This window comes from Schistocerca cancellata, chromosome 4 (genome assembly GCF_023864275.1).
Source record: "Schistocerca cancellata isolate TAMUIC-IGC-003103 chromosome 4, iqSchCanc2.1, whole genome shotgun sequence".
NCBI classification, from domain to species: Eukaryota; Metazoa; Arthropoda; class Insecta; order Orthoptera; family Acrididae; genus Schistocerca; species Schistocerca cancellata.
In genome coordinates, this window is record NC_064629.1 from 826,821,898 (window position 1) to 826,966,076 (window position 144,179).

Here is a 144,179-nt window from a genome sequence, read left to right on the forward strand (position 1 = left end):
TCCTTCGCCTAACATTCGAGTCATTCTGTACTGTCTCCAACCACAGAGACCTTAAAAAGCTCAGCTTGACTATTTCTGTGTTTCACTCCTTGCACAGCCCCTCATGTACCAAGGAACAGAGGACCACAAATCTGGCGTCATTTCTGATCTGAGCGTGAGCTTCTAAGTAGGTATGTTATGACACATGTTGTTATGTCAACATTACAGAGAGAACTAACTACCACCATACATGAGCATTGCGAAAGAGCAGTAACCGGGAAATTTCATTATGTAAGTAAATATTTTGATAGGTAGGAACAGTGTACTTTTGGACATATTTAAAATGGAAGCAGCCAATGTTCCTAGTCCCACTTTTGAAAATAAAGCACTTTTGTACCAATATTCGCTATACTAGACATCTCCAATGTTTCAAGTCAGGTTCAGGAGAGTGAATACAAGCTGCACCATTCAAGTTAATTATACAATAACTATGGTTTGTACCATTGGAAGCATATTTTCAGTAACAAGGAAATAACTAGACATAAATCTGTGGACCTCTAAAATAGGAGAGAAATTATCAACATTGTCAATAAAAAAAAATGATGTATTTATGAAATAATTCATGCCTGTTGTCTCCCATATACTAGATTTGCCAGACTTAGTACCTTGTTGTTCAATGAGAAGTTGGTTTAATTACAATTCGAATTCTAGCAAAATATATTGATACAATATAAAACTTGACAAAGCATGAATTCTTCAGAAGCTATGCCATTTTGCCACATCCTTGTATCAGAATTGTGTAAGAACTTATTAAAGAGCAAGTGCCTGTATTATGTTTCCAAACTTCAGTTTCATTTCTACAATTTCACTTGAGATCCACATGATCAAACTTGGTACAAGACATTTAGCATATCAACAGTTGCATACAAGGATTATGCATCTATCCATTCTGTCTTCACAGAATGGACATGAACTTTGTGAAAACAGAATTTTTACAAGCATAACATTAGTAAAAAAAATTAATTAACAAGAAAAAATAAAATTGCTTAAATGATTATAAATATGGGGTAAAGAAATAAATATCTTTGAATTCATTATAGCATTGCTTCTAAAGACACAGAAATATAATTCCTCCTAAGACATTAGAGTTCCTTTCTTTAATGATAGTGTAAAGGAAATACTTGAAATCAGAGTGGTGAAAAATTCTTCCACTATTAATTTATTGAACAGTGTTCTCAGTCTGTTGTTCATTAAGTACTTTCCATTGAAGACATACTAAAATTTCTCCAACTGTTCACATTTCGTTGGCAAATAACATACAAAATACTATTACAGTGATTGACATAAAATCAGTATACAAACTTTGTAAAACAAATAACTAACAAGAAATGTCAATATTTATTAAACGACAAACAGGTCTGTATTATGTAATTACAGATAATTACAAAACACAGAGGCAATGACCTCATGAGGATCACAAAAAGCATCTGTAATTACACAATGTGTTACACAAATTATGTACCATGAGACAGAAGTAGTTGTGACATTGGCATTTACAATTTTCTGTGTTCAATATCAACATACTGCATGTCTACAGGTGTTGCAGACTTACATGAAAACAAATTCAGTGAGCCTACTATCGGTGAAATGTCATTACGGCTGAGTCAAATTGTTTGAATTTTGGTCACCAAGTTTCTCAATTTCTTAACTATTTGAAAAAAAGTAAAGAAAAAGACAAAATATTGACAATATTCTCAAACTTTAGGAATTATGGATTCTTCTTCAAAATTCCCAACATTCCATCAACTTCTGTTAAACAAAAGAAATATGGACATCGATCTATATACTTGAAAAGTACAAGCTCTGCATAAAAATAAAAGAAACCATAAAAATAAAATAATTGCACTGTGGGTCTTGATTGTCATAAGTAACTCACAAAGTAATATAAGTCACATGCTTTTTCACTTATAGAACTTATAAAATGTGTAATAAGAAATATTTAGACTAGACAACAAAAAACAAAGTACACTTTGTCAATTTTCCACTTTGTAGAAGGCTCCTCCTTGAACCTTCTTACTTGTGCTCCAACCCTCTCCTTGCACCCTACCTCCTTCCCCCCCCCCTCCCCCCACCTCAGTTCCATTTCACTCTGATGTTACCCCTTGATCCTCTCTTCTCGATGCCTTCCCCCGCCTCTCTCTCTTTCTCTCTACACACACACACACACACACACACACACACACACACACAGACAGACAGAGAGAGAGAGAGAGAGAGAGAGAGAGAGAGAGAGAGAGAGAGACTGGGGAAAGGGGAGGGGGGGCTGCTTTAGCTACAGTTCAATAAAAGTGCCAGTGCTGGAACCCAGAAGAACAGCATCATCAATTTAAATGACAACGAATATGAGTCACATTCAATTTTTTTCTGAAAATACTCTCGTTCATTTTTAACTTTCTTGCCATGCTGATATTACAGAAGGTCTAACCAATATGTTATAAAGAAGCAGGAAAAGTACACCTTATTTTTGAGAAAGGCTGACCTGTCATTGTTATCAGCATCAGAAAATGTAGCTACAGCAACCCCCTTCAAACATCTGATGTAAAATTGTAGGACATTCAAGTCAGTCAGGAGTTTGTAACATGATTTTGCCAAATAAAGAAAGGCACTAGCAAATTATGAATTTGCTTTGAAAAAATTCTACGAGAATGTCACTGAAATACATAGAAAGAACTTTTTCATTGTGAACCTGTGTGATTTTAATTGTTGAATGACATCAGCTTTCTGTCTGGGCCATCTAAGATGAAATGATGCAACAGGCACTAGTTCTGGGCTCTACACTGTAGTCTCTTATCTGATCAATTACTTATCTCACATCAAAGAACTAAAAACTGAAGCATGTCTCCCATTTATTTTTTTAGGGTTTTGAAATTCTTCTGTATAAGAAGGAAGATTAGAGTAGAAGGTCCCATCAACAATGATGTCCTTAGAGACTGAGCACATGCTTGGACTGGGGAACAATGAGGAAGGAAATAAGACATGTCCTCTTCATATGAATAAAGACTTTAGGAAAGGACAGGAAATGTAAATCTGGAGGCCCATCAGGAATTTGAACTGCTCTCCTCCTCAATCCAAGTCCAGTTGCTAAACCATTGTCCCTCCTCACTCAATCCAATAAAAGAGCGATTCTTACTTGCCACACTACAACTCACACTTTTTACTTGCAAGAAACTTTAAATTCCTTTACTGCCCCATGCATCATTACTGGTGTAAATTCAGAAATGGATATAACTAAAAATATTGCCACATTAAATAACAATATGAAAACCATAACATTTAGTGAAAATACCTTGATTCACTCTTCAAAATAAATAAATTATTTTCCCATGTATAGAGGGGGAAGGGGTGGGGAGGAGGTAGTAGCACAAGTTAAATTACTTCCACTCAAAATCTCCATCAGAAACAAGTATAAAACACAATATCACTTGGCTACTATAGTTATAAATGAGCTATCACCAGTTCTAACAGGACTTTCAACTTTTATGGCATGCAGGAACCATCCTGCCAACTTTTACACTTCTATGCTTCCTTCACATAGAATGTTTCCATTTAACAGAACACAAGTTACTAAAAGGATGGATAACAAATAGAATACTGAGTTCAGTCCACTAACACACATTTAAAATTCAAATGATATCTGGGAAAATCATCACAAAATTATTTCTTGAACACTTGGAATTTCACACCTTCCTCCTCTGTTAAGAATACAAGAAATAATGAAAGAAAACAATTATGCTTCACACATCACTGTGATTTGAACATGAAGATGATGATGATAGTTTGATGATGATGATGATGATGATGATGATGATTAAATGGATACATATTACAGTGTATATCAAGATGCAGAAAAATATGGCCCTTTAATGTAGAAACTTTGTCCTGTTTGTGCATGATGTGATATGCAAAGATGTTAAAATCTGTTCACTGTCCATTAGCTACTGCATAAAAATGTGACATATTGTGCCAAGATTATAAATGTTATTCTAAAAGCATCACGGATGTCAAATAACAGCTTTTTAAAAATAAAAAGCTTAGTTATAAAACTGTCACTAACAACAAAACAAAAAACAAACATAATGCATTTTCACTTGAAAATATTTCTGGTACTTTAAAGACAGCCAAATTCAAGAGCAAAGACAATCTCCTCAGCTGTCAATCTATCTTCACTAATCTTTGGAAGTGCGTGCAGCACACAAGTCACTGGAAACACTATTAGCTAAGATATATGAAACTGTTCTTGCGTGATAGCTTCTAATGCACATCATAAGGCGATGTTTCAGATCTGTTGAACTATTTTTTTTTCTTAATTTTCTTTTTGAAGGCTCCCACAGGAAAACTGCTGAAAGCATAAAAATTGCAATTAGTGATGTATTAAACTACCATTTCATTCTCATAGAGAAAGATCAGAACACAATGACATAATCATTAGACACCTACAGTAAATTTAAATACACAAGAGGTAAAACACATTTCTTATACTGCTGCAAAAGTTACAATACTCTTAATTCAATTGAACTCTGTAAAAATCAATATTTTATCTCAACCAGAAGAAAGGTCTAGCAATGACAGCAATGCTGTAAAGTGTCGTATTTTTGAGAGAAATGAAATAATATGTATACCCTTTTATTGGCTGACTTGTTGCACAAGTCGGTGGCTCAGTGGTAAAATGTCATGGGATTTTTATCTGTCACTTATCACTTCTTTCTCCACTGGCAATTTTTGTTAATGCAAAAAATGCTGAGTTGTACACTAGTTTAGAATCCATGTTAAACTTAGGTCCTCCTGTAAATGGTTGGTTAAGTCAATTCAGAGGTCAGGGGAAGCAATGACCCAATAGCTCTAATAGGTCCACGATTAGTAAAGCACTGTGGTGTGCAAACCAACCTTCAGGTTAATGTCAGCTTCACTTTTCTTTTTTATCCTGATCAATACACCTCTCCAGAAATACAGAACAGGTGGAAATACTGATGCCCTGTGGTCCCGTGTGTGTGTGTGTGTGTGTGTGTGTGTGTGTGTGTGTGTGTGGAGGGGGGGGGGGGCGTACGTGCACTATACTCCAAGTATTTCTGAACATACTGTCATTTTGCCTGGCACACAATTTTCTTGGGTGGGGTAGCAAATAACGAAGGTAACAGAAAGGACAGACAAAATTGTGTATATGAAAATACGCTGATATGAAGCCTGGCATTGCTTTCAGAAAACAATAAACAAAGTTTGCATGTTAGTTACAACCAACCCAACACAACAGGGTATTTCAAAGAGGTAACTTTCTCACTTCAAATTAGCTTTTCACTCACTGAAGACAACTGTCACCTCTCTTCTCCTATACAGGTGAACCAAAACTCATGCACTCAGATGAAACATCACAGTACCTTACATACAAACAGTACAAATACACCTATAAGAAAATTTCATCCTGTGCATATTTTCAGTAGGAAATGGAGGCCAAAGAATGGCAGTTTGGCAACATTACACTTACACATATGACAACTCTCTTCATTCAATACTGTGTAGCTGTGCTGCTCAGTACAGTGAACAGAGTTTTGCATTAGAGGACTCAAGGTTTGGATTTTGGGACTATGTCCAATTTTTATAAATTTTTTGTTTTCTAATTTTGATCTGGCCAATAATGCTGTAATATACATTGTTTCTCAAGCAATATAAATCCTACAACTAGTTTTTCGAACAGTGAACACAACAATTGTTGGTCAGAAATTTTCATGAGGGATAATAGTCATTCTGAAATAAATTACTAGTCATAAGACAGTAATAACTACAAAACTTATCAATGTGGAGAAGTTAAACATACATACTACATTCTGTAAGAACAGCCAGTTGTAATACTTTAAATACGCTATCAGCGATAGCACATCTCTCGCAAAATGTATTTAGTCTTCAGAGTAGAGGCTCAAAGCGACATTCTTGTGATTCACTCGATCATGCTTCTCAGAATTCTTCACAACACAGTTGCATCCACAGTTACAAGATCAACATGGAAGTGTGCTACCACTTCCTGGGAGCGGCCCCTCATGAATACTGCTGCATATTTCTTCTGAAGTGTGCAGGTGTGCCATTGTATTTGAAATACAAGCTCTGTTGAACATGAAGTGGAATGTATTCTACTGCTTTGAGCAAATTGTTTGTGAGAACTGAACGATGTCTTCACTCAGTGCTCTGGAAATATGTAGGGATATAAGATACTGTCTCCCAATATTCAGGCCCATATGTTGATGCTAAAACAGACCTATTATTGATGGCTGCTGGTGTCATGGGGATTGTAGGGTTTGTTCATACAGAAGATACCGTGTTGTGTAAATGCAGATTCATCAGACCATATTACAATTGCTATGAAGTTATTCTTGCCTCCCTGTAGTTGTTAGAGCTATTCACAAAACTGTGAACTTCAGGATACTGGTTCTGCATTAACAAACAATGATGGGGCAGGGGGGAGGGGGAGGGGGAGGGGGGAAGCCCTGCAACACATCAACAACCATGTACTCTAAGACATGCAGTTGCCTTGCTGCTTCACACATACACTACTGGCCATTAAAATTGCTACACCAAGAAGAACTGCAGATGATAAACGGGTATTCATTAGACAAATATATTATACTAGAACTGACATGTGATTACATTTTCACGCAATTTGGGTGCATAGATCCTGAGAAATCAGTACCCAGAACAACCACCTCTGGCCATAATAACGGCCTTGATACGCCTGGGCATTGAGTCAAACAGAGCTTGGATGGAGTGTACAGGAACAGCTGCCTATGCAGCTGCAACACAATAGCACAGTTCATCAAGAGTAGTAACTGGCGTATTGTGACAAGCCAGGTGCTTGGCCACCATTGACCAGACGTTTTCAATTGGCGAGAAATCGGGAGAATGTCCTGCAACATGCAGTCGTGCATTATCCTGCTGAAATGTAGGGTTTTGCAGAGATCGAATGAAGGGTAGAGCCACGGGTCGTAACATATATGAAATGTAATGTCCACTGTTCAAAGTGCCGTCAATGCGAACAAGAGGTGACCAAGACGTGTAACCAATGGCACTCCATACCATCACGCCGGTGATATGCCAATATGGTGATGACAAATACATGCTTCCAAAGTGCGTTCACCGCGATGTTGCCAAACACGGATGTGACCATCATGATGCTGTAAACAGAACCTGGATTCATCCGAAAAAATGACGTTTTGCCATTCGTGCAACCATGTTCATCGTTGAGTATACCATCGCAGGCGCTCCTGTCTGTGATGCAGCGTCAAGGGTAACTGCAGCCACGGTCTCTGAGCTGATAGTCCATGCTGCTGCAAATGTCGTCAAACTGTTCGTGCAGATGGTTGTTGTCTTGAAAACGTCCCCATCTGCTGACTCAGGGATTGAGACGTGGCTGCACGATTGGTTACAGCCATGCGGATAAGATGCCTGTCATCTCGACTGCTAGTGATACGAGGCAGTTGGGATCCAGCACGGCGTTTTGTATTACTCTCCTGAACGCACTGATTCTATATTCTGCTAACAGTCACTGGATCTCGACCAACGCGAGCAGCAATGTTGCGATACGATAAACCGCAATCGCGATAGGCTACAATCCAACCTTCAACAAAGTCAGAAAAGTGATGGTATGCATTTCTCCTCCTTACACGAGGCATCACAACAACGTTTCACCAGGCAACGCCGGTCAACTGCTGTTAGTGTATGAGAAATCGGTTGGAAACTATCCTCATGTCAGTACGTTGTAGGTGTCACCACAAGTGCCAACCTTGTCTGAATGCTCTGAAAAGCTAATCATTTGCATATCACAGCATCTTCTTCCTGTCGGTTAAATTTCGCGTCTGTAGCACGTCATCTTCGTGGTGTAGTAATTTTAATGGCCAGTAGTGTAGTTTGTTGAGGCTTTTGGTGTATAGCTTCTGTAACAGATTCTTCATCAGACAGACATAGACAACCTCTATTTAACGATGGTGGAAGGAGTGAACCTGTCTCTCAACAGCGAATCTCCTGACAATGAAACAAATTTTTGGCTGGATGACACTGATCAGGATACTTAGCAGCATTTTCACAGGCAATAACCCCAGCCTTGTTATCAGATGCACCGGGGGTCAAAAGAATGTTGATGGATTTGACATCTATGCATGCTATACTATCACCCATGCTGTTTTACAAAAAATGGCTGATGTTCTCAGCCGTGTCAACAAGCTGTATGTTTGAGTCACAGCTTGTGGAAACACTGCTTTTGTTCAGCATTATTAAACCCATCAATGTCATTCATGAAAGGATTGATTCTAATTGTTTATTTAGACTGGGGAAACAGCACAAGATTTTTCCAAGTATCCACTGATGTAGCCAATAATAATAATAATAATAATAATAATAGAATGGAAGAAATAATTTTCACTTGATGATGATGATGATGATGATATGATTATTATGAACTGAGTTTCATCATTTCCTGTGAAGGAGGTTGCTAGCCCCAATAGAGATGTTATGAAACAAAGAAATTTAATGGACATGAAAGTGGTGAGCATGACAGTTGGTACTACTACTTTGCGAGAAAGGGTATGACTGAAGCAAAAGAAAGCACTGCTGAAAATGGACCAGAAAGTATACGGGAGTGTAGTGCATGTAAGAAAACAGAGTAAACATTTAAAGGCAAAACATGTCTTTAAAAGTGGAATAATAAAAATGACTGTACATCATTCGACTCTGTCACAGACCTGAGCTGCCACAAGCTGCCCAATTCTCATTCCATACATGCATCTCTTCAGCCTTTGATAGGAGGGTTCTCAACATTGCTGCTTTGCCTATGTGAGAATAACAAAGTGCCAGTAATGGCAGTTAGTAGTGTCACCCTTAAAGATGGTGGCACAGAAAGCTCAAGCCTTTCATTCAAACTCATGCAATCTGAATGCCAATGGTATTTTACTTATTTTTCTGACTGAAGTCCAGTAGCACTTTAAAAAAAAAAGTTGCCTGGAAGAAGACCAAAGGAATTCTAAACATGTTAAAAACAGAAGTGACAAAGAAAACTTCACTGACATCAGTTGTGAAAACCATGAAAACTTACCGATGAAGGCTTGGTTTCTTGGCATTTACTCAATAGCTTTGCTCATGAAATCAATAAACCTCTTCCCATATTGCTCTGGATCACATGTTGATATGCCATCAACATTTGCTCCATATTTCACAGTTTTTGCAGCCTTAGCTGCCTGTTTCCTGACACCATAATGTGTTAACACATCAATCAGAGCCAGGAAATAAATTTCTTTAATGGGAGCACCTGTAAAGTAGAAATAAAGTTGCACATCATGAGCTCAATTAAAATGTAGGGTTTCACAAGCAGAGAAGTCTTAAACCCATATACAAATGACAAGAGAACTATTAAAAAAAGTACATACAAGGTAGGGAGGAACAGTTACCTTCTGAACTTGGTATGGCATATATATCCAACTCTGGTACAATTCCACCTTCATACTGAATACTTGACTCTCGCATAAGTGCCGCATGAGGCGAATCAGGCGGAGATGATAAAGGTCCCCATGCTCTGTCTCCAGTACCTTTCTCCACCGCTGATCCACTTTCGGAATCTTCATCCTCTTCCATGCCATTATTTTCTTCTTCTTCCTGATCTGTTCGTTCTCGATTTTCTTGTTCAGCCCTTGCACAGTCATGGATCCCAAGGAGTAGCGAATAGTCCATCAGATGCAGTTTTGTGAGAAACTGGAATCAGTAATAGGTATTTTACTTCCAAGCTAACAACATATCATCACAGCCAATAATTGTTTTTTAGGAACTTTTGCACGGTCACTCCATATCACTAATTTCATACACTTAAAATGTAAGAGAAATGCTGAAACATTCATTTGCGTAAGTAAAGCCTAAGAAAACTTTCTCACATTCGTAACTGCCAATTTTTCAATGACAATGAAGAACGTTTTTACTTGTTTGTTTTTATATGACTTTTTTGTTTGAAAGGCACGATAATATTTGTCAAAGAGTCACTCTTCTTTTATTTAAACTAGTAAATTGTAAAACAATACGTTAAAGGATCTGGAGACAAATTCATATGTACTAAGACTTTAATTAGTCATTCTTGTACAAATTTACAACAACCGTTGTCACTTTTTCTAAATATATCATCATATTTAGAGTTTATGTAATATTTTACATTTATATGTTATGTGGTAGAACAATATATCACTGTAACTATTATGAGTGAACGCATGGTATCGCCAGCTGTAAAATGTCACTTTCTACATAAGGTAGACCTCAACTGTTGTGTTTATGTATGTATATGAAGTGACTTGGTTTTGTTATCATATGCTAATGTACCATCCAGTAGAGTTACATTTTTAATTATTTTAGATTAAAAATGCAATAAAGAATTCCTTTCTCCTTTTTCTAAGTTTCACCCCACTCTGCAGACTCATTTGCTGCTTTGGCACACAGTTTGTACTGGCTTTGTATGTTACAATTTCAACTTCCTAATACACCTGTTAATGTATAAGGGGCAGTCAAATGAAAACGAGACAGATGGGAAAAATATGAGTAAACTGTTTATTATTATACTGTTTATTATTTCATAAGTAAACACCATAACAGTTAACACATTTATCCCACTGTGAGACAAGAAGGTCACTGTCTTCATGGATAAATGTTTGCTATCCCGGAGAGTGCCCCTTCATCTGAGGCAAACTGACAGTGATTAATGTCTTTCTTCAGGTAAGTCAAGTGCCCATCCAGTGACAGTTGATGTCTACCACTGACAGTGAGTACAGTGACTTACAACATGGTGTTAGTGACTATTAGTGTGACTATTAAATTGTGTGTGCTCACTCTTGGAACTGTTATGTCTGTTGTTTAATAATCTGATAATATGGCAATACTTTGGCACCTGTAAATACAAAATTTTTTAGGCTGTCATTTGTAAAAATATTTTTTATATGTCAGTAAGCCAAATATGAACTTGCTGTATCTTTGTTCTGTTTTTAGTAGGCTGCAGCTAAAAGTAGTGTGGAAGGCCAAAACTGTCCAACTGCGAAAGTTTTAATAAAGTGAATATGCAACAGCTGAGGAGGATACATTAAAGGTGCCTTTCAGAAAATATAAGGCTGTGGTCCTCCACATGAAGAGTATGATTTTTATTTAGTAGTAATCCTCATGAATAGAAGTAGGACAAGTTTCTCACCATGAAACTCTCATGGCTAGTTTCAGTTAGTCAAAGTGAAATTTTTTTTTTTTTTTTTTTTGAGAAAAAAGGTATTAGTAAAGCAATGAGACATGTATTTACACACCATGAAGATATCAAAGACTTAAGTAGGTCAGGAACATATGGCTGTTATAATATTTTGTTACAAATATAATCTTCAGGTATATGATTGACTAATTCAGCAAAAATGGCAGTTTGCAAAGAAGACTGAGTAATACAAGATGGAAATACGAATGTATATGTTCATATCTGCAATCAATATAATTAACACACCACCTTTGTAGAGGTTAACTAACTTTTCAGGTCACTAAAAGTTTAGTGTTTTTCTCATCAAAAAGGTAATCAATATCTACAAAGAAAATCTGAATGTTGGCTTAATGATTATTCATCTGGCATATTGGCCTATAGGTGTATTACTTTTGGGATGCTGGAAAACGCACACTGAATATAGAAAAGGTGAAAACCTAAATAAGTACTCTACAGCAGGGTGCATTGGTCCCTTACTCAGGTTCCATTTATCATAAATCTCTTGCACAGCCAAAGTCCCAAACAACTGGAAAAACGCAGGTGGCAACTATATATAATGAGTATAAAATAAAACACCCACAACATTGCAGACCAATAACTGTTACAACTATGTGCTGCAGAATTCTTGAACATATTCTAAGTCTGAATACAATAAATTTCCTTTACATAGTAAAGCTTCTGTCCACAGGCAGCAAAGATTTAGGAAGCATCGTTTGTGTGGAAGTCAGCTTGCACAATGCAGACTGTTAATGACAGTCCAAGCATACGGATTATGTTCCCAGATATGCAAGTGGCTCAAAGAGTTCTTAGGTAATAGAACCCAGTATGTTGCTCTAAATGTAGAAGATTGTAAGTTAATGCAGATGAGTAGGAAAAACCAACCAACAATGCTCAAATATAGCATTAGCAGTGTGCTGCTTGACACGGTCAAGTCGATTAAATATATGGGCATAACACTGGAAGGTAGTCTGAAATGGAATGAGCACATAACGAATGCAGTAGGGATGGTGAATGGCCAACTTTGCTTTATTTTGTAGAGCCACTACCATCTGTCTGCATCCATAGCCACGTGGTCAATGTGACAGACCCTTATGTGGGGGGAGGTGGGTTTGATTTGTGGTACTGTCAGGGATTTTTCCGTGGAGGGAGGACTGGCCTGGGGATCATGCAGCCTTGTGATGCCAATTACAAGATTTAAGAGCTAGCAGTTTCAAGGTCAAAACACTGACAATGGCAGGGACTGCGATGTGCTGACCTCACACCCCTCCGTACCGCATCTGATGATGAATGACTGAGGATGACACAGTGTTCAGTTGACTATCACACAGTCTTCAGAGCCTGATCATGTAGTTTCCTTTCCTTTGCCACTACTATTTTATGGACAAATTTGTGGGAATGTGGTGGCGAAATACCGCAGCAACCACTGGCTGCCAATGAATGCAGGGTGTTGGCATTCCCATTACAGTAACAGAGTTGTTGTTTTATTGTCAGACAGGTCACGCATCTCTTGATAAAACTTGCAAGTGGAGGATTAAGGCACGGTTTTTGTAGTACAGGCAAAGGGGTTTCTCCACTGACAGGTTTTAGTGGTACGGATGAAAAAGTGACTAGGAGCAGCACACTGGTATAACAGGGTGTCCTGGTATCCTGTGTAAACAGTTTTCATTTTAGAAGCAGATATTTTTGTAGTACTACCAAGATGTGGCGGCTGCACCAGATAAGGTACAACACGGGCAGCGTGTAACAGCTAGCTACAGTCACAAGCCCGGACCTCCGTCACTGCCACTGCCTGGTGTTAGTATAGTGCAGATGTGTGAGTAAAAATAAAGTATTTCATTTGATAGCCGAGTCTCTCTGGACCACAATGTGCCTGCAGCCCCACCTCAAGCCTCCATTTTATCCCATCCTACACCATAGCCACCCCACCAACCCCAGGGTCTGTTACATCCGGGAGAATTTTAGGGAAGGGTAACTGATATAAAAGAATCCACGTACACAACACAAATGTGACACCTTCTCACGTACTGCTTGAGTGCCTCAGATTCCCACCACGTTGGATTAAAGGAAGATGTCGAAGCCATTCGGTATGTTCAATCAACATGCAAGTATCATGGAGATGCTTCATGAACTCAAATAGGAATCCCTAAAGGGAAGATGACATACTGTTTGCAAAACACTACTGAGAAAATTTAGAGAATTGGCATTGGAAGCTGACTCCAGAATATTTCTACTGCTGTCAATGTACATTTCGCATAAGGAAAACGAAGTTAAGATAAGATAAGAAAAAATATGGGCCATACTGAGGCATATAGATAGCTATTTTTCCCTCACTCTATTTGCGAGTGAAACAAAAAGGCATTGACTACTAGTGGTACAAGGTACCCTCTGCCATGGTGGACTGGAAAGTACAAGGTCTGTTCAAAGAACTCCGGAACTTGGTCCACAAAATTTTTCTATGCTTACTTTTTACTCATTTAGGGTGTATATGAGGACAAGGAAAAAAAATTCCCTATTTTTCCTGGAATTCCCGGTTAAAAACACACTTTCTCCCGGATGAAAACACGTTTTTTCTGTGTTAAGTGACAGCATATTTTCCCTTATCAATCCTTTGAATGGTTATGCTTTTATACATGAGCCTAAAATTTCCCGGCTCTTTAGAAAATGAAACTCAGGGAAAAAGACACGTTTTGGAAATATCTTTGACATGCAGCAACATGTACACTGCATATTTTTGTATCACGAAAATATACATTGGAATTCCACCAAACACCGCATGTTACTTTCTGAATCATCGAAATTGAGATTGCGATGCGCTTTTGTAAGCCAGTCATAGCTCATGTCACGTGATCTTGCCAACCGATATTCAGAGCATAGGACACGTTATGTAGTCACCCAACAGCAACATCACTGAAATAGCATGAACACACAAACAGGGAATGTTAATACTTTAAATTAATATACATAGTATTGCTACAAGAAAAGCAGAAGCTTTCACATATATTATTGGTCTCTAAGGTTAATAAGCTGCAAGAGAAGCTAAGCTTTCGCATGTAATGTTGACCTTTTTGCACGTGCTACATTTTAAGATATATCACACAAATGTGCCACTAAAATTTTTAATAATGACATAAATGTCTGATCTTCATGGTTCAAAATTCTTCTAAATGGCTCATCATCAAGGAGTTGATTTTTAAATAAGAGTCAAAATGCTCTGTGATTTAATAAATTCATGGTACATTCTCACACATAGTTCAACTTGTTATTACAGTCAGTTGTTTACTTCCATTCTGGTAGTCTGAATCTATGGATTTTGCTAGTAATTATAACAATGCTGCTCATTCGCAAACCCAATCAAGCAAATAATCAGACAGTGATTGGCATTCATCCATTCAGCTTTACTCCGCTCAGATCGTATAGCCCCGTCCCCTTTTGTCTGCAGCAAGTTTATTTCTCGATGCGATGAGGATTTTCCTGACAGACATCATGTACACTATGCACACATTCAAATATCAACTTATGATTAATTCAGAAATTAACTTAAAATGTGTTCAAAACCCAACAGGGAAGCGTTTCAAAATCATATGAATAATCGATAGACAAACGTGCGCTGGACACTAGGCGATTTGTGAAACAAATTTTTTTCCTCAAGAATATGAATTTGGCGCCCCCTTTCCCTAGTAGCATCTAGCTGCTGGCTGTGACTGCTCGCACAGCCAACAGCCACATTCCTGTAGCCAAAAGTGGGAGAATCTACTTCTCAAACGCGACTCAACTGCGCATGCGCATGAGCCCGCTCGTAAATGCTAAAACGACTCTAAAGTAAATAGTTGTGACTTCACGCTCCTCGGAGGCAATTTGTTGTTTTGATGCATTGCATAGTTTCCCTAAAGCCTTTGACAGCTTTTGCTGTTGGCACACGCTTGCATGAGCACTGTGTCATTGTTGTATATGGCACATTTCTTTTGCAATTTAAGTTTTTCATTCTTTTTCTCTCGTTTTTGTTTTACTGTTGAAGTGTTATTCTGCAGTAGCGGTAATCAGTAATATCCTTTGTTAGAGTATCAGTTCATACCAGTCAAAATAAAAATTAACTGAAAACTAAAACAATGAATAATTCATGGAATTCTAAAAAATTCCTGGGTTTTTCCAGGTTTTCTCACGGATGAAAAAATTCCCAGGTTATTCCCGGTTGTCCTTGGCCGTATACACCCTATTATTGTGCACGGTCTCCTTCAAAGTATTCTCCTCCACAATTAATACACTGCTCCCAACACAGTCTTGGTACATCTCTTGCTGGATAGTGTGAAGTGCTGTCTGGGAATTTTCTTTTATCTCGTCTATTGTTACCAATCTTTGTCCTTTCAATGGGGTTTTCAACTTCAGTAATAAGAAAAGATTTCACAGGTGCCAGGTCTGGAGAGTGAGGAGGATGAGGCAGAACAGTGATTTCATGTTTTGTGCCACAGTCACACGCCAATAGGGATGAGTGTGCAGGTATGCTTTTACGATGCAAGAGCCATAAATTGTCTCACCACATTTCAGGCCATTTCCTTCTCACAATTATTTGCAGGCATTGCAACATGTCCCAATAGTACCATCGATTAACAGTTTGTCCCTGGGGCATGAATTCATGATGAACTAATCCTTAAATGTCAAAGCAAACTATCAGCACGGCTTTGACATTTGACTTGACTTGACCTGACCTGATGAGCTTTTTTTGGTCTTGGAGAACCTTCCCTGACCGACTGTGAAGACTGAAAGGGAGGAATGTGCAGGTGCATTATCGTGATGCAAGAGCCACGAATTGTCTCGCCACATTTCACATTTACTAGCAGGCATTGCAGCATGTCCCACACTGCTATCGATTAACAGCTTGTCCCTGTGGCACGAATTCATGACAAACTAATCCTTCAAAGTCAAAGAAAACTATCAGCATGGCTTTGACATTTGAGCTAACATGATGACCTTTTCTTGGTCTTTGAGAACCTTTCCTGAGCCATAGTGAAGAGTGAACCTTGGTCTCAGTATCATAACCGTAGACCCACATCTCATCACCAGTTTTGATTCTCTTAAGGAACATTTAGTTGTCATCTGCACAATACGAAAGCTCTTCACAGATTGAGAGGCGAATGTCTTGCTTATCTCGACTATGAGCCGTGGGACGAACCTGGTGTCAACATGATGCATTCCAGGATGCTGTCTCAGGATTTAATGATATGATCCAACAGAAATGTTACAATCTGCTCCTCTAACTCTGGCATCTTGAAATTCACAAATTGTGCAACACAACATTCTATTCAATACAGTACTGAACAATAACTAAAAGACATACAATGACGAAACTTACGGCAGTCACACATTAAATACAGGTGTGTGCAGGGATGCCACCCACAATTTGCTCCAACACAGAATTGGTGCAAAATTACGAATGTTCGGGAATTTTCTGAAAAGACTTCTTATATACAATACATATGTAGTTGTAATGGGAGAGGGAATGGAGATGTAGATCTAGTAGTAAGATTAAAATGGACAAAAAAGACAAAATGCATTTTTTTGTGGCTTCATGTAACTTCAGAAAAAGGTAACCTTTAAAATAATATAGCATATAATTCAGAATTATTTCACATAATTCAAACAGTATTTCCTAATTCAAAACAATTAGCTTCCCTTAAGGATGACATGATAGAATATCTATTCCCACTTTCCACACTACAACACAAGATGCAAAATACTATTGCCAATCTGACAACTGTTACATCCCAATCCTGAAATTAGTAGAGTGAGCAATACGTACTGCAGGCTCCTTTCATGGGTATTGCTTTTCAATATTAAGTCACAGAAACCTAAAAGATAAGCAGATTCCCCAATGAATCTGTTAATTTCAGCCTCAAAATTAAACATCGAGGAAAAAATCTCTCATAATTTTAGTAGTAAATGCAAGAACCAAATGTTCTGATAAATACATGGTAAAGTAGTAATATCAAAGAAAAGTACCTCAACATCTGCAGTTAGCGTTTCCAGCAATTTCTCTTTTGCATCATCACCAATGTAAATTTTCATCCCTTCTTTGACAAAATCATTATCTTTAAGTGTTGGCAAATCCTTTTCCCTTTCTTTGTCAGAGGCTTCTCGATCCACTGTGGAACCTTTCAAATCAAATTTCCTGGAAAAACAGGCACATATAACAGAAATCTATTTAAATTCACAAACCATCATCTGTGAGTATGTGATAACCATGACAACAACTACATTTACATTTTATGAAAGAATACATTAATTAGAAATATAAGATGGCTGTCCCCTCCATCCTACATTTTTCAGCTTTTTTTTTTGTCTTTTATGTATAAAAGAAGCAATTATTGTAGTAGAGAATGTAGGCAAAATCTGTTAAATAAGTCAGTTTTTAAAATCATAGTATGGGCACACATATTTATTTAAAGCAAAGATTCAAAGATGAGGGTATGAAACATGAAAAGGGAAACTAGAGTGGGAGGGCAGTGGGAGCTTGGGAGAAGGAAGAGGGGGGAGGGAAGGCTGTAGATGGTTGGGAGGTGGAGAAGGGGGAGGGAAGGAAGGAAGGAAGGAGGGAGGGAGGGAGGGAGGGAGGGAGGGGAGGGCTGTAAAGGAGAGGAAGGTGAAGGAGGGAGGGCTGTATAAGGTTGGGAGGTGGAAGAGGGAGGGAGATATGTACAAGTTAGGGCGGGGGTAGATGGATTGAATAATAAGTTGGAGAGAGGGGGAGCAGGAGGAAGGGGAAAGTGGGAGGGAGGGGAAAGTAGGAGGGAGGGGGAGTGCGAGACTGGGGGAAGTGGGAGGGAGGGATGAAGGGTGGAGTGCGAGGCTGGGGGAAGTGGGAGGGAGGGGGACGAGGGGTGTGCGAGGCTGGGGGAAGTGGGAGGGAGGGGGAGGGGGAGGGGGGAGTACGAGGCTGGGGGAAGTGGGAGGGAGTGGAGGGTGAGGGGGGAGTGCGAGGCTGGGAGGAGTGGGAGGGAGGGGGAGGGGGAGTGCGAGGCTGGGGGAGTGGGAGGGGGAGTGCGAGGCTGGGGGAGTGGGAGGGGGAGTGCAAGGCTGGGGGAGTGGGAGGGAGTGGGAGGGGGAGGGGGAGTGCAAGGCTGGGGGAGTGGGAGGGAGTGGGAGGGGGAGTGCAAGGCTGGGGGGAGTGGGAGGGAGGGGGAGAGGGAGTGAGAGGGAGGGGGAGTGTGCGAGGCTGGGGTAGATGGATTGAATAATAAGTTGGAGAGAGGGGGAGCAGGAGGAAGGGGAAAGTGGGAGGGAGGGGAAAGTAGGAGGGAGGGGGAGTGCGAGACTGGGGGAAGTGGGAGGGAGGGATGAGGGGTGGAGTGCGAGGCTGGGGGAAGTGGGAGGGAGGGGGACGAGGGGTGTGCGAGGCTGGGGGAAGTGGGAGGGAGGGGGAGGGGGAGGGGGGAGTACGAGGCTGGGGGAAGTGGGAGGGAGTGGAGGGTGAGGGGGGAGTGCGAGGCTGGGAGGAGTGGGAGGGAGGGGAGGGGGAGTGCGAGGCTGGGGGGAGTGGGAGGGGGAGTGCAAGGCTGGGGGAGTGGGAGGGGGAGTGCAAGGCTGGAGGAGTGGGAGGGAGTGGGAGGGGGAGTGCAAGGCTGGGGGGAGTGGGAGGGAGGGGGAGAGGGAGTGAGAGGGAGGGGGAGTGTGCGAGGCTGGGGGAGTGGGAGGGAGGGGGAGGGAGGAGTGCGAGGCTGGGGGGAGTGGGAGGGGGGAGTGCGAGGCTGGGGGGAGTGGGAGGGAGGGGGATGGGGGTCTGCGAGGCTGGGGGGAGTGGGAGGAAGGGGGAGGGGGTGGGAGGGAGGGGGAGTGGGAGGGAGGGGGAGTGGGAGGGAGGGAGGGGAGTGCGCGGCAGGGGGAGTGGGAGGGAGGGGGAGTGGGAGGGAGGGGGAGTGGGAGGGAGGGGGAGTGGGAGGGAGGGGGAGTGCGAGGCTGGGGGGAATGGGAGGGAGGGGGGAGTGCAAGGCTGGGGGGAGTGGGAGGCTGGGGGGAGTGCAGGGCTGGGGGGAGTGCGAGGCTGGGGGGAGTGCGAGGCTGGGGGGAGTGCGAGGCTGGGGGGAGTGCGAGGGAGGGGGAGTGCGAGGCTGGGGGGAGTGCGAGGGAGGGGGAGTGCGAGGGAGGGGGAGTGCGAGGGAGGGGGAGTGCGAGGGATGGAGGGGGAGTGCGAGGGAGGGAGGGGGAGTGCGAGGGAGGGAGGGGGAGTGCGAGGGAGGGAGGGGGAGTGCGAGGGAGGGAGGGGGAGGGGGAGTGCGAGGGAGGGAGGGGGAGGGGGAGTGCGAGGGAGGGAGGGGGAGTGCGAGGGAGGGAGGGGGAGTGCGAGGGGAGGGAGGGGGAGTGCGAGGCGAGGGAGGGCGAGGCTGGATGAAGTGGGAGGGAGGGGGAGTGCGAGGCTGAGGGAAGTGGGAGGGAGGGGGCGAGTATGAGTCTGGGGAAAGTGGGAGGGAGGGGGCGAGTACGAGGCTGGGGAAAGTGGGAGGGAGGGGGCGAGTACGAGGCTGGGGAAAGTGGGAGGGAGGGGGCGAGTACGAGGCTGGGGGAAGTGGGTGGGTGGGGGCGAGTACGAGGCTGGGGGAAGTGGGAGGGTGGGGGCGAGTACGAGGCTGGGGGAAGTGGGAGGAAGGGGGCGAGTACGAGGCTGGGGGAAGTGGGAGGGAGGGGGCGAGTACGAGGCTGGGGGAAGTGGGAGGGAGGGGGCGAGTACGAGGCTGGGGAAGTGGGAGCGAGGGGGCGAGTACGAGGCTGGGTGAAGTGGGAGCGAGGGGGCGAGTACGAGGCTGGGGGAAGTGGGAGCGAGGGGGCGAGTACGTGGCTGGGGGAAGTGGGAGGGAGTGGGCGAGTACGAGGCTGGGGGAAGTGGGAGGGAGTGGGCAAGTACGAGGCTGGGGGAAGTGGGAGGGTAGGGGAAGTAGGGCAGGGGGGAAGTGGGAGGGTAGGGAAAGTAGGGCAGGGGGTAAGTGGGAGGGAAGGGAAAGTAGGATGGGCAGTAAGTGGCACGGAGGGCCAAGTGGGACGGGAGGGCAAGTGGGACGACAAATAAGAGGGAGAGAGAGGGAAGTAGGGGAGAAGGGAAACTGAGAGGGAGGGGGAAGTGGGAGAGAAGAAATGGGAAGTAGGAGGGAGGAGTAAGTAGGAGGGAGGAGGAGGAGGGGAGTGGGTGGGGAGTGGGGGAGAGGGGAAGCACGACAGAGGGAGGGGGGGGGAGTGACAGAGGCAGGGAGAAGTATAATTTTGTTACTTAACTAACATTTACATTCATGGTGTGCACTAAATTTCTCTGGTGGCAGTATTAGTCCTCAAGCTCATATTGGTGAGCAGGCATTTGATTTTCAAATACTCCTTCCGTCTCTGGCAGGGTTTGTTAGTGTGAAAAAAGTAGAGTTGCACTGCAGCTCGGAGTTGATGTACAATGGTATGTTCCCCTACAACTGGCTGGGCAAGTAAGTTGGAAGAAGGAAGGCAGTTGCATACCTTCTCCAACAGTTATGTCTAGTAAAGCACTGTGGTGCTCAAAACACCTTCAGATTGATGACAGCTTTGCCTTATTTTAACACACACTAAGAGATACTCAAGATAAAAATTGTTTGTGTACAGCTTTATTTAACTGAATCCACCCCCCCCCCCCCTCTCTCTCTCTGTCTTTGTCTCTGTTTATCAACTTCACGGGCAATACTGTTGTGTGGGTTGGGGTTTATGGGCGCTCAACATCGAGGTCATCAGCGCCCTGACACACATTAAAAGGAACGAATGTGGAGAGACCTAATAAAACTGAAAAACACATTCAAAGAAAGCTGGAAAAGAGGGAAATTACTACATATGAAAGTAAAACCTAAGGGAAGGGAAAACATAGCAACAAGAATGACACAGGAAAGTGTCATTGGCTGGCCACTTACATAAAAGATGGGCGAGCTTGTCACACAGTGAGCAAATTAAAATCCTCTCCCTAAAATCTTTGTAAAAACATTAAACTTTAACCACATTCGTCCGAGTGTTGCCTAAAAGAGTTGGCAGGTCCACTGGCAAATCAGCCGAGGCCCGCTGGTCAGAAAATAAAACACAATCCAGTAAAATGTGTCTCACAGTGACCTGGACGCCGCAAGCACCACACAATGGAGGCTCTTCTCGCCGGAGCAGGAAGCCATGCGTCATAGGGCTGTGGCCTATTCGAAGCCGAGTGAGGAGAACCTCGTCCCGTCGATGGGGCTGAAAGGAAGTACACCACACACGCGTTGTGGGCTTGACTAAACGGAGCTTATTGTCAGTCACTTCCAGCCACTCATCCTCCCACCGACACATGACTCGGGAGCTCAACAGCGAGGTGAGTGCATGCAACGGGATAGCACACTGAGATACGTGTGGATCAAGACACGCCTCCTTGACTGCGAGATCTGCCCTTTCATTCCCAGCAATGCCGACATGCCCCAAAACCCAGCAGAAAGCTACAACCTTCCCCAGTCGCTGTAGTCGGAGGAGGGCATCCTGGATGGTCTGGACTACTTTATCCGCCAGATACAAATGGTGCAATGATTGAAGGGCACTGAGTGAATCGGAACAGACAAGAAATTTAAGAGAGGAAGAAAGTCTCATCGGCTCCAGTGCCCGCAAGATCGCAGACAATTCTGCATCAAAGACAGTAAAAGTCTGAGGCAGGCGGACCTTGAGGACACGATCCGGAAAAACAACTGAGCAACCCACGGAATCCCCTTGTTTCGACCCATCCGTAAAAACAGCTACATAGTCGTGGTGCTCAGATAAAATAGCAGAAAATGCTGCATTAAAAACGGTGGCAGGAGTGCAATCTCTCTTGTACTGGAATAAATCTAAAATCACACGTGGCCTCTTCAGTAACCAGGGTGGCAGGTGGTTAAAACCCAGGATTTGGGGTTGTACAGACTCCACACCGAGGGACTCAAGCACACGGTGCACTCTGATCCCAAACGGCAACGTAGCCCAGGGACGGCGGGGAAAAAGGCGATCCAGAGGTGGATGGGCAACAAGATGGTGAGCAGGCGAGCTGGGAGCTGCAAGAAACTTACAAGCTTGGCGCACCAGCAGGAGCTGCCGCCGGATGGTAAGTGGCGGTTCGCCAGCCTCAGCACAGAGGCTGGGTACGAGACTGGTCCGATAAGCACCCGTAGCCAGTCGAATCCCAGCATGGTGAACAGCATCAAGGATCCGCAAATAAGACGGCCTCGCTGACCCATATACTGTGCAGCCATAGTCCAGCCGTGAGCGCACGAAAGCTCGATAAAACTGAAGGAGACACGCCCTGTCCGCTCCCCAAGACCTGTGGCTGACGCACTTGAGGATGTTCAGTGCCTTCAGCGTTCTGGCTTTCAAGTCACGTAGGTGTGGCAACCATGACAACCTGGAGTCAAAAATTAGGCCTAGAAACCGCACTGTGTCTCCAAACTGTAGGACAGTATCCCCCATATGCAAGGAAGGCAACGTAAAAAGACGACGAGAACGATTAAAATGAACACAAACACACTTATCGGCAGAAAACCTAAAACCCGTCTTTGCAGCCCACTCCTCTAACCGCCGCACCGTTAGTTGCAATTGACGGCTCGCGGATGCAACACTAGAGGAGGAACAGAAAACAGCAAAGTCGTCCACAAACAAGGAGCACTGTACTGGACTCCTCACTGTAGACGTTATACTGTTGATTGCTATGGCAAAGAGGGTAACGCTTAAAACACTGCCCTGGGGGACACCGTTCTCTTGCTCAAAGCGATCAGACAGTGTGTTACCAACGCGGGTCCGAAAAAACCGCTGAGACAGGAAAGACCGAATGAAAATAGGGAGGCGGCCACGAAAGCCCCATTGATGCAGTTGTGCAAGAATACAGTGTCTCCAAGCAGTATCATATGCCTTACTGATATCAAAGAAGATACCGATACAGTGATGCTGACAGAGGAAAGCCTGGTGAATAGCCGCCTCGAGGAGGGTCAGGTTGTCGACTGTGGATCGAAATTTTCGGAATCCGCACTGAAAGCGGCTAAGGAGCTGTCTGGTCTCTAGCAGCCAGACCAGACGACGGTTAACCATCCGTTTCAGGGTCTTTCCGACACAGCTTGTCAAGGCGATACTACGATAACTACTGGGACATGTGCGGTCCTTTCCTGGTTTGAGGAGAGGGATGAGGATTGCCTCCCTCCACGAGGTTGGGAACACTCCTGTGTACCATATGAGATTAAAACATTCAAGGAGGATTTCCTTTGACGCCGCTGGCAGATGTCTAAGCATGGAGTACCGGATGCGGTCGTAACCTGGTGCAGTGTCAGAAGTCTCAGTAAGAGCCGACTCAAGTTCCCACATGGAGAAAGGGGAGTTGTAGGCCTCAGAACCGTTCGACCGAAAGTTCAAATTCGCTCTTTCGACAGTCGCACGGTAGCGACGAAACGCTGGATCCTGGGTTGCAGTGGCAGTACTTTGTGCAAAATGCTCTGCCAGCGACTGAGCTATGGCACTGGGTGTCGTTTGGAGGCATCCCTGGTTCAGGACTGCAGCTATTGGTAAACGGCTGCGTTTACCGGAAATCCTCCGGATGGCTTCCCATACCTTTGTGGAACAAGTGGAACGGTTGATGGAGTCCAGAAACTCCTGCCATGACCTTTTCTTGCTCTCTTTAATGACACGGCGTGTCCTGGCTCTCGCGATACGAAAGGCGGTAAGATTGACCGCTGTTGGGCGGCATTTAAATCGTCGAAGAGCCGCACGCCTGTCACGGATGGCTGAACGGCACTCTTCTGTCCACCAAGGCACAAGGCGCCGCTTAAGAGTGCCAGAAGACTGTGGTATGGACAGGTCAGCAGCATGGTGGATCACAAGCGTGATGTGATCCACCCATTCCTGTACGCTGTTGTGGCGGTCAAAGACAGCCAACCGAGTGAACAGTGGCCAGTTAGCCCTGCCAATCATCCACGATGATGGCCGCTGCTCCAGCAATACACCATCCAGGAGATGAATGCGGATAGGGAAGTGATCGCTGGAATGTAGGTCGTCAATGACCTCCCAGTGAAAGGAGTCAGTGAGGGTTGGAGAGCAGAAAGACAGGTCAATGGCTGAGAATGACCCTGTAGCACTAGAGAAATGAGTCGGAGTACCTGTGTTGAGGATGCACAACACTTGAGATGTTAGGAGGCCCTCCAAAATTCGACCTCGAGCGCAAATAGAAGTGGAGCCCCACAGGACATGATGGGCATTGAAGTCTCCCATGAGGAGAAATGGGCGGGGGAGTTGGTCGATAAGGTTTGTGAGAGCCTCTAAGTTCACTGCATCCAGAGGGGGTAAATAAAGGGAGCAAACGGTAAGCCTCCGACCGGAATAAATTGCAACTGCAACTGCAACTGCTTGCAGGTCAGTATCCAGGGGGAGAGCAGAGGAGTGGTGATCATTATCGACAAACACGGCGACTCCGCCTTTGGCCCTGTCTCCAGCCAGGTCATCTTTGCGATACAACCTATAGCCCCTGAGTACAGGAGCATCAGATTGTTTTAGATGTGTTTCCTGTAAACACAATCACAGGGGGCGTTGCCGTGCTAGGAGGTGCAGTTCCTCCACATGTGCCCGGAATCCATTCATGTTCCACTGAATAATGGGAGCCATCTATCAGGGCGGGAGTACCTTCAGTCGCACTTTCTGTTGGGGAGGAGAGCCCACAACATGTGGAGGCTCAGTTTTGGGGCGAGACGATTGCCCCAGTCTGACATCTACCTCCATCGCCTCAGAAGAGGAGTCGAGAGAGACATCAGAGAGAATGACATCCACATCAGCAGACTGTAGAACTTCAGTCTCCTTTAGTGGGCGAGTCTTCACCTTTGTCTTTGGCTTCGATTTTCTGGCCTGAGGTGGCATTGGAGCCAAAACCTCAGAAGCAGTAGGGGGTGTAGCAGCACTGGGCAGTACACAAGACTGGACCCGGAAAGGGGCAGGAAGTTCCATGATGTCAGCTACCACAGCCTGGTCAGAAGGCCGGGGGGAGCAGCAGGCTTCACAGGAATGGCAGCAGCACATGTACACTGACAAACGCAGGTGCTAGTGCTGACAGTAGCAACCTCCGTTTGGGTAGCGGCATCGGTTTTCAAGACAGGCTGTTTGAGAACGGAAGAAAAGGAGGCAGCGAACGTGGGCGGCTGCATGGACTTGTAGATTTTCTTTGCCTCGCCATACGGGATGCGTTTAGTGGTTTTAAGTTCCTGGATCTTCCGTTCCTCAAGGAAAACACTGCATTCCCTACTCCACACAGGGTGATCCCCAGAGCAGTTGACACACTTGGGAGGAGAGGAGCAATCAACTCCCTCATGAGCGGCTTTACCACATTTCCCGCAAGTGGCTTCCCCTTTACAGCCGAGAGTAGTGTGACCAAAGTGTTGGCATTTAAAACACCGCATGGGGTTGGGATAATAAGGCCGTACACTGAGACGTAGGAAACCTGCCTTCACATGCTCTGGCAATTTGGTGCTGTTAAACGTATGAATAAATGAGTCAGTTTTTATGAGAGCACCATCCACCCGTTTCATAACGTGTTGCACGTCGACAATTCCTTCCCGGGACCATTCAGACTTCAGTTCGTCTTGGGGGATGTCGACGAGATCTCTGCAAGTCACAACACCGTTGCTGTAGTTCAAGGTGGTGTGAAATTCAGTCTCTATCGCAAACTCCCCAAGAAATTGTGCCTTCTGAAGGTTCTGGACTTGCTGGAAGCTAGATGTTTCAACCAGCAAGGTGCCATTGCGCAAGCGCTTTACAGACTTTAACGTGCCAGCAATACCCTCTAAGCAATTCTGTATATAAAATGGCGAAACTTTTTCAAAACTCCCATCTTTTCTTTTAATTATGAGAAACACATTCTGAGAAGCAGAATGCGTTCTGTTACTAGTACCTGAATCAGGAGGACTGGCTACACGAGCCCTCTTGTTAGATTGGGTGTTAGAACCTACCAGCGGCCCACCCTTTCCGCTGGGAGGAAAAGAAGAAAAGTTCGAGGGTTCCATCTCAATCCCACGAGCAGCTAGAAAACTAAAGGTCCGCTCAGACAGAGCCCCGCGTGCCTGAGTAAGCCTTATACAACTGGGGTGTGGCAGGTGCCCCAGAGGTTGCCCGCTTGCGACTGTTCCACCTCAACAGCCATGCATCTCATAGGCGCGGAGCACACCGGAAGATTGAGGTTTTTTTTATAGAGGTTTGTTCCATCCTCGCGATCCGGGCGGTCAAGCCAAGATCCCCATTCCCTGAGACACACAGCATTCCACCGCCGCGCCGCACGGTGGTCACTGAAGTGTACTCAGAGCTTACGGTGACGGGGGACTGGTGGCGCTTACCAGTCCCCAGCTCAGGAACCCCGGGGTCGCCAAGCCCGTACCCAGCAAATGAATGCTGAGCCCCTGGGGGCGGCAATACTGTTAACAACTGAGATATCCAGATATGACACTCAACATGTCTCACAGCTTCAACCTGTGTATCAGAAACTTTACAGAGACACTGCCATATTCTTCACTGGATTGGCAGTCCTGGAAAAAAAGTACATGTTGACAAATGTGTTACCCACACAACTGTCCGTGAAAGAAGAGACAGACCCAGATCTGAGTCCCAGTTTAACAATGAGTTACAATCTAAAAGGAAATACAATAACATCGTACATTCTACTGCAGAGTTAAAGATTCATACTACAAACATCTATTATAGTTAGCTAATTACATGTTTCATTGATCAACCTCACAGTGACAATTATGATGTGGAATGTGTCATGTGCATACAAAACGCACACACGAATCACAGATCCTTAAGAAATTTTTTTTTTGTTACCTACTCTATTCCCTTAAATGGCACAAAATGCATATATTATACCTATATATTTATTTATTCCTATTCAAAAATTCATCTATGGTATAGAAGGAGTTGTCAAGGAGATAAGATTTCAATTTATTTTTGAAACTATTACTGCTGTCTGTCGGAAATTTTATTTCATCTGGTAATTTATCGAAAAGTTTCACAACAGCATATTTTACCCCTTTCTATGCCAAAGATAGGTTAAGTAGAGGATAGTGTAAGTCTGTCTTTCTTTTGGTATTATAATCATGAATGTCACGCTGGTCCATGTTGTTGAGAGCAAATTTCATTACTGAGTAAATGTACTTTGAGGCTGTTGTAAGTATTCCTAACCTTTTAAACATAAGCCTACAAGATATGCAACTATGAGCCCCACACATTACTCTAACCACTTTCTTTTGAGCAGTGAATAGTTTTTGCCTATACAAAACATCTCATGAAGCACGCATGTATGGGAAAAGGATCTGTATTAATATTAACTGAGAGATTGGAGTAAAGCAAGAGTTATGATTGCCAGGTCCCACAGCTGTTGACAAGGAAGACAATGAAAACCAGGATGACAGAATGTAATGATCTTTCAAATTTATAAGTAGTCACTCCAGAATTTTTTTATGGAGTCATAGTGTGTGATGAAATCTGGATATTTTATTTCAATTTTGAGAGTGAAAACGATCTGATGAAATGCAGGCTTTCTTTCAGGATCTCTGCACTGAAAGAAGCAGCAACATGTTGAATAATAGCTGGTGAAAGAGGGGCTGCAGGGGGGGGGGGGGGGGGGGAGGATTTTCATATACTTTCTTGAACATGAAACAAATGTTACCAAGATACAATGCTGTTAATTGTTGGTCAAGCTGCAGGGTACCTTTTGACCACATGAAGCACCGATGACCTCAGAAATTGGTCAATTGGTATGGACAGTTGTGCCGTAACAACAAGCAGCCCTGGTGTAATAATTAACCCCAAACCTTTCCAAAATTGTATTGGTATCATTGAAACAAAAATAGGTGATTGGTGCTGTGCAATGAATCAAATGGATCACACTTTAAGAGACATCGCCAAAGAACTATTGTTTTCACATAAAAAATTACTTCTGTAGTGATTTACAGTTGCCTAGCTATACTGTCCAGTGGGATACATTTTGATTGACCATGGTATTTTTGACGATTTTCTTCATAGGCAGACTGTTAACTGGCTACAGATCTAAGATTAAATCTAAATGCTCTCCCACACGCTCAATATCCTTTGTCATCATTTATGAATTAAAACTGTTGTATACAGATACATCACGAGTTGTAACACCGTCACAGTGGCTTTGTTACACCAAATGTATACACAATATTTACATTCATTGAAATGAGACCAGATAACTTGGGACACAATTGTGTGAACTTACAGTTTGGACAGTATATGGTAGAAAGTGACACAGAGAAGGAACATTGCATTTCCGAAATTAACCCAAAATCTGACATTTCTCTATCAGTTGTGGACATGTTTCTAATTAGCACAGTTACTATGCCAGACAGTTAGTGCCCAGTAGTCAAAAATGTATAAATCTATGTTAGTTCTGAGACTGTAACTGGGCATCAATGAGTGCATATCCTTTGTTCAGTATTTTCAGGTTTGGTGCCACATAGTTGAAATGTGCACATCTTATGTCCAGTACTTTCTCATTACAGTACATCATGTATTATACAAACATCTGTGTTAATTATCACAACTTGTGAACTTTTTAAAACTTCTATTAGTCAGTGTAGCTTACTGAGCTGTGCTCTGTGTTACAATATTGATGTTCATATACACAGAGTGAGGTACCTTGGCGGTGGGATCCGTACCAGATCGGGTTGACAGAGGAGATAGAGAAGATCCAAAGAAGAGTGGCGCGTTTCGTCACAGTGTTATTTGGTAACCGTGATAGTGTTACGGAGATGTTTAGCAAACTCAAGTGGCAGACTCTGCAAGAGAGGCGCTCTGCATCGCGGTGTAGCTTGCTCGCTGGGTTTCGAGAGGGTGCGTTTCTGGATGAGGTATCCCCCTACTTATACTTCCCGAGGAGATCACGAATGTAAAATTAGAGATTCGAGCGTGCATGGAGGCTTTCAGACAGTCGTTCTTCCCGCGAACCATATGCGACTGGAACAGAAAAGGGAGGTAATGACAGTGGCACATAAAGTGCCCTCCGCCACACACCGTTGGGTGGCTGGTGGAGTATGAATGTACATGTAGATGGTGATGGTGGTGGTGGTGCTGGTGGTGGTGGTGGTGGTGGTGGCGGCAGGTCATGAGATTTCCGATTTGTTGGAGTGGCCCACTTTTACCTTGAGTGCATGCGCAAAACAAGTACTCTTGCTTGCTTCATGACTCCATTATTATGTTTCAGTTCAGAAATAACGGTTCTCCCTAGTAGCCTACACCAGGACTGAAAGACATAAAAAAGTAGCCTCTGGATATAATGCACATGTAAATAATATTTCTATTTTATAGAACGGTGCATAAGAAAGTTTAGTTAGTAAAAATTCATTTTTGAATTGTGGAAATGGCAGCTTTTTTACTGGAAACACTTTGCAATAAAAGCGCTGCTGTTCCCAGAGTACAGGTGGACAAGAAGTTGTTTGTTACTAACAGAATCACCGAGGGTTGATGCTCTGTAGAGGTAGTACCACTTTACACAGACAGATGGTGCTGACTGTATGAACTTTATGCTAGTCTGTATTACTTGATTAATCATTGTGATCACATTCCCACAGTTGCAGCTTGCAAGTGATGTTATGGTGGTCCATTCTTCTAAGTAGACCATTTTCATAAATTTAACACACCTATACTTAGTAAGTTAATGAAAAATCTGTCATTCAGTACTTTTTTTTATATATTCATGTTCTCACCTGATGACACTGAAAAATAGTTAATGTTATCTCTAAATTTTGGTTAGAGAGAGAAAAAATACAGTCTTGTAAAAGTTTAATTTGCTTCAACTTAATACATTTACACAGTGCTTATTTAAATTAATTTTTATCTTTGTACACTGCTCTGTGGTTATCTGTGTGTGTGTGTGTGTGTGTGTGTGTGTGTTTTTTCGCCTAAGTGTGTCATTAAAATGGGCCCAAAACATGCACACATTCATTCTCAGATTTAAGGCCTCCATGTCACTGGAATGTCTAACACCAAAATTGCTTAAAAGTTGAGTGTTGGTCCAAAAACTGTTAGAGTTTGGGTTAATGGAGCTGATGGCAATGTTTGTGACAATAAGAGAGTTGGACACCAACAAAACTCACAGCAAGCACTATAAATAACTCAGACATATGGTAAACGTTAAAACTGTCATCTGTTCTCTGGCAGCTATCAAAGTCTGAATTTCTCTTATGACTATGAGCAAAGACAGAAGACCATCAGTAGGATAAATGTAAAAGACTGTTCATAGATAATCCTGGGGAAAACATGCTTATGTCCAATGAAAAAGATCCTATGCTGCCAGAAAAAAATGTTGTTGATCATCAGGCACTTTGTAAAAGAATAATGTCTGATGTTTCCTGTGATGCCAACCCTGCAGGAATAAGGAAAAGTATACACATTCTGTTTACAGAAGAGAGTATACAGTAGAGCTTTATCCATAGACCCACACACAAAATTCCTGAATCCATACAAATCCATACAAAAAAAGCAAGGCTTGGAGACACCGGTTGCCGACGGCATCTGTGGCTATGGAAAAACTGAACTGTGCGTGGTTGATGCAGAAAGGACCATCAATGCTGATTATTACTAGGGAGCAGAAGCAGTCCAGAATGGTATTTTCACAAATCTGGACAATTCCGTTCTTATGTATGATGGAGTGACAATTCACACAACCAAACAAACAATGGCACTTATGGAAAGAACATTCCCTACTGTTTGCAAAGAGCTGCCTGGAACGGGTCAGACCTAAACCTATAGAACACCTGTGAACAAGACTAAAGGATATAGTCTTCAAAGAACCTTGGTCACACAACAAAAACCAGCTTATTTCAAGTGTTCATGAGGAATGGAACTTGGTCACCCCCTGAAGAGAGAGCAGAGCTCATGGAGAGTTTTGGCAGATGAACTGAAGAATGATCCCGTTATCAGTGGTGACATACAAAATACTGGAAAAGTGAACAAATCACTGCGCAAATCATTCACTCAAGTGCAGCAAGGTGTTTTTTGAAGAAAAAAAAATATGAAAAGAAGAGAGAGAGAGAGAGAGAGAGAGAGAGAGAGAGAGAGAGAGAGAGAGAGAGAGAGAGAAGAGAAGAAACCTGTAAAACTTTGTAATAAAAATATTCTTAAAAAGCTTCAGGGAGAAACTGTCCATACATCCTGCAGTTTTAGTGAATTTCCCCACAAGAAACAGTAGATATTGAGATTGGTCTTAACCGTTACGTACCCAAGAAGGATATCTGAGTAACCCCAAGCAAGTGTTTTCTCCATAATTATTTTAGTTTTTGCAAACAATGGTGTGTATTTTTTGTATTTGTCCACTTAAATGTCTGTTAAGACACTTTTTTTTGTATTTAATGTAGCCTAGAAAACTTCATAATCTAAATACACTCCTGGAAATGAAAAAAAGAACACATTGACACCGGTGTGTCAGACCCACCATACTTGCTCTGGACACTGCGAGAGGGCTGTACAAGCAATGATCACACGCACGGCACAGTGGACACACCAGGAACCGCGGTGTTGGCCGTCGAATGGCGCTAGCTGCGCAGCATTTGTGCACCGCCGCCGTCAGTGTCAGCCAGTTTGCCGTGGCATACGGAGCTCCATCGCAGCCTTTAACACTGGTAACATGCCGCGACAGCGTGGACGTGAACCGTATGTGCAGTTGACGGACTTTGAGCGAGGGCGTATAGTGGGCATGCGGGAGGCCGGGTGGACGTACCGCCGAATTGCTCAACACGTGGGGCGTGAGGTCTCCACAGTACATCGATGTTGTCGCCAGTGGTCGGCGGAAGGTGCACGAGCCCGTCGACCAGGGACCGGACCGCAGCGACGCACGGATGCACGCCAAGACCGTAGGATCCTACGCAGTGCCGTAGGGGACCGCACCGCCACTTCCCAGCAAATTAGGGACACTGTTGCTCCTGGGGTATCGGCGAGGACCATTCGCAACCGTCTCCATGAAGCTGGGCTACGGTCCCGCACACCGTTAGGCCGTCTTCCGCTCACGCCCCAACATCGTGCAGCCTGCCTCCAGTGGTGTCGCGACAGGCGTGAATGGAGGGACGAATGGAGACGTGTCGTCTTCAGCGATGAGAGTCACTTCTGCCTTGGTGCCAATGATGGTCATATGCGTGTTTGGCGCCGTGCAGGTGAGCGCCACAATCAGGACTGCATACGACCGAGGCACACAGGGCCAACACCCGGCATCATGGTGTGGGGAGCGATCTCCTACACTGGCCGTACACCACTGGTGATCGTCGAGGGGACACTGAATAGTGCACGGTACATCCAAACCGTCATCGAACCCATCGTTCTACCATTCCTAGACCGGCAAGGGAACTTGCTGTTTCAACAGGACAATGCACGTCCGCATGTATCCCGTGCCACCCAACGTGCTCTAGAAGGTGTAAGTCAACTGCCCTGGCCAGCAAGATCTCCGGATCTGTCCCCCATTGAGCATGTTTGGGACTGGATGAAGCGTTGTCTCACGCGGTCTGCACGTCCAGCACGAACGCTGGTCAAACTGAGGCGCCAGGTGGAAATGGCATGGCAAGCCGTTCCACAGGACTACATCCAGCATCTCTACGATCGTCTCCATGGGAGAATAGCAGCCTGCATTGCTGCGAAAGGTGGATATACACTGTACTAGTGCCGACATTGTGCATGCTCTGTTGCCTGTGTCTATGTGCCTGTGGTTCTGTCAGTGTGATCATGTGATGTATCTGACCCCAGGAACGTGTCAATAAAGTTTCCCCTTCCTGGGACAATGAATTCACGGTGTTCTTATTTCAATTTCCAGGAGTGTAAATAGGCTGGGACAGCATGAATATCCCACTCAGTATTTCTCGTAACAGTGGTTTCTGGCTAGCTACAGGGCTTATTGTGCACATTCTGTCCTGTTTGTCATTCCCTTTCTGACTGGTACAGATGTACCACCACCTACTGTAGCCTTGGTTCCCTTCTAGCCTTCAGTAGTGCCACTATGACGACTAAAAATTTTCTACACTAGTTACCAACTAGTTGTGTTTATTAATTGGTTGTTTATATGCATTTTTTTTTCAACATATAATACTGGCAGATCATTTTTTAAGGATTCATTTTATATGAAGTTAGAAAATGGCAATTGAGTTTTAAGGACAGGGTTGTCGTATTCTCCTGTGAAATATGCTATATATTGCTTTTCTTGCATGGTTTAAAAAAATAAAGGGAGAAGTTCTTTTGTAGAGCCACGTGGTTTTAAAACGTGGAAAAAGCTAACCCCAGGGTATTAGATCTTGAAAAAAGTTGTCACTGTGTTGAAGCATTTGAAATCTGGAGAGCACTTAAAATGAGACTACAAAAAATATGTCACTTAGAACTGGAAGGCTGTATTAACAAGAATTCTTACTGTATTTGGGCAGATAATCTTTACCCTTGCGTGGACACTCACAAGATCCTTGTGGAAGTAATAACTGGATTTTTCCTCAAAACTTTCAAGCAATTTGAATTTGAGCCAACTGTGAATCATCTTCACAAATTTCAGCAGACCGACAGCTATGGTGTGTCTCATCTTTCTCCATGGAGTCAAAGCGAATTCATCAAACTACTTTGAGATCAAGGCAGAATAGAGATGTTAAAGAAAATTTCTAAAGCTACATATTTCTCTATCATATTTGATAGTACACCAGGTATATCGCATACCAACAAAATGTCTCCAGTAATTTGTTATGTACACACTTTGACTTAAAACCCAGATGGTAACTGCCTGCCACGAAGTTTAGGTCTGCACTGATAACAACATGGAACAAATAACATGACAACAGTGATAATTCTCTATATCCACATATCTGCACAATCTGGCACACAGTAGGCTGTGGCAGTTCCTGAAGGAAGTCTTGTTTTCTGCTTGAGTTATTATACTACATCTACACCCATGGTCTAGCAGTACACAACATGTTGCCTGAATGCATCTTGCAATTGAACTGGCCTGTTGCCTAAATTTTTATAGTGCCTTTCATCTGAATATGGAAATCCTAAACATTATGGTGGTACAGTTTGTTTTTCACTTTCTGACACACCAGTAATAACTCTTCCATACAATAACATTTTTGTGACAAATTTCTTGGCAGATTGTCTGCCTTTGAATGCTGCATGCGTCAGACCGCTCCAGGACCCATTTGCTGGCTCCTGGCAGTGGTTGCTGCAGTGGAGCTGCCCTCCTTCACCTTGTGTAGAAAGCATCAGCTACCACTTGAAAAGTATAAAATGGTTTATTGTTGTTGAGTGACACTCCACAAAAAGTCTATGATTTTCATTTCACACTTGATAGTAACAGAGGCAGATGAACTATTTTTACATGATGAGCACTGTATTACAGTAATATGCAAGACGTGAGTATGGCTCAAAATTAATTTTATAGTTTTTGATCCACTTAGAATACCTCACTATGTTGTTTAATGTTATTACTAATGCTTTATATCTCATTTCTTTTTCTTTTAGAAGCGATTCATCAATCAATTTTTTTTGCATGTGTGGAAACACTGAGTTAATGTGATGCTGCTGGGAGGTGGTCTGTCTCATCCATTTTACTACTTATGTGAAGTACAGCACTCCTGGAGAGAAGAAAATTAAATTTTCTGTCTCTGTGTCTCATCTTACATGAGGATTATATCTGGAGGACTATATCATCAAACTGAAACGAATTTAATGGAACAATTCAGAAGTAAGCACACTATCACAGGGTTGCCAAATATTTGCAACAATGTCACCAAGTCTTAGGCGTGTCTGGAACAGCTATGTAGCAAAATGCTTGTTATGCTCATCTTATATGGCTCTCAGAGGGAAAGTGTAAGGGCATTTGGTATGTATGCAGTATTCTCTCCTGATGCTTTTGAATGTCACCTATCACGCTATCTGTATTTAAGGAATTCAATAATATTTAATCTAGAATTCCTCATTTTTTGAAGCTTTCCACCATGGAAAGGTGATATTAATGCCAGTGTTATATAATTTCAATGCAGGGATAGCAAAGCTAATGATACCAGTCTCCGCTTGAGCACCATAAGGCATGTGAAATATTTAGGTATATGATTTTCCATCACTATTACAATTCCCCCAAAATATAAATGGCTAAAACTCTTACTTTGACAGTTTGGAACAAAAACTTATTTCAGTGGAATGAAAAATAATTGGAAATCAATCTTCCCTAACACACCATCAAACAGTAAGATATCAAAGACTTTGCGCCTCGAAATCAAATGTGTCTACGTGCAGTCTTGCGCCAAATACATACAGAATTTCATGACTACCACAAAAATGCAGAAGTATGTTGGTGGTGAAGGAAAGCAAGAAGAAACACAGTTAACTAATTTTTTGATACCACACATTAATCAATTCATTTGAGGATTCAAAAGAGGAGAAACTTAAAATTATGTTCATTAATACAGAAACTAAACTGTAAATATTGGAAATGTGCAATTCTGCACCTTCATATTTTTTTAACATTGAGAACTATACATATAATGCAAATACGTATCCTGTTCATTGCTTTCGTAATGTCCCCTTCTTGTTTTATCCCTCAATGATGAAAAAAATCCATATCATGCCACTGATGGTTCCTTCGAATATTTCCAGTGACTTTTTGACTTTTTTGTGTGTTGTTGCTTGTTACTCGTAAAGCAGATCACTATGTCTGCTCCCACTAGAGATCTGATCAAGGCTGACAAAAATCTTACAAATTGTATAATTTATTCATTGGCATAGCTCATTCAAACAGCAATGTTATCAAACACAGTCTTCTATTTAGTTGTAACACTATAACCAGCAGCTGAGCCAGCGGTAAACGTTTGTCATGATCACAAATTCGTAGCTATCTGCAGTAGTAGCGGAGCCCATACAACACATTCGATTGTTGCAGAGTTCTGCATGTGTCATTGGCCTCTTGTTGTCATCTTTAATTACTGGGCTTTTCCTATTGCCCTAGAAATGAAATGAGATGCTAAGGTAAATGTGCGCATCCTGTGTGGCAAAACAACCCACATTCTGTTCTTCCAGATTCAATGGCATTGTGAACCGGGACCAAATAGCAATAGGAAAGCCCTTGCAAGTGAATAAATAATAATTATTATTATTATTGTTGTTGTTTAATAATAATTATTATTGTTGTTGTTGTGATAGTAATAGTAATACTAACAAACTAAAAACGAATGAAATTTACTGCGTCACAGAAGAAGGTTGATAATTAAAAATAAAAATAAATAAAAATAGGTTGATCATTCTGTTGAAGCAATGCAAAGTTTTCTCAGCATTTCATTACTGAATACTGTTCTGGCTATTTGCTGAGTGAAAAGGAAAAACTGAGATGATGCACATTGGTAGTCCAATGAGATCTGAATTAGCAACTAACCCTTGTCTCAGGTCCTTGTAAGAGCATGGCGCCCTGGAGCAAACATGACATTGCTTCATTTAACTCTCTGCCAATGCTCTGGCGGTAGTTAACACAGCCAGTTCACAACATGAAACACAAACCAACTGAAATATAAGTGTGAAATTACCTTCCTAGGGTCAAAAAATCAAATTTACAACCTTTATATCATACAAACGTGATGACTGTTCAGATTACATTTTTAGTATGAAAAGAGAATATTACGAGAATTTAGCAGGATCACTCAGCACCAATCCCGAAAGTGGGTGAACAATTATGAGGTGCCAAACATCATCAGCAATATTGACAAGTATCAAATGCACTAGCAATACGAAGAACTTCACGGACAACCCACAATGTCCTCACTGCTATATACAGCCTGCTTCAACCAGCCCTCAGTACAGCAATGGTACCAGACACAGATCTAAGAAAAGGCTTCACACTGACAGCAAATTACACCCTTGAAAAATACAAATGAGTTGCACAGCTTGTTTAAACAAAACTTAAACTTGTGTAAAATGACCTTGCCCAAAATGTCAAGAAACTGTAATATACTATGCACTGCTAGCCTCAAACAGACTATCTACATCTATGTCGATACTCTGTAAATCTCTTAAGTGCCTGGCAGAGGGTTCGTCAAACCACCTTCACAACTCTTTATTATTACAATCTCGTATAGCACGCGGAAAGAATGAACACCTATATCTTTCCATACGAGCTCTTATTTCCGTTCTTTTATTTTATTTTTATTTTATCATGGTGATCGTTTCTCCCTATGTAGGTCAGCATCAACAAAATATTTTCACATTAGGATGAGAAAGCTGGCGATTGGAATTTCATGAGAAGATTCCTCCACAGCAAAAAATGCCTTCGTTTTAATGATGTCCATCCCAAATCCTGTATCATTTCAGTGACACTCTCTCCCCTATTTTGCAATAATACAAAATGTGCTACCCTTCGTTGAACTTTTTCAATTTACTCTGTCAATCCTATCTGGTAAGGATCCCACACTGTGTCTGGTCTTGTGTCACACACAACTCTAATATGAAGAATACCACCAAAATGTTGAGATATTATGGATAATAGACTTAATGCATTGATGTCACAGAGAAATAAACCCAGTTGTGAATTTATAGGAAGAAACAGAATATCTGACTACTGAAGCAGAAACAAAATAGAAAAAATAGGCAGCAAATTTGCAGTTGTGCACTTTCATGCGTTTTTCACCTCAATATCTACCACAGTTAATGCATACTAACAAGCTCATTTATTGCTTCCGTGATTTACTCCATCGTCTTCAATACTGAATTGATGAACAAAATACAGATTCTTGTCACTGACAGTTGCTTTGAACCTGTTCAGAGACTTTCTCTTGCTTTGTTGATGATGTAAGTTGGTTTTCACGAAGCAGACAACTATGACTACTCCTGAAAGATTCCCAGGAGACAACTAGCATGGAGGGTTAAGATTCGTCACTTACTTCGAACATTTAAAAGTTCTATTAAAATTGTAGTGAAAGGATGTGATAAGATACAGCTTTTGCAACAAAATTGTAACTTACTTCAAAACCAGCTACAGTTTTCCAATGAGTACTTTACAACCTTGTGGACAAGGCATTGCTGCAGTAAACATTCTTTCACTGCCACAATCATAGCAGAGGTAAATACCTCACAACATGAAAGGTGAGAATAGTGGTAACTCATGCATGAAACAACCTTTTTTGGAATCAAGAAATATTACTCTATTAACCCAATCTTGTTTCTTAAGTGGAAATTGTTCAGAATGTTTCATCGACGTGACAAGAAAAAGTCAAGTGAATTTAGCAGGATCAATCGGCCCCACACCCACAAATCTGTTATGACAACAGAGTTGCCAAAACAATGCCTATGACGTTACAAAAGTCTTGACTACATTACTGGCGAGAAGTATGCATTTCTGTAGCGGGAATCGTGCATGATCGGATCTGGACATCTGATGTAGCACACTGTCTCTTGCTAGATTGGGTGAACAGGATAGTTAGTATGCATTAGATGTATAGAGCTCAAAGTGAAAAACATATAAAGGCGCAGAATTGCACAGTGTCAAAATTTACAGCTTAGTTTCTTTGTTAATGAACATAATTCTTAGTTTCTTCTCTTGTGAATCCTTAAATGCATTGATTACTGTGTGTTTCTTCTTGCTTCCATCCCCACAAAAATACCTCTGCATTCTCATGATAGTCATGAAATTATAGTTGTATGTGGCACACAAGACTATACAGACACAGTCGATACTGAGGTGCAAAAGTGTTTGATATCGTTTCATGACATGTGAGGGGTGGGGGGGCGGGGGGGGGGGGCGGGGGGGGGGGGGGAAGGTTGATTTTCAATTACTTTTTATTCTACTGAAATAAGTTTTTGTTCCAAACTGTCAAAGTAAGTGTTTTATTCATTTCTATTTTGGGGATATTTTATCGTAATGGAAAATTATATACTTAAATATTTCACATACTGTATGCTGCCTAAGCGGAACTAATATCACTAGCTTTGCTATCCCTGTGCCGAAATTATATAACAGTGGCATTAACAGCCCCCTTCCATACCAGAAAACTTCAAAAAATGAGGAATTCTAGATTAAATCTAATTCAGTGCCTTAAATATAGATAGCCTGAAAGGTGACGTTAAAAAGCATCAGGAGATAATGCTGCATAAATACCAAACGCATTCGCGTCTTCCCTCCGTGGGTCCATATAAAATGAGCACAGCAAGCATTTTGACACATAGTTGCCTCTACCACAGCTAAGAATTGGCAACATCACAGCAAATACTTGGCAACCCTGAGATAGTGCATTTACTTCTGAATGTGGTCCTGAATTATCCTCTAAAATCACTTGGCATTCCCTTTCCACTTTGATGACTTACACTACATAATCCTCATGTGAAACGAGACACAGAGACAGAAAATTTAATTTTTGGACTCCAGAAATGCTGCACTTCAAATAAGTAACAACTATTCTTACCTTTAACGTAGCATTATGAGGCTCAGCAACCAATACTGGACAAGAGAGTTCATCTCCTATCACCATCTCATTAATTCAGTGGTTCCACACACGTCTAGTGATCCAAGTGCAGTGCGAGTTGTCAGTTCTAATCGCAGTGCAGACCAGTGCATTCCACGCTGTTATTTCCATTTTATTTAATGTAGCTGCAAATTGTTAAAAGAAATTCTTTAACAAACTCTGAAGAAAACCTTTACACATCAAGCCATCTCACAAGGTACAGTCAGTAAGCTGTGTTAATGGTCATAGATGTCTGCTTTGTGAATAAAACTTTTTCACTACACAAACATCTCTGAAGAACTTCATCTCAACCGTCAATGACACAAATTAGAGTTCAGAATGTCAGGGGAAGAGTTATGAAGTGAATATAGTTCCTCTGTGCTAAGTCCATGTAACAGTAATGAGACACCCCTGCAGATGTTTGCTAACACTGGCATTGGTGACTCCCTTCCACTTGGTAGCTTAAAAAATGAGCAATTTTGTTGCTTTAAACCTAATTCAATACCTTAAATATCACTTTTGAACAGTATTAAGTTCTCCATGAATCCATACATGGGCCTCAAAATGTGGAATGTGCCTACATTGCTATAGAGCCTGCACTGCAATGTATTCACATTGTTTACCGCATACATTCACTAAAAGAAATCAAAATACCAAGTTAAACCCATTAGACCACAGTTACTCACTGTGGCTTGACGAAAACATACAAATTCCTGACAAAAAGTTGTATGAAGAATCACTTCTAAAAGGAAAAGAAACGAGATGTAAAGCACTAATAATAACTTTAAACAACACAGTGAGGTATTCTGACTGGCTCGCAGAGTGTAACATTAATTTTGGACCATAATCATGTCTTGCATATTAGTATAATACAATACTCACCATATAAAAATGGGTCTTCTGGCTTCACTGTTACTGAGTGTGAAACACAAATCACACACATTTTTAGTTGAGCATCACTCAACAATAGTAAAACATCTTACACTCTCCAAAGTGATGAGCAAATGACCCTTTCTACACAGAGCAAAGGAGCGCAACTCTGACACAGCAGCTGCTGCTGGGTGCCAGCAAGTTCGTGCTGGACAGGTCTTATGCATGTAGCGTACAAAGCCAGAGAGTCTGCCAAGAAATTTGTCACAAAAATGTTATCGAATGGAACTGTTACTACTGGTATGCCAAAGAGAAAAATATTGTAGCTGTGCTACCATTACACTCACAGTCTCAGCATTCAAACAAAAGGCACCATAAAAATTTAGGCATAGAGTGGTTTTGACAGAAAGATGTTGCATTCAGGTGACACATTGGTTGCTGCTACACCATGGGCACAGATATAGCAAAATAACTTGAACAGAAGAAAAGACTTCCTGCAGGAACTGCCACAGCCTACTGTGTTGCCAGATTGTTCAGATACCTGGACTTAAAAATTATCAGCATGGCCATGTTATTTTCCCCATGTCACGATCTGCGTGGACTTAAGACTGCAAAGGTCAGCCATCAGCCAGGCTTTACGTCAAGTCAAAGAGCATATGGAGTGAAGGTTCAGAGGTCACAGTAGAGTAATTCTTTATTTACTTCATTCTATTATGTGGAAAATCAGCTAATGAAATTGCAGAACAAATTTCTCACACATTGCAAGGAGATGGTCAAAAACTAAAGTACTGCTATGGACATGGAGATGAGAAATGCTGCAACCACAGCTTGAAACACTGATGGCATTCAGACACGTATTTTGGATATAAACCCCAAAGCACTGTTTGTGCCATGTAACAATCACTCGCATTCAATCTTGATGGAGTACATGCAGCTACTGTTAGGAAAAAAAATGGAGAGTTATTTGGCACTGTGCAGAATATGTTCACAATTTTCTCAGGCTCTACGCATATGTGGAATGTTCTTAAACAAAATGTTCCAATTAATATGAAGTGATCCTCTAAACATGATGGAGTTCAAAGCAAGAGTCTGTATATGTGCTCGCTGAGCAAGGGGTGGATCAGACAAAGCCCAGAAACCAAAGGATACGCAGGCAATTTCTTGGTTTGCATTGGGACCTATCCTTCTTTTGTATTCCTTTATTTTTTGAGCCCAGTGATGACTGAAGTGACTGATGTTCAGATATACCTACAACAAAGAGGACTTTTACTTCATCAATGTGTTCAAAAACAGAAAGCACTGAATCCATTTTGTGAGGAAAAAATGTGATTCTCTAGTCAAAATGCAGCTAAAGAGGCATGGAGATACACAATATATTTGGTATTTCAACAGGAAGAAGAATCTGAAGGCGAAAGAAAGTGTCTGGTGAGAAAAGCATCAACACTGTTTGAAATTTAATTCAGGAAACTCAACAGGAGCACCTTGAGGCATTATAAAAGCTAACATCATAATCAAAAAACATCAAACTTAAAATACATATATTACAAATGAATACACCTCATGAGCTAATTGCTTTCCTTCAAATTCAAATGCTTTTTAATGCAGAAAAACACGAATTCAGCATTCAAAACTTTCAGCATTTTTGTGAAAAATATTCTGAACCGAGTGCTCCAGCTATGATTGTTCAAGTAAACCACCAAGTAGACATATACAAAGAAGTTCACACGGAAGACAACATTTTTTGTATGGACAACTCCAGAATCATCAAGCTGGATAGTTAAGTGGAAGATGCAAGAGAGTTTATTTAACATTACTGTGACAATAAGAATTTTTTGAACAATCACTGTGTCAAGTGCTACTCTGAAAGAAGTTTTTCCAAATTAAAGCTAATTAAGCCCCATCGGAAATTGATTATGAGCTAAGGTAGGTTAAGTAACGTAGCAACTTTATCAATTGAAAGAAAAATATATGTAAATTTTAAGCATGTAATTACACGATTTGCAAGAATAAAATCCAAAGATTTTAAATAAATGCAATTTCCATACTGAAATGTCTAATATGTATTGTTTTCTGTTCACTATTTCGTTATACTTGTACTGTTACAGTTTCGAACTAAACATTAATTACTTTAGAGAAGTAATATCACTTTACAATTATAATTGCACATGAAAGAAATGAATAGTTTTAAAACTTGAATTTGTAACAGCTCATGAGGGAGCGCAATATTTAAACTGTTCCAGGTGCTCAAAGCACCCGGTACACCACTGTATGTACAACAAAGCTGAATTTAATGTTAATAAAAGTGAAGAGACTGAAAAGCAACTTCACATCCAGAAATTGTAGGATGATTATTGAAGAAATTTCACGAAGGTCAGTAACACTTCAACGTCTTCATCCACAGCTTTGATTTGTGAATTATTTATCTGTCACCTCCTTTATCACCGTATTTCATATCATTCTCATGAATCTTACTGTACTAGATGACACAGTAGTATGGTCACTCAACTCTCATTTGATTTGAGTGGACTTCAAATCTGTGGAAGACCAATGCAATTTAGGTTTCACACTGTCTTCTTATATCATTTAAGGCAAATTTTTGGACAGATCGCTTGAAAGGGCCTTTACCAACTTACTGCCTTTTCAATCACCAATTTTAAGCTTGTAATCTATCTCTAATGAAATTGTCATCAACTGGACATTAACCTTTAAATCTCAATCTACATCCCTTACTTCTTGTCACACATCATTTTTATCATTTTTTATTGATCTGATCACCTGCCCTTGCGCCCCCCCCCCCCCCCAACTCTCTCTGGCACTTTGAATCACAACCTCCCATTTAAGAAATACTATATTCTACACACTGACCACATCAAGACTGAGGTAACTGTAACAGTAGACAAAATTTTTGCCAGAAAATTATGCTCATGACCAAATAAATCTCATGTGTCACTAAGAAAGTAAAAATCAGCTGTGGAAGAATAGACTGTAAATTCACCTTCTAGTACTTCTGAAAAAACAGCAAACCAATGAAGAACCTAAAATTAAAAAAAAAATTCTTAAAACTTCTAATAGTTTACTACACTATATCTGTGTCAGGGTTTTACATCCTGCACACCCTCCAGTCACAATTACCATAGAGCTGTATAAGAGTACCCTTTTAGTATGTTGGTATGCAAAAACACCCATCCAAAGAAATGCAGTGTAGTGCAACTGAAAAACTGACTAGCATTGCAAAGTGGCTATTTTTATCTTCCTGTAATTGGAGACCTGGATGAAGTAGCTCTTAATGTGAATTACACTCATATTTAGTCGAAGCCAGTCCTCTTCAGACACAATTTCTATTTACATATAGACCAATTCTCACTGCAAGCTGATATACTGTGAACCAGAGGAAGTTTATTAGCAGTCCAACTTGACAGATAGGATTCAATTTGTAGCTATAGTTATGTTATTTTGGGATGCCATCTCTGGTAGTATACACAAACCACAACATAGTTCTGCCTGGTTTCACAACTGCTACGAGATATTTCAAGTATGTCTTAGTTCACATTTTTTTTTAATTATTCAAATAAGAACTACATGTCTGTTATGGTTTCAGAAATATTTGGATGTCATGAAATGGCACAATAAATTAAACAGTGGCATGTACAGCTTTTCTACACACAATACATTAAGATAAAGGGCATGTAATTTGGCCTTCCTTTCTATCAACTGATAAAAAAATTGAGAAAAGACCTCTTTTCATCACTTATAAAAATCTAATCTACTGTAACCAGTTCACAATATCTTAATTAAAATTTGTGAACTACTTGGTAGCATACTGGTAGGTACTGCTCTCACAATGTTTAACATTAACATTCCCAGTATTAATTTATAATGGTTTGCATTATAAGTTTAAAGCATTTGAGATTCTACCTGTGTATTTGGAGATGGTTGCTAAACACGTTTCTCATGACAACAAGGTAATGCTCCACTCCGTCAACTGTCAGTCTGTACATTCCCAAATACTGAGGTAACAGAGTTTTCCCATGTCGTTCCACAATGTACTGAAAAAAGAAATCAAAATCATTTTATGGTAGATGTAATCATAGTTTTCACCAGAAGCTGCACCTGGTAAAATACACTGACAACTTATGAAATTTTGTCTCCCTTACCCTGAAGTGTGATTTATTTCTACCTCAAATAATTTAAGTGAGAGAAGTCTATTTATTCTTTATGTTTTGCTCTCTTTTCTTCTGGGACTTTTACATCCTAAAACATAGAAATGTAAACAATTCCCATCATGGTGCAAGGGCAAATGAAAAAGAAAATGAATGTATACGAAACTTACAGAAAACTGCCAGAGACAATGTCACTCCGTGTTCCTGCAGTAGATGTAACTCCAGCTGACATGTATATGGAGCATTCAAATGAAAATCAAACAGATGGAAAAAATTAAGTAAACTGTTTATTATTCCGAAGTAATCACTGTAACTGTTCAATATATTCATCCCAACATGAGACAAAATGATTAATGCCCTCATGAAAGAATGTTTGCAGTTGCCTACAGAACCATGATTGTACCTGGTGGGCACCTCTTCATCCAAATCAAAACAACAGCCACAAATGTCTTTCGTCAGAGTTCCAAAAATGCAGGAATTCCATGGGGAGAGATCAGGATTTTATGAAAGATATGTAAGGGCTTCCCAGTGAAACATCTGCAGCTCACTCTAAACAATCTTGGCAACACTTGGGTGGGCCCACATGACGCCAAAGTTATTTCCCCCACAGAACAAAAGTGTGCACACACAGTGACTCATAATGTGACATTAGTTTCAAGGATGATTATTACTGCACATAATTAATTCTGCTTTTAATTTTGTTCCTTGCATGTTATGTGACAGCTCTCAGAACTGTTACATCCACTGTTTAGTAATCGGACAATACTGCAAGATGACACCTGTAAGTACAAAAATTTTTAAGCTGTAATTAGTACAATATTTTTTATATTTCAGTAACCAAAATATAAACTTGCCTTTTTTTATTTTTGTAAACTGCACTTGAAAAACTCCTGCAAGGGCAAAATTGGCCAATTTAATAACCTGTCCACATGTTGCCAAGGTTGTTTTGAGCAGGCTGCAGAAGTTTCACTAGGAAGCCCTTACACATCCTCCATGCAGTCCTGATCTCTTATCATGCAATTTCCATATTTTTCAAGCCATGGAGAAAGACATTTGTGGCTGTCGATTTACTTTGGAAGAAGGGCTCGCCTCCATACAATTGTGGTTCCATAGACAACCGCAAATATTTTACCACAAAGGCATCGACCATCTTGTCTCTCGGTGGGATAAATGTATTAATAGTTATTGTGATTACTTTCGAGATAATAAGCAGTTTACTCACTTCTTTCCATCTCCCTCATTTTTATTTGAGCACCCCTCATAAGAACACTCAGAATAAGAATTACACAAACTTACATTTGGAGTGCTATTAGGGTACTTCAAAGAGAAGCAATATGATGTATCAGTCTCTTCAGTTGAGAACCATGATAACAGATGGTATAACGGCACAATTGTTATCATGATGGACAACAGCGCATTAAAAAAATATAGGCTAATTCCTAAGACGTGGTTCTGTTATGTGTGGTACTGGACTTGCACAATGTGCCTATACCAAAACCCACTAATATCTTTAGTGAAACCCTATTTGCAAACACACATTTAGGAATATTATCACCACACTCTATACGTCAAAATGCACAGCTCAAAGAAACATTTTGAAGTTTCATGCCTAAGCAACATTTTCTCAGAGTATTTTTGTTTTATTAAGGTAGAAATTTCTTGGTTTGGTTTGGTTTGGTGTGTGTGTGTGGGGGGGGGGGGGGGGGTGTTTTTCAACTAGATAACTGGAATACTGTGCCATCATCAAATTCTTTATGAAGTTCCAATATACTGATGGAAGATAGGGCCAGCAACTTGGGTATTAAATATTTTTATTGCGATAATAGTCATTTCTAAGTGGTGACTAGTTTCAGACCATCATGTCCATTTTCAAACCAGTCATAGACTTACGTGTAACCATACAGTATACCAATGCACATGTGAGCAACCAAATGTTAATTACTTGCCACTAGAAATCACTACATGAATACAAAACATTAAACTTTGTATGAGTATACAATGCAATTTCTTTCCCATCAAACACAGCAGAATGACTTCTAGTGACAAGTAATGAATGTCTGGTTACTTACATGTACATTGGTGGACTGTATGATTATACTTACGTCTAAGGCTATGGTTTGAAAACGGACACGATGGTCCAAAACTTGTCACCACAAATAAATGACAATTATCACAATTGTGATGGATATTGGAAGAAAATAAAATATCTTTTTTTTTAAGCACTTATCACCAGTGGTGGTTTATAGGAAGTTTGTTCCCCTCATTTTCAACAGTTAAGAAATGGTCAACTAAATCAAAAAAGATCATCCATCTCTTGAGGGTGATCCACCTAACTCTACATCTACATATATACCCCGCTAGGCACCAACCAGTCTGTGGCAGAGGGCACTATTCCCACCAAAGTCATATTCGCCCCCTCTGTTCCACTCACGGACCGTGCGACGGAAAAATGAATGTCTGAATGCCTCAGTACGAGCTCTAATTTCCCTTATCTTCCATGTGAAGGATGTCTCAAAATTACAAACACAAATTTAAACCCTGAGAAAGAAGTGCAAAACATGGCACTGAATTATTAGGCATTAAAGACGTATAAAAAAGCCAATGGCATTATCTTACCCAAACAGAAGTGTACCGTACATTTTACTTGAAAAATAAGGAAGATCTGTGCAAAACAGACAAAAATTAATAATTCAGAAAGGTTCAGACAGTTTTAAATTAATCCAAGTGATTTGGTAGGCTAATATGATATGAGTGCAGCATTTCATTCCAGAAATGAAATGATAGGACAGTGGGGCTGGAAGCTAATAAACCTGGATCAGAAGAAAATGTACTTCAATTTATGTGCCAAAAAGGTTATGTCCAGTGTTTCATGTGAAGTGAAAAGGCCCCTTCTGATTTATAACCTGACAAAGGATAAAATAATAACTGATAACTACTGCACTAGTCTTCTTGGTAAACTAGATGAAAAAGTGTATGTGAAGAAATCTAGATTGCAAATAAGGACCAGTAGATTCCATGCCTGAACTAAGATACTGCAAGATCTTCAAAATAACCATCTGTAGCTACATTATTTTTTTCCACACACATATTCCTTTAGGTTTGCCAATAGACGAAACTCACAGGTTGCCAAATTTGGTGATTAGAATGAATCTTGCAACAATCTGTACTGAACCTCTTAATTTCTCTATTAACAAAGTATTCTCTCTCTGAGTTAGTTCTGTATTCAACAGCCTCCAGCCCTTTTTCATCTACGTCTACCTATTTATTCTGTAATTCACACTGAGGTATTTCACAGGATTCACAGAACCACTTTCAGACTATTTCTCATCTGCTCTGGTCTCTGACTGCACGTGGATAAATAAATGAACACCTTATTTTTTCTGTGTGTTTCCGTGTGAGCTCTGATTTCTCTTATTTTACCTTGATGGTCTTTTCTCACTATGTAGGTGGGAGTCAGCAAAATATTTAGGCATTCAGAGGATAAAGCTGGTGACTGTAATTTTCTAAAAAGATCTTGCCACAATGAAGAAGTCTTAGTTTTAATGATGGCCATCACAACTCACCATATCAGTGACACACACACACACACACACACACACACACACACACACACACACACACACACATCTATTTTACACCAATACCAAAAGAGCTGCCCTTCTTTAACTTTTTCAGTGACATCCCTCAATCCTGCGCAGAAATACTCCCTAAGAGGATGGACAATAATGGTGCAGGAAGTCTCTACAGCAGATTTGTTGCATCCTCTAAGTGTTTTGAGAGTAAAACATTGTCTTTGGTTCATCTTTCCCACACCATTTCCTATGTGATGGTTCCAATCTAATTTGTTCATAGCTGCAATCCCCAGGTATTTAGCTGAATCGATAACCTTCAAGTCTGTGTAACAGAAACTTGAGAGAATTTTTTGGCAGTCATGTGGAGGAGCTCTCACTTATTATTGTTCATGTGGAGGAGCTCCAACTTTTTATTGTTCATGGTCGGCTGTCACTTTTCCACATCATACAGATATCTTGTCTATATAATTTTGTAATTAATTTTGATCTCGAGAGGACTTTACTAGATGATAAACAACACAGCATTGTCTGCAGAAAACTACTTAGTAAGAGGGCTGCTCAGATTATCTCCTAAATATTTTGGTCTCTAACATTTCCTTGGGGAATGCCAAGTAAAACATCAAGTTTCACTAGATGACTTCCAATGAATTACTATGAGCTGTGATCATTCTGACAGGAAATCACGAATGCAACTGAACTGCCAGGACAATATTCCACAGGCACACAACTGGATTACAAGCTGCTAGTGAGGAGTGGTATCAAAAGCCTTCTGGAAGTCTAGAAATATGAAATCAACTTTATATTGCCTGTTGGTAGCACTCATTACTTTGTTTGAACAAAGAGCCAGTTCTGTTTCACAAGAAAAAATTCTTCTGAATGCGTGCCGTTTATGGGTCAATAGAACATTTTCTTCGAGATATTTCACAATGTTGGAACACAGTATACATTCCAAAAACCTACCGCAGATCAATGTCAGTGATATAGATCTATAATTTAGTTGATAATTTTATTTCCTATCTTGTGTACTGAGCAACTCTCCAGTCTTTACATATGGGTCTTTCCTCAAATGAGCAATTGTATATGATTGCTAAAAACTGAGCTATTTAATTAGCATACTCCTAAAGGAACCTAATTTGTTTATAGTCTGGACTGAAAGACTTGTCTTTATTAAGTAACTAAGGTGCTTCACTACACTATTTCCAAATTATTCACGATGGCAGTTGTTCATGATTTGAATTCTGGAATATTTACTGCATCATCTTTAGTGAAAGAATAACATAAAACTGTGTTTAGTAACTTTAAGTGGCAATGTCATCAGTATCACCACCATCGCTTTCGCACAGTGAGGGTACGAACTGGAAACTATTAAAAGCATTTCACACTGAAGTCCATGCTAAGTTTCAATCACCTATAAAATGTCACCAATCTTGGAGATTTTGCATTCTTTTAAATTTGGTATACTTTTCTTGTCGCTTCTGCAGCTGTGATCTGACTGGCTTTCTGTACCGTGGGTGGTCTATTCTGTCTCTTATTAATTTACTTGGTACAAAACCCTCAATTACTGTCATCCCTTCGCTCCTCACCTGTCATCACTAAATCCACTAGCGCCCTCTCTTTAGTACAAATTAATTTTCTTCTGATCCTATGAACCTTCATGTACACTGGTCTCTTGAATATACTCTCTCTTAATTCAAATCCTACAACTTTTTTTTCCTGATGTTGCAGACAATTCAGTGGATGGCATGGACTTGGTTCAAGAAATTTTGACATTCCAGTAAAGAATATTTGAAATGAACTTCTCAGTTAAAAGTGGGTTCAGTACAAAATTCTATAGAAGTCTGATTTTCAAATATGACTTTTTGCAGCAACTCAGATAAGGAGAGCACCTATCAAGGCACTTCAGGAAGAAGCAGCAACATTAATGCTCTGGATATTACACCAGAACCATGGAAAAGGTAAGAATTTTGCACCATATAGACTCTGAGGGAGGCTGGGTGACCACTGAACATCTATAGCTACAGCTATAGCTATACTCCAAAATCTACCTTATGTTGTGTGGCAGAGGGTCCTTTGCCCCTTTCCTGTTCCAGTCATAAATGGTGTGTGAGAAAAATGATTGCTGGTAAGCCTACGTGTTAGCTTGAATCTACCCAATTTTTCCTTCATAGTCTTTTCATGAAGTATATAGAGAAGAAACAAATTATTGAATGACTGTTCCAGGAATGAATTCTCTCAGAATTTTAAAAGTAAATGTATGCCAGATACTACTGTATTTTGAAAACCACCATGCTCTGAAAAATCAGTGCCAACCTATCACTTTATCTCATCTTTCTTATCTATTTAAAAAAAAATACAATTTCACATAAAAGGACTCAGAAAATAAACTCAATTTTATTCCAACTTTTCTTCAAATACAAAATTTGGCAACAATTTGAATTTATTATAAGTGAAGCACTGGCATTAGTGCCCTCTCTTCGCAGCGGATAATATTTTGAATAATACTGAATTTGTTTCACAGGTATTCTGCCAGAGAGAACTGCTGCAGACAAAACTTATTACATTTAAAACAGAAAAGAATAGGACACTAGTGGTCTTTTTGAAGACTTTGTTTTGGTCTCTGTAAAGGGCTGCCTCAGTAGTGCTGCATGTTCGGCTATTAAGTGCCGCTTTGCTTTGAACAGTGTATATTAATCCAAGCCTGTTCTGTAAACATATCTCTCTAGCATATACAAACCTGCAGACACCCACACACACATGCATGTACACGTAAACCATCAGCACTTAGTACAGCATTTGAAAATTATTAATCTGAAAATTTGAGAGCAACTTGTGTGATGCAATTAATTTAAGAACTATAATAGCAAAAAACTCTCACAACAATGATGAGATAATAGTTATGCAATATCAAATCAAAGTGTGCCCTGGTCATTAATAGTATTTCACTTAGCACTATGACTGACAGATGCCTGAAGACTACGGTTATGCAAGTGTGCAGATGACGGAATCCACTTCTTTTATTCATTTCCACTTATATTCAGGAAGTCTGTGTTCTGTTACCCTTCTTCCTTAGTAGAGGGTTTTTGTTTTGCCTTACTCATCTTCCTGTGGTTGGTTTGTCGGTACTACATGTGAATTTATAAACTGTGTCAGATTTGTTGTTGAGACAAATATGATCAGCCTTTGAATGTGTGTCTTTACCTGGCAGGAATGTCACTGATCATGCTCGCATGCAACCAACTGAAAGGCATTTATAGCAAAGTGTTCCATCTGACACCATTTCACAAACTCTGTCCAGTGTCCAGTAGTTGTTACAGGAGTTCTTGACATTTATTAAGTGCTGACAATAACTATATTCCCTATAGTTGGTTTGTTAAGTACTTTTACGCAACATATTTCTCCAGTGGATTTGAACTTACATCTTTTGCTTTGAATAACACTGCACTTTCCTGTCAATATGTCCACAATGAATATTGATTCTGTGAGATCCAGTAAAATGGATGATAAATTTCTAAATGTGAATTGCAATGAAACTATGCCTGTACAAAGTAAAAGCCAACAGCACTCCATCATCATCCTCTTAGTCAGTACCAGCACATGCTGAGAAATTAGCATTGCTTAAGAAGAGTTTTTGCTACTGATGAATTATATATGTATCCTCCACATACAGGCTTATCACCGAGAAACCAATACAATCCGTACTATGGACAAGAGTTTCAGCCACTGATTGTGTACTGCACTGAAATGCATAGAATAATCAACATATACAACATCTCAAAAGAAATATGGAGAAACAAAGTTGCTTCTGGGCCAACTCCCTTTATAATGGTACACAAAATAAACATGGAACAACAATGCAGAAACTAAAAACTACTAGAACAAAGAGAGACATGAAGAAAAGTATCCAGATTTTCTCAGGAGAAATGGTCAATATTCAGTGACACTAGAGGAACAATCATTTAAAGCAAAAAGTATAGTAAACTTGGGCTCTAAAATGCATACCTTCAGAGTTATGAGCACTACTACATGTTCGACACTGCGAGACAAAACTCTTCTACTGCAAGCTCTTCATGTTCCATATTTTGAGAGATGGTAGTACAGATCAAAACAAGAAAAAAATGTCCAGTAAACATGAGCTCTAAAGTGCATACCTGAAGACAATAGTTCTCAACATGTGTACCATTGAACAATACTGTACTGCGACATTAGCTAGGTGTGCCATGATACTTCTGAGGGTTTATGAGACGGCTACTAAAAGTAACTGAAGTAATTTCACTGAATATTTATTTTTAGAAAATAACAACAGAATATATAGTAATATTCCAGAACTTAAACTTATTTACAAATTATTTATTAAACTTCCTGGCAGATTAAAACTGTGTGCTGGACCGAGACTCGAACTCGGGACCTTTGCGTGAGTCGTGCTTGGGTGGCTCAGTTGGTAGAGCACTTGCCCGCGAAAGGCAAAGGTCCCGAGTTCGAGTCTCGATCCGGCACACAGTTTTAATCTGCCAGGAAGTTTCATATCAGCGCACACTCCGCTGCAGTGTGAAAATCTCATTCTGAAATTATTTATTGGTTTGCCCCTTTCAAGTTTGAGTTATCAATGAGAAACTTCAGCCAGCGGTTTCTTACACAAAAGTTCAATTAATGGCAGAATTGAAGACATTAATTTCCTATTAACTGAGAGAAGCCTCTCTTGATTCTTGTTTTTTATGTTGGTTAGTGCCAAAAATCCCAGCTCCCACAAACTGGTGGTGGAAAATGCAACAGGGTATTAACTGCTTTCACTGCTGTTACTGGGTACTCTTTCTTTGCCAACATCCAAAGCTTGATAAGTGGTAGTTCACCATATTTAAGTTGAAGTGTTCCATCTATCTAAAGTTCTGTGAGCTGCTCTTTTTCCTCCAAAGAAAGGTCGGTGGTGGATTCTGGAGACACAGCATATAGATTCCGCACCCAGTCATATTTGTTGACAATGATAGAGGGAAAATATTGTGCCATGTTATTCTCAAGAACTGTGAGGTGATTTCAAATGAATTTGTACATTACATCAGCATGTGGATCTATCTCAAAAGTAAGAGGAAACATCTTAAGATTTTTTCTTTACCACAAGTGATTTTCATATTCTAAGTCTTTTAAGAAACCGGTGGGTTTATCACTTGATGTCAACTTTTTTTCTTTTCCTTGGACACTCTTGTTCAAGTAACAAAATGGTGAAAAATATCAACCAAATAGGCTACCTTTGCACACCACTCCTAGTGATTTAACTGAGCTGCAAAGTCTGGCTTTTTGATGCTAAATATATTTAAAAGCTCTTTATTCAATTCAAAAAATATTTCCAGGGTTCTAATTTTTGACACTCAGCAGAACTCAGTGTGCAGAACCAAAGTGTCACATCGTGATACCACTTCATGGCACAACTGTTTGACAAGTCTTGTCTTAAAAGTCATAGGACTAACGATATTTACCATTTTAATGACAAAGTGTAAAACACTTGGAACAATCTTCACCACCAGACCTTCAGAATGTATGAATCAACATGCTGAATCTACGGTTGGGAATCACCTTGTTTCAGTCTTGCAACAGATCCTTTGAACCTCAGAATCTTTCAGTCATTTGCTCATGCACCATCTGTGCAAACAAAAAGACAACTTTTCCAGGACAGGTGCTGGATAGATAATTACAGACGTCTGAACCAGCTGACATTGTGATCGCAGTTCAGTACTCAAAATGAACTGCTCGGTAATCAAATTCTCATCAACAAATTTTATGCAATTCAGCAATTGATGTTTCTTACCTGTAAACCCCAGTTGACTCATTGACTTGTAGTGAAAATACGTGACCAATGGTTAGCTTTTCATGGACATTGGGCTGGATATCTAAAGACATATAATTTTACAGGAAATAATATTGCTTGACATCGAAACCAAAGATATTTTCTTCTCAGTGCTATCACTATTCACTATTTCCTTACACGCAGGAAAACTTGTGTTGTCTGCAACAGTATAGCACTGCATATTTTTGCTACTATTTTTGCAGCTTTATAACTGGCCACTAGCACTTTTTCAGACAGAAGTGCTCTCCATACCATAACTTTGGCTTGCTTCTCTGCTGATAAAATCAATCAGCTAAAATAGATCTTATATTTTCCAGATAACTGAATAGGTTCACTATTCAAATGTCTTTTCAGAGACCACAAATTTATTGTTTAATTTTATCTGCACATGAACATTCCGGTAACGGACAATTTTTGAGTTCATTGATTGCAAATCCAAAGTTTAAGTAATTCTCTTGGTGCTTACTAAAATGTACCAGCACAGTAGATTGCACTGCTTTCACGAGACATACATTTGGAATGAGTTCATTCTCACTTTTGTTTGTTATTTATTTCTGACACTGCCATCTTCAACTTTTTTCCTTTTACTCAAAAATTTATCCATACTGAAAATTTAACACATTAACTGGACAATGCCTATATGTAACTAAAAATCAACCTCTAAATATGCCACAACAGAGACTGCTTTAGGACTATGAGTCTACAAACAACTGAGTGGTGAAGACATGCAGTGCATGCACTTGACCGAGGCTGTCGTATCACTGTTGACTTGTACGTTAGCCTCCTCTCACTGTTGCTAACTTTTACTTCAGTGTGCCATTGGATGTTACTACAGTGTACAGCATGCCATGAACAGAAGAAGGTTGAGAACCATTGCCTTAACAGTTATGAGCACTTATTCAACTTCGCTACTGTGGAACACATCTCTTCTACTTAACAAGAGCTCACAGCTCTTTGGGTACGCATTTTAGAGCCCATGGGTACTTGGCAAATTTGTTCATGTTTTGGTCCATATTACCTCCTCCCAAAATATGGAAAGCAAAGAGTTTGCATTAATTTGTTCCACAGTATCAAAGATGAAGTGCTCATAGCTCTTAAGGTATGCACTTTAAGCCTGTGTTTACTAGACTTTTCTGCTTGGAATGATTGTTTTCCTGTCATATCCCAACAAGAGAAATTAGAAGAGGTCAACTTCAGAAACTGTGACATATGATAATATTGAAGCAAATCACAGAATGATATGAGAAAGAGGACGGAGGTGTGTGGGTGTGTGTGTGTGTGTGTGTGTGTGTGTGTGTGTGTGTGTGTGTGTGTTGTCATTAATTTTTGTTGGTTTCTCCTGCATGTATGTGAAGAACAAATAATTTCACTAATGTCTACATATTAACACAAACTGATACTTACAGGATGATAGTGCTTCAAGAATGAATGCATGCGTTCCACTTCCTCGCTTGTTAATGATTTTATTATAAACAAACGATCATACGACTGGTAGAACTTTGCTCCACTTTTTCCAGGAGAATCAATTGCAACAGGCTGAGATCTGAAACAAAGGAGACTAATATGTAATTGGGTTAACATATAATTTGTAAACTGGAAACTACATTTACTACATTGACAGAGTATTTCTATTTACTTAAAAACACAATTGCGCTGCTTCCTCAGTGCTGATTAACAATTTTTAAATCAACATTAGCAAGAGGAAGTAAACACAGAAATTAAGAAGGTTTCTTTTTAGCAAATGCACATGCATTTATTATATCATGCACATTTCATATTATCTACTTCTTAAAGTTTGAAAGCATTCTTCAGTGAAATACAAAACATACCAAGGCAACTTACTTCATCTTCAATCTTCCAATGAAGTCCAAGATACAAGCCATTTTAAGTGCATTAAAAGAATGGCCGTGTGTAGAAATAGTAAAATAATTTGCTTTAAACTGAAATACATATCCTAAAGTTAAAAGTTATCTGCAATCCTAATGCCGGACACAAACAAAAATATGCATTCAATTAATGATTTAACCACTCTGCACAGCACAGAAGAATAAATGTTGGCATATTTTCAATGAAGCTGTTGTGGAACAGGCAGGTGAGAGGAAAGGAGGATTACTTCTCTGCTATTACATATTAGAGGGTAGAGGGTACAGATCAAAGAATCAGAAGTCTTCTTTGCCCATACAATGAGCAGAGGGTTTAAATTCCCAACTTGGACAGAGTCAGTAGCCATCGAGCACAAGCTCTGATAGGGCAAGCACAATTAAAGAAACTGGCTGTTTTTATTAATTTTTTTTCAAGGGAATAATTCCAGTATTCCTCTAAAATGATTTAGGGTAATTACAGAAAACTATATCAGCTTCACTCCTCCTGAACGCGAGTATAGTGCTTTGTGCTAACTCATTCATAGTAGTTGGATAGGCTACATTTAGTGATTCTGTGAAGAATGCCATTGCCCCTAAAATACTATGTTGTATGTGTCAGTTTAAATCATGTTCAGTGTCGAAAATTTTCTTAACTAAAAAAATTACATACCATGATGCCACACTCAAATATTAAACTAATGTTCATGAAAATTAAACACCCACAAGAAGCACTACTTTCAACCTGAAAATTACTGCATGGTACCAGCATCTTCAAGAGTCCACGTCAGAGGAAAAGTGTCAACTTACCTTTTACCAAAACTGAACAACTGGAACAAGGCAAGGCCCCTCCTAACTTTATAAACACTACTGACTCTTCAGCTTTCATAAGTAAAAGAGAAGTGACAGAAAAAAGAAATAATGTAAATGTGCCTATACTTAGGAAAATGCAAAGTTGTTCCAAACTTCTGCCAGGAGGATAAGGAAGTACATTAACATGACCATATTTACTTGCAGAAAGAATTTTTTCCATTTCTGGTGCACAATGTGGAAGCACTTTGGAAGAAAATGTGCTGAAAAGTATATGCTCAGTGATGACTATCTTGACTAAACAAAGTGTTTCTTAATTGCACAGCCTCCTGCTAGCAACACAGAGCAATTATAAATGACTGGCAGATTGTGAATCTTTGATTAAGGGGTTGTGAAGACTTACATTATCTTGTGCAGATTTTTGTGTGTATCATATGAAGAATGAAAATGTGGCAGCAATGGACATGCAAAGGACATATGCCATATGTGACAAATGATCACCTCAAGTTCCTGCCAATTACATCACACATAAAGAAATACAGCTTGTTAGTAAACTAGGGATTTCTACAAATGGCCACAGTAAGTCCACTGACTGATACAATGTGAAATGGGAACAATGGGATGTGTGCTGAACACAGTTGGGATTACATTTCAGCCTGTATGTGTCCTACTGCAATGGGAATTTAAACATACAAGAAGACAGATGACTGACAATCATGTACCTGGATGGTCTTGTTTCCTGTTGGAAAGACTTTCATGTTTAATGATTTTTGTAGTTAACAGTATCTTGAATATTTATTTGACATACCCACTTTACAAAAAGTTCTACTGATACTTGGAGTGTCACCGTGTGATGTTCATGACCCTGCACAATTGAGTTTGAATGAATAGCCAATAGCCTACAACCAGGTATTGAACCTTCCTGCAATTCTTTCCTGGTATAGGATCGAAACAGCCTAGGCATTCAGATCATTTGAATGTTACACTTTCTTCCTTGGCCTGCACTGTGACAGTATTTCTCTGATTCAAAAATATGAAGATCACTCATCGCGGAGTTAGGCTGCAACATTAGTTACAACCAGTACAGTTTCAAAGGTATGAGCACCTTGTAAATGCTTTGTTATAGGTAACCCATAAATCCTCTATTCAATTATGTGACATGAGAAGACTATAAAGCTTTGAAAATGTAGTAAGTGTCCTTTATCCATGGTATTCTGTACACTAAAGTTCATTCTCCTAACACCCGCACTTCTGGGTGTTGGCAATTCATCAACTAGTAGCACATGCTGCAATCTCTATATGCTACTGTTATTTAGAGAACTTCTGGGAGTAACGTAATACTACAGCTCAGTAAGTATGAACTAAATAAGACTTAATATTCTAATGGAGTATCATGTGTGGATGAAAAAAAAAAGGGAATCACTCACCATATAAAGAGATGCTGAGCAGAGCAGTGGGTATGCACAAAAAGACAACAATAAGCTCATCATTGTACTTCAGCTTTCAAAAACTCTCTCTCTCTCTCTCTCTCTCTCTCTCTCTCTCTCTCTCTCTGTGTGTGTGTGTGTGTGTGTGTGAGAGAGAGAGAGAGAGAGAGAGAGAGAGAGAGAGAGAGATCCACAAATACCGGACATAAGGCGCCAACCCATTACGTGTTATTCAATCAGCCTGTGCTAGCACACAGTAGCTAGGAGGCAGCACTTTCAGGCAGCCCTAACACCTGTGCATCAAGGGCAGTGTGTGCAGCCACTGCCCACTGCCACCACATGGAAACGGCACAAGTCATTCTATTTAATCCAGGAGTGGAGTGATTTTTATCTCATTGTGTAGTAGTTTATGCTCTTGTTGACATCACTTCTTTCACAGACCACTTTATGTTTAACTGGTACCGTCTCAGTTATGTATGAGGATGATGTATTCCATGTATTTATGGTTTGGGCATTAAAGTGATTGTATTTTTACTGGAATATGAACAATGGAAGGGAAACACAAATTTCTGCTTAGCATAAAGATGATGGGTTAAGTTGCAGACTGGTACAATTAAACGACACTTACATACTAGCTTTCGAGCACAGCCTTCATCAGAAAAAGAAACAGAAACACACACCACACATTCACACAAGCAAGCACACTTCACGAACACATGACTGCCAAGTCTCGCAGCTCGAACCACAATGCAGCTGTAAAATGGAATGGAAGCAGAAATCTGCAGGGGGCAGTGAAGGGGAACGGATAGCAGTGTCTGGCTAGGAGGAGAGAGGATCACTGTTCGGTGGAATGTACAGAGACTAGACTGTCAACAGTCGCAGCATCAGGAGGTTGCGGGGCAGACAGGCAGGGAAAACAGAGCAAAAAAGGAAAGAAGCGGGCAAAGACAGGCGGGTGTGTTGGCTGAGGGCAGCACACAAAGAGGGTGTGAGACGAGAATGCGAAGGAGGTGATAAGACAGAAAGGGTGGAAATCATTGGGTAGCGGGTCTGGGGACAGTATGTTACTGTAGGTTGACACAGGGATAATTTTGGGATTGGAGAAAGTGTTGTAAGAATAACTCCCATCTGCACAGTTCAGAAAAGCTGGTGGTGGATGGTGGGATGGTCAAGATGGTTTGGGCAGTGAAACAGCCATTGAAATCAAGCATGTTATGTTCATACTGCACATTGCACCACAGGGTGGGGTACTTTGCTCTTGGCCACAGCTTGGCGACGGCCGTTCACCCTTGTATTTTTACTGGCGTTCTTAGCTGTGTGTGTTACTACAAAGGTGCCACCGAGTAAGGTTCATTCCTCGTGTGTTTCCTGCAAAAATGTGGCGATGCCAACAGATCCATTCTTGGAGGTTGTTCTGCAGAGTTTACTATAGCCACAGTTGGAAAACCTGTGGCACTAAGAAATGAAACAACAGCAACACATGACCATGCCAGGCAGGGGGTTTGAAGGGTCTGTTAATGCGGCCTCCGCCTTTGCCGGCCTACCAACATCCATTCCCAGCCTGTAACGAAGCTGCCAAAGACTGGGAATCATATGAAAAAGGCCTACAGCAACACTTCGCAATGTTGTTTGCTGAATGCCTATTATTGGAAGCTGTCAGGTGATTGCTGCGAGAGTGGAGTTTTATCAATGCAGAAAGCAACCTCATCAATCCTATTGCGCTTGGGCTGCAGAATTGCAGAGATAAAGTCGCAATTACCATTTCATTACCGCTAAATCTCAGGAACTTATGCCAGTACTATGGTTAGAGATGCTATCATATGGACAGCCCCCAATAAGGAAGTTCCCCAAAGAGCATTCCAGTTTGAAGCTCCCTCTTTAAAATATGTGCTCAAGATAGTACTAGCATTTAAAGTTTCTCATCCCGCTGGCTGTCAATTATATTCTTGGGCTTATTTTGTTCCAATATGACTGACTGGCTTGTCCTTATTGTTAGGCATCGTACCATCTGTTTCATAAGAAAGGTCACATTGCATCTGTGTGCAACGATTGGTCAACTTTTGCTGTGCCTCTCACATCTCACATCTCAGCCGATGGAAATTAATGTGGTCAGTCATGTGTGTGTAGATATTACAAGTGTTTCTAACAAACTGTTCATCAATGTGCATATTAATGGGACCCCCTTATGCCTCTAGATGGATGCAGGTGCAGCCACCTCGCTACCAAATTCTAATACTTATCTCCACTGTTGGCTAATTTTTGCAGTCTTGTCAGTTACAACAGACAGCAGTTTCCAATCCTCTGTCAATTTACCACAGAAACAACATACAAGGCAGTGGTTCGGCCAGACATTTCTAGTAGCGGACAGTGCATTTACAGAAAATCTGTTTGGCTTGGATGCTTTCCGAGCTTTCAAATTTACAGTCTCCAATTCCATTCACTACATATCAGATCTTGTGCCTTATCAAGAGTTGGAAGATTTGTGCAAGGAATATTCTGCTCTTTTATCGCTCGGATTCAGGAAGGCTACTAACTACGTAGCACGCTTCACTCTCAAATCTATGGCGTGACCCTGTTTTTTCTGTGCCAGGCCTGTTCTGCTCATGCTTTGTGCGCAAGGAAAAATTAGACAGGTTGACAACTTAAGGCATCATGGAAACCATTTTGTCCCTTCACTGTGTTACACAGTTAGTCGTTATCAAGGAGCTGATAGGCAAACTCTGCCTCTGTGATGATTTTACGGCAACTGTTAACTCACAGTCCATGGACACTACATACCCCATTCCTTGCCCAGATGAACATATGACGGAGCTGCTGGGTGGACAACATTTTTCAAAACTTGATTTGTCAGAAGCATAGTTATAGCTGACACTTGATGAAGAATTACGTCGGCTCCTTACAGTTAATATGCTTTAAGGCCTCTAGTCACAATCAATTGGTTTTTGGAGTTGTAGGGCTGTTTGGAGCAACTTATCCATTTGAATTCCTTGTACCAATCACCTCACTGACACTGTTGTTATTGGTCACACTACAGAGGGTCATCTTCACAAACTTCGTCTTTTGTTTCAGACATTGCATGACAAGTTTTAAATGCAATTTGGAAAAGTCACATTTCTTCCAACCCTCTATAGAATACTTGGGGCATGTTATTTCTTGTCGGGGGATTCAACCAGCCAACAATCACATAGCAGCTACTGTAGCTCTTCCACAGCCAACAAATGTGAAAGAACTCCAGGGTTTCTTAGGCAATGTCACATATTACCACAAGTTCTTCCTGTAGGCAGCTTTGGTTTCCTATACTCTAAATCAACTGCTTAAGAAAGGCATGGCATTTTAGTGCATCCCTGCCTGTGAGCACACATCATTCAAGATGCTGAAGGATGGTCTGCATACTGCCTTGTGCTTGGCCACCTATCAGCTGGGACTCAGGGCTCCACCTTGTGGTTGCAATGGACACATTACAGTATGGTGTGGGAGCTGTGTTGTCACTCTGTCGTGCAGACAGTTCAGAACTGCTCGTTGCTTTTCCATCAAACACGTTTCATGATGAACAGAAGAATTACTCTCAAATATAGGAAATGGCTCCCAGTATCAAGGAGTTTCATGTGTTTCCCAATGATGTTAAGTCTGATTTGGCGAATGATCACAAGCCATTAATCTCTCTCTTTAACCTCGTGGCACACTTGCTGGAGAAGACAGCTCATAGACTTCAAAGGTGGGCCATGTTCCTTAGTAAATATTATTATGAGATTCATTTCTGTCCTACGGTTCAGCACTTAAACACAGATGCTCTTTCACTTTTAGCAATTGAACCTGATCCTGGTTTTGATCAGGATGAAGTTCTTCACTTTTACCTCAAAGTTGGCAGACATTGGATGGATTCCCTAATAACAGTTCTCGCATTGCTCAAGCCATCGCCGTCAACCTCCTCCTGTCAGGTGCAACAATATGTTCAGCAAAGGTGGCCTCTGCGATTTTGGATCATGCATCGGATCAAATCTGCAATTATTTTCTGTTAAGGCACAGACTCACAACCATTAAAGGTGTTATTTTTTTGTACACAGAAAACACTGTTCCAAGAGTGGTCATACTGATATCTCTCTAGCGTGACGTTCTTCGCCTTTTGCATCAGGATCACTGGGGCAAAGATGCTTGCTCAGCACCATGTCTACTGGCCTGGAAGTGATCGTGAGATTGAATATTTAGTCACTGCTTTTTCTAAATTTGCATGTCATCAGGCTGCTCCCCAGCAATGTTCTTCGCTGTGGATTGAACCATCACAGCCTCGGTTGGTGGCCATCAACCCAGATTCTTGATTTCCACATTTTGTCAACTGCTCTCCAACACAGCAGAGGTAATGGCGTGGGCTACCTCTTGGATCTTCTCTATCAAAGGCTTGCACTGCACCCTGATAACTGGCAATAGTACGCAATTCATCTCTCAGCCTTTTCATGATTTTTGTGCACACCATGGTGTTCACTGTATTTGTGTACCCCTCTGATTCCATCCTCAGTCAAACAGGGAGGTGAATGCCTCATTCACACTTTCACAAGCAAATAATGAAATACACTCCTGGAAATGGAAAAAAGAACACATTGACACCGGTGTGTCAGACCCACCATACTTGCTCCGGACACTGCGAGAGGGCTGTACAAGCAATGATCACACGCACGGCACAGCGGACACACCAGGAACCGCGGTGTTGACCGTCGAATGGCGCTAGCTGCGCAGCATTTGTGCACCGCCGCCGTCAGTGTCAGCCAGTTTGCCGTGGCATACGGAGCTCCATCGCAGTCTTTAACACTGGTAGCATGCCGCAACAGCGTGGACGTGAACCGTATGTGCAGTTGACGGACTTTGAGCGAGGGCGTATAGTGGGCATGCGGGAGGCCGGGTGGACGTACCGCCGAATTGCTCAACACGTGGGGCGTGAGGTCTCCACAGTACATCGATGTTGTCGCCAGTGGTCGGCGGAAGGTGCACGTGCCCGTCGACCTGGGACCGGACCGCAGCGACGCACGGATGCACGCCAAGACCGTAGGATCCTACGCAGTGCCGTAGGGGACCGCACCGCCACTTCCCAGCAAATTAGGGACACTGTTGCTCCTGGGGTATCGGCGAGGACCATTCGCAACCGTCTCCATGAAGCTGGGCTACGGTCCCGCACACCGTTAGGCCGTCTTCCGCTCACGCCCCAACATCGTGCAGCCTGCCTCCAGTGGTGTCGCAACAGGCGTGAATGGAGGGACGAATGGAGACGTGTCGTCTTCAGTGATGAGAGTCGCTTCTGCCTTGGTGCCAATGATGGTCGTATGCGTGTTTAGCGCCGTGCAGGTGAGCGCCACAATCAGGATTGCATACGACCGAGGCACACAGGGCCAACACCCGGCATCATGGTGTGGGGAGCGATCTCCTACACTGGCCGTACACCACTGGTGATCGTCGAGGGGACACTGAATAGTGCACGGTACATCCAAACCGTCATCGAACCCATCGTTCTACCATTCCTAGACCGGCAAGGGAACTTGCTGTTCCAACAGGACAATGCACATCCGCATGTATCCCGTGCCACCCAACGTGCTCTAGAAGGTGTAAGTCAACTACCCTGGCCAGCAAGATCTCCGGATCTGTCCCCCATTGAGCATGTTTGGGACTGGATGAAGCGTCGTCTCATGCGGTCTGCACGTCCAACACGAACGCTGGTCCAACTGAGGCGCCAGGTGGAAATGGCATGGCAAGCCGTTCCACAGGACTATATCCAGCATCTCTACGATCATCTCCATGGGAGAATAGCAGCCTGCATTGCTGCGAAAGGTGGATATACACTGTACTAGTGCCGACATTGTGCATGCTCTGTTGCCTGTGTCTATGTGCCTGTGGTTCTGTCAGTGTGATCATGTGATGTATCTGACCCCAGGAATGTGTCAATAAAGTTTCCCCTTCCTGGGACAATGAATTCACGGTGTTCTTATTTCAATTTCCAGGAGTGTATATTTGGAACGTGCACCCATGGACAAGGCTCTGACACACTTTCTTAGTGCCTATAGGTCCACACCCATCAGTGAGAAGAGACCAGCAGAGCTATTGCATGACCACCAGCCAAAAACAGTGCTGAATCTACTGCTCCTTATACCATAGCCTCTCAGTGCCTCTTCAACGGTGCGCTACAAGCCTGGAACTCCGGTCAGGGCTCACACATTTGGTTGCCATGGGCGTTGGATTCTGGCAGTCATCTGCAGCCAGCATGATAGGAACATCTTCACATTGCAGACGGAACACTTGTTGGTGACCTGCCAACCCAATCACCTCTGCCTCAGCTGCCACTAACTCCTCATACACGTAAGAGATTGTCCACTTTCCCTGCATCTGGTCCTCCTGCATCACCTCCGCCATCAATGGCCCTTCTGCTGATTCTGCTCCCATATACTAGGCCTTGATCATCCTCCTGTGTTCTTGTTGTCAGCTCTCTGCAAGTTTGTCAAGGCCTGGGTGGAGATGGCTCCACACAGCAGCAGGAGGACAGCTCCTCCGGAGCAATTTCCCACCCTGATCACCTCCACAGATCTGGTTCCCATGTCAGTGCCACCAGACATTCACTTGCAGTGGTGCCATTACCGCCTAGGTCACTTTTGACTCTATTCTCCAACACAAACCAACACAGAGCTAATTGCAGCACACACAGAGCATCTACCAGTGGCACCACAGAAGACATGGACATCACTTTCTTGAGCACCGAGCACTATCCCATGCTGCGATGGAGGGATGTTGGAGTGGTACCAGCTTACAGATGCCTCAGCAAAAGAAGTGGAATGTGGTAACTTGCAGTTACCATCTCAATCATGCTGGCACCTCACCATGCACCAAAGTTCAGCTTAACGAGAGGCATCATCCGTCGTGCGTTGGTGCATGGCGGGCTAAGCTCAATTACCAGGAGGCACACTTTCAGACATCGTTGACAGCCATTCATCAAGAGCAGTACAACCAATTATGGCCCAGCACCACCACACAGGAACATCACGTCATTCTATTTAAGCCCAGAGAAGAGTGGCTTCTGCCTCATTTTGTAACTGTTTATGCTCTTGCTAACTACACTCCACTCATTGATCCTTGTATGTCAATCCCCTCCCCTTGCTCTTTCTCTATTTTGTGTGTGTGTGTGTGTGTGTGTGTGTGTGTGTGTGTGTGTGTGTGTGTGTGTGTGAAAAATGCAAGTTGAGCTATAATGTTCAAGGTTTAGATGCATACTCACTGCTCATCACCATCCCTATAGCCTATTTAGACAATTTCATTGTCTAAAGCATTCATATGATATGACTGGATATCTAAGTTAACATTCGTAGTAACCTCCAAAGATCAACTTTCAGTACGAATACACATAGAATGTTGTACTCTTTGTTTTCCTGAAATTACGAAACTTCTTTCCATGAGTTATCACCGAAGTGTGAGATTCTGCCTGAGAATATAATATTGCTCTATATTCCAGCAGCTGTCGATATAAATTCGGAATTTCATCATATGCAGGAAAGCACCAATATTTTTAATTTCTCATTTGATAACCCTTATAATGTGATGTCTACAAAAGGTCCCTATATGCGAGATAAAATTCGCAAAATCTCATTAACTTACATTTGGCAGGTACTTTTTCTAGCATTTAATCCCTTAGACTACACTTCTAATACTGATTTTCGATTGAAATGCAAATATCATTAAAGTAAAATGGTATATAATAGCTCATTCCAATGACAGCCAAAAAATGAGCATGTATCCTGTATCTGAACTAAGTGCAAAAGCAACTAAGTCCTGCTAGGACTTCATTCGATCTACTTCTCAGAGTGACAATGTCAAATGAAAAATGAACTTTTATGATTTATAAAAAAATTGAACCCCTTAATTGTGTGCTTTTCACAAAATATAACTGTAATGGCAAGAGACTGATCTGTACAGCCTCACCTGTGGCTAAGACTACTTTAAGCTTTTCACATAAAACAATAAGACATCAAAATTTCACATTAGTTGTTTCCAATGTATGATGTGTAATGGTAGAAATGTTACGAAGCACGACAGAATTTCTATATTCTTACTAAAATACAGTCTAACATTGTTTCCATTACCAGTAACAACAAATAAAATAAATCTGGAGTTATTTATGATATTCGTATGCTGAAGAGACTAATGTATTATATTGTATACACTAATTTCTGCCTACTTCACAGTAATAATATTCCCTTTTTCAAAAATAATTGATGCTCATTCTTCAAATATACTTCTTGCATTAGTTAAACCATAATTAGGGCAAGTGGTGACAGACACATTACAAGGAAACACAATGTTATAGATAATAATTAAGGCTGCACTCAGGTGTGCTTCTCTTTTTCAGCAGCACAGCCTCTAGTAACTTCAACACTACTGAACAGGCTGTGGACACTTTTTCCCTTGTATTATAATGTACACAGTCATGTCAATGCCACTGACTACAGACTGGTTGACTTTTTTCCCAATGCTTACTTTAATATAGTTCTCAGGTGAAAGTGAACCCTCGTTGTGCTGCATCCCAAGTTCTGATCACGCAAGATGTGCATCGCATCAAACCTGCTTCACACTTTTCCTGCAACAGGATCTGAAATGGATTTTTTTGGTAAATCTACCACACTTAACAATGAATGCTTGCCAGTGCAATGCAATGAATGAGAAAAGAAAGATATCTTGCCTGTAAGCCGTTGTCTTAAAAGAGTGAGTAATAAGTCTGTCTATAATTGCAACTACTATGATACAATTGGAGGACAAAAAGTATAATAGAATTTAACAATGCATTAATTAAAGAAATAAAGATCAACACTTTTGATTTAACTGGAGCATATCAGATAATTACACTGAAGAAATGCAAATGAAGTTTTACTGAGACTGGAATGGAAGCTTCTGACACTGCGTAAGATTCTTGTCTAATGTCACACGTATTTTTAAAATTATAATTCCAAAATATCTTCAGACAATGTTTCCCTGTATTTTGTAGCATGTAATGTTCTATGCCACACTTGCCACAAAATAAAATAAGCTGTTCGTCCACAAATAGGTGGTCACATCACTGCCTGTTTCGAAGTTTTCAATAAATATTTTCCAAGCATAGCTTGTAACCAACTATGTTAATTCTGAGACACTCTAACCTGAATATTTCAATATTCATATGAGTAAATCTCTATGTCATCTTATTTACTAATATACACACATAGCGACAAGGATTTAAGCAAGACAATTCAAACAGTTCTCACAGTGGAGAACCTCAAATCTGTCCCACTTCCGTTAACATAAGACTTAAGAACACATTCTATTGGAGCTATTTCTTTCAAATTATATTGTACTGTGAGCATAGCACTTGCATTCTATGTTAATGCAGACCTCAAGGTTTTTCCCAGTTGTCATAACTGAGAACTCTCTCTAACAACTTGGATGTTCCACAGAAACCACACTAAGTTGAAACCAACACCCTGAAATGTTTAAATGACTGCATTCCAGCAATTGTCAGTTTTACTTTATTTGTTGCACTACTGTACTATTTTTGTCGTAGGCCATTTTCAAGTATCTGGACTCTTCAGTGTGCAAAAGATTTGGAAACAATCAAAATTCTTTATCAGATTAGTGACATTTATGCAAAAATTGCTGTGAGTGATGGAATGGTAAGAAGATGAGTTAGAATGTTTAGAGGTAGCCTTAATAATGTTCATGAAGAAGTTCAAACCGGACAATGATCTGTCATTACTGAGGGCTTCGTGCAGAAGGTTGATGCAAAAGTTCAAGAAAACAGACGCTTTACAATGGCATTCTTATCTAATGCATTTCCTCATATTTCCCCATTTATGTGGTCAGCACCATGACAATGACAATGCCATCAAAAGCAGTGGATGGCACATTAGGCAGCAGATTTTTATGATCATGGAATTCACATGTTTGTTGTTTGTAGTTAGGAAAAGTGCCTTCATATTGACAGAAATTATGTTAAGAAGTAAATTATTGACTTTGCTTTCATGTAATAATAAAACTGTTTTAAGTTCACATGCCTTTTTTGCTTAGTATAAAAATGGAATTAGCTTAAAAAACATACCTCGTAGCTGTTACCACTATTTTCAAAGCCTCCATAAGATGAGAAAAAAAGTAGCAATTCAAAATGTACGACTTACATCGGAATTTTCTATACACTATATTATTTCAGTTTATTTTTCACATCTTTTATTTAACAATACAAAATTAGTTTAAATTTGCAGAAGTTCCTTTTAACTAGTCTTTTACTCATTATTATTGTTTTTTAAAGACCATCTGATTATGAATACTGATAATAGTTCTTTGATAGTCACATGGTCATGAGAGTTTTTAATTTTAATTGGACAGAAACAGGATATAAACAGATTTATTTAAGTACATTTACCACACAATATTAAACAGCGAGTAAGTTACAATATTATATGTGAAAGGAAACATTGACGAAACTCCTTCATAATTACTCTTGACAAAAGACAGCTCGAAGAACATCTTACTTACTTCTTGAACTCTATTAATAGTAAGTTCAAAGACTGTTACAAAAATTATGAAAAAATAGTGATTTTAGTGAAAAACTGTTTTTGTGTGAGAATGTAACTTGAAATATGTTAAAACTATGAACATACACATGCATTTTATTTAAGAGTAATATATACCTGAACAATTTGAAGAATAAGTGGAAACATCTCCAAAAAGCAAATCTTACGCAACTGACCCCTGCAATGAGTCTGCTGACAATCATATGCACAACAGAAGCTACACTATGACATCTGCTCTTCCACACACCTTCAGAATCAAGATATAAGACAAAAAAAATGTTAATAATAAACCTTCAAGTGCATATCTGCATACCGTGTCATTGATTCCTTGTAGTCGACATCATCGATGCCAAACCTTTCCCTGAGATTCCGAAAAACTAATGGACAGTATTCCTTCACTTTAAAATGGCTGGGCATACTTTCCCTGCAAAAAAAAAGGCATTTGTGGTTTAATATAAATTACAAACAACACTGTGGAATCACAGAACATAATAACATAAATAACTGTAATGTTCATTAATTTGTCTATCTTCATCATGTTACTACTGCATTTATTGTTAATAATGGAAGTTCCAAGTGGGATATAGTTTATAATATTCATGCATCCCTTTCCTAGTCATACATTTCTTCCATTTTACACTTTGTGTGTGTGTGTGTGTGTTACACTAAAAGTCCCTTATGGCGTGTGACAGCTTTTCTGTCATGGGCACTGAACTGCATGGCAATAGTATTAGTGTCAGCAGTTAACGTGAGGATTTTGTCTAGTTATATATTTTTTATTCTCTGTTTCTTCTTCTCTTGTACTGAGCTGAAAATCATTATGAAAAATGTTACTGTAGGACTCTCATTAGAATAAAATGAAAATACAAGGACAATATACTGGCTAGGGTGTCTTCTGTTCAGAATTAATAAAAATAAAATTACTGCTACACAACACTGAGTGGGGAAAATCCATAATGCAAATGAATTAGAAGGAATTTTCATTGCCAGCATCATTAGGTACAACTGACTCTTGTAACTTGAAAAAAGAAGACATGACTGTTGAGAAGCTGCAAATGACTTAATTTATTTAACAACTAGTTTTGTCAACACAATGCAACCAAGTTGACTGTTCTTGCTATCTTCTTCAACAATAAACATTTTTTTATTTACAAAGATGGGCTGCAAACCAGATACAAACTGTGTTGAGGAAGCTCCTGGAGACTTAGCAACAACACTTGAGGCTATTCATTAACAGGCAAAGGCATTACAAAGGTACTATGAACACTGCAGATTTTGGACATGCCAGATGCACAAAATAGTTTTCTTCAAACAAAATGGTCAAAAACAAGAACACTCTAAGATGGACATCCCAAAGTCACATTTGAAAAATTGGAAATATAATCCAAAGTATTGTTATGTGACTGTAAGAAAAACACAAATCCAGAATTATAGCAATCAGACACATCAACAGTCAACTGATGAAAGTGAAAATGCATTTAAAAAATCATTCTTTTTTAGAAAACTCATTCTGTCTGTTTTGGAACTCACAAGGTGTTGATGTGACTGATTACCTTTTCATTAATAAACACTGGCTTTTCCCAAAATTATGAGACTGTCTGTACTTTTTTTTAAGCACAAACAACAGATATTATTGTAGCGTACAAAAAACATTTTTGCACCTGCTTGCACATTGGCTGGCAATAGTGTACGACCTGGGTTTTGAACTAGTTCTCTACTCATCCAATTCCCCAAATTTGGAGCCATCTTATGTTTTGCTGTGCTGTTGTCCAAGTCCAAAATATGAATTCAAGAGATAAGGTCTCTGATGAGTCAATATGTTATCTGTAACGTATTACACTAAAGCAATACACCAATTTCTCTTCTGAATGTATAAAATAATTGGAATCACATCCCACCAAATGCAGTAAGCTCAATGGAGATTTGGTTACCTAATAAAACTTTACTCGAAATACTGCGTACAGCTAGCACAAATTTTCTGAACAATGTTACCTGTACAGTCTGTCATTGATTGGATTAAAATATTCCACTGCTTCACATTCATACTGTATACTTCAAACGTGATATAGGTCATAACACAGTTAAAATATAAAATACAAAACAATCATTGGTTGTTTAGTCAAAGGAGTAAACAGAAGACATACAAAGTATAACCCAGTAAGTAATACTTGGGATACAGTCAAGGTATTCATTAAGTCACACAATGATGATAAGCTGATTATACAATAAAATTTAGCATAAGTTATTTAGAATTAAAAATGGTAGGCATACAATAAATGAGAACATCATACGACAAAACATTTTCCCACATTACCAAATTTTACAATTACAAGCATAACACCTAGTGTTTCTTGAATAGCAGTGAAGTAGCACACCACTTATGAGTGTAAGAGCATACTGAACTAAGTACACCACCTTGTGGACCACTGGTAGGATATAAACCTCAGAGCTACAATACACACTGTGTATCACTCTAATACATTACAACAATTTTTGTTGACCTCCAAAGATGACATAGTGCAATATATGAAGGTAGAAACAGAAACAAACACTAGTATTTCCTTCTTCTGTACATACAGTTTAGAGAGAAGCAATGAAAGAACCTCTGGATAAAAATATACGATGACTCAGTCACTTTAATAATTGTGTATAATATATTTAAAAATCAATATATAATGACGTTAGGCCTATAATGTAATGAAACACACACACACACACACACACACACACAAAAACAATCGCTCTCCGTAACAGCAGCATCAAAGTAAAAAATTCGGATACCCAATTAAAGGTAAACAAAAATACACAGAGTTATCAAAATTAATGGTGGCAACGCATACAGACGAAAGTACATGATACTCTAAGCAAACAAGTCCCAGTAAACATAGGTCTGCAAATGAACCATTTGCGATATAACTGTGAATTTGTGGTTAGTAGCCACTACTGACAAGATTCTATGTAAACACCACACACCAGACCGTTGTGTGGTTTTCTTTTTCATTCTCAACACATAGAGTGGCAAACAAAGTGGATATGACTGTACAATACACAGAGTGCCACTCCTGTTAGTTGTTTGCAAAAATGTTCAGTTGTGTTGTGGAAGTGTTTGTGAACATTACAGTAACGAGTATGCAGATATGCATTTCATGCATGGTGGGACTAATGGCAATGCACAGGAGGCTGCATGCTGTATGCTTGTGCCAAGAAGCATACCCTGCCCAAAGGCACCCCGAGAGTCGAATGTTTATGAGGGTCCATCAGTGCCTCAGAGAGACTGAACTGGGGACTTTGCACATACTGCAAACATGCAGGCCTGCACGAATACTCTCCAGGAATCTCGACAAGGAGACTTGACACTCACTCCTGGGATGAGTCACAGTAGTGTTTGGGAAATAATGCAATGTACCTGTATCACCTACAATGAATTTAGCATCATACAATGGAAACACCCCATCACAACCCCCTCAGATTTAATGGTAAGTTGGCCCATTGGATAGCCCATCAAAAACTAAAAACAGATCAAGCATGAAAACAGGAAGAAGGCATACTGAACTGTGGAAAAAAGAAGAAAAACAGAAGCAGTGAAAGGGAGATCTGGGTTCAAATCTCACTTGATCCAATCCCCCCCCTCCCCCCCCCCCCCCACACGCACACACACACAAACACACAAAATTACGAACTTTCCGTCTGGTCATTTATGTGTCTGCTGGCTCTGTTCAAATTTGTATGTGTCTTGGCATAGTGACAGTTTGCAACAGTGACATGTAACAAACAAACCTCCAGAAGTATGTACCTCCTACTTGTTCTACACATGCACTACATGTTATACTCTTTCATTCCATTTTGGGAGTTGGGAGTTTAGACTCTTGAATTCCTTCATTGTAACATAATTCACACCTGTTTATTTTTTGTTTTCATCTCCTGAGAGGTCTATGCATCATCTTGCTTGCTGTCACTATTCATCACTTTTACTTGCAATGGTAATACATTCTTACCACATGACTGATATTCTGTGATACAGACAGACATTACACTACGACACACACACAAATTTGAATACAGCCAACAGACACATCAATGACTGGACGGAAAGTTCATAATTTTATGAAAAAAGAAACATATTGGACTGAGTGAGATTTGAACCTCGATCTTCCGCTTCACAATCCAACACTGTGATCACACAATAATTGCTCAATATTGCAGATATTAAATTTGGACCATTAGCTGTTCCAGTTTTTTTTTTTCTTTTTTCCACAGTTTAGTAGACTTTCTTCCTATTTTCATGCTTGATCTGTGTTCAGTTTTTGATCGGCTATCCAATGGACCAACTTGCCACTAAATCTGAGGGGGATACAATGGGGAGCTTCCCTTGTTAGTGACTTGCACTTTAATCCTAGACTTACATTTTGTCAGTAGATGCAATAAGCTGCAGGCAACCCTATGTTTGATAATTACATTTAATTTACAGATGAAGCAAGGTACTCATGACGGTATGTTTAGTAATCACAATTCTCATTTTTGGAATCATCTAGGCTTCAACCTACATGTTGTGCACTAGTCTCTACATCAGTGATGTTACTCACTGTACGTGTGGTTAGGGGTATTATAATCTGTTCACCGTAAGAATAAACCTGATGTAAACAAACACAAACATGATGATCAGTCAGCAGTCATAACCCTCATACACTGGTGGTGTTCCGCTCTTGGAAGCAGGTCCAAGTTATGTATTAGATATCTTATTACTATGTCACTGTAAATGAAACTTTAAGACATTCTAATGTATTAACAGCCATCAATGTTTTTATTAATCATACTTTAGCTACATAATTTTTATTTCTAAAATCGTGTACAGTCACAGTCTCCGTAAGCGCTACTTGTGCTCCAGTCGTCTCGCTGTTCAAATGTACTGCAAAAATGGATGAGATTGCTTCCTACTTCGTAGTGAAATACGCGCACGAAACACTGTTAATTGCTAGAAACAAGTTGTTGTTACTGTTTTTCACAAGATTACAGAGAAAAAAACCAGCTCTGACTGCTTTCAAGAATATGTAACAAATATAAGGAAGAGTATTTTAATTATCTTCATGGCATAAGTGTAAGCGTGGCAGATTTACAAACGAGTGTGCTGGTGGGTGACGGTTTGAGGCCTGTTGTGTTCTATAATTTTTTTTTTAATACCTTAATCATTTAAATATGAAATTTATCAAATGTATGGTAATTAACTCCTACTTAACCATAATTTTTTTTTTCAAGAAAAATGCAGGTCTTGTAGTTTCTAATTACATATCACACGCAAAATTCTGTTTTTTCATTCCAAATACACATTCTTAATTACTGATACTTTATAAAAGATTGTTAAAGATTTTGAAGTTTAGAAAAATTACACAATTGAATTTTTTTGAGAAAATGAAAAATCAGATACTCTTTGTTAGAATATGCCCACTGGTTTCTAGGACAGCTGTGGTCTCGCACGAGCCACAGTGAAAAGCGTTACAGAAACATGGAAAACAATAATTTTCACAGTGTCGAGTACACTATATAAATGCTGCGTTTTACAGTTGTCTCCTTAACACTGCAATCTGAACCCAACAAAATTGATCTGGAGCCAACTTAAAGGATTTGTCATGAGAAATAATAAGACATCTAAGCTGCCAAATGTACAGGAACTAATGCACGAAGCTTTGTGAAAATGCAGAACAACACATCATAAAAGAGGAGGAGGAAATGTGGCTTGGGATTCTGTTGCTGATTGCCCTGTTACCAACGTGGTAGTATTGTAATGTATTCCTCGGAGTCTGATATGGAAGCAGTTCAAAGATTACCAGACGACCACCTGTAATACCTTCAGTGGCTTCAATATTTAATTAGATGGAATAATCACAGCAGTGCATTTTTATGCCACATATAGCCGATACAGAAAAATTACCCCTTCTTAAAATCAGGAATTTTCATAACTCTTTGTTTCTAATTACAATAACATGTTACCTAAGATCAAGAGCATGTTATGTTTTCTGTCTGGTCACCAGAGAAGCATATAATCTGAGTTTTACCATGTATTTTTTCCTTTTATTTAAAAATTAAGTGACATTCAAAGCTATATTATTCTCTGCTCGTTGCTTTTTATGTATTTACTACAACTGTTCACATCATTGCAGATTAGTTGGGTCACTTGCCTGGCTGGTGGTGTCCAAGTTAAATGCGCTGGTAAAGCTGTTGCCCAATACTATCGCTGAGTCTATGTACACATAACGCACAGCATAAAACATATCCTCATTACCGTACTTGACGGTATTCGCTACAGCTTGGCTTTCATTCCACGTGAAACAAAATCCAATGAGGTTCCAGCAAATGTGGAAGAATACATAGTGTAATGTTTACATGAAATTTATTCTTACGATGAATGGAGTACAGCTGATTGTCTTATTGATCTGTACATGTTACCAAACAAACCCAATGGACAGAATTACCTTCGGCTTCTGTGGCATCATCTTGCTAGATTGCTTGATGATGTTCCCTTAGAGCAACGGCAGAGGATGTGGCACACACATGATGGAGCACCGGCACATTTTGCTGCTATGACGAGATGATATCTAACATGCCAATATGACAAAAGATGATTTGGGGGAGGACCTGTACCGTGGCCTACACACAAGATCAGCTGAGCTGAACCCCATGATTTCTGCATTTAGGGCCACCTTAAAATTGTAATGTACATCTATCATTCCAGTCAAAATGGTTGGAGAATTGGAGAAGACTTGTCAATGATTATCAAGAACTTCAAACTGGTCTCGGCATGTTTGAAAGGATTCGAAACTTATTGTAGCGACTGGTACAGCCCTGCATTCTAGTACATGAACGACACTTTGAAAACCTCCCTTAACTATGAGTACAGCCATGTAACTGTTGTCCTGTTCATTCAAAACACTTGCACTTCTATCAAAGTATCTCTAATAATTTTTGACTTTTTGCTTCTAGTATCATGTACTTTCAACTGCATGTGTTCACACCATTATTTATGATACACACTGTGTGTGTGTGTGTGTGTGTGTGTGTGTCCATAATTAAAGTTCCAGTTCCAAAATGCTGTAGGAAGAGAACAACTGGTCTGAATGATATTTTGAGCAACAAATTATTGACAGAGGGAGAAACATCATGGAACAAAAATAATTTAATGAAAATTTTAGCAATAGATGGTGCTGTAAGCCCATTAACGTAAAATGGAATCAGCTAGAAGTGAGAGATGAATCACAATACAATAGCTATGGTTTGAATTGCTCATAATATACCCATACTGTTCAGTGTACATGACTGCACAAGTTCATCAGTCAACAGTCATGGCACAGTTAGTTAGGTAAGTCCATCTACCAAGACAAAGTCGCACCACATTAAATAGGAAAAATCGATTTTTTAATTTTCCTGATACCAAAAAAACATGTAAAAGCTAAAATAATATCAGTATTTAACTGTCTTGGCACCAAAAACTGCAGTGTCATTTTGTGCTATGCTAATTTGAGACTGCTCTATCGAATGGGCACTTAGAATTCCACTTTAAAAATAAATTTGTTCATAATGGGAAACAAACTGATGCTTTCCCTCGACACTGAGCATTGTATGAAAGATGTGATGAGTAGTATTCATTTTTGGGGCTGAATCGAGCTACAAATTACAAAAACTATATTGCAAATATCTGCCAAAGCTCCAGGGAAAATATGCCTGACTTGTAAGGGGTGTGTGTGTGTGTGTGTGTGTGTGTGTGTGTAAAGTTACAGTTTCAAAATGCTGTATAAAGAGAACCACTGCTCAAAATGATGAAAATGATGTCAAGTTCGAACAGCGTCGTATTCACGCCCGGGGAAACATCATGCTAAAAAAAAAGGTAATGAAAATTTAACCAATAGATAGTGTATGTACGAGACGCCAAACATGACTGTCTCCATAAAGGTTCACACACTGCTGATAAAGCTTTTACAAGAACAGTGGCTATGTGCTAGTGGCTGTGCAGAAGTTCACTGCAAAATGACACTGGTTTCTAATTGTCACGGCACTGGTGCAAGACATGTTCAATATGCTGTCCATGATTTTCTGCCACAAGCTGAAATCGAGAAACAGCATGTTCCACAACAGAACAGAGTGTCTCTGGGGTAATGTATAGAATGCGTTGCACAATGCGTACTTTCAGTTCAGCTATGTTCGTAACTGGAGAGCTGATCACAACATCTTTTCACATAACGCCACATCCAGAAGTCACACGGATCAATATCAGATTATCTGGACGGCCAGACTGTAGGGAAACGATGGCTGATAATTCTAGCATTTCCAAAATTCCTCTTCAGCAGCCACTTCACTGGCTGTACAATGTTTGGAAGAGTGCCATTGAACAGAAAAACAATCCTACCTACAGAACCAGTCTGTTGAATGATTTGAACGTTGTCAGTGTGCAAAAGACGCTCATAGTGTTTACTCATGATGGTACAGGTAACAGGACCCGCAGGACTCATCTCCTAGAAAGGGGCATTATTTGTCCACAGCATGTTCCATGGCCATTCACTATCCGCTTCATGGCCATTCACCGTCCGCTTCCATGTGAGCAAAAAATTCCAGAGCAAATGTTTGTCTTGCTGACAGGTCAGCAAAAAGCAGCTCCTGAACATGAATGATTCTGTATGGATAGCAATACAGGATTTTTCGCACGATTTTATGTGGCGTGCTCCCAGGCATCTCCGACATTCTTGACATTCAGGCAAACCACGTAAACCACACCGCTGCTCAACTTCTCCTGCAACAGTGTGACCACATCTTTAACTGATGTCAGATCAATTCTTTTCTCCTTCTGCAACATTACACTTCAAAAGAACTTGCATTTCGAATTCTGTAATTATTTTCGCCAGACCCTTAGCAGACATCGGACTAAAGCCTTTTCTCATGCCCTTGGTTGTCCTGAACTTCTGCACAGCCACTAGCACATAGCCACTGTTCTTGTAAAAGCTTTATCAGCAGTGTGTGAACCTTTATGGAGACAGTCATGTTTGGCGTCTCGTACACACACTACCTATTGGTTAAATTTTCATTACCCCTTTTTTCTTTTTTTTTTTTTAGCATGATGTTTCCCCGGGCGTGAATACAACGCTGTTCGAACTTGACATCATTTTGAGCAGTGGTTCTCTTTATACAGCATTTTGAAACTGTAACTTTACACACACACACACACACACACACACACACACACACACACACACACACACACCCTTACAAGTCAGGCATATTTTCCCTGGAGCTTTGGCAGATATTTGCAATATCGTTTTTGTAATTTGTAGCTCGGTTCGGCCCCAAAAATGAATCCTACTCATCACATCTTTCATACAATGCTCAGTGTCGAGGGAAAGCATCAGTTTGTTTCCCATTATGAACAAATTTATTTTTAAAGTGGAATTCTATGCGCCCATTCGATAGAGCAGTCTCAAATTAGCATAGCACAATACTGTTTTATCAATATTTATTAATAGGGACAATGAAATATGAAGAATAAATAGTACTCCAGCAGCAACTGAGCAGCACTACTGCTTGGCGGTAGCAGTCAGCGTGGGCCAGGGTGGGACGCGACACTTTGCTGGAGTACTGGATATTATTTGTGTTTTACTGTCCCTGTTAATATAGATCAATGAAAGAAATATCACACTACACTAATTTGGGATTTCTCTATCAAACAGGTAAAATTCTGCTTGACTTATCATTGTGTTCATATCGGGTAAAAAAACTGACACTTTCTGTTGACACAGGGTGTCGCATGAAAGACTTGATGAACAATAACTGGCTGGGCTGACTCCAACTACACACCACAAAAACCAAACTGAAAAATCTGCTGAAACACCAGAGAAAATATGTCTGACGACTTATGAGACACATCCAGTATAATGGCAGGGGCTAGTTCTCTATCATGAATCAGGCACCTGTTAAGTTGTGCAGAATTATGTGAGTGTTTTAAATACTGTATTCTCAAGGTACAAGACTTGCCCCTGCATTCTCAAGGTACAAGACTTGCCTCTACGTGACATGCCATACAGCTTTCAATGGAGTCCTCCGAATGATTCCTCATGTCACTCTTTGCCTTGCCTCATGTGATACATAGCAGAGTTTGAGTACAATTTAAGTACTACTGGGTTCATGTTTTATCTAAATGTTCTTTCAATGCCAAAGCTGTTAAGGATGAAGATAGGACAATGTATGTGGACTTATCTTTCATCTATTTTAGCAAAGTGTGATGGAAAAAAAATAGTCAAGAAAATATTGTCAGATTTAACTATTATTGATTACTGTTATATCCAGAAGTTCCGTCATTGCTGTTGCTGTGGAGGAAGAAGACACGAAACTGTTCACAGGCTTATCTTGTACTATTGTAGTATAATGTGCAAAACAAAATTGTCACAAAAATATTATCACATTTAATATTTTATTTTAACATTTAGTAATTATAATACTGTGTTATTTCTATGTTAAGAGAAATGTAGGTGTGACCTCCCTACGAACCCTAACTGCAGGGGGTGGGGAAGCTAATTCTCTCTTCCGTCCCTGCTATTCATACACTGCCCTGTCGCCTTCATATGTTAACAAATACTTTTGTAACATTTTCTGAGTAACACAGAGTAAATGTTGCTGCTTCAATTTATTTCTGGCCGCAAGTTGTCCACTCTACGTCCCATACACACTCTTACAGTCCCAAGTGTTACATAGCACCACTGCTGCTCAACACTTGGTCTCATGTTTTTAATTGTAAAGTCTGGTAATATGGTAAATGTTTTAATATTTGACTTTCTCCTTTACCTTATGCCCACTATTTTTAATTCTATTAAATTTATGCTTAATTTTTATTTGATGTTAGGCCAATCCCTTACATTTGTTACCTTTGTCTGACATGATGAAAACCTACACTGTAGCTCAAGAACGCCCATTTGATGGGTTATACCATGCCAGTCTTCTTTTTGTTCTTTCAACTAAACATCAATAGTTGTTTTGCATTTCGCATTTTTACCATGTTATACTTGAAATGTATTTCATTCACTCGAAAATATCTCCACAGCTAAAATTGCATCGTGCAGAAAATAATAATAATAATAATAATAATAATAATAATAATATATACAGAGACACACACACTCTCTCTCTCTAATCCAACCACCCACACAGCCAGAGAGGGAGACTGTTGTGATGTAGAAAAAATACATTTCTGTTCTGACACCAGAAATACCCAAATCCACCCGAATATCATATGTTTTCAATGCCTATCACGTAACTGCAAGAGCAGAATGGAAACCTGTATGCAACTCTTCCTTTTTTCTGTATTACTACGATAAGAGATCTGGGAGTTAAGAAACAAGTAGTTTCAGTATCTTATGGTAGGTATCATGAGTTAGAGGTGTAGGATCACCCTGAATGCAAGAGAATGAGGTAATGGCCAAGGATGGAGTATGTGGTAAGGTCTTCTACACAGGATGACCAACAAGCTGTAGTTTGTTTTTGTGAGTGAAAGCACATAGTCTTAACGGAATTTGGACTGAAATGCTTCGAATGTGGAAGGTGCCTAAGATCATACCAACATCTCCACGTTGTACATGTCTTTAGGTGTTGTTGGTTGCTTGGTTTAAAAGAGGGGGGAAGGGACCAAACTACAAGGTCATCATTCCCTCGCTCCTAAGAAAACAATGCCACAAGTGCGAGAATAAAACAGACGAGACATATAACACAAAACGGAAAGAAAGGCAAAATCACAAGAATGAAGGAAATGCAACAAACACTAAACAGACCAAAAGAGGACAAGAATAAAACACAGAGACGCTAGAAACAGAAAAGAGTAAAACAAGAAACAAGATTACAGTGGCTGGCTGACCACGAGAATAAAAAGGAAAAGCCAGCCACTCTGCAACACATTAAAACCTCCACCCTAAAAGCACTAGAGTGGAGGACACAGAGGGACAAAGGACATGCACTAAAACTTAAATCAAATGATAAAATCCACCCTCACGAATAAAACGTAAAACTAAATCAGCCAATGATGCGTTGTCAGATAAAATGAGCGGCAACTAGTCCGGTAACCCAAGATTTCGTTGCTGGGGAGTCAAAGTGGGACAGTGCACTAGAATCGGGCCACTGTCAACCAGGCACTGCACTGACACTGAGACAGGTCTTCACAGCGCAAGAGGTAACCGTGGGTCACCCGAGTGTGGCCAATGTGGAGCCAGCAGAGGACAACTGATTCCTTCCGAGGGGCTCGCATGGAAGACTTCCACACATTCGCAGTCTCCTTAATGACACGCAGTCTGTTGTGCGTACTGTTATGCCATTCCGTCTCGCAAAGCCAAAAAACTCTGCGGCATAAGTCAGAATGCAGGTCAGGTTCAGAGATGCCCATCTCCAGAAGTGGTTTCCGCATAGCCTGTTTGGCCAGCCTGTCGGCACAGGTGTTGGCAATGTCGGTCTTTTTGTTGAGCATCATTTTGTATCACTAGTAAATACGACGATACTGACAAATGTCTGAGATGTGATGCAGGTAGACCAATAACACGGGAACATTTACAGAGAGATTCCATAATCTCTATGCTAAAGTGTAAAATAAAGGACATGGGTAACAGAATTTTGCACGAGTCAGTGTCAACTGCACGCCAAAGAACCTGATAAACAACCACGAGCACCGGAGAGCAATGACATTTCTTGGCTACATAAACAATAACATGGTAGTAGATCATACTTTTCTGGAATGGATAGTAATTTGTGATGAATGCTGAACATGCCCCTATACAACTTCCCAATGCTGAAAAATATCTAGCACTCTCACCAGATGATGTCTAAAGTTTTTAACAAGGGCCAAAACATGGAGGCTGCAAATGTCTGTTTCCTGCATGCCAATATGTGACACAATATTGTGGCTTCCTTTCAGATCAATAATTTACCATTCAGCTTGTAGGTGGTCCAGCACCCTCCATGGAATGCAGAGTATTAGTGTATAAATTTTTGTTTTGTCCGACAATTTAAATGTTTTGTGAACTAAGTAGTGCATGTTTCTTTCCCAAAGATTTTTACAGACACAGTTTTGTAAGATCATGATTACACAAACCTATTTTTGCAGTTGCACTGCTCCTCTGGTCCTTTTCCATGCCACTATCCCTTCTAATGTGTCTGTTATGATGCAGTCTCTTCTCAGCCAGTGTCCTGGCCAATTTTTGTTTTTCCTCATCTCTCAACTTAAACAAATGTAACACAAATAAGCGACAAGACGCATTACTGTCTGATAACACAGCTGTCAAATAACCACTACAGACAGTCGTATGAATTAAATACCTGGGAGTATGTGTGTAGAGCAAGATATAGTGGAACAGCCAAATAAAACCAAACATAGGAAAGGCAGATTCCAAAAAGAGATTAACTGGAAGAATTCTCAGGAAGTGTGGTCCACCCACGAAGGAGATAACTTATAAAACCCTCATTCAACATATACCTGAGTACTGCTTGGCAGTCTGGGACCCTTACCAGATAGGACTGATAGACAAAACACAGCAGAACAAAACAAGAGGAATATGTGAATGTGTTTGAGCACATGTTCATTTAATAAGCACAAAAGCATCACAGAAAGGATCATTCAATTCCAGTGGCAGAAACTACAAGACATGTGTTGTACATGACAGTGTGGTTTACAAAAAGGGACGGAACATCCATTATTCTTCTCTCATAACACTCACGGTTAACATGAAAGGGGATACATGAGAATGTTACATAAAATACCATCTGCTACACACCATAAGATGGCTTGTGGAGTATATATGTAGATTTATTTCTGGATAATTTTGTTTCTACTGCGTACATTTGGCGTACAGCTTATATGTCACTAAGGGAATCGAAGCAGGTAACGAACTAGTTGCTTTGATGTTTCGTCATCTACTCTATTGCCTTCCCAATTGCATGCAGCTCTGCAGTAAATACAGTGTTCTCATTGGAAAGGTGAATTCTGAAGATGTGGTTGGGGAAAACAACTCACCAGGAATTGGAGATCATGAGCTTCAAACTGTCAGTCCAAACTCCACTAAAATTTTAAAAGTTAAATCTGAAATGTATTCCTTTTGAAAATTTGTCAACTATAAAATAATTCAACACCTCTTAAGAAGACCTATTCCTATTTCAGTGTAAAACTTTTAAATCAGCCGCACCCATTAGAGACAAACATAGGCAGGTTTCAGCCTGCCTGATCCTTGTTTTGCAATATGGTCAGTATGGTACATAGGCCAGACAAGCTGGCTTGCACAACTGCAAGGCTAAGTGCAGCCCACTGAGTCAGCCCAACTGCATTGACACCCCTTGCCGGCTTGTTGCTAACGAGCCTGCAAAGCAATGTACTGAAGTTATTCATTGCGCCAGCCTGTGGCTTTTGCAGCACTATGCCCTGCATGAATATGAATCTTTGTTATTTCAATTAATTATGCAGGGGCAGGTGGAATCTTTGAGTGTGCATGCTTCACTTCATTGCCAGTTCACCCATTCTTTTTACTGCCAGCCAGTTACAGTAACAACAACATATATTTTACAATTACAGGAGGTTATGTGACACCAATGTTCTGGATACATTTTTCAAATTTCACTTCTTAATTTCCAAACAGTGCCAATCAAGCACATGGATGGAATGCAAGTCACTGCATTCTTGGTGGGTGGAATCACTGATAATCACAATGTAAGAATCCACTGACACATAATAGAAGTCAAGTAGAATATACTGTCAAAACTGTATTTCCTCCCCACACATTTCAGAACATTGCAAACAGAAGCAATGCACATCACAGCACAAGCAGAAAGCTGGAGCAGTAAATCTGGAAGCAGAGCATGTAGTGCAGTGGGCTGGTGAACTGACAGTCTGATGGGCTAGCCAGCTAGCTCACCCCATAGAGTGCATGCACATGGCACAGGTTGGGCAGACTGAAACCTGCATTGTGCATGACTCTAGCACCCATCTCTAAAAGACATTTTGTCACACAGATCCCAAAAGACCTAAATGGCTGCAATCAACTGCTGAAGACGCATTCCATTAGTGGTTAAGGATATTATGCCTCCAAGAACAAGGAAACGCTGAAAAGTAATGCCTCCGAATTTTTTGTGTGACACACTAACTTTTTAAACAAAACATATGTTATTAACGTACTACGTATTTATTCTTCATGTCTACACATTTGCAGCCCTCTGCCTCTACAGGGCTCCAAATTGTATGTAGCTCTAAATTGCAATGTGTAACATGGCAGTGTGTAATGTAATTGTGTCATTGTGTGGGGAACAGCACGCTTTGGGTGCACTGTCATCAATCATCGTCCATACAGTCCCGACTTGGCCCCATTTGACTCTCAACTGTTTCCAAAACTTAAAGAACACCTTGACATTGACATTATCGACAATGTGAGGGCAACACTACAGTACTAGTCATGCATGTGCAGTCCTTCCCAACTATTAAGAGGGATGATTAAAACAGCTTCCTTCCACGACTCACAGAACTATCCTGTCAACCAGATAAAATTACAGTACACACTCACTGATATAGCAACTTATTGTAGACTGATCACAAGGGAGAGAAGTGAGAAATCATGTACACTGTTTACAAAAATACAGGACTCTATGCAATGGTCAAACGACGGTATGTTTGTACAATTCCCCTGCATGAACAGTTTCTTAAACATGGAATTTAAAACTTCTGCCAAACCAGACCGGTCAGTGAGTGACTGGATGGAAGCCTTAGACCCACCTACAGATTTTACATAGGACCAGAATTTTTTTGTCCCCTCAGCCAGATCTTTGGCCAAGGTATTAAGGTGGTAGCTGTTGTATGCTTCGTGCATTGAATCTTTTCTAACCTCTACTAACCTCTGCCTGTCATCATTTGCATGTCCTCTTTTGAAACATAAGTGAGCTGATGGAAAACGTAGATGCTGAGGGAAACAGTGAGACACTAGACTATAAACATGCTAAGTGGAATGACTCAAAATATTTAAGTGTTTGTTTTAATGCAATTACTGCATCCTACATCAGTAATACTTAAAAAATTTGTATGTAATTTACTTGTTTATTGTGTTTCTTTGGTAAATTGATGACAGGAAACAAATTTGTACAACAGTATGTTATACAGAAAGCAAGTTTTGAAATAATTTGATATTTTTCCTGGTCTTTTTTAAATATACAGATTGATCTTTTGATTTATGGATGAATCAATCACTATTTAAAAATGAATACATTACAAGTGAAGTTCACAAAGTTTTCATCCAAATACAAACTGTTAAACAGTCTTTTGCGTTTCCTGTAAAATTACAATTTTGCAGAAAGCAAGTTTCGAAAAAATAGTACTCAATTTTGAGTTAGAGAAATTTATAGAACGATATTGGCCACAGCACACTCGTATATACATAGATGGCTCTAAAACAGATGAGGGTGTGGGATACGCTTTCTTCAGCCTTGCCATTGGCATCTAGAAAAGTATTGCACTTCCACCTGAAACTTCTATCCATACAGTGGTGCTATTGGCCATATGGGAGGCCATTCGGTAAGGCATACAAATATTGAAGCTCATATTGATATTCACAGGCTCCTAAAGTGTTATGAACAATTTGACAGGGGCAGACTAACAAATGTGGTGTATTTTGGATATATTGGATACCATCACAGAAGCAAGGAAAATGAGATAGATGTCCCCTTCCTATAGATAAAAGATCATCAGGGCATTTAATATAATGAAATAGTTGACTACCTAGCAAAGAGGAGCATTACTGAATGACAGTTCCACTGAACACCTATCACTCTCACTGATTTCAAACTTTCAATCAAGAAAGCTGCTTACCACGAGTGGAACCGTGAATGGCACATGTCTCCGCAACATAAGGGGAGACACCTAGCAGCCACACAGCCAAGTATCTTCCCTTGACTGTGTGAAGCTAAGTAAACATCACATGATGTCCAGTATTTGTAAGAGGCTGGTGCATGGATGTTACCACGCACATTTAAATCAAATAAAAATTCTAGTTTTTGGACATTGTATCGAGGATTACCCTGCATGGCATATATGAATCATGTAACATTGACATGCATTACATACAAGGAAGTACAAGAAGTACTGCACAGGAAACTGGTTGCAAGGGGTTTTCCCCTACCTACAAGTGCGACCACCTTACTCTACCGATTCATTATAAGTTAGTACAAACTGATACAGAATATTTAAATGAAGCTGAGATACATATTCAAACTTGGTACTAAAAGCCCAAGAGGTCAAATATTATTATGGAGACAGTCTCCTCTGCATATTGGTTATCCCCACAGCTAAGATTACTATGTACATTTAACTTGAAAGTTGCTTTAACTCTGTACTGTTACACCTACAGCTGGTTGTGTCTTCAAAGTAACCTCAGCCAATATAGATGATGATGATGATGATGATGATGATGATGATAATAGTAATAATAATAATAATAATAATAATAATAATAATAATAATAGACAGTGATAAAGCTATAAAACATATTGTCCGTAGTGAATAAAATCCACTGTAGTTGTAATATCAGAGTTCCTTTACTTGGATAAAGGGATGTATACCATCTGTGTTTCAGGACAAAAAAAGGCTCTGAGCACTATGGGACTTAACTGCTGAGGTCATCAGTCCCCTAGAACTTAGAACTACTTAAACCTAACTAACCTAAGGACATCACACACACCCACGTCCGGGGCAGGATTCGAACCTGCGACTGTAGCAGTCGCGCAGTTCCAGACTGTAGCGCCTAGAACTGCTCAGCCACTCCGGGTGGCATTTCAGGACACTAATCCCATCTTCAGGTTGGCTGGTTGGTTTAAAAGAGGTAGGAAGGCAAAAAACTGCTAGGTCATCGGTCCCTCGTTGTGAATAAAACAATGCAACAGGGTTGAGAAGAAAACAAGCGAGACTGACAACACAAAGCAGAGAGAAAGGAAAAACTACAAGAACGACAGAAGGGCAACAATCACTTAAATGGACAAAAGGAAAGAAGAAAACCACAGAAACGCAAGTAACAGGTAGAAGAGACTAAAACAACAAACCAGATAACCATGGCTGGCTGACCATTAGTATAAAAAGGAGAAGCCAGCCACTCCGCAATACATTAAAACCTCCACCCTAAGAGCACTAGGGTGGAGGACACAGAGGGACAAACGACATGCGCTAAAACCTAGATCAAATGATAAAACCCACCCTCACGAATAAAGCGTAAAACTACGAGGGTAATCCCAAAAGTAAGGTCTCCTATTTTTTTTTTAATAAGAACATAGACCTGTTTATTTCTACAATGGTTTACATCAATTTACAGCTTGAACATTTAGCTATTTTTTGACATAATCACCATTTCTGTCGATGCATTTTTGTAGACCCTATGGCAGTTTTCGTATGTCCATGTCATACCAGCTCACCGCCATGCTGTTCAGAAAGTTATGAACCTCTTCTTTCACCTAGTCGTCGGAGCTGAATCACTGGGACCACAATTAACTCTGACAGGTACTGTGAGGCTCTGAAAAAACTCAAATGGGCAATTCAGAACCGGAGAAGAGGAATGTTGAGCAAGGGCATACACATTCTCCATGACAATGCTCGCCCACACATCGCTCAGCAAACCGTCGCTCTCCTGCAACAGTTTCGGTGGAACATAATCACCCACCCATCCTATAGTCCTGACTTGGCGTCCAGTGACTATCACCTGTTCCCTAGGTTAAAAGAACATTTGACCAGAAAGCGATTCAGCTCCGACGACGAGGTGAAAAAAGAGGTTCATGGTTTTCTGAACAGCATGGCGGCGAGCTGGTATGACATGGGAATACAAAAACTGCCACAGCGTCTACAAAAATGCATCGACACAAATGGTGATTATGTCGAAAAATAGATACATATTCAAGATGTAAACTGATGTAAACCATTGTAGAAATAAACAGGTCTATGTACTTATAAAAAAATAGGAGACCTTACTTTTGGGATTACCCTCATAAATCAGCCGATGAGGCACTATCAGATAAAATTAGCAGCAACGAGTCCGGTAACTGAAGATTTCATCACAGGGCAGTCAAAGTGGGACAGTGCACCAGAATATGGGGCACTGTCAACCGAGCGCCGCATCAACACTGAGGCACGTCTTCATGGCACAAGAGGTAGCTGTGCATCACCCAAGCGTGGCCCATGTGGGGCTGGCAGAGAACCACAGAGTCCCTGCAACAGGCCCGCATGGAGGACTGTCACACATTCATAGTCTCCTTAATGGCACGCAGTTTGTTGTGCCTACTGAGACTATGCCATTCCGTCTCCAAAAGCCAAAAAACCTGGCGGCGTAAAAAGGAACACAGGTAACTCACTGGAATGCCGATCTCCATAAGCAGTTTCCGAGTAGCCTCTTGGGCCAGCCTGTCAGCAATTTCGTTGCCTGGAATTCCAACATGTCCTGGGGTCCACACAAACACCACTAAACAACTGGGCAATTCCAGGGCATAGATAGACTTCTGGATGGTCGCCACCAAAGGATGTCGAGGGTACCACTGGTCGATAGCTTGTAGGCTGCTTAAGGATTCAGCACACAGAAGAAACGACTGTCCAGGGCATGAATGGATGTGCTCAAGAGCACAAGATATAGCCACTAGCTCTGCAGTGAAAACACTGCAGCCATCTGGCAAAGAATGCTGTTCAATATGTCCTCCATGGACATACACAATGCCTACATGACCATCAGCCATCGGTGTAAACCACTTCATGGCCTCAGTACATGTCAAGAATCGTGATGAAGTGGCAACAGAGAGCCGCAGGGTGAACTGAGTCCTTTGAGCCATGTGAAAGGTCCAGGCAAAGCCGCGGCCTAGGTGTACACCATGGAGGTGTACACGAATGGTCGAGTATAGGTGGTAAAGGCGAGGGCTCCAGTTCAGATAGAAGGGATTGGACATGAACTGCAAGTGTAAGCCCTGACCTGGGCAGCCAATGCGGGAGATGAACTGCCGTGGGTGCGATAAGGAGACAATAATTCAGATGCGCAGGAGAACTACGAATGTGTGCAATGTAACTGGTGAGCAGTTAGCACGCCTGACCTGCAATGGGGGGACTCAGCATCCGCCAGGACGCTGGTCACCGGACTTGTCCTAAAAGTTCCTGTCGCTAGTCGAATGCCACAGTGGTGCACTGGGTCGAGTAAATGCAATGCTGAGGGCACTGCCGAACCATAAACCAGACTCCCATAGTCAAGGCGGGATTGAACAAGGGCTCTGTAGAGCTGCAGCAGCATAGAGCGATCTGCACCCCAGTTGGTGTTGCTCAGGGAGTGCAGGGAATTGAGGTGCTGCCAGCACTTCCGCTTAAGCTGACAAATGTGAGGAAGCCAAGTCAATCAGGCATCGAAAACCAGTGGTAAAAATCGATATGTCTCCACTACAGTGAGGAGGATCATCAAAAAGGTAAAGTTCTGGTTCCAGATGAACAGTACAACCTCAACAGAAGTGCATGACACACGACTTTGCGGCCGAAAACTGAAAGCCACGGGCTAGAGCCCATGACTGCGCCTTGTGGATGGCTCCCTGTAGGCACCACTCAGCAATACCAATACTGGTGGAACAGTATGAAATGCAGAAATCGTCTGCATACAGAGGGTGAGACGAATGGCCCTACAGCTGCAGCTAGACCATTAATGGCCACTAAAAATAGAGATACTCTCAATACAGAGCCCTGCGGAACCTCATACTCCTGGATATGGGGGGGGGGGGGGGGGGGGGGACGACTATGGGAGGCACCAACTTGGGCACAGACAGTACGAAGCGACAGGAAATTCTGGATAAAAATCGGGAGTACGCCTTGGAGACCCCACTCGTATACTATAACAAGGATACAATGTCGCTTTTTGTAAATCAAAAAAGACGGCAACAAGGTGTTGGCATCTGGAAAAGGCTGTTTGGATGGCAGACTAGAGGGACATAAGATTATCTGTGGTAGAGCAACCCAGGTGGAAACCGCCCTGGCACGAAGCCAGTAGGCCATGTGACTCCAGCACCCAAGCCAACCGACACATCATATGTTCCAGCAGCTTACAAAGAATGTTGGTGAGGCTGATGGGCCGATAGCTATCCACATCAAGCGGGTTTTGCCAGGTTTCAGCACTGGTATGATGGTGCTCTCCCTTCAGTGCAATGGAAAGACGCCACCACACCAGATCCTGTTGAAGATCATGAAGAGATGTCGCTTTTAGTCAGATGAAAGATGTTTAATCATCTGACTGTGGATCCAATCTGGCCCAGGAGCTGTGTCGGGGCAATGTGAAAGGGCGCTGAGGAGCTCCCAATCTGTAAATGGGACATTATAGGGTTCACTGAGGCATGTAGTGAACGAGAGGATTTTCCCTTCCATCTGCTGTTTGAGAATGCGAAAGGCTGTGGGGTGATTCTCCGACACAGAAGCATGTGAACATAGTGTTCAGCAAAGTGCTCGGCAATCACGTTTGCTTTGATAGATAACACGCCATTTACGTTAACACCAGGAACACCTGTTGTGGTCTGGTACCCAAAAACTCGTTTGATCTTTGCCTAGACTTGGGAAGGTGATGTAGGGCACCCAATGGTCCAGATGTGTCTCTCCCAATACTCCTGTTTCCATCTTTTGATAAGCTGGCATACGCAGACACAGAGCCGCTTAAAGGCTATGAAGTGCTTCAGGAAAGGGTGCCGCTTATGCTGCTGGAGAGCTCGCCAATGCTCCTTAATTGCCTCAGCGACTTCCGGCGACCACCAAGGGTCTGTCTTTCCCTGGGGGCACCGTAAAGATCGAGGGATCGGGTTTTCCGCCGCAGAAACAATTGTTGTAGTTACCCGCTCAATCACCATATTGATGTTACCATGTGGGGGAGATGCAACGGTGACAGCAGAGGTGAAAGCTTACCAGTCTGCCTTGTTTAAATCCCATCTGGGCACGCATCCATGAGCCTGACGCTGGGGCAGTGACAGGAAGATGGGGAAGTGGTCACTACCAACGCATGTCGTCACATGCTCTCCTGTGAATAGATGGAAGAAGGCCAGGGCTGCAAACCGAGAGATCAACGGCCAAATATGTGCCATGTGTCACACTAAAATGTGTGGGGGCACATGTATTTAAGAGGCAGAGGTCGAGTTGTGGTAGTAAATTTTCGACATCTCTGCCTCGGCCAGTAAGCAGGGTGCCACCCCACAAGGGGTTATGAGCATTAAAATCTCCCAAAAGTAGGAAAGGTTTATGGGAGTTGATCAATCAGTGCAGACAATGCATTCAGGGGTACTGCACCATCTGGAGGAAGATATACTTTGCAGGCAGTTATTTCCTACATCGTCCTCATTCTGAGAGCCACAGCTTCAAGAGGGGTTTGAAGGAGCACAGGTTCACTGCATACCGAGTTCAAGACATAGACACAAACTTCACCTGACACACTATTATAGTCACTTCAGTTCTTGTAAAATCCCCTATAGCCGTGGAGTGGAGGGGTCCGCATTTTTGGGAACCAGGTTTCCTCAAGGGCGATGCAGAAAGTAGGCTTAAGAGTTGCTGTAGCTCAGCTAGGTGGTGGAAAAAACCGCCACAATTCCACTGGAGGATGACATTATCGTGAGGCTGGGAAAGCATGAAGTGTGCAAGGAGGCAGGTTACGCCTCAGGGTCACCTGCTGCGACCAACTGAGTATTTGTAGCCATTTCTATGATGGATGAGGCATCAGTGAGATCCAGGTCCACAGGGGATGCTCTAAGATCTCCACCGCATCCTCAGATGCAGAACTGATAGGGAGTGGTGGTGATGTGGCCACCAGAGGGTCCCGTTTCTTAGCAGACTTCTTCTTAGTTGGCTTGCTCTCTCTCTTCTCGTCCGCAGTCTCAACATGTGGCACTGGAAGTGCAGCGGGAAGATGTGCACGAACCTCCAGCACCTAAAGCACCACATAGGGGGAGGGACGTGTACGGTTTAATATCACAGCGGTAAACCATCACCTTGACCTTTCCAGACAACGAATCACCCTCAAAAGCCAAGTTGAAGGCACCGGTAGCAACCCTGTTGTCTTTGGGTCCCCTGTAAAGGCCCCAGATGAAATTAGCACTCCACAGTTCTAAATTGGCATGGAGCTCATCGTCAAACTGCAAGAGATCGTGAAGGAAAATGATCCCCTGAACCATGTTGAGGCTTTTCTGGGGAGTGACAGAAACAAGAATATCACCCAGCTTGTCACAGGTGAGTAACACTCGGGATTGGGCTGGGGATGTTGTCTGAACAAGCCTGCGCCATTTTGCATCTTGGACAACGCTGTCACTTTCCAAACTTATCCTCAAGGTGTTCAATGAAAATCTGAGGCTTCATAGGTAGAAAGGAGTCCCCATCAGTTCTGCTACAGACTAAAAACTGAGGCGAATATGGCTCTCTCCCTTCTGTAGCCCTACGTTCCTCCCATGGTATAGCGAGGGGGGGAAACGATTTAGGGTTGTACCTGTCAGCATTATATTTGATCTTGCCCTTCTTAGAGACTGCTGGTGCTGTACAGTCGCCAGCAAGAGATGACTTAGTCCACTTCATTGCGGGTCATTCGCCCTGATGCCACCCACTCCGATCAGGGGCTCTCCCCATGGGCGCCACCCAGCCGCAGCAAAAGCGAACTACCATGACGGCCGTTGCCGGGAGTCCTGATGTCCCAGGAAGACAGGCATCTACTCCTTGACATACGTGGGGAGTTTACAGCTCAGGTATCATCAGCAGTGTGATCCCCGAGTTGTCAGGGGGCTACCACAAAATGGGTACATGACAGCCCCACCACAACGGGCTGGCTACCGTGCTGGATATTGGGTGCAGAGAAATCCAATATTGTCATGGGGGCGAAAGAGGACAGGGAGACACTGGAAGAAGATGACATACCCCGCAAAGCGTCCTCGCCCAAATAGTTGAATCACAGGTCGAGATGCAAAGCCATGACAAGAGACTCAGGACATCTAATCTAAGGGCACTATGGATAACTCGTGCACCACGTAAGGCGTCCTTCCCCTTATGGCCCGCACTTCTGTAGAATTTTGAAAGTGGCGGATCAAACCATAGAATGGGACCTGAACTCATAGGGCCGAAAAGTGAGAGACTCATTTTAGTCACCTCTTATGAAAGGCAGGAATACCTTGGGCCTATTCTAACCCACAGACCCACAGGGGGACCATCTTCATGTGGTGTCGTAAGAACTAAAGATGATTAAGTAGGATACTATACTAAATTAATTAACATTAGAAGAGCTGTTAAGGCTGTAGATCATCAGTAGAACATACCTCCATTGAGCATGACAAAACCGCACAAGTCACATTGAAAAATTAATGAATTTATCCAACCTGTGTGGGTGAGGATGTAAGATATGGGGTCAAGCAGTATGATAAGTTAAAAAGGGCCTGACCAGACACAGAATTAAATTCACAAATATGTACTCATACATGGAAAATTGTCACCTCACGATCTACTATCAACAGCCAGAGATGTGACACGGGCTTGACGAAGCCAACATCATAGCATAAATGACATTACAAAAAAATGAAATGCCCTCTGCCAAATTGCAAAAAGTAACTTACCATATAACCACTGGCAGCTGCATGTCGAATACTACCAGCATGATCCATATAGGAAGGCAAAGGATACCTAGGGAATTCAGCGGCCGATATCCATGCCTCATGCCCCATACTGTCTCACAAAGTAACTCAATACAGATAACGCCGAAACAGCATTACTAAATGAACAGCATACGGCTGTAAGACATATGAAGTGCAATGCACCCCACAGTCTTCATGCCTCACCCACGCGGACACTCAGACAACTGGATAAATTTGTTAATTTTTCTACATAAATTGTACTGTTTTTTCATTTGCAGTTAAGGTGTGTTCGCCTGATGGTTTACAGATTTAATGGCCTTTTAATGTTGATTAATTTTTTTTATGTATGTAGACTGAAGGGATGGATGAAAATTTGTACCAAGCTCGAAATTCGAACCCAGATCTCCAGCTCACTAGGCAGATGCGCTACACATTACACTGCCCTCGCACAGTGGCTTTGCACAACAGCATGGACTACCCTGGCATGCATCCCTCAGCCCACTTGATATTCTCCCTAAACTCAAACAGCATAGCAGAGGCTCACCATCTGTATTGGAATAGCAGCTCAGCATCGAACAAAATTGGGGAATCCTACTTAAAACCCAGACACAGGTGCTTTAATCAAATGAAACTTTATGATTCAGAGACATTTTCAAGTCTCAAACATCTATGATGTACATATGCAGACACAAGTGACGAATGAAACTTTGTACCAAGATTTGAAACTGTCTCCTGCTCATTAGGCTTATGAGCTAACCACTACACCACTCTCGCAGTGTCTTGGCACAACTGCACTGACTACCCTAGCATGGCTCCCTCCTCAATCCAGAAGCCACTATGCCAGAGTGGCATAGGTGTTAGTGCATCTGCTTAGTGAGCAGGAGATCTGGATTCGAATACCAGCTTTGGGCAGGCACCAAGAAATGTACCATTTAAACATAATACACAGAACTGCCACCGTAACTTCACAGCAGGAGCATCGAGCGGACACACAGGTGAGCAATGGAATGAGGCTTGCATACAATATTACACAATACTATATTAGCTGTTTTTCATTAGGCCTCTGTGGATTCATCTGACTTGAAACATGCTTCAATCTTAAATAGAGCCTCTTTATGGTTTTTATAACATATGTCATATGCACCATATTTACTCTACTGTACACACAGTAACTTCATGCGTGCGCGCCCCCCCCCCCCCCCACACACACACACACACACACACACACACACACACACACACACACACACACACACACACACACACAGAGAGAGAGAGAGAGAGAGAGAGAGAGAGAGAGAGAGAGAGAGAGAGAGAGAGAGAGTGTGTGTGTGTGTGTAAAAACCACCAATGTTTGTAAGTCCCGTTTCTTCCATTTTCTGGATATTAAATATTACCTGCTAATAAATACAAATGTTTAAACTTACTTTCTATCCCTGATAAAGGCAAATTTATGTCAACATAAATAACAGAAAATCTAAAACATTGATAACTCTTGTTGTTGTTGTTGTGGTCTTCAGTTCTGAGATTGGTTTTATGCAGCTCCCTGATAACTCTTATCAATAATAAATATTTAACAACTTGATAAAATGTATTTTAATGATTATCATAATGTTTACTAAACTATCTCCAGCAACAGACTTAAGAGAACAAAAGTTACATGCTTGGCAAGCATGTTGGACATAATGAGTGTGCACACTGCAGTCAGGGCTCTCTCCCACTGTTCACGATGAAATGACACTTTTGTAATGCACTTTACATCATATCCAGCAATGATGGAACAATCAGCACAATGAAGTAATAGTAATTTCAATGAGCTGAGTGGCACAGTTTAAGGGATCTTCGAACCTTTTTCTGGCAGTTATCACTGTGCAAATAAACAGTACTTCTATGAACATGACAATTGTTCAATTCTATGCTCTGCAGGAGATAGTGAAGAGAAAGAGACATAAATTCTTATATGCCACTTACAATTTACTGAAATTCTTCACAATTAATGCAATTACTATCTTGATGACGTGGTGAAAAGTTCAAAGACCAAGCACTAGACCACATTATGTCATAGCTCCACCTGAAGCCAAGCTATGAAAAGTGCAATTCAGTTCCAGAACTCATACAATACAACCCAAATATGATCTGGATTTGCACAATACTGGAGAAATATCAGCAACATACTCCAGGTGTATTTCATCACTTGTAAGAAAACAAATCAGGTTGGCAAGTACTACATTTCAAGTCCCCCCTCTCACCAAATATATACTTCACACTGTAAAATTAAATGTATTAGCTGCAGGAAGCAATTTCATGTACTTCATCTACAGTTTAATGAAGGTTACCCTGCCTAAAATATTCAAGGGGTAAAATAGCCTCCTTTTCAGATCTCCAGGTGGTGTCTACTACGAAGAATGTTGTCGAGAGAGAGAGAGAGAGAGAGAGAGAGAGAGAGAGAGAGAGAGAGAGAGAGAAGAAAACCTGAAAGACAGGAAATTAATTATTTTCAACTTATCCACATACCACTTCTTTAAAGTAGAGGGAAAAAATATAAAAAATGTTAAGGTTTACCAATGGCATTCTAATTCTAACAGATGTCTTGAAAAGAGGTTACACGATGAACAACAAAAAATGTAAAACAAGAATAAAGTAGTGGGGTCAAATGAAATTAGGCAATGCTGAAGTACTTGGATTAGGAAATGAGACATAAAATAATAATAGATGAGTTTATTATTAGGACAGCAAAGTAACTGATGGTTGCCAAATTAGAGGGGATATAAAATACAGATTGGCAATAGCAAGGAAAAAAACTCTAAAAAAGAGAAATCTGTTAACATTAAACACAAATTTAAGTGTTACAGAATTATTTGTCTGGCATGTAGCTTTATATGGAACTGAAAAACTGACACCACACAGCACTGACAAGAAGATAGGTACATTGATTAACAAACAAAGATGTAGGTTATTGAAATGGGGAGGAAAAAGCTTTCTGATACAATTTGACTATGACTGAAAACCACAATAACAACTACTTAACTTTCAAATTAGATGCAACAGTGAAAGTAATGAAGAATTCACGAACAGTTAAATAGTATAAGCTACTTCTTTACAACATCACAATATGGCTACAGTTAGTCAAAACATGTTTTGTGTTTGTTACATGGTGTAATCAGGGCTAAAAAGGTCGTCATTTGTAGACTGTGTCATTGTATTTCAAAATGCACTCTATGGAAAAAAGAAACAACACACCACGAAGGAGTTATGCAAATTTGTCACAAATCGTGCAAATTTGTCACAAGTCGATACTCCTCCAGATATCGAAGGTAAATGCAAAATTATAAACTTTGGCAGCTAATGGATGCATGTGTGATACTGCAGCACAATTTCACTCCGCAACTGGCAAGGGTGTAAACAGGGGACATGTCGGTACCAGGGCATAAAGTCATACCGGAAACTCAGATTAACAGTGGATATGCCTCACAGGCAGGCAGTTGAACAATGTGACAGATGTCAGCATTTAAGAGAGGACATGTAGTTGGGATAAAAGTAGCCGGTTGGACTAATCAGCAAATCACCCTACATTTGAATAGGAGCAATGTCACTATTCAACAAAGGTGACAGGAAGGTGTGAATCATGGCCAAACACATAATCAAGAAGAAAGTGGTCAACTTAGAGATATGACAGAACATGAGGACCAAGCAATAATCAGAGAGGCATTCAAAACCATAAATTGACCATTATCATTGATCCAATGTGCAACTGGTACTTCAGTGACCACAAGGACCATTAATAGGTAGCTCACAGAAAAGGGGCTGAGCTCACCGCACCCCTTGCACCATCTACCATTGACCTATGTACACCAACAAGAGCATTTTCAGTGGCATCATGCACTTTCAGCCTGCAATCTCATCGACTGGAGTAGAATTACTGTCTTCAGTGACTCTGAATTGAGCCTGATGAATCCCACTTTGCCCTGATGACCAGCAAAGACAAGTCTGGAGACAAACCAGGCAGAAGTGGCATACCTGCCTGGCCATTCTCTGCCATACAACTACGAGTGATAGTCTGGGATGCCATTTTGTTTCATAGCATGATCCTCTTGGTTGAAATATGTGGCACCCTTATGGCACAGTAGTACGTCCACAATATTCTACACCCCATTTTGTTGTCCTTCATCCAGGACTTACATTTCAGCAAGATAATGCTCCTGCTTATCTTTGTGTTTGTCAAACCCTACCTTAGCCAGTAAAAGTTAACCAGATCTCTTCCCAATTGAGAACATTTGGAGCATTATGAGAGGGCTCTCCAACCAGTGATGAATTTTGACGATCTAATGCACCTATTGTACAGAATGTGGCACAATATCCTTCCCTCACTAGGACATCTAACAACCCTATCAACCTATGGAAAGCCAAATAACTGCTTGCGTAAGGGCCAGAGGTAGATCAACACATTATTGACTCACTCAACTTGTGAAGCTCTTTCTCTTGAATGAAACATTCGTCCATTTTTTCTGAAGATGTAAACATTTGTTTGCCTGTACATGTAAACCTCATCAATTGATTTCCGTCCCTTTCAGATAATTCCTTTGTGGTGTGCCCTTTTTTCTCTCGGGGTATATAATTACAGACAATTTAGAATACCTAAAACAGAGGAAGAGACAATGGGTTCACTGTAAGCTGTTACAACAGCCTTCATTCAAACAGAACTACTAGATCCAATTTATAAGACCTCTCAAATTTCAAACTGAAGTTGTGTCCATGAGCTGCTGCCATGTCTTTACTCAAATAACAATCACAACATGTGTTTGTGGAGGAACGGTTTATTTCGTAAGGAGGTCATATTTATACCCCACACCCATCCACCCTTACTGCCTGTAATCTAAATGTATCTTTCTGTTACACACCCTCGGAAACAAATAATGAAAGGGGTCACATTACTTTGAGCAGTTTTCGTGAATACTTATTATTTATTGCTTATAGTTCTTCTCAAGCAAACAATACTTAACCATCATTACCACAGTTTTAGATTCCAATAATTTTTTTTAAATACACTTTCTGAGACCATCAATTATGTTGTGAAGCAATTTCTTTAAATATGAATAATGGTAATGGAATATCAAATACATTTACCACTGTCACAAACTGTTCCCAGTAATTAATGGTCTACTCTTCAGTAATCTGACTGCTCCCTAAACATCTACACAGCAATTTCTCCAGTTCTTCCCCCACTACTACTCCAGGTGGCACACCATCAAATTCGCAAACATTCTTCATATTACATATTGTGTAACTGAATGTTTGACTGGGCTACAGGCTGCTCCACTTGATATGTTTTTTAATTATACAGCCCCTTATATTTATGCACTAATATCTACATAATATACTATGACAAAATAGCTTCGTGATTGACATTTAAAATAGTTGAGTGGTAGAGGGTGGCAATCAATCATAGTTGTTTCTTAAGTGCTACAGTCTTGTAGTGTTGCATATTCCGTAGATACATGCTCAGCCGGAAATACGGAAGCGTCCGATCCCGCCCGTCTGCTTTGACCCATGACGTCACAAATATGGCGGAAACAAAAACAAACACACACACTTTCCACAAGAAGCCTAATGACACTAACGGGACAAGTGCGGGAAATGGGGTGTTTTGGGTGGGGGGGGGGTGGCAAACTAAATATAAACAAATTCAGACGTCTTGCGTAGCTACAACGTGTAAGTGAAGACAGCCATGCATGAATACCCACCCACCTCCCCAGCGGTCGTAACCCCTGCAACCCATAGAAGATAAAGATGCTTCAGTAGCTGATTAGTGTTTTTTGTCTTTTTTTAAAAAAAAAATCTCACGGGATAGAACGAACAGATCAGAAAGATAAATATAATAAACTAAAACAGAAATTGGAGGAAACAGATAATTAAAATAAGTAATAAGCGTTTTTAAATTAAAAAAAAAAAAATCTCACGAGATAGAACGAACAGATCAGAAAAGTAAACAAAATAAGATAAAACAGAACTGGAGACAGCCACACTCAAACCAAACTCCGCGCCGTCATGACGTCGCACACGACAACACCCTTACGTCACGGGTCAAAGCCGACGCATGGGATCGGACGCTTCTGTCGACACGCTCAGCCTTGTCAAACACATCTGGCTGCATGCAAGCAACATTGATCCCTGCACCACCCCTTGCCACTACCATGTTGTAATCACAATGTCTACATCTACACTCCACAACCCATGTTACAGTGAGTGACACATAGCACATCTAATAACACTTATCATTTTCCCCCTTCATAGTTCCATTAACGAATTTTGCATCAGAAGAATGCCTTTCGATAAACTCAGTTGGTTGTAGTGACAGAAAATCCTGCAGATTAGTCCAAGGTTTAAATTAGGTTGCAATGTGATAATTTGGCTGAGAGTTGAGTCAGGCAGAATACGAGCATAAAATACATGTTGTGACAACCCACTGATCTTTACTACAGCTTGATAACTATGTCTGTAATTAAGACACTTTACGTTGTAGAAACTATAACAGAAAGATACATTCACAGCATGTGATAAGAGACAATTTTCATGAATTTTGTTGGGTGTACATGAATCACAACAGACCATGAAAAATGCAAGAAAAGGAGGTGGCACTACATAACTCTTACCCTAAGTTATTATGTTGGAGCTACACTCAGTAAGAACTGACGACGCCAAATTCAGCTTTAAAAATACATGGAGATTTCCATCCGTTATAGCAAGACACAGTATAAAATGTAAATTCTATTTGATTTGATTATTAATGCCACATGTTTTAATTTTTTTTAACTACAGTACTGCATTCGTGCATATTTCAATTCTCATGTTCAAACATTGTACATGAAAAGTCCGACTTGACTGTCAGTTGTCTCAAAGCAGAAAGCATGTTCTTTGTGATATCTGGCACTTAAGAGTTTATTTAAACACACTGACACAATATGTCAAGTAACTAATACCCACAATACACTTCAACTTAATTTTTTAAATAAAATATTTTACATACCAGTGTTACATACAGTCCTATGCGACACACATATTAACAAGCAGCTAATCTCTCAAATGTTAACTGTGCATGAAATGATTATTATAGCTTAACAATCTGCCAAGTAAAAGCGATCATGATATCACTGCCAATGAGATAACAAAAAATTACTTATTTACAATTTTAGGACTGGTATTTTGTAAGAACCTAGCGCTATCTAGCAAGAGAAGAACATTGAACAGTCAATGTAGTATTCAAAATTAGGTCAAAACCTTCATATATTTACAAAGACTGTGTTTCAAAAGCGGTCCACATCAAGGGACCGACTCTGTACTATAAAAACAATTCATGAGACAGCCCGTAAACTCCGAGTAAAATATATGCTGCAAAACTGCACAGTTACTGCTGGAAATGTAGTAACCATCACTGACACAGTCCTCAAGACAAAAATGTTCCATGAGAGAATGCAATACAGGTAGCAAGAGTTCTGTTGGCATGCTAATTACTAATAGAACTCTACCACAAAGTACTGTTGGGAAACTTACTTGTTGAACAAGTGGTTGTCCACTTTCAACTTGGAATAGGCTCGGAAATCATCTGGCAGTAGCATTACCGGGATCGTAACATGACTTAGTTCGTTAATCTGAAAGCATATACACTGTCAATAGCAACGGCAAAAGTATAAATGAAGGGTGGGAAGTTGCTTAAGACAATATACACACGTCAACAAAAGACCGCTTAAAACACATCACGTTTAGTATTAGAGATCACAACAAACTGACGTAAAACATTTTGTACTATCTGAATATAAAACAATACTTACAGTATGATTCACACCCCACATAAATACTGACAACAACGGTTCATTGGCCCTAAAGAGCTTGACTTTTTGATGTTTAACTCTAAAGTGTTTTTTCTTTAGTTTACTCAAACCTCCTTGAACTTGAGTGACGCTCATTATTATATTCACTATTCGCACTACAACAAAAGTGATTGCACACTAAAGTTCTCTCACAGAAAACTATAAATAATGCATTTCGTATTTATGTGTGAAACCTCCACCCACAACGCGAAACAACTGCATACACCGCACTATGTCATTTGTTTGGGAACCAAACGCACACATCTAATCACATCTCATTGTTTTATTTTGGTTGCTAACTGCGTCAATCCCAGATAACTAAGAAACTAATCAAAGATATCCAGTATCAACATTTTCGCGGAGTTCAACAACCAAGAGATTTTGCAGTCACATCACAGTGAAAATCAATTTCGCTTTTTCAAAGATTTTCATTAAAGCGTAAATATTCATATCACTAGAGGAGCTTTCTTTATGCAGTCCTTTTCTATTATTGTAATTTTCAAATCACAAACTTTGCGTAAGTCAATAGCAGCGATAATAAATATTGTTTTTCGAATACACAAAAAAGACTCGCTTTCAATTTAAATTCTAAACTAAACGGAAGGAACTAACATCCTTAATTTCTATACAAAAATGGACCAATTACGCTCGGAGTTACATGAATTGTCGTTGCCCTCTAAAACTCAATGGCGCTCTCTCTTAACAATATTTGCTGTTGGATGGCCACCAATTTCAAAAATTAGTGACATAAATATCCCTTAAAGAGCAGCAGATAATAAATCCATTCTGTGCATCATTTTCATTCTGTCAGTACTATCATCATCGCAGTCGAAGAACAGGTAAAATATGACAAGAATCAGTGGAGGTGTTGACTTTCACATTTTTAATGAATGTTCCAGCGTGCATAGGGGAATATACATATGTACGTAGGCACTGCAATTACATACATAAATCACGACAGACAATGAGCATTTAAAACGTTGTACTCTAGATTATATGGTCAGTGTTCAGTAGCTTTACTAAATGATATGATCAAGAGTGATTTATGATTACATTTACACAATAAAAAAAACTTCTGATTGAATATGCCTAGGTAAATGATATACTGAAATTTTCAATACAGACTCACTGGAGCCAAAATATTCAATAAGACTGCCGTTCAGAGTCCAACCTAGTACAAAGAAGCAACAAATAAGACTGAAACATTTAAATATTTTCGTAATTTATGCTTACGTTATACTGCACAAGCGTTGGACATGTACTTACAAATCCTACATTTTCGACAGAAAACAAAGGGTGTCAATACTAAAGAGACTTGTACTAAGCTATCAGGTATCATCCAACTGGGAACCAATAACATGTGGTGTCCCTCAAGATTCCATCTTAGGGCCTTGACTTTTTCTTGTATGTATGAATGACCTTCCATCATTAACATTACCAGATGCCAAGTACGTTTTGTTTGCAGATGATACAAACATTGCAGTAAATAGTAAATCAAGTATAGCTTTCGAAAGGTCTACTAATGAAATTTTCATCAACATTAACAAATGGTTATTGGTCAATTCGCTCTCACTAAACCTTGAAAAAACATACGATATGCAATTCAGAACTTGTAAAACGTTTCTTGCCAGTATATGACTATAATTTGATGACAAGCAGATAGAAGAATTTGACAGTGTTAAACTCTTGGAATTACAGCTTGATAATAAATTTAACTGGGATGAGCATACCGCAGAACTGCTGCAGCATCTAAACAAATCTCTATTTGCTACGCAAATGTTGTCAGACATAGGTGATATAAAAATAAAAAAGCCAGCATACTTTGCTTACTTGCATTCCATAATGTTATACAGGATTATTTGTGGGGTAACTCATCAAGCCAAGCTCAAAACTATACCAATGATGCATGTATGTTATTGATAATATGACATAATATGAATATTGCTTACCTGATTTCTGTACAAATTTTGTGCAGTAACACAATCATTGTAAATAAGTGCTGTAATTTTTTTTTTATTTGATGATATGTGGCTACAAGAGCCTACGAACTACCATATGCTCCTAAGTGTATTGAACATTTAATATTTGGTGACAGGTTTTGTGTCCTTTCAAATATAATAGGGTTAAGAATTATTTTTTTTTGCCAATTCCACATCCACAAGGGCAATTTCATTTGTGATCTGTGCATGGTACATTAGCGTATCTGTACTTATTTTGTCAATACATATTTGATATTCTCTGCACTATGCATCTACTGCAACGAAAGGTACATCTAAGCTAATCTAATCTAACAACGACTTCGTTTTGCCAGCAATCGATAGAATAATATACCACATTTTTGTATGAAAGCAGAGCATGTATAAAGAGCGAATATAATAAATTTTCTTGAGACCAAGAAGGTTATTTCCACACATAGGCATGTTTTTAGAAAGCATCAATCATGCCAAACTCAGATTGCCATTTTCTCACATGATGTACTAAGAACTACGGATGAAGGGCAACAGGCAGATTCCATATTTCTAGATTTCTGGAAAATGGTTGATATGGTGCCCCACTGCAGGCTGTTAAAGAAGTATATGCACATGGCATATGGGCATACGTTCACAGACATGAGACTGGTTCAAAGACTTCTTACGTAACTGAATCCAGTATGTTGTCCTTGACAGTGAATGTTATCAGAGACAAGGGCATCATCAGGAGTGTCCCATGAAAGTGTGATTGTATCTCTATTGTTCGCTTATGATTAAATGTTTTGGCAGACAGATTGGGCAGCAATCTGCAGCTGTTTATCAATGATGCTCTGGTATACAGTAGGTTGTCGAAGTTGAGTGACTGTAGGAGTGTACAAGATGACTTAAATAAAATTTCTAGTTGGTGTGATGAATGACAGCGAGCTCTAAACGAAGAAAAATGTAAGTTAATGTGGATGACTTGCAACTCTTCGTCATAAACTAACTGTGGGAGCGAGCACACTAAATCTTCTTTCACGATTGTTCGTAATCCGAGGAGGACCAGAGGCAGTGCTTCGGGCCATTCAGACGTACTACACCTTAGAGCAGTTTTGAGGGTGAGGTGAAACCCCTCCACCATCCTGTTGCTAGCTGGATGATAACTAGTTGTACGAAAATGGTTGCAGCTGCATAACCGCTAAAGTTCCTTAAAAAGCTGGCTTTCGAACTGTCTGCCTCGATCTGTGGTAATGTCGTGTGGTACACCGAACCGAGAGAGCGAGGAGCATATCAGTGCTTTTTGCCACTGACTCGGCTGAGATGTCTCTTATGATGTAGGCCTCTGGCCATCTAGTGAATCGGTCGATGACCGTAAGTAAATACTGGTGGCCTCCAGCATGTGGAAGTGGTCCCACAACGTCGACATGAATGGGCATAAACCTTGCTGACGGCATTGGAAATTGAGCTACTGGTGCAAAAACATGCCTGCCGATTTTATTGCGCTGACACGTTAAGCATGCACGTGCCCAGTCGTGGCAGTCTTTCTGTATCCCTGGCCACACTACTTTGGCGGATACTAGTGTTTCTGTTGCTCGGATTCCAGGGTGAGAAAGATCGTGTAAGGCCTTGAAGATATCTCGGCGGTATTCTTCTGGTACGTAAGGTCTTTGTCTTCCTTTCTTCACATGACACCAAATTCCTTCTGGCGCATTAGGAATCGAAATGCGTTTAAGCTGTAATGCCGTTGACTGGCCCTGTAGGAGACGACACAGGAAAGGATCATGTTGTTGTGCTGTTGTTATATCTGACCATTGTACGGCGTTCAAACTAGCACATTTCCACGATAAGCAGTCTGCTACCAGGTTGTTCTTCCCCGCTATGTGACGTATATCCGATGTGAACTGCGTGATGTATTCTATCTGTCTACATTGCCGTGGTGAAGCAGGGTCTGTTTCACGCTCGAAGATGGCCACTAGCGGTTTATGGTCTGTGAAAATTGTGAAATTTTGCCCTTATATCGATGAACGGAAGTGCTTGACTGCGAGGTACATGGCTAACAGTTCGCGGTCGATAGCGCTCCATTTATTCTGCCTTTGGTCCAAGGTTTTTGAAAAAAAGGCGAGTGGCTGCCATTACCACTAAGTTCATGTTGCAGTAACACTCCTACTACTGTCTGGCTTGCATCGACCACAATCGCCAAGGACGAATGTACTCTTGGGTGAGCCAGTAAACTCACTTGTGACAAATGTTCCTTTAATCTATGGAGCGCTGATTCAGCCTCTGATGTTCATGGTATTACATGGTTTCCTGTAGTATTTTTTCCTATGAGTAGAGCCGTGAGTGGTTCTTGGACTGTCGCTAGTTGAGGTAAATGGCGGCGGTTGGAGATGAACATGCCGAGGAATCAGAGAAGTCCTTTGTATGTTATTGGGAGGGGCATCCGTTGAACTGCCTCCACACTTTCAGGCAGCGGTGACAGACCTGCTGCTGAGACCACATATCCGAGAAATTTGCCTGCCTGTTTCCCAAATGCACAGTTTGCCTCGTTAACTAAGACGCCATAGCGCTCAAAACGCTGTAAAAGCAGCTGCAGGTGTTTTTTGTGTTCTTCTGTCGATGAGGAGAAAACTAAAACATCGTCCATGTAGCAAAAAACGAATGGCAGCTCTCGTAGCACTTCATGCATAAACCGTTGCCAAGTTTGGGCCGCGTTTCTAAGACCAAATGGCATAAAGTTGTATTCAAACAGGCCAAACGGTGTGATCATTGCAGTTTTTGAACATCTGCTGGTGCCATTGGAATTTATAAGTATGCTCTCGCACAGTCTATCATACTAAAGATGGTAGCATTGCCGATATTATAATTGAAATCCATCACATTGGGAACAGTATACCGATCCGGCATTGTTCGAGAATTGAGTGCCCTATAATCATCACATATCCTCCAAGAATTGTCTTTTTTGCGAACCATGTGGATGGGTGAAGCCCACGCACTGTGTGACCTAGTTACTATACATGTCGCCAAAATTCGATCAAACTCCGTTTTCGTCGCAAGTAGTTTTTCTGGAGACAGACGTCTTGGACGAAATGCAACTGGTTGGCCGGGCTTCTTGCGGATGTCTTACTGTGTCTTGTGAAAGCACTTCCTGGTGGCATTCGCTGGGCGAGTAATTGCTGAAAAGCGTTGAAGTATGCTGCGAAAAGATGCGTCCTTCTATGATGTTGTCATATTACCTACAACAAACGAATCGTTGCATTTGAGAAACTTCTTCTTGCGTGGCTCACACATGTGTGTGTGTCCCGCATTGTTGTAAGCACGAATTAGTAGCGAAGCGTTCTGGCACGGAGGAAGTGTTAGAATGACCGGGCACTTCGGACTGCATTTGCCCCGCTTTGGGAGTGATGGTTGATAGACAGGTTGTGGCGCACAGAATTCTTCCATCGGTCATCGTTCGCCTTGTAGTATGAGAAACGTTCCGATATCCAGGAGTAGATAACCGGAGACGGCGAGCTCGCTCTTTCGCGCAGGGCTTGCTCGATGAGCTCCGTGTGCGGCTTCCGAGGTCCTGACGGCGTGTTCAGGGAAGCCACGGCCGGTGGTGGATCCGGCTTGCAAGCTTCCACAGGTCGCCCACTATTAGCTGGGCGATTGCATTGGCCATTAATGGAACCATTTGTATCGAACAGCGAATTCACATTGAAATTCAGAAGCCACGACAAATCACCGTCTGTATCGCCAGGCTGAGGACTTCTGTCGGCAGGGCAGCCGGCGCTGCGCTTCCTAAATCAGTTGAGCTATTGATATCTGTTTCGATGATTTCTTCTTCTTTCTCAACCTGACTAGTTAGGTGTAGTTACGGAAGTGTCCTACGTGAGCGACATCTGTGTCGCTCTCTTGTCTCCCGCTGCAACTGGCGACGTTTGAATTCAAGCGTGTTTGTATCTTCGCTGCAATACGCGCGACAGAGAGCGACAGCCATGTGTCTTCTCGGCAAAGCAGTGGAGCGGACGCGACGCCAGCTATAAATCACTTGACATCCGATTTGAAGAAAACTATTCGGTGAAAAAATTTTATTCTTCCGCAACCTATATCTTCGTTCGATAAAGGTCTGAATTTATTCTCGTTATTCGTCGTAGGTACTGTGCTGCACGAAATTGAGTACATGACTGCACGAAATTTTTAAAAATTTGCAGAGGTAAAATCACAATTCGTAGACTTTCCGTATAGTTCATTTAAGACCATACATTATTGCATATGAAATGTAACCAATATATCTAAATTGTATTTAAAGTTGAGACCGGAATGATATCTTTTTTCTTTCTTGAGATATTGGTTGTATCCGTGGACGGGTCGTTCGTGGTGCGTCCGAACCCTTGCTGCGCTTCGGGAATCAAGTGCTCCTAAAAATCGTCGTATCTCATAAAAGGTTCAAGATATCGAAACGACGATTTTTAGAAATTACAGCACGCAGAAAGGACTATTTTATCATATGATTAACACTCGATACGTTTTTGTAAACGCGTGAGCAGAGCCGAAAACAAGACTCCCTATATCTTACACCATGAGGTTTTGTCCAAATTTTCATAGGCAAGCAAAGGGAGAGAAACAGGTAAACGGTGTATCAAAGTGACCACCATGATGTCTAGTTTGAGATGTAAATATTTAACTGCTTGAAAGTAATCAGGGTAATTAACGAAGACTTAATTAATAAGCTGAGGCAATACTGAAATATTTCACAAAAAGCTGCTGTAAATGAAGTGTCAAAAATTTCGTCTGTTCAAGACCTAGCTACTTTGCACATAAAAAGATACATTGATGTGGTATTTAAATGTCAAAAAGGCTTTCTTCGAATCTAGTACGTAAGGAAGGCAAAAACAAGGAGTCAGTAAGATCATGCTTTCTGAATAAAACTTGAAATTAAAAAATGAAAGAAATCAGTCAAATATTTTATGAAATGATTTGTGTAAAAGAAATAAGTAGGTCAGAGAAACGTTCTACGTACCTTTGAATGATGCTCGAAATCATGAACAGAAAATGAGGTGCACCAAACGATTCCCTAACAATTTTTATTTCATTCTTTTAAACAAATCATTATACAATACGTTTGACTTTCTGTTCCAAAATTTACGTAAGCTTTACTTTTACAGACTATTTAGACTAATTGAAACGAGGTTCACTAAACGTTTCGATAATATTTTTTATTTCATACTTTTAGACAAATCATAACACAAAACGCTTGACTTTATTTTCAAAAATGTTGTAAGCTTTACTTTTATAGACTATTTAGAGTAATTGAAACGCTTGGCCTTAACACTGACTGCTGATGAAATACGTTCGCAACATCAAATATCAGTAAAATTTCATGGTTCATTGTAATTTACTAGGAATTAAATGTGTGTGATATACTGGGACAGGTGTGAAGATCAAGTTCTTTGGAAAGACCTTAACAATATACTTAACGATTCAGTGTAACCAGTTTACATAAAACTTAGTATACAGATTGTAACTGAGTCAGCAAAATTGTAAGAACAGCCTGGAATCAAACCCACAACCTCTCCCAAAACGTGACCACAAACTGTGTACGCTACCCCTGCACCCCAGCTAGCTTTCGTTCCCCAGGACGAATCTGTGTACTTATGTTTGTATTTAGCATAGTTAGTCATGTAATAGTCATTCCTTCGCATTTATTGGATGTTAAAAGTTCTTGATCATGTAAAAACACATTCATATTTAATTTATTGATGAGATAGTCGAATGCTCCTCTGCTCATTCATACGTATTCGAAGAATTTATCTGGTGATCTCCATAGTTGATGATATTTATGAAATTCTCCATTTACCTTTGTAAATTTCATGCTGAGCATTCCTTTTCGCTTTATTTTCTTAAGTAAACCTTATTTTGTAGCCTTACTCTCGAGCTACAGTATTCTACAGGTTAGGGACGCCGTTTTATAGAAACAGCTCGTTGGCTCTAAACAGCCAACTTGTAGTGTGACATGGACGCATGCACCCAAGCTTTTCGCCCAATACTGCTGACTGTCGCTGGAGTGTCGCATATCCAGAAGTCGCTCGCTATCGCTCGCTTCTGTCGCTCAGGTAGGAAATGGCCTTACAGTTCCCACTTCTGGCTCAGGTCTAGAGCCTGATTCAGTAGCGGAATGCCTTCCATCGGTTCTGTCCCCCATGTTTCGGTATCTGAGGTCTCAATTTGCCCCTCAGTTTGTTTTTATTTATTTTCTATAATCGTGTCCATATTGGTCCCACGAGATTTGTGGATCTAGAAGGTACACACCACGAATAACCCGTGCGGTGTGAGGTTAATTACTCAGGGAGGTCGCTCGGTATCCCTGATGCTCTGTTTGCAACACATCTTCCTATGTGCCAAGCACCCCTCAGCACGGATCACATCACACCTTGGGTTGGGTCATGGAATAGGGTAGGACTAGAGTGGATAGGGAAAATGGGATGTTAACCTGATCCATTGGCTGAAGCCCTTCTGGCAGTAGGTCCTCTACCTTTGGCATAGCCCTCAGCTTCCTGCAGATACGCAAGCCTCTCCTCCCGCAAGGACAGTGCTTTGTCAAGGAGAGGATTATGGACATTAGTACACGGCTGTATAGCGGCAATATCTGGAGGAAGAGGGATGAATCTGAACCCTGTGTTAACTGGATAAAAAATATGTTAGTACACATCAAGGTGGAGTCAATGGTTGAGCACCTTATCAAACTCTCTCTCTTTCATACTACAAAAATGCTTTGGTATTATGTTTTGGCACCCTCAGACAAAAGAAAACTGATTCACACAGTCAATTGTAAGTATTAACACATTAGTCTTCCTCAGTGTTTATTTTGTTATTAATATTCACTGTATATGTGTTTGTGTATGTGAGTTTTCTTGTTTTTTTCATTTATTTTTCCCTTAGCACGATAGCTCCCTGGCATAGCTGATGCAGTGCCTGATACATCTGAGCAGCAGCTGCAAAACGTCTGTATGGGCTATTTTGAATTTCCCACCATTTTTCAAAAAGTGTTAAAACATGAATTCTACTTATATTTTCGAATTTCCCACCATTTTAACTTGGATCACATGGGCTGTGACTATAGTGCCATCACAAACCACATACTTGTGACTGTAATCAGAAATATTCCAGCGGTGGCAGTGGCACGGACCAGTCTCCTGTGCTTGGCACAGTGCAAGACCTCGGGGAGAGGGGAAAAGGATAGCAATGCTGGCAGCTGTGGTGGTGGCTGTGACAGTGGCGGTGATGGCAGCAGCAGCTGAAGTGTCCACGATGGCACTTGCAGATGCCCTCTATGGAGTGGGTATTTGCTTAAATAAAGATATAAATATTTCTATTCTATTACCACCAGCCGGCCACGGTGGCCGTGCGGTTCTAGATGCTGCAGTCCGGAACCGTGGGACTGCTATGGTCGCAAGTTCGAATCCTGCCTCGGGCATGGATGTGTGTATTGTCCTTAGGTTAGTTAGGTTTAAGTAGCTCTAAGTTCTAGGGGACTGATGACCTAAGAAATTAAGTCCCACAGTGCTCAGAGCCATTTGAACCATTTTTCTATTACCACCAGACAGCATATAGTTTTAAATTTAAGGTAAGTGAGCTCCAAACTTAGGGTGAAATATGTCTGAACTATGATATCCAAGGATGGGGAGTGGGTGATATTGTTTAAACTTTGACATCAGAGTGGCAATTGCTCAAACTTTGGACAGCCAGGCTAGTAAAACTGTGGTTCCCTATGTTTGAATTTGAAATAAACTGAACATGAACTGAATTTGATTTTAACTGAGTTCAAATTGACTTTAAAGTCAGGTGAACTGAATTTGAAATAGCCTATGCTCTACGCTATATGTATGAGCTACTGGCAATTTTTGTATTTTCTGCATGGATAGGATTCCAAACTTAGAACACAAGTTACTTGATAACCATGCAGGCTATGCTCGTATCTTCATGTCAGCTTTCTTAGATTGTGACATAATAGGGCAGGGAAGAACTGATAAACGTGCAACCTGTGCTCATATTTCCAGGTTCGCCATCATGGATTGTGATGTCATAGACCCTGTACTTGTACACTCAGGTCCGCCATCTTGGATTGTCATCTTGGATCGTGATATCACAGAGGTAGTGGTCATATTCCTAGGTCAGCCAACTGCCAACCATGCAACCAGGGCTTGTATTCCTAGATCTGCTATCTTGGAACGTCATCTTGGAGCGTGATGTCACACAGCCTGTGGTGATATTCTTAGGTCAGCCATCTGCCACCCATGCAACGTGTGATCATATTCCCAGATCGCCATCTGACAACAATGCAGCCTGTGCCAGTATATCCATGTTTGCCAACTTGTAATTTTGAATTTCGTCCCAATGGGATGCATTGTTGAATTTCCCGGAATTTTATTCCTAGGGCAACAGCTCTACTTACAGCAGTGAAGTTGTAGGAGTGGGGGATGACCTGGCTGTATTGAATTTCCCAACATTTATTTGAATTTCCCACCATTTTTAATTTCCTACCATTTTGTATATAGGGTAGTTGGCTATGCCAGAGGGGGAGAAATTTGACATCAGCCCACGATTTTATTATATATGTCATAATTGAGAGGGAAAGCTGACAACAAAGCACTCTGTGCTCGTTCTCTACCAGCTACACTACTTCAGTGTACGAGCAGTCAGGCAAAGGTAAATGTGGCAAACACAGAAGGAGATCTGATCAGCATTCTGAGGAGGAGTATCCAAGATTACTTGATTTTGGGCTGGGATCAATTTGGAGCAGATGGTTCCCAGGTTTAGAGTCATGTGCGATCGGCTGCCGACAATGAGGGAGTACTCAGTCGTAAGGAAGTACTGAAAAGCTCCCAGGGAAGCAATACAGGCGATGTAGGCGGCTGGAATCAGCTCATGGGCCATGTCGGAATATGGTAATGCTCTCACAGTTGAGCAAAAGAGGATAGATCGGTCCACTGTTGCCTTGGTGCAAGGACCTTAAATGAGCAAACTGAAACAGTTGGAGCAAGGCTTGAACTGATCAAAGACATCCAATTCTCAGGAAAAACTTGGCTTTCGACCCTCGATATTACTATTAGCTTCAGTCAAATTGAACTCTGTGCACCATGTTGAAAGTACACCACCTTCCTATTTGAGGGGGAACAGTATGTATACAACAGAGTACCATTCAGATTTAAGTACTCGAGTTCAGCGTTTGTAGGGAATCTGGATAGTAGATTATAATCAAACTAGTGATGAGGGAATTTTGCGTCACCTACACCAACGACATAAATGACACAACTTCAACATTTCAAGAACACATGTGCCACACAAGTTAACTGCTGGTGGTACTCCGGAGATCCGATTTGACATTCATACCTGACGAAAGCAAGGTAGTGAAAAACGCAGCTGGCCCACGAGACGTCATTGCTGCCCAGCCTAGCAGTACCTCACACCAGTTCTGAATGATACTCTTATGACAAACCTAAGCTATGACGCTGCTACCGAGCATTGCATGATTTCTAATCACTAACCAACCTTATCCTTTCATGAGCTGTCGCAGATAGCAAGAAAATCCGCTACTGCTTTTACTAGATGTCCAGACTTGGCACTTTCTTCCCTCTGCCCTTGAACCCACTACTCTTCATCGCTTTTCGTTCATTTCTATCACCTCAATGGGCCCATGTTAGTGGATAATCCTACCTGGAGGCACGGACAACATCACATCCCCACATCCTGTGAACTCCTCTCTTTACAACTAACAATATAGAGATAACAGTAGTTCTACTGAGATGGTCACCACGTCAGTGTGGGCGTGGAGGGGCTCCACCTTTTTATTTTAGAAGCATTGGGACAGTCGATCGCTGTCCTAAGATTATCATCCATCCTTATGTCTCTCCCAACAGCTATTCAATTGTAGATCGGCAGAAGACTACTCCCCTGCACTCAAGTGATTGTTTGCTGCACTATTATTATTTCCTATCCTTCCCATGCAGGGGTGTTGGTTAGACTGGCTGGAGCAACTCTCTAGTGCAAGACTAATAGTGAAAATCTCTTCTCTACATCCAGTAGTTATTGACGAGACTAGCTAGAGCTACTATGTAGTGCTCAATCAATGGCAACACTGCCCTTGCCCAGCTCACATGCTTCACAGCCAGAGGAAAAAAACTTTAATTTTTTGTTGATGTATGAAATTCCCTCCAACAGGATGAGGGGAGTTAGACTGTGGCAATATTCTGGGTCGGCCATCTAGTACTGTGACATCATAGTTAGGCTGTGGCAGTACTCCAACGATGACGAATTAGACTAACCTACATCCGTCCACACCAGCGATATGCAAACTGTTTTTGTAAATGAAGCATTTACCATGAAAACTTGAATTTCCTGCTGATTTTGAATTTCCTACCGATTTTTTAATTTCCCACCATTTTTCCAGTTGGAGGATAGGAGGAGAGGGAAGAGGCAAACTGTTGGGATAGCAGGGAGGGGCAAGGGGTAGAGACCCTCCAATGGGCTGGGGATTTCCCAATGAGGAAGGGGTAATTAACTGAGCAGTTTAATTAATAAGTCGATTAATTTGATGCTCATATCGATGAGGGAAAGGAGGAGGACCGCGATTTTCCAGAGGGGAAGGAGTAATTAATTGACCAATTTGATTAAATAGTCAATTAATTTCATATCAAAGTGCGACAGTGCTGCATCTACATCAGGGGCAGGCGAGGGATGGTGGAGGGACCGCTATCTTGAATAAATTTGGCAACAACGCAGACTGTGCTGAAATGTAGGTTCCTCCACTACTATCATACTCACTCCTCATTTCTTTCAGTATGTCTTTCTCTTCGCTGTACCTTCGTAACTCCACAAACACATTTTCTAAACGTTTTAGCTCATTACACATTTCCCAAGTGTTTAGACTCAGCTTCAGTACCCAACGAAGGCGTGTGAGTACTACATCATCTTGCCTTGCATAAAGTACTCCGGTTTTCGTTGGTAGAATCGACCACTTCAAGCTGCGGAAAACTGGGAACAGAGAAATTCCATCACTCTCCTCAACCTTCCAAAAGGTCTGCCATTACGTAGACATATAAAAGGAAACTCAACCACAAAATACCTAACTTACACATAAATGAACATAAAAGATAAAACTTCTTCCCCCTATTCTCGTTTTCAACTGGTATAACAATCACTTATGTTCCTAACGAACATGTATGCACTAATCCAAACATGCACTATTCCCTCTTTGTCCTTGGACTTAACGCATGCAGAAGCTCCTGTACACGTTGTGCAAGGTTTCTATTCATCCTTTCCTTCCTACTACCCATACGTCTACCTCCAGTGGATGACGACACCTATTTCAAAGCATTTGGAGCTCGAAACGGCTTTAGATGTCCCATTTTAACAATAGTTGTACTAGTCGGTAATTGAAGCTTTATGTTTATCGCCGAAGTTGTTTCAACAACCTGATAGGGCCCCTGGTAACGAGTTACAAATTTCTTGGTCTTACCCTTTGGAACATAAGGGTTCGAGGATATTACTCACTGTCCGATTTTATGCTGTGGTATTCTGACCACACGATTTCCCAACCGCACTTGACGTTCCAGGGCTCTAGTGTTTGCTCCATGCACACGTTTCCAAATTTACCTCACCATTTTAGTAACATCTTTAACGGACTCCCCATCCTTGCCATTTCTTGGCCCTATTTTGACGAACAGCGATGACATGTACCTCTCGTTAACTACCTCACATGGTGAAAACCCTGTCGCAGAATGCACTTTTGAATTACACTGAAGAGCCAAAGAAACTGGTACACCTGCCAAATATCGTGTAGGGCCCCCACAAGCATGCAGCAGTGCCATAACAGGACGCTGCATGGACTCGACTAATGTCTGAAGTAGTGCTGGAGGGAACTGATACCGTGAATCCTGCAGGGCTGTCCAGAAATCCGTAAGAGTACGAGGGGGTGAAGAGCTCTTCTGAACAGGACGTTTCAAGGTATCCTAGATATGCTCAGTACTGTTCATGTCTGTGGAGTTTGGTGGCCAGCGGAAGAGTTTAAATTCGGAAGAGTGTTCCTGGAGCCACTCTGTATCAATTCTGGACGTGTGGCGTGTCGCAATCTCCTGCTGGAATTGCACAAGTCCGTCGGAATGCACAACGGACATGAATGGATGCAGGTGATCAGACAGGATGCTTACATACGTGTCACCTGTCAGAGACGTATCTCTTCGTATCAGGGGTCCCATATCACTCCAACTGCACACGCACCACATCATTACAGAGCCTCCGCCAGCTTGAACAGTCGCCTGCTGACAAGCAGGGTCCATGGATTCATGAGACTGTCTCCATACCCGTACACGTCGATCCCATCGATACAATTTGAAACGAAACTCGTCCGACCAAGCAACATGTTTTCAGTCATCAACAGTCCAATGCCTGTGTTGACGGGCCCAGGAGAGGCGTAAAGCTTTGTGTCGTGCAGTCATCAAGGGTACAGGAGTGGGCCTTCCGCTCCGAAAGCCCATATCGATTCTATTTCATTGAATAGTTCGCGAGTTGACACTTGTTGATGTCCCAGCATTGAAATTTGCAGCAATTTGCGGAAGAGTTGCACTGCTGTAACGTTGGACGATTCTCTTTAGTCGTCGTTGGTCCCGTTCTTGCAGAATCTCTTTCCGGCCGCAGCGATGTCGGATATTTGAGGTTTTACCGGATTCCTAATATTCACAGTACGCTCGTGAAATTGGCGTGCGGGAAAATCCCCACTAAATCGCTACCTCGGAGATGCTGTGTCCCATCGCTCGTGCGCCGACTGTAACACCACATTCAGACTCACTTAAATCTTGATAACCTGTCATCCTAGCAGCAGTAACCGATCTAACAACTGCGCCAGGCACTTGTCTTATATAGGCGTTGCCGATCGCAGCGCCGTATTCTTCCTGTTTACATATCTCTGTATTTGAATATGCATGCCTGTTACAGACCCTTTGGCGCTTCAGTATATATGCAGTCACAACGAAGGATGAATATACGTCCCAATCATTATGGCGTATGCCCACATAGTGACTCAGCATCTTTTCTGCTGTACGATGTAACCTCTCCGACCTACGAGTAGCCTCAGGGTGCAATAGCCACGTCCTAAATAAAGTTTGTCCCTTGATCAACGATTACAGTTTTTGGTACACCAAATTTGAGCACCCACCTGTTGACCAATGCTTTCGGCACTGTTGCTGCCTATTTCTTAATAATAGGAATCATTTCCACATTGCTGGCCACGGTGGCCGAGAGGTTCTAGGCGCTTCAGTCCGGGACCACTCGACTGCTATGGTCGCAGGTTCGAATCCTGCCTTGGCCATGGATGTGTGTGATGTCCTTTGTTTGGTTTAAGTAGTTCTAAGTTCTAGGGGACTGATATCCTCAGATGTTCAAATGTTCAAATGTGTGTGAAATCTGATGGGACTTAACTGCTGAGATCATCAATCCCTAAGCTTACACACTACTTAACCTAAATTATCCTAAGGACAAACACACACACCCATGCCCGAGGGAGGACTCGAACCTCCGCCGGGACCAGCCGCACAGTCCAGGACTGCAGCGCCTAAGACCGCTCGGCTCATCCCGCGCGGCGATATCCTCAGATGTCAAGTGCCATAGTGCTCAGAGCCATTTGGACTATTTTTGAACCATTTCCACATATCTAGAAAAATGATCAACAATGGTTATACAAATCGATTCTCCGGCTGGAGTCTTGTTCAACGACCTGAGGATGTGTCACCCAATCATTCTGACAGGCTCTGCTGCGACTGGTAGTCTCGTCAAAGGTATTAACTTATGGCTTATATCTGCCCACTGCATTCACAGTAGCGTTCCATTACTAGCCTATTCGTTGTTCTATAGTCCTCGTGTCCTGACAGTGCGTGGTCATGCACCAACAGGACACGAGCAATTCCTCTTTTAGCTTTGCAGGCGCTACTACTAACCCATACCATAAAGCTGCTGCGAGTCATACTGCTTACATTCCAAGTCAGCCTGTTCGCTGCTTGCCGGTGTGGAAGGTCGTGACCCAGTGTCTGTGTCAGTGTTGCTTTCCAGCTTAAACAGTCCACATTCGTCCAGCAAAGGCTGAAACTTTTATGGAACATTTTTCAAGCCAAACTGCATCCTACGATACTGAGAATGGCTGCAAGGGACCGAGAACGCAGTTTTCGGACGGTCCTCTGGGTATACTTATATCTGATGGTACCCACTCTTCAGATCAAAGGTAGAGAAGTACTTGCACTTCTCAGATTGTTATTTTTTTATGATGGTTAGGATCGGGTATACATCGGTTGTTTGGAATCGGGTCTGTATCGATTGTACACTACTGGCCATTAAAATTGCTACACCACGAAGATGACGTGCTACAGACGCGAAATTTAACCGACAGGAAGAAGATGCTGTGATATACAAATAATTAGCTTTTCAGAGCATTCACACAAAGTTGGCGCCGGTGGCGACACCTACAACGTGCTGACATGAGAAAAGTTTCCAACCGATTTCTCATACACAAACAGCAGTTCACCGCCATTTCCTGGTGAAACGTTGTTGTGATGCCTCGTGTAAGGAGGAGAAATGCGTACCATCACGTTTCCGACTTTGATAAAGGTCGAATTGTATCCTATCGCGATTGCGGTTTATCGTAACGCGACATTGCTCCTCGCGTTGGTGGAAATCCAATGACTGTTAGCAGAATATGGAATCGGTGGGTTCAGGAGGGTAATACGGAACGCCGTGCTGGATCCCAACGGCCTCGTATCACTAGCAGTCGAGATGACAGGCATCTTATCCGCATGGCTGTAACGGATCGTGCAGCCACGTCTCGATCCCTGAGTCAACAGATGGGGACGTTTGCAAGACAACAACCATCTGCACGAACAGTTCCACGACGTTTGCAGCAGCATGGACTATCAACTCGGAGACCATGGCTGCGGTTACCCTTGACGCTGCATCACAGACAGGAGCGCCTACGATGGTGTACTCGACGACGTACCTGGGTGCACGAATGGCAAAACGTCATTTTTTCGGATGAATCCAGATTCTGTTTAGAGCATCATGATGGTCGCATCCGTGTTTGGCGACATCGCGGTGAATGCACATTGGAAGCGTGTATTCGTCATCGCCATACTGGCGTATCACCCGGCGCGACGGTATGGGGTGCCATTGGTTACACGCCTCGGTCACCTCTTGTTCGCATTGACGGAACTTTGAACAGTGGACGTTAAATTTCAGATGTGTTACGACCCGTGGCTGTACCCTTCATTCGATCCCTACGAAAGCCTACATTTCAGCAGGATAATGCACGACCGCATGTTGCAGGTCCTGTACGGGCCTTTCTGGATACAGAAGATGTTCGACTGCTGCCCTGGCCAGCACATTCTCCAGATCTCTCACCAACTGTAAACGTCTGGTCAATGGTGGCCGAGCAACTGGTTCGTCACAATACGCCAATCACTACTCTTGATAAACTGTGGTATCATGTTGAAGGTGCATGGGCAGCTGTACCTGTACACGCCATCCAAGCTTTGTTTGACTCAATGCCCAGGCGTATCAAGGCCGTTATTACGGCCAGAGGTGGTTGTTATGGGTACTGATTTCTCAGGATCTATGCACCCAAATTGCATGAAAATGTAATCACATGTCGGTTCTAGTATAATATATTTGTCCAATGAATACCCGTTTATCATCTGCATTTCTTCTTGGTGTAACAATTTTAATGGTCAGTAGTGTAATTTTCTGTCAAGATGTCTGTAGACACAACAGATTGTACATCTTCTGGTCCTATCTGGTGAGTTTTTCAGTACAACTATGACGGCTGCACCCCGTGGATTAGTGCTTTGCTCTATTACCCCATCGCTAACTATTGCTTAATGAATTCTTCTAATGCTGGTTGCATACAACACGGTATACGGTAAGATCTAAGATACTGGCTATTAAGCAACTTCCTGGCAAAGTAAGTGAAGCTGGTTTCTTTTATACCGGTGATGGAGATGAAACCGTGTGTTTTCCTTCTGGTGGAGTGTTGAAATACTGGAATGAAACGAATAACCCATGGCTTGAACATGCTTTGTGTTTTTCCAAGTGATTGTTTGTGCTCTTTGCGAGGGGTAGCGATTTTGTGGATAATATCTGTCAGAAGAGAGATGCTTATATTGAACCTTCATAAAATATGAAAGCAGCAACAGAACATCATGTGACTGGGAGAGCTTTTGATAATGGTCAATTGTGTAAAATCTGCTTCCAGGAAGAAGTGGGAGTAGTAAACATCATTTCGTATCCCAGGAGAGTACTATTGTTAAGATCTGTGCTATATACACACATCAAAAATTTTGCATCAACCCAGTTCCCAGAACACCTGAAGATAGACGTTGACTGTGGATATCGTATCACAGACACAGTTCCTTTGACTGTTCAGAGATGTCACTAAACCCACCCAAAGATGTAAACAACCACGCATGACCAGCACCAATTAGACGGAGGACGTCCAACAGCTGATCAGTTCCAGTCATTCCCCCAGAAAGGAGGTACACGGCTTATGTTGGCTGTAGTTCAACCAAGCCTGGACGGTCAATACTGCGGTTCAATCACATTTGCATTGTTACATTGTGCAAGGAAGGGCTCTCAACAAGGGAAGTGTCCAGGCGTCTTGGAGTGAACCAAAGTGATGTTGTTCTGATATGGTGAAGTTACAGAGAGACAGGAACTGTCAATGACGGTAGTGGGGTAATGTTCGTAGGAGGTCATTTTGTTAGTGTGGGTTGCCTACATCAGGGGCAGGTATGTCCTCAGGGGGAAAACCTATTGTTCTCCTTTGATTGACAGGTGCTTAGCCTATTGTTCTGTTACGTGCTTTTCCCTGTCGCTGCACTTAACCTACTGTCCGCCCCACCCCCTCCCACTCCCCTCCCCTCTCAGGAAGGTGGTGCTGGGCCATTTTGATAGTGTGGGTTGCCTACATCAGGGGCAGGTATGCAGTTAGGGGCGAACCTATTGTTCACCTTTGATTGACAGGAACTTAACCTACTGTTCTGTTAAGTGCTCGCGACCGCTGGGGTCGCAGGTTCGAATCCTGCCTCGGGCATGGATGTGAGTGATGAGTGATGTCCTTAGGTTAGTTAGGTTTAAGTAGTTCTAAGTTCTAGGGGACTGATGACCTCAGAAGTTAAGTCCCATAGTGCTCAGAGCCATTTGAACCATTTTTTTGTTAAGTGCTTTTCCATGTCACCCCAATTTCATTTTGATTGACAGGCACTTAATGGTTTGTTCCCAACACCCCCTCCCCTCCCAAAATCCCTTACCCCATCGGTGCTACAGGTACACTTTCAGGCCCGAGTTATTGGAACAGGGCCCCCTCTCACTCTTACCAATTTGATTGACTACTTAGTTAAAATGATCAATTAGTTAACCTCTCTGGTGGGAAAGTGCCACGCCTCCCTCCTCCTCCCCCCCTGCCATGCCACCCAGGCGGGAAATTCAAATTTTGTCAGATTTTCGTGAGTGCCACGCCCACCTGGATTTGGAATCAATTTTCGCGACTGCCGCGCCCACCTGGACTTGGAAGGAAATAGTTAAAGACTCCAGCACGATCCTCAACCGACCGCTACATCCCCTTACCAACCCATGTTGGCGGGCTAACGTGCCCTAATGGTACTAACGTGTTCTAACGTGCACCAACGAGTACTAACGTGCACTAACGTGTACTAACGTGCACAGAACATGACGTCATCCAGGATAGCGGTCATGGCATCAGATGATGACACATGTACCGTTATCCAAGATGGCGGCTTTTGGCAGTAAAGTGCCACGCCCCCCTGCCACGTCCCCCTGGCGGGAAGTTAAGATTCCATCAGGACAATGCAACATTTACTAACCTAATAAAAGGGTGGGAAAAAAGGGCAACTACACTAACTTAAGTCATCTGACCGCCACCCCTTCCTAGGTATTGACGGGAAAAAGAATCAGTTTATCGATCATTTGGAGGGTATTCGATTGCAATGTATGGAATATTATTTAAACCAGGGGTCTCCAAACTTTTTAGTCCGTGGGCCACATTGACTCCTCCACGAAGTCATAAGGGCCAAGATCTACCTAGTGGGATTAAAGCACCCTAGCACTCCACGATCACCGTAATGTAAGGCTAAAGGAAAGATGAAATCGCAAAAATCTAAGGTTGTGGGAATAGCTAGCACTGAAACGAACTACGATTTTTATTTAATTACATAATTTTTATTGGTGGACGTACCTGACCGAAATTCTGGCGTATTTTATTCTGGCGGATTTCACCGACAAAAAAGTATATCACTGCACATTCTACACAAACGCGTCCTTCAAAGTTCTCTTTGTAGGCAAATTACATTTCGAAACTAGAATGCAGTCTATATGCGTGTATACGACATAGAAGACTCCAGTTGCAATGGAACATTTGTTAATGGTGGGAGGGAGTACCACACATAGCATAACTGTACTTAAACAGCGCTGACAGACCTTTGGAGATTAAGTTAATCGCATCTCATTTCATGTCATCACTAGATTACTGGGTATTTTATTTTTCCTTCCTAAGCGAATTACGTTTCTATATTAGAAGAGGATCCGTAGTTTTAATGAAACATACACTCCTGGAAATGGAAAAAAGAACACATTGACACCGGTGTGTCAGACCCACCATACTTGCTCCGGACACTGCGAGAGGGCTGTACAAGCAATGATCACACGCACGGCACAGCGGACACACCAGGAACCGCGGTGTTGGCCGTCGAATGGCGCTAGCTGCGCAGCATTTGTGCATCGCCGCCGTCAGTGTCAGCCAGTTTGCCGTGGCATACGGAGCTCCATCGCAGTCTTTAACACTGGTAGCATGCCGCGACAGCGTGGACGTGAACCGTATGTGCAGTTGACGGACTTTGAGCGAGGGCGTATAGTGGGCATGCGGGAGGCCGGGTGGACGTACCGCCGAATTGCTCAACACGTGGGGCGTGAGGTCTCCACAGTACATCGATGTTGTCACCACTGGTCGGCGGAAGGTGCACGTGCCCGTCGACCTGGGACCGGACCGCAGCGACGCACGGATGCACGCCAAGACCGTAGGATCCTACGCAGTGCCGTAGGGGACCGCACCGCCACTTCCCAGCAAATTAGGGACACTGTTGCTCCTGAGGTATCGGCGAGGACCATTCGCAACCGTCTCCATGAAGCTGGGCTACGGTCCCGCACACTGTTAGGCCGTCTTCCGCTCACGCCCCAACATCGTGCAGCCCGCCTCCAGTGGTGTCGCGACAGGCGTGAATGGAGGGACGAATGGAGACGTGTCGTCTTCAGCGATGAGAGTCGCTTCTGCCTTGGTGCCAATGATGGTCGTATGCGTGTTTGGCGCCGTGCAGGTGAGCGCCACAATCAGGACTGCATACGACCGAGGCACACAGGGCAAACACCCGGCATCATGGTGTGGGGAGCGATCTCCTACACTGGCCGTACACCACTGGTGATCGTCGAGGGGACACTGAATAGTGCATGGTGCATCCAAACCGTCATCGAACCCATCGTTCTACCATTCCTAGACCGGCAAGGGAACTTGCTGTTCCAACAGGACAATGCACGTCCGCATGTATCCCGTGCCACCCAACGTGCTCTAGAAGGTGTAAGTCAACTACCCTGGCCAGCAAGATCTCCGGATCTGTCCCCCATTGAGCATGTTTGGGACTGGATGAAGCGTCGTCTCACGCGGTCTGCACGTCCAGCACGAACGCTGGTCCAACTGAGGCGCCAGGTGGAAATGGCATGGCAAGCCGTTCCACAGGACTACATCCAGCATCTCTACGATCGTCTCCATGGGAGAATAGCAGCCTGCATTGCTGCGAAAGGTGGATATACACTGTACTAGTGCCGACATTGTGCATGCTCTGTTGCCTGTGTCTATGTGCCTGTGGTTCTGTCAGTGTGATCATGCGATGTATCTGACCCCAGGAATGTGTCAATAAAGTTTCCCCTTCCTGGGACAATGAATTCACGGTGTTCTTATTTCAATTTCCAGGAGTGTATATTAATGGTGGGAGGGAGAAACACGCACAGCAACACTGTACTTAAATAGTATTGGCTGACGTTTGGAAACTATGCGACAGTATTTCGCAAACAACTGTTGTTTGTATTATTTGAATTCCACATTTATTGCATGCTAAACCTGTTGGAATAGGTACGGCATCTTGCAGCGATCTTTCGTTGGTCTTAGAATGATTGAATAACAGAAATCACGAACAGCACATCTCTATCTCAATCCTCCCACTATCTTAAGCAAAACAATCCCACAGATGTATGCTCGCTCCTCTGCAGCACACATGTGTTCACAGCACTTCGCTGCTCTAGAAATATATCCTGTGATGACTCTCGAGCTGGAAATTTCAACGTAGCAACATCAAGCACAATGAGTATTGATGCATTAACACTGCTGCTGATGAAGATGAGATTGCCGAAACAGAAAGCGCAGCTTGCCCCTGTCTATTTGAACGAGAACCCCCTTCATCCCTCACGATACAATTTCAATTTCCACTATAACTTCGAGGTCACTGGCAGGTGCTAGACCCATTTATGGTTAAATGATACATACTGGTGAAGAGTAACATCAGTTCGACAGCTCGACACTACATAGACGCTGTCTATCAGTCCTGTGACCCCACATCTGTTCGTGTTAAGTGACTGATCAGCGAAGCAAAAGCATCATGTGGATGCTCCTATGATAGTGTATGTATCAGAGTATGTATAAAAGTATACAGGGTGTATCATAATTAATAGCGTAAACGCATACAGTTGAAAGCACACGATACTAGAAGTAAAAAAGTCTCAATAAACATAGGGTCGACAATGCATACCTTAGAGCTACAAGCAATTTTTCATCTTCGATACTGTGAAGCAAATCTCTTTTACTGCAAGCTCTTTGTTTTCCATATTTTGGGAAATGGTAACATGGACCGAAACAAGGAAAAAATGTCCACATCTGCTCTAAAATGAATACTTTAAGACAAGGCTTAACAACTGGCCGGTTTTGAGCGTGAGTACTCGCGTCTGCTCAGGCACGTGCTCGCGAGCAGGTGCAAGGTCGCGGGGTAGGGAGGGAGGATGCGCGCGCACGTTTGAATGTGATCTCGCGTTCTTAGCAGATTTAACTACCCATCTGAATGCTTTGAACATTTTACTACAAGGTAAAGATCTGCTAATTACTCATTTCATAAATCGAATACGAGCTTTTAAAATGAAATTGACACTTTGGGTGAGTCAGCTGGAAACAGGAAACCTAGCTCATTTTCCTCAATTATCATCCATGCAAGATGTTCACAAAGACTGTGAACGTTATTCACATAGTTTAGTTGATCAGCGCTTTCAAGATCTGACAGCACTAGACAGTGATTTTGATCTGTTCTCTCCATATTCAGCGAATATTTAAGAGATTCGTCCTGAGCTGCAGCAAGAAATTATTGACCTGCAGTGTGACAGAGAATACAGAGACAAATTTCAGAACAAGAAAAACATTTTGGAATTCTACAGACACTTCCCTCAGGATAGATTTCCTCGTTTGCACAAACTGGCGGCTTCAATAATATCAATGTTCGGTTCCACGTATGTTTGTGAAGAACTGTTCTCTGCAATGAAATGTAACAAGACGCGCCTGAGAAACGCATTGTCTGATCGAAATTTAAACTGCACGCTGCGCCTAAAATGCACAAGAACAATTACTCCGAACATAGACGCAATTGTAAAGGGCAAAAAGTACAAGCTAACCGAGAATCCCACACTTCAGTGACACCTTTTATTGTGTAACAGTTAACAAATTAAAGTGAATGTAGAAGCATACACTAAGCTAATAAAATTATGTGGCATGTGTACATTCTCCTTTATTTGTTTCATTTGTCGCAGTAATAATTCGTGAGTGATATCCCTGCAGGTGGCCGCGGATTTACATTGACTGGCGGCAGCTGTTGTGTGCCCCACGTGACTTTCCCCACTCTCCGCTCTGGTCCGGTAGTGGGGGTAGCGCGCTGCTCCGTGCTCGCGCCTTGCTGCTCACAGCTTGCTCCGCGAGCACGTATGTTGTGAGGCCCTGCTGTAAGAGCTATGAGCACGTGCTCATCTTCGCTACTTGGAAACACAACTCTTCTAATGAACAATTGCTGATAACTTTTAAGGTATACATTTTAGAGCAAATGTTTACTAGACTTTGTTTTCTTGTTTTTGTTCCTACTACTACTTTCCAAAATGTGGAAAGCAAAGAGCTTGCAGTAGAAGAGATTTGCTTCACAGTATTGAAGATGAAAAATTGCTCATAGCTGCTAAGGTATGCATTTGTGACCCTATGTTTACTGAGACTTTTTTGCTTCTAATATCGTGTACTTTCAACTGTATGCGTTTACGCCATTAATTATGATACACCCTGTAGAGGCAGCTACACTCCTGGAAATGGAAAAAAGAACACATTGACACCGGTGTGTCAGACCCACCATACTTGCTCCGGACACTACGAGAGGGCTGTACAAGCAATGATCACACGCACGGCACAGCGGACACACCAGGAACCGCGGTGTTGGCCGTCGAATGGCGCTAGCTGCGCAGCATTTGTGCACCGCCGCCGTCAGTGTCAGCCAGTTTGCCGTGGCATACGGAGCTCCATCGCAGTCTTTAACACTGGTAGCATGCCGCGACAGCGTGGACGTGAACCGTATGTGCAGTTGACGGACTTTGAGCGAGGGCGTATAGTGGGCATGCGGGAGGCCGGGTGGACATACCGCCGAATTGCTCAACACGTGGGGCGTGAGGTCTCCACAGTACATCGATGTTGTCGCCAGTGGTCGGCGGAAGGTGCACGTGCCCGTCGACCTGGGACCGGACCGCAGCGACGCACGGATGCACGCCAAGACCGTAGGATCCTACGCAGTGCCGTAGGGGACCGCACCGCCACTTCCCAGCAAATTAGGGACACTGTTGCTCCTGGGGTATCGGCGAGGACCATTCGCAACCGTCTCCATGAAGCTGGGCTACGGTCCCGCACACCGTTAGGCCGTCTTCCGCTCACGCCCCAACATCGTGCAGCCTGCCTCCAGTGGCGTCGCGACAGGCGTGAATGGAGGGACGAATGGAGACGTGTCGTCTTCAGCGATGAGAGTCGCTTCTGCCTTGGTGCCAATGATGGTCGTATGCGTGTTTGGCGCCGTGCAGGTGAGCGCCACAATCAGGACTGCATACGACCGAGGCACACAGGGCCAACACCCGGCATCATGGTGTGGGGAGCGATCTCCTACACTGGCCGTACACCACTGGTGATCGTCGAAGGGACACTGAATAGTGCACGGTACATCCAAACCATCATCGAACCCATCGTTCTACCATTCCTAGACCGGCAAGGGAACTCGCTGTTCCAACAGGACAATGCACGTCCGCATGTATCCCGTGCCACACAACGTGCTCTAGAAGGTGTAAGTCAACTACCCTGGCCAGCAAGATCTCCGGATCTGTCCCCCATTGAGCATGTTTGGGACTGGATGAAGCGTCGCCTCACGCGGTCTACACGTCCAGCACGAACGCTGGTCCAACTGAGGCGCCAGGTGGAAATGGCATGGCAAGCCGTTCCACAGGACTACATCCAGCATCTCTACGATCGTCTCCATGGGAGAATAGCAGCCTGCATTGCTGCAAAAGGTGGATATACACTGTACTAGTGCCGACATTGTGCATGCTCTGTTGCCTGTGTCTATGTGCCTGTGGTTCTGTCAGTGTGATCATGTGATGTATCTGACCCCAGGAATGTGTCAATAAAGTTTCCCCTTCCTGGGACAATGAATTCACGGTGTTCTTATTTCAATTTCCAGGAGTGTATTTACTCGATCAGCGTGTGAAATTGAAATCAACATCTACATCTACATAGACACCACCGTGCGGTGCTTGGCGGAGGTTATCCAGTACCACTACTACTCGTTTCCTTTCCTGTTCCACTCGCAAATAGAGCGAGGTAAAGACGACTGTCTGTAGGCCTCCGTATGAGTCCTAAATTCTCGTATCTTATCTTCGTGGTCCTTACGCGCAAGCTATGTTGGCGGCACTAAAATCGTTCGGCAGTCAGCTTCAAATACTGGTTCTGTAAATTTCCTCAATAGTGTCCTTCCCACGAGGGATTCCCATTTGAGTTCCTGAAACATCTCTGTAACAGTTACGTGTTGTTCGAACGTACTGGTAACAAATCTAGCAGCCTGCCTCTGAATTGCTTCAATGTCTTGTCTTCCTTCAATTCGACGTGGTACCAATACTAAACACTCGAGCAGTACTCAAGAATAGGTCGCACCAGTGTCCTATATGTGGTCTCCTTTACAGGTGAACCACTGTTTCCTAAAACTCTCTCAATAAACTGAAGTTGACCATTCGCCTTCCCTGCCACAGACCGAGCGAGGTGGCGCAGTGGTTAGCACTTTGGACTCGCACTCGGGAGGAATACGGTTCAAATCCGGTCATCCTAATTTAGGTTTTCCGTGGTTTCCCTAAATCACTTCAGGTAAATATCGTGATGATTCCTTTGAAAGGGCACGGCCGCCTTTCTTCCCCGTCCTTGCCTCGCCCGAAGGGACCGATGACCTCGCTGTTTGTTCCTCTCCCTCAAACCAACCAACCAACCGTACCACAGTTCCCACGTGGTCGTTCCATCTCACATCGCTTTGCAACGGTACGCCCAGATATTTAAACGACTTGACTGTGTCAAGCAAGACACTAGTAATACTGTATCCGAACATTATGAAACGTCCCCTTAGAACAATTGTACACGACTGTGCTTAAACTGACACACAATATTTTTTAGCGCAACGCAATCTGACTTTCAAAAATCCCTGCAAAAGAATGGCCCTGACTAACATTAATCTATACCTTTCACAAATCACTTACCTCACAAAAATCTTCATTACTCGAACTACTGCAATACAGCGAGCGCCACTACTGCCAGCTAAATAACAGATTCAAACTACGGAAGGCACTAACTACTGATAGGCATAGTTAGCAAATGAAAGATTTTAATAGAGAACAAACAATGTATTTACCTTAATATTCATAATTGACATCCAGTCTTAAAAATTTCAAAACTCCGCCATCTCTCTCCCCACATCCACCACTGCTGGCGGCTCACCTCCAACTGCGCAACGCTACGCGCTGTTCACATCCAGCTGCCGCTGCCCAACACTACAATGGCAGACAACAATGCAAACTAGCCACAGACTGCACACAGCACAGCCCGTGATTTTCATACAGAGCGCTACGTAACGTTGCCGATAAGAAAACATAAACAGCCTACTTACAATTACAGGTTTGTTCTTCTTAATCATCCGCATTAACTTACATTTTTCCACATTTAGAGCAAGCTGCCATTCATGAAACCCACTGGAAATTTTGTCTAAGTCATCTTGCATCTTCCTACAGTCACTCAACTTCGACACGTTACCGTACACCACGGAATCATCAGCAAACAGCCGCCAATTGCTGCCCACCCTGTCCGCCAAATCATTTATGTATAAAGAGAACAACAGCGGTCCTATCACGATTTCATGGAGCACACCTGACGATACCCTTGTCTCTGAGGAACACTCGCCGTCGAGGACAACATACTGGATTCCATTATTTATGAAGTCTTCGAGCCACTCACATATCTAACATTTTATTCCATATGCTCGTGCCTTTGTTAACAGCTTGCAGTGGGGCACCGCGTCAAATGCTTTCCGGAAATCTAGATCAAAAAAATAGTTCAAATGGCTCTGAGCACTATGGGACTCAACATCTGTGGTCATAAGCCCCCTAGAACTTAGAACTACTTAAACCTAACTAACCTAAGGACAAAACACACATCCATGCCCGAGGCAGGATTCGAACCTGCGACCGTAGCGGTCACGCGGTGCCAGACTGAAGCGCCTTTAACCGCACGGCCACACCGGCCGGCTGGAAATCTAGAAATATGGAATCTGTCAATCTATTGCCCTTCATCCACAGTTCGCAGTATACTCGTATCATGTGAGAAAAGGACAAGCTGAGTTCTGCACGAACGATGCTTTCTAAAACCATGCTGGTTCGTGGATATAAGCTTTTCAGTCTCAAGAAAATGTATTATATTCGAACTGAGAATATGTTCAAGGATTCTGCAGCAAACAGAAGCTAGAGATATTTGTCTGTAATTTTGCGGGTCCGTTCTTTTACACTTCTTATATGATGGAGACACCTGCCCCTTTTTTCAGTCGCTAGGGACTTTGTGCTGGTGGAGAGATTCATGATAAATGCAAACTAGGTAAGGGGTCAACGCCGTAGAGTACTCTTTATAAAACCGAACTGGGATTCCATCCAGTCCTGATAATTTATTTACTTTCAAATCATTCGTTTCTCTACGCCAGGGATGCTTATTACTATGTCGTCCATACGGAAGTCTATCCAACGCTCAAATAGATGGGTAATCGATAACACTGGTGTGATGTAACCTCCATCATGCACTGTACAGGTGCTTGCGGTGTATTTGTTTTAGATGTGGGATGTTCGAAGGTGATGGAGTTGTCTACAAGTAGGTGGAAAGACCTGTGGTTGATTTTGTAGTTGACCTGAACGCAACTAAAAATATTGCATATTAATGGGACTGTAAATCCCGCAAACTGTCATCGGAAGCGTTGAATGCCTTAAAATGCGTAGCAGTAAGGATCTGGAGCGAGATGAAATAGAATGCATATGTCGGGTTGGGATTCAATTGCTGGAATCTTAAGGAATGCAATCCAAATACTAAGAACTGACAAGTTGGTGAGCTAAAGCAGAAGAATATGTCAGCCTCGAATTCACCTGCAAGGATTTTTAAGGTGGGTGTGATCTGCCCGCTAAGATGTGGCGGTGAAGGAGGCGAGTGACGGCAAATTCCGTCGGTATGTCACCTAGAGACTATTGCGCTGCAATTCAGATCAAGGTGTAGGAAGTTCTAAGGTGACTGCTGTTGCTGGAGAAAACATTGACATTGATCTGGTCTGACATGTACTTATTGGTTAATTGGCTCTCGACGAACTATAGTTGGCTAAACGTGTAAGTACTGCGTTTCTTTCCAAGTAAGTAACTAGCACTACGCATTTGTGTACTACCCATGTGGATATAATCATTCCAATCCCAAAGAAATCAGGTGTTGACAGATGTGAAAATTACCGAACAATCAGTTTAATAAGCCACAGCTGCAAAATACTAACACAAATTCTTTACAGACGAATGGAAAAACTAGTAGAAGCCGACCTCGGGGAAGATCAGTTTGGATTCCGTAGAAATACTGGAACACGTGAGGCAATACTGACCTTACGACTTATCTTAGAAGAAAGATTAAGGAAAGGCAAACCTACGTTTCTAGCATTTGTAGACTTAGAGAAAGCTTTTGACAATGTTGACTGGAATACTCTCTTTCAAATTCTAAAGGTGGCAGGGGTAAAATACAGGGAGCGAAAGGCTATTTACAATTTGTACAGAAACCAGATGGCAGTTATAAGAGTCGAGGGGCATGAGAGGGAAGCAGCGGTTGGGAAGGGAGTGAGACAGGGTTGCAACCTCTCCCCAATGTTATTCAATCTGTATATTGAGCAAGCAGTAAAGGAAACAAAAGAAAAATTTGGAGTAGGTATTAAAATCCATGGAGAAGAAATAAAAACTTTGAGGTTCGCCGATGACATTGTAATTCTGTCAGAGACAGCAAAGGACTTGGAAGAGCAGTTGAACGGAATGGATGGTGTCTTGAAGGGAGGATATAAGATGAACATCAACAAAAGCAAAACGAGGATAATGAAATATAGTCGAATTAAGTCGGGTGATGCTGAGGGTATTAGATTAGGAAATGAGACACTTAAAGTAGTAAAGGAGTTTTGCTATTTGGGGAGCAAAATAACTGATGATGGTCGAAGTAGAGAGGACATAAAATGTAGACTGGCAATGGCAAGGAAAGCGTTTCTGAAGAAGAGAAATTTGTTAACATCGAGTGTTGATTTAAGTGTCAGGAAGTCATTTCTGAAAGTATTTGTATGGAGTGTAGCCATGTATGGAAGTGAAACATGGACGGTAAATAGTTTGGACAAGAAGAGAATAGAAGCTTTTGAAATGTGGTGCTACAGAAGAATGCTGAAGATTAGATGGGTAGATCACATAACTAATGAGGAAGTATTGAATAGGATTGGGGAGAAGAGAAGTTTGTGACACAACTTGACCAGAAGAAGGGATCGGTTGGTAGGACATGTTCTGAGGCATCAAGGGATCACCAATTTAGTATTGGAAGGCAGTGTGGAGGGTAAAAATCGTAGGGGGAGACCAAGAGATGAATACACTAAGCAGATTCAGAAGGATGTAGGTTGCAGTAGGTACTGGGAGATGAAGAAGCTTGCACAGCATAGAGTAGCATGGAGAGCTGCATCAAACCAGTCTCAGGACTGAAGACAACAACAACAACAACATGTGGATATACTCTACTCTAGACGGAATACAGTATCATGGTCGGTCCACTATCGAACAGTATGTGGAGGGAAAAAATGATCAATGCTGCGATTAAGACCCTAATCTCCCCTTACTCTTGCAGTAGCTCTGAATTTTGAGGAATAAGGAAGGCTATGTAAGAAATCGAGTAAAACAGCATGATTAACAGAGAGCAAGGATGAGCATGACAAAATATCTGGGATTATGTATTGATGGCAGACTGAGCTAGTCACGCAACGTACTAGATCTGTGCAAACAACTGCGGTCTGCAAATTTTGCTTTACATATTATTTGTCCTTGTAGAAAAATAGATATCATTAAATTGGTATATACACCTAAGCGTCAAGAAACTGGTATAGGCATGCGTATTCAAATACAGCGATATGGAAACAGGCAGAATACGCGCCGGGGTCGGCAACGCCTATATGCGACAAGTGTCTGGCGCAGTTGTTAGATCGGTTACTGCTGCTGCAATGGCAGGTTATCAACATTTAAGTGAGGTTGAACGTGGTGTTACAGTCGGCGCACGAGCGATGGGACACAGCATCTCCGAGGTAGCGATGAAATGGGGATTTTCCCGTATACGACCATTTCACGAGTTTGCCGTGAATATTAAGAGTCCGGTTAAACGTCAAACCTCCGAGCCGGCCACGGTGGCCGAGCGATTCTAGGCGCTTCAGTCTGGAACCGCGCGACTGCTACGGTCGCAGGTTCGAATCCTGCCTCGGGCATGGATGTGTGTGATATCCTTAGGTTAGTTAGGTTTAAGTAGTTCTAAGTTCTAGGGGACTGATGACCTCAGATGTTAAGTCCCATAGTGCTCAGAGCCATTTGAACCATTTGAACCTCCGACATCGCTGCGGCCGGAGAAAGATCCTACAAGAAGAGGGTCAACGACGTCTGAAAACAATCGTTCAACGTGACAAAAGTGCAACCTTTCCGCAAATTGCTGCAGATTTCAATGCTGGGCCATCATCAAATGTCAGCGTGCGAGCCATTCAACGAAATATCACCGATCTGGGCTTTCAGAGCCGAAGGCTCACTCGTGTACCCTTGATGACTGCACGACACAAAGCTTTACGCCTCGCCTGGTCCATCAACATCGACACTGGACTGTTGATGACTGGAAACATGTTGCCTGGTCGGACGAGTCTCGTTTCAAATTGTATCGAGCGGATGAACGTGTACGGATACGGAGACAACCTCATGAATCCATGGACCCTGCATGTCAGCAGAGGACTGTTCAAGCTGATGGAGGCTTCATAATGGTGTGGAGCGTGTGCCGTTGGAGTGATATGGTACCATAGATACGTACAGATACGACTCTGACAGGCGACACGTACGTAAGCATCCTGTCTGATCACCTGCATCCATTCATGTCCATTGTGCATTCCGACGGACTTGGGCAATTCCAGCACGACAATGCGACACTCCACATGTCCAGAGTTGCTACACAGTCGTTCGAGGAACACTCTTGAGTTTAAAAACTTTCGCTGGCCACAAAACCCCCAGACATTAACATTATTGAGCATATCTGGGATGCCTTGCAATGTGCTGTTCAGAAGAGATCTCTACCCCCTCGTACTCTTACGGATTTATGGGCACCCCTGCAGGATTCATGGTGTCGATTGCCTCCAGCACTACTTCAAATATCAGTTGAGTCCATGCCACTTCGTGTTGCGGCACTTCTGCGTGCTCGCGTGGGCCTACACGATATTAGGCAGGTGTATCAGTTTCTTTGGGGCTTCAGTGTAGTTACCTTTGTGTCATTATGGCATATGGAATTATCTTTTGAGGATATCAGTCATTGGGAGGGAAACTTCTGTGTGCATATAAATCGATTTTTACAAATCATGAGTGGAGTTCACCAAAGATTCACATTAAAAAGAAAGCAATGACTTGGAATCCTCACATCTACTGCAAAATAAATATTCTAGGTGACGTTTTTTATAAAGAAAAATTTTCCTTCTTTATGATCAGTGGTGTATGTCACAGTCATGACACTAGATGAAGGGAAAGCATCCACTTGTAATCGATACAGACGAGGTGGTAGGGCTTCTGTTCAAATGGTTCAAATGGCTCTGAGCACTATGGGACTCAACTGCTGTGGTCATAAGTCCCCTAGAACTTAGAACTACTTAAACCTAACTAACCTAAGGACAGCACACAACACCCAGCCATCACGAGGCAGAGAAAATCCCTGACCCCGCCGGGAATCGAACCCGGGAACCCGGGCGTGGGAAGCGAGAACGCTACCGCACGACCACGAGATGCGGGCTAGGGCTTCTGTGTTGCGCAGGTTCCTCTGTATGCCAGACGAGAGAGAAGACACTTTGATTAACCGATTCGTATTCCGTGTGATCTGCTGCGTAGGATCTGCACTTAGTTTTCGGTACGTCACCGGATGTAATGGTTCCCGGACCTGCTGCTCATAATCTTCGGTCTTAATTACGACGGTCGCATTTACCTTATTGGCAGGCAGTACCGATATACTCTTGTCGCCATTAAGACTCTTGATATCTTGTACCTCTTCTTTCTTCAGGTTACAAGCTAGCGGTTTTGCTCGGCGCGGTATCCTGGCTGTTTCAGAGTGCATATCCTCAGTTCTACCACACGGAAGGGTCCGGATGGCCGATTTGGTATTAGCAATGATGTCCTCATAGGTATAGTTCTCGAGATGATAACGAAATTCCCTCCGTTTTGAAGGACAGACTGTTTCCTCTGTGATCAGTTGTCGTTCAGTGTTTGTCGGGAATCGTATTGTCAATCTGCTTCCGGTATCCTGCAAATGTTTTCCTCTGTAGCTCAGTACAGCCTCGAGTTCGTTCTGCATGCTCCTGTGAGTAATGCTGCCGATCTTGTCCCAGTCGCCTCGATGCATTCTGCCACTTAGTCAATAGAAAATGTCCAAAAGTTCCTCATCCGTTCTTGCCAAGTATCTCCGTGTTGCAGGAGTTCGCTCAAGAAGAGAAGCCCGTTCCATTCTGTCGCAGATACAAAGTGCCTGTGTGGTAGTGAATAGGCGCTTACATTTCAAGAACTTCGGTGTAGCCCATTCATCCCGGCACCGCGACAGAAAGGTGAGAGAGGAGATCAGTCGCCCTTTCTTCTTCCGTAGATGGTCAAAGCGTCGATACGATCTGCAAATCTCCTCCCCACAGACGTGTAGTATATAATTGTTAAGGTTTTAGGGGCCACTTGTTGACAAACTGTCTATTGGGTTCTGTCTCGGGTTCTTTGGCCGACGTTTGTTTGATAATTTTTCTGACTTCTCACCAGCACAAGTGATGGACTTGAGTCGAGCTCGCTGCCACAGACTATATGTACCTCGTGCGCCAAGGTGGTGGTGGTTAGTGTTTAACGTCCCGTCGACAACGAGGTCATTAGAGACGGAGCGCAAGCTCGGGTTAGGGAAGGAAATCGGCCGTGCCCTTTCAAAGGAACCATCTCGGCATTTGCCTGAAACGATTTAGGGAAATCACGGAAAACCTAAATCAGGATGGCTGGAGACGGGATTGAACCGTCGTCCTCCCGAATGAGAGTCCAGTGTGCTAACCACTGCGCCACCTCGCTCGGCCCGTGCACCAAGGTCCAAGGGCTTTTCCGTCGTCATTTCTGGTACAGTTCTCCTCTTGCTACCTGCAACGGTCGTTCGCTGCAGCACGGGAATCCAGGATCCGATTTCTTCTTTCTTTTTGAAGCTGTTCGCATGGTTGTATATTTCTATAGCCGCTCTGAAAAAGCGGGTGTGATATCTCTTCTCGACGGCCAGCACTTCCCTGTCGGCGAATTTTACTAAGTGGTCGGTCTCACACAGCGCATGCTCAGCCACGGTCGATTTCTCCACCTGCCCCAAATTGCAATGCCGCTTATGTTCTGTAATCCTGGTATTGATTGCTCATCCAGTCATTCCAACATACGTTTTTCCGCATGTGCACTGTATGCGGTATATTCCCGACATTGCAAGTTTGTCCCTTTTCTCCTTTGCCGATCTGAGACACTACTTGACCTTCTTTGTCGGTTTATAAATAGTCATTGCTAATACCGAAGCCGTCATCCGGACCCTTCCTTGTGAAAGAGCTGACGAAATATGAACTGAAACAGCCAGGATACTGCGTCGAGCGAAACCATCAGCTTGGAACCTGAAGAAAGAAGAGGTACTAGCTATCAAGAGTCTGAACGCCGACAAGAATGATTGGTACTGCCTGTCGATAAGGCAAACGCGACCTCGTAATGAAGACCGAAGATTACGAGCAGAAGATCTGGGGCCTATTAGATCGGACGGCGTATCGAAAACTAAGTGCAGATCCTATGCAGTGGATCACACTGAATGCGAATTGGTTTATCAAAGTGTCTCCTACCTCAAATGTCATACAAAGGAACCTGCGCAACATAGAAGCCCTACCGCCTCAGCCGTGTGGATTATCAAAGATCCATTACAATAATGTTCCATTAAGACCGATTGTTAGCGCTCCAGGCTCACCTGCGTGTAAACTGGCAAAACATTTGGCCTAATTGCTCCAGCTGCATGTAGGAAGACTGGCACATACATAAAGGACTCAGGACATTTCACTGAGAAGCTGAAGAAACTGAAACTTGGACCAAACGATGTCCTGGTCAGTTTTGATGTTGTTTCTTTGTTTACCAAAGTGCCACTCAGTGACTCTCTGGAGCACATCGGTTCTATTTTCCCGCAAGACATAACCAAGCTCTTTCATGCATGTCTCACCATGAGCTATTTCACGTGGAACAGCAACTTATACGAACCACTGGAAAGCATCGCCATGGGTACTCTTCTTAGTCCAGTGGTGGCTAACTTCTTCATGGAACATTTCGATGCACAGGCACCAGACTTGGCACCTTGTAAAAATAAGGTGTGGTACAGATACGTCGATAACACCTTCGTTGTGTGGAGCCATGGTGAGGAACAGCTGGGTGACCTTCTAAGACACTTGAACAGCCACCATGCCAACATAAAATTTACCATGGAAGTAGAAAAGGACAAACAGCTACCCTTTCTAGATTTTCTGATCACAAAGGATGGTGAAAACCTGGGATACAGCGTGTATCAAAAACCGACACACATGGACCGATACCTGCACACACTGTCAAAACACCACCCAAGCCAGAAATGAGGCATGATTTCGTTCGTAACGCGAGCAAAACGAACATGTGAGCCGCAGTAACTCAGACGCGAGATGCAACACCTAGAAAGCGTTCTGAAGAGTAAAGGGTACTGCACGAGTTATATAAGAAGCGTAACAGAGTCAAACGCTCGGTGAAGTAACTCACCGGAAAATTGAAATGTCTGGTACGGACTTTCTGAGATACATTCCCAAGAGTGCGCGACAGAATCAGACGTATATTGGGCAAACACGGTATAAAGTCAATTTATAAACCAACAAAGAAAATCAAAGTGTGTCTCAGATCGGCAAAGGAGAAAACAGACCAACTTGCAATATACCGCATACCGTGCATACCGTGCAAAAGCTTATATTGGAATGGCTGGACGGCCAATCAACACAAGGATCACAGACTATAAGCGGCATTGCAGGTTGGGGCAGGTGGAGAAATCGTCCGTGGCAGAGAACGCGCTGTGTGAGGACGACCACATAGCAAATTTCGCAGACACGGATGTGCTGGTTGTGGAGAAGAGATATCACACCCGCTTTTTCAGAGCGGCTATAGAAATACACAACCACGAGAACAGCTTCAACAAGAAAGAGGAAAACGTGAACGTGAATGGATCCTGGATTCCCGTGCTGCGGCGAACGAGCGTTGGCAGGTAGCAAGGGGAGAACCGCACTGGAAATGACGTCGGAGAAGTCCTTGGACGTTGGCGGGCCAGGTACATATAATCTGTGCCCATGAGCTCTACTCCAGTACACCAGCAGCAATGGAGAGTGAAACTTTGACAACACCAGCCAATCGTGCTGGCGGAACGTCTAAAAAATCATCAAACAAACGTCGGCTAGAAAAATTCGAGACAGAAGCCAACAGGCGGTTTGTGTTCTAATAATCAGGTTCTAAAAATAAAGACTGCTGTTGGCTTTCCAATTATATTATTGAAAGGATACTTATAATGAGTACGCCATTAAGTTTCATTTTTGATAAATGTATAGTGGTTGCTGTTTTCTCTGATTTGAAAGTGTCAAATGTTGAGCTAGTGCCTAAAAAAGTAATAAACAATTTCCCTAAAGAGCCAACAAGAATTGATCATACAAATTTTTTTAACGGAAGTTGAGGTATCAACGTCCACCATATTAACTATTTACTTTGAAACCCATGATCTTGTTTGTAGTAAATAAATAAATGATCTCTTTGATTGTTTCAAGGGGAGCAATACCACAAAAGCTCTTTTTGAAATTACTGATAAAAATCAACAGTTTCGTAAAAATCAGATGATTTCTCTTGTACTTCGTGGAAGCTCAATTCTTGACTGAATTGTTTACACTTTACTTGGAAAATTAGTGCGTGGGCAGACATTCTTACATTAGCTTTAACTCCTTATTATCAAATCAACAGAAGATAGCTTTTGGAAAATGTCGTATTACCGTCTTGAGCTGCTCATAAAATTCTTTACTTACACAACCAGTGTTAGTCGACTGACCATCATCAATTCCATAAAAGTATTCACAGCATCATGTTAGCTGAAATATAAGATCATTAACGTTAGGTAATAAAACTATTAATTAGACTTTGCTATCACATCGTCAATCTGTGAAAACTGTGCCACTACATCAGATTCGAAGTTTCCGCCTTCTTGCTCAGGCCTTCTTCCGGAAAATGGCTACATTCTATGCGATCAGCTGATCATTCATGTCATTGACCCACTCGTTGTTGGTGACTGTTTATGCCATGTTTGTCTTCGCAAAGAATGTTTCTGCTGTTGGTTTTCTCTTACCTCTGTTTCAAATGCAGTTTTTCCGCTGAGAAGGGATCTGGTGCTACACTGTTTATCACGGAAATAGCGTGAGCAGTTTTTCGTTTGTGCGTGCGATATAATTTTCAGAAGTTCTATGTATAATGTGTGTGTTTTATTTTTTCAGGGGTGTTTTATATCAAATTTCATCATTTGCCTACATCATTAATTTACTTATTTTGCATATTATACTTTCCAACAGTAATATGTAATGTGTTCATGTGTTTTCACTTATTCAGTAGTGTTTTTATTTTCAAAATTACTTATTCATTGATTTATTCTTGTACATGTTGCACTCACAATGTAGACGATATATTTGTGACTCCCTTTTCAATCATGTACCGAGCGAGATTGTCTAAATGTAGCCTACTAGACTCGCATTCGAGAGGACAAGTGTTTATTCCCTGTCCAGCCATTCTGACTTGTGTTTCCCACGGTTTCCCCAAGTTACTAAGGTGAATGCTGGGATAGTTCCTTTGATTGGGACTTGACCTAATCCTGCCATTTTTTATATGCAGGGTGATTCACGAAAGATATGAAAATATTTTAATGTATTGTTCTACAAGTAAAACTAAAGAAAAATGTTCATATAACCATAGGTCCCCAAATGTTTAGTTACGGAGTTACGGCTAATAAAAGATTTTACCTGAAATTTAGCAACTTCGCTAATATGAAGTCATCCCAAACCTGCTAGAGGTTAAAATAAAGCACGATTTCCAATTATTTTGTTTTTATTTGTCTGGTGAAACTAATAAAACATGTCCCAGACGGCCGGCCGCGGTGGGCGAGCGGTTCTAGGCACTTCAGTCCGGAACCATGCGACTGCTACGGTCTCAGGTTCGAATCCTGCCTCGGGCATGGATGTGTGTGACGTCCTTAGGTTAGTTTGATCTAAGTAGTTCTAAGTTCTAGGGGACTGATGACCTCAGATGTTACCTTCCATAGTGCTCAGAGCCATTTGAACCATTTGTCCCGGACGTGTATCTGTAGTAGTTTCCAAGAACATCCAGAGAAGCAAAGATTATTATACAAATAAATTTGTTACTTTCCATTAAGAAAGTAAAACGTGTATGTCATTGTTAACAACCGATAGTGAGTTGTTTCAGTCGTTTCTTAAGCTTCAAACGAGTTAGTTTTCTGTTCAAAATGGTTCAAATGGCTCTGAGCACTATGGGACTTAGCATCTGAGGTCATCACTCCCCTAGAACTTAGAACTACTTAAACCTAACTAACCTAAGGACATCACACACATCCATGCCCGAGGCAGGATTCGAACCTGCGACCGTAGCGGTGGCGCGGTTCCAGACTGAAGCGCCTAGAATCGCTCAGCCACACCGACCGGCTAGTTTTCTGTATTGTTCAGTGAAAGAACATAATAACAACAGTGTATTTAAGTGAAACCACATAGTAACTGTTGTAGTTTGTCGATCATTTATGAAGTAGTGATACCTTTCAAATTTACGACAGGGGAATACGCCGATATAATGTTTATTTATATCAAGTGTGATGGTAATGCTACGGCTGCAGTTAATGAATACAGCGTACCTTATCCATCTCGTAAGAATTCCGAACCATTAGCGGAGTATTTCGAATTTTACGGGAAGCAGGTTCTCTACCTAGCGCACATAATCAGTACGAGCGCACGATACGTGAAGACGATGATGAGGATATTATGGATGCTGTTCAACGTGGCCCAGATACCAGTACACGACTATCTCTCAAAGATTAGGCATCTCACAATCTGAGGCATGGCGTACACTGAATTACAATAATCTGTACCCTTACCATAAACAAAAAGTGCATCATTTACATCCGGGAAATCCTGCCCCTTGCTTGGAGTTGCGCAACTGGTTAAAATTTCTGAAAACTACTGCAGATACACTTCTGGGACATGTTTTATTAGATTCACCAGATCAATAATAACAGAATAAATGGAAATCGTACTTTACTTTACCCTCGTATAGTTTTGCAATGGCTTCATATTAGCGAAGTTGCTAAATTTCAGGCAAAATCTTTTATTAGCCGTAACTACGTTTATTTGAACGTTTTTCTGTAGTTTTACTTGTAGAACAACATATTAAAATATTTGCATATCTTTGTGAATCATCCTATATAGGTGATGCATTTAAAACTGTTTGTCGGCATATTTCGCGAAATACATATCAGATTAAAAAAAAGTGGTAATAAATGTTGTTCACCTCGAAGAGGGACATCCATTAATATACCACTCGATCTCCTGCACCACCCCCAGGGGCGGGAGAGTGGGTGACTTAGAAATCTTAAATAGGAACCCCAATTTTTTATTGCAGATTTGGATTCTCCGTGAAAAAATATATAACTCCTATATGATATATTTCTTACATTTCATGATAGACGGCGCTGTAATTGGCAAACATGAATATCGGGTAATAATTGTTGCAAAACGGTAATTCTCACAAAAATACACATCCGATTAGGAAAATCAAAGCACATTATTTGATATTTGGGAAAATTCTATCATGTGACCCCAACTACCCTCCCGCAATGCACTCTTAGATTACATTTACCGCTACCCAGCAACAACGATGTGGACATAGTAATGTGTTCTCTTCGGGGTGTTGCCTCTCACTATCTCGGGGTGTTTGATTACTGTGAGTCGTCTTGCCTTTCACAAGCGTTTCAGAGCAGCAAATATTAGAAATGTTGTCCATTGTTTCTAATGCGCGTTGCAACTCTGTATCTGAATGACAATCCGACATGCATTAGTGTATCTGCGCTAATGTTCGCACACTCATTGCGAATTCGTTGCCGCATATCTTTTGGGGTTTGTTGGTATGTCCATGTAAACTCTCTCTTTTAGCCACCCCCACAAGAAAAAAGTGACAGAAATCAAATCGGGTGAACGAGTGGGCCTCTTCATCCAATCCATCGACCCTGATATTTTCGATTCAAAACTTCTCGAACTAATCTGAATAATGTGCTGGGCACCCATCGCATTGAAATCACGTATCCAGTCTCGTCTGAAGGGGAACATCGTCCACTAGTATTAGTAAAAAACATTACCCACAATATCGCTGTACATTTGACAAGTCAGATTACCTTCTATGAAGTATGGGCCAATTACCTGCGTACCTAAAATAGCGCACCAAACGTTGACACTCCATGGGCGTTGATGTTCAGCTTGTCTTACCCAATGGGGATTCTTCGCTGACAAATAATGCATATTATGTCGATTCACTTGACCACGATTTGTAAAATTTGATTCACTGGAGAAAATTATCTGTGAAATGAAATTATTATTGACTGCCAGTTGTTCCTGTATCCAGTTGCAGAAATTCAGGCGATTGTGAAAATCATCACGAAGCAGTTCTTGATGCTGCGATAAATGAAATGGATGCCATTCGTGTGCATGCAGTATGCGTAAAACATTTCTTTGCGAAATTCCTGAATCTCGCACAATTTGCCGAGAACTAAGGTGAGGGTTTGCAGCAACAGTAGCTAAAACATTCACTGTGTTAGTTTTCGTTTGTCACAGGCCGCGGTCGGATTCTTTCTCTAGGTTTAACACTTCACATTTCAGTAAACAGGTGGACAATAGCGTCGTTGCTGACGAAACACTCCTATCGCGAACGGAGTAACATATCTGCGCCGAGCTTCAACATTTTTATGAGCCACAAAATACGCGGCAATGATATCGATCCTCTCTGCAGTCGTTAACACCTTGGAACAATTGCAACGAGATGTGTGCAGTCCGAATCATTGAAGTAACATGCACAGTCTGACCGCGGACGGAGCGCATGATCGTGGTCTGTGCTTCATTCTATTGTGCGAGTTGTCGCATGATGGCATTATCAGAAATATGAAAAAAGCACTTCGATTGTCTTAATCGGATGTATATTTGTTTGAGATACTACCGTTTTGCAACAACTGTCACCTCATTTCTATGTTTGCCGATTGCAGCACCGTCTATAATGAAACGAAAGAAATGTTTCATATAAAAGTTACGTATTTTTTCACGGAGAATCCAAATCTGCAATAAAAAAAATAGGGGTTCCTATTTAGGATTTGAAAGTCCCCCCGCCCCCTTCCGCCCCCGGGGGTGGTGTACGGGGGTCGAGCGTTACGTTAATAGTTGTCGCTCTTTGAGGTGAACAACGTTTATTTTCACTCCTTTTTAACCCAATGTGTATTTCGTCAAATATTTCGGCAAATATTTTTAATGCCTCACCCTGTATAATGTATCTGACATGTCCGATACTATTTTGCAGTACTTAATGATCGATGGACGAATAAACAGATAAAATAAAATGTATAACGCGCTTGTGTGTTGAGGCGGACCCACACCGTGTTATCGATTTTGGCCAGAAAGTCGTATAATGGTGCGGCCACACGATGCCTTTTTTGTGTTCAACTTTGGGAATGTGCATGTTTTTCCAAAAGTGCAGCTACGCATGCGTATTTGTGCATGTGTATTTTCCAGGAAATGGAGGCCTTGCGTAATGCAAATTGCTGTTCGTCTTCTAAGAGTATTTTTGTGCTTTTTAGCATACGAAGCGATTTATGTGCAATAAATAATATCTGTTGACTCCAAAGGGGGTACGCTTATGTTTATAGATGATGAGAGACAAAGAAAAAAGTCATATGGATTACTGCTTCTGAAGATTGTTGAATAAAAATTCGAGATGTATTGCCCAGAGCGTCACGTATTGTAAAATGTCTCCGATCATATTTCTCGAAAGAATAAAAGACCTGAAGTGTTTCGAAGTAGGGAAACAGAGATGATGAAGCGAAAAAGTTATGAAAAGCGTATACGAAAACTGTGGACGAATATTCGTACTATGGTGACTTAAAAGCACAATAACTAAGGAGCCTGACATCTGAGCAAGAGAAGTGATGAGATGAGGTATGTGTAGCTCCTCAAGACACTACTAAAAAAAAAAGAAGCACACTGAGGATGCAAAAAATACGAAACTGAAAAACACAATCTCTGTTCTAGTGAATCCTGGCGTTTATGAAATTCCCAAATTTGTAGAGCTCTGGAATGTTAATCTACATATAATATTCCATGATTAAATACAAATGACGCATTGCAATTTAATTAATTTTCACATAACGACTAAGAACGTCCCTTAAGTATTTCTTAGTTCCAGAAATAATCACTTTAATTTTTATTTATTTCATATGTGTATAGGAACAAAGTATGTTAATAATTACAAGCTTTGTCATTTCTTACAGTGAACAGAAATGACAAACAATCAAATAATAAATTACTATTATTGCACATTACAAGTTACAGATTTGATTGAATTGAAATGCTTTGCCGGCCGTAGTGGCCGTGCGGTTCTAGGCGCTGCAGTCTGGAACCGCGGGACTGCTACGGTCGCAGGTTCGAATCCTGCCTCGGGCATGGATGTGTGTGATGTCCTTAGGTTAGTTAGGTTTAAGTAGTTCTAAGTCTAGGGGACTGATGACCTCAGATGTTCAGTCCCATAGTGCTCAG

General features: G+C 41.8%; 2 protein-coding genes across 3 annotated transcripts; both read right to left on the reverse strand.

Annotated features, from left to right (window-relative positions):
• Positions 1 to 1,175: 1,175 nt before the first annotated feature.
• On the reverse strand, positions 1,176 to 101,753 carry LOC126184873 (phosphatidylinositol 5-phosphate 4-kinase type-2 alpha). 2 transcript variants are annotated; one of them, XM_049927496.1, is made up of 9 exons: positions 101,285 to 101,753; positions 101,007 to 101,104; positions 69,148 to 69,258; positions 55,575 to 55,713; positions 44,518 to 44,648; positions 17,273 to 17,441; positions 9,462 to 9,762; positions 9,110 to 9,322; positions 1,176 to 4,375 (listed from the first exon to the last, which is right to left on the reverse strand). In XM_049927496.1, exons 1-8 carry the CDS (start codon positions 101,417 to 101,419, stop codon positions 9,135 to 9,137), a joined length of 1,272 nt encoding a protein of 423 aa, XP_049783453.1. In that variant the 5' UTR covers positions 101,420 to 101,753; the 3' UTR covers positions 1,176 to 4,375; positions 9,110 to 9,134. The 2 variants fall into 2 exon arrangements, with proteins under 2 accessions (XP_049783453.1, XP_049783454.1); XM_049927497.1 differs by having other exon boundaries at positions 1,176 to 4,378.
• Positions 101,754 to 106,625: 4,872 nt separating this feature from the next.
• LOC126184457 (forkhead box protein J1-B-like) lies at positions 106,626 to 112,188 on the reverse strand. The gene is made up of 3 exons (XM_049926847.1): positions 112,024 to 112,188; positions 110,395 to 110,582; positions 106,626 to 107,052 (listed from the first exon to the last, which is right to left on the reverse strand). Exons 1-3 carry the CDS (start codon positions 112,186 to 112,188, stop codon positions 106,626 to 106,628), a joined length of 780 nt encoding a protein of 259 aa, XP_049782804.1.
• Positions 112,189 to 144,179: the final 31,991 nt, after the last annotated feature.

Excerpts from the sequence above, each read along its gene's own strand:
- LOC126184873 (XM_049927496.1), bottom strand. The coding sequence starts at position 101,419 with ATGAGCGTCACTCAAGTTCAAGGAGGTTTGAGTAAACTAAAGAAAAAA. Across the intron at positions 101,105-101,284 it reads TGTGGGGTGTGAATCATACT|ATTAACGAACTAAGTCATGT; the intron begins GTAAGTATTGTT and ends ATATGCTTTCAG. Across the intron at positions 55,714-69,147 it reads TACAAGGAATCAATGACACG|ATCTCAGCCTGTTGCAATTG; the intron begins GTATGCAGATAT and ends CCTTTGTTTCAG.
- LOC126184457 (XM_049926847.1), bottom strand. The coding sequence starts at position 112,188 with ATGGCCCATGAGCTGATTCCAGCCGCCTACATCGCCTGTATTGCTTCC. Across the intron at positions 110,583-112,023 it reads TGATCCCAGCCCAAAATCAA|AGGGCATCTGCAAGTGCCAT; the intron begins GTAATCTTGGAT and ends CCCACTCCATAG. Across the intron at positions 107,053-110,394 it reads ATTTCTGATTACAGTCACAA|GAAGCGCAGCGCCGGCTGCC; the intron begins GTATGTGGTTTG and ends CAACTGATTTAG.